General features: G+C 37.3%; 7 protein-coding genes across 8 annotated transcripts; 3 read left to right on the forward strand and 4 right to left on the reverse strand.

The window, feature by feature from the left end:
• Positions 1-2,583: 2,583 nt before the first annotated feature.
• On the forward strand, positions 2,584-8,937 carry LOC122005579 (R3H domain-containing protein 1-like). The gene is made up of 4 exons (XM_042560662.1): positions 2,584-2,886; positions 7,257-7,842; positions 8,303-8,579; positions 8,652-8,937. The coding sequence occupies exons 1-4, from the start codon at positions 2,778-2,780 to the stop codon at positions 8,697-8,699; spliced, it is 1,020 nt and encodes a 339-aa protein (XP_042416596.1). The 5' UTR covers positions 2,584-2,777; the 3' UTR covers positions 8,700-8,937.
• Positions 8,938-11,400: 2,463 nt separating this feature from the next.
• Positions 11,401-26,814, forward strand: LOC122005580 (probable serine/threonine-protein kinase SIS8). The gene is made up of 13 exons (XM_042560663.1): positions 11,401-12,099; positions 13,390-13,830; positions 15,808-15,911; positions 16,766-17,967; positions 18,812-18,852; positions 19,724-19,792; positions 19,861-19,961; positions 23,133-23,211; positions 23,293-23,391; positions 24,530-24,598; positions 25,279-25,328; positions 25,421-25,597; positions 26,256-26,814. Exons 1-13 carry the CDS (start codon positions 11,611-11,613, stop codon positions 26,332-26,334), a joined length of 3,000 nt encoding a protein of 999 aa, XP_042416597.1. The 5' UTR covers positions 11,401-11,610; the 3' UTR covers positions 26,335-26,814.
• A 4,859-nt stretch (positions 26,815-31,673) lies between these two features.
• LOC122003655 (GATA transcription factor 23-like) lies at positions 31,674-32,639 on the forward strand. 2 transcript variants are annotated; one of them, XM_042558737.1, is made up of 3 exons: positions 31,674-31,866; positions 31,930-32,131; positions 32,229-32,639. In XM_042558737.1, the coding sequence occupies exons 1-3, from the start codon at positions 31,739-31,741 to the stop codon at positions 32,478-32,480; spliced, it is 582 nt and encodes a 193-aa protein (XP_042414671.1). In that variant the 5' UTR covers positions 31,674-31,738; the 3' UTR covers positions 32,481-32,639. The 2 variants fall into 2 exon arrangements, with proteins under 2 accessions (XP_042414671.1, XP_042414670.1); XM_042558736.1 differs by having other exon boundaries at positions 31,943-32,131.
• Positions 32,640-34,451: 1,812 nt separating this feature from the next.
• LOC122005581 lies at positions 34,452-51,700 on the reverse strand. The gene is made up of 2 exons (XM_042560664.1): positions 51,286-51,700; positions 34,452-34,769 (listed from the first exon to the last, which is right to left on the reverse strand). Exons 1-2 carry the CDS (start codon positions 51,617-51,619, stop codon positions 34,726-34,728), a joined length of 378 nt encoding a protein of 125 aa, XP_042416598.1. The 5' UTR covers positions 51,620-51,700; the 3' UTR covers positions 34,452-34,725.
• A 2,670-nt stretch (positions 51,701-54,370) lies between these two features.
• Positions 54,371-55,255, reverse strand: LOC122004259. The gene is made up of 3 exons (XM_042559175.1): positions 55,172-55,255; positions 54,964-55,075; positions 54,371-54,855 (listed from the first exon to the last, which is right to left on the reverse strand). The coding sequence occupies exons 1-3, from the start codon at positions 55,253-55,255 to the stop codon at positions 54,371-54,373; spliced, it is 681 nt and encodes a 226-aa protein (XP_042415109.1).
• A 579-nt stretch (positions 55,256-55,834) lies between these two features.
• LOC122004260 (zinc finger MYM-type protein 5-like) lies at positions 55,835-56,749 on the reverse strand. The gene has a single exon (XM_042559176.1). The coding sequence runs from the start codon at positions 56,747-56,749 to the stop codon at positions 55,835-55,837; it is 915 nt and encodes a 304-aa protein (XP_042415110.1).
• Positions 56,750-101,623: 44,874 nt separating this feature from the next.
• Positions 101,624-103,867, reverse strand: LOC122005582 (cytokinin dehydrogenase 6-like). Its single transcript, XM_042560665.1, has 4 exons — positions 103,275-103,867; positions 102,774-103,177; positions 102,273-102,538; positions 101,624-102,137 (listed from the first exon to the last, which is right to left on the reverse strand). The coding sequence occupies exons 1-4, from the start codon at positions 103,831-103,833 to the stop codon at positions 101,765-101,767; spliced, it is 1,602 nt and encodes a 533-aa protein (XP_042416599.1). The 5' UTR covers positions 103,834-103,867; the 3' UTR covers positions 101,624-101,764.
• Positions 103,868-144,179: the final 40,312 nt, after the last annotated feature.

The raw sequence follows: 144,179 nt of genomic DNA on the forward strand, positions 1-144,179 counted from the left end.
CATGAACTCGGGCTTGAGCTCGACTCGATTAAAGGGCTCACGAACATGTTTAATGGTGTGTTGTATTTGGAAGTTTAATGTAGTAGTTTGTGATATTCAATGATGTGTTGAGTTTTAGTTGTTAAGTTTGTTGAATATTTATTCAAATGAGTTTTCAAACTCGCTTAACAAGCCTGCAAAATGAGTCATAAAATGAGCCCAAAATGAGCTCTAAAATGAGCCTAAAAACGAGCTCGAGCTTGTTTAACGAGTTAGACTCATTAACTATGATAATCAAGCTAATAACGAGCAAAGCTCGAACTGTTTGCGAGCTTAGTTAATCCAAAACGAGCCGAGCTCGAGCTCGAGCTTTGTGATAAAAATTCAATTCGAACGTAAGCCCGAGTATAACTTAAATGAGCCGAGCTCGAGCTTAATACTGTTCGACTCGATTCAGCTCGTTTATATCCCTAAAAGATATTACAGTCTCTCAAAGGAAAACACTTTAGATATATTAAAGGAAACTGATATGTTAGGATGTAAGCCAAGTAACATGTCAATTGAACTAGGGAATAAGTGAAAAATATTTGAAGGAAACCTGGTTGACAAAGATAGTTATTAGTAGCTTGTTGGAAAACCTATCTATCTCTCACATACACACTCAGATATTACCTTTGGAGTTAACCTAGTAAGTCAATATATGCACTCACCATGTCAAGGTCATCTGAATACAATATACTAGAGATGATAATTTCCTTTGAACCCGATGGAGGATCTGATATCCGACCCGAATAAAAGAGGATATGAAAAGACTACCAATATTCAACCTGAATACCCGATTAAAGAATTTTTTTCCCCAAAATCCACTAATTATTTTTGTTGATGTTAGGAGTACTAGACTATATGGATGTTTAATTTATTTTTTAATTATATTATCTTTTTTTAATATGATGACATTTTTACTATGTTTTTGCTAAATGATGATAGTTGAATAGAAAGAAAAAAATTATTAGTATACAAGATATCTGATGTTTTAATGGGTATGAGTATGATGATAGAAATCTGATCCTCGATAGATATGATGAGCGATAATATGGAATCAGACATGAACCTGACCCATTGTCATCCCTACCGTATACAAAATTTTAAGATATCTAAAATAAACTCCTGGCAACGGCCTGTTCTTTGCAAAAACTGAGGATAGAAGAGTATGCACATATATTGATGCAGATTGAACAAGATCAATTGATGATAGAAAGTCAATGTTTGAATATATATAGGGAAATTTAGTGACATGGTGTAGCAAAAAATAATTTATGATTGCAAGAAGTAGTGCAAAAGTGGAATACAGAGCTATGACTCATGAAATTTGTAAACTCATCTAGATTAAAAGAGCGATGAAAAACTTAAAAATTCAGTTTGAAGATACTTTGCTACTCCATTGTGATAATAAGTCAGCCATTAGTATGACTCACAACCCTTTTCATCACAATCGAACTAAATATGTAGAGGTTGATTGTTATTTTATCAAAGAAAAGATGGATGAATGCATTATCAATATTAAGTATATTCCTATATCTCACCAACTAACTAGCTGATCTTCTTCCAGAAGCATTATCTAAACAAAGCTTATAAATTTATTGAAGGCAAGCTTGGTCGCATCAATATCTACAGACAAGTTTAAGAGGGAGCGTAGAAAATAATTAAATATTTTTTTAAAGAGTAAATCAAATAGTGATAAAAAAAAGCATATAATCAATTAAAATGATTTGATCAAGAATAATTTATTTTTGATAGAATAATTTTTTCTTTATTTAATTATTGTTATTTTATTAATTCTCATGGTATAAAAGCTTATCATTCATCGATAATACGCACAAGAATATTTTTTACACCAGTATTAATTTTGTATAAAGGGTAAATTAATATGAATCTAATTAATATTAAAGTTTTGAAAAATAGCTAAAAAAAATAATTTGATAAATATTTCTAAATTTATTGTTATTTTTTCTTTAAAAAATGGTCAATAAATGGCATGAAATAGATTTTTTTTAAAAAAAAATCAGTTAAACGAATTTTAGTTAGTAATTTTAATTAAATTACCAACTAATATGAATTTTAGTTAGTTATCTTATAAACTTTCTCTTAATAATAATTTAATAACCTTTGTCTTTTTACTCTTTTATATCCATCTCAATTTTGTTTAATCATGATTTAAATAGAGAGTCCGTACACGGACTATGGTGTGATGATAAAAAAAGAAAAGAGCTCTCTAAACAAATAGAATTCAAATCTTATCCAACGTATATCATTTTCGGAGAGTTTAGAAAAATTTATAAGACTGTGCTTCTCGATTCCGGTGTAAAATTTTCATATCGATCATTGGGCGATCCCCAATCGCCATCCTCTATTCCTCTCCGTCTCAGCTCATATCCTAACGGTCAGGATCGAACAGCCCAAATTCATCCACACGCTTCCTCTGTGGATCCAGATCCGCACGTTCCACGACCCGTTTAAGCGCTCGACGACCGATCAACGGTCACAATCGACCCATCAACCGACGGAGTCAAAACGAATGAATTCAGACGGACAGATCAGTCAACGAGATTCTATTTCCCTCATCGCGTTGCTGCGTTATCTTCTCTCTTTCCTTCGCCGGTTCCTTCGCCGTTGCTCTTTTCTCGCCCCTCGTCGTCGAAGGCGAGAATAGACGCGGCGGAGGCGGTCTCTTTTCCCTCTCCGGATCCTTCTCGATCTCTTATCCTCTCCTTTCGCCCGCTCCCTCACGCGCTTCGCTGATGGAGTCTTCGGTGACCGGTGAGGCGACGACCGAGAGTCAGCGGCTCCGGGACAAGGTGGATTCCTTCCTCGTCGAAGCCCTAGAGAATCCTCGCCATCGTCTCACTGGTACTGGATCTTTTCTTGGATTCTGAATTTAGCCTATGGATTCGGTGCCTAGGGTTTGTAGTCTTGTGGATCTGGCGCCGCCGTTTCTGGGGCGTTAACATATCTGGTTAATTTTGTTCTGGATGACTGCAGATGTTGTCCCTTGCCTACTTGTCTTAGGTTTCTATGTGAGATTGCTGTAGTTTTGGGCTCCATGGCGACCAAGATCTATCTCAGGAGAATATTCTTTTTAAATCTTATCAAGCTAAGGTCGTGGAATTTTACCTGTATTCTCCAACTTCAAAGTGGAAAATATGATAACCTTCATAAGTTAGTTTTATGACCACAATATTCATAAGTTAGCTTGGAATGAATGAATTTGTTTCATCCGATAATTCGAGTGGTTGTATAGCTGATCTTGTTTGAAGTTTGGATTTTCAAACTCGTGATTTTGAGGCCTCTTAGAGGCATAGAGTGATGACAAAGAAAACAAAGAAAATATTTTTGTGGTCCAACTAAGCTTAACCTTTGCCATGGCAATAGTCTCAACGAGTTTTAGTTTGTGTTACATTGCCCACTTAAGGTGGTTATTTTTCTCAGTAGTACATGGAGCACATGAACTACACGTCTAAAATAATATTAGGTTGAATCTATTATCTATCAACCAATGAGTCTAAACTCCAGAATCTCCAAAAGCTCATGCTTTTGATCATTATGTATATCAATTGACTATTGTAATAATTAATTTGATTTTTTTTGCTTTGTTATTATTATGTGCACTATGAATATTTAACCTTTGTTTTAACTTTTATTTTAATTATAGCATTTAGTTTATCATTTGTCTCTAGTTTTACTTGTTCTATAGTTGGAACTATGGTAGTCAAAATTGTGATCCGTACTTTAAGATCTTAACCTAAACTAGGATCTAAATCAGTTTAGGGTCTTATGAACCTATTATCTAATCTTATACTTGTTAAGCATTTTTGCATAGGATCTCGATCCCAAGAGTCTTAACCATACATTCCTTTTAACTCCTTTTTGGAAGAAGCTTTTTAGTTGTTATGATTATCATCCATCGTATATGTATCATTCATTCATCTTGTAGAAGTTATTATTTTTTTTAGTAAAGATGGAACATATATTTGTTTATGCTCCATCATGTTGGAATGTTGTTGTTTAAAATGTAATACTATAATATCCACAGGAGATATATATGGTAAATTATAAATATAAGTATAGTTCTAAAATACTTTAACTAAGTCGTAGGATCTTACAATACTATGCTTTGATCCTACCGTCCAAATGTATATAGCTGTTTCTGTTCCTAAATCGGACCTCGATCCTCACTACCTTTGTTAGAAGTCGTATAGTTGAGAATTCATGTTTCTTTATTATAGTTACTACATATCTGATTTTATATGCAAGCTTACTTCTATTGTTGGCTGTAATTTCAAAAGTTTTAATACACAATGAGTTCATTTTATGTGTATTAAGTTTTTGTATATTTTAATAAGTTTATGTCAATACCTTTGCTTTGACTAGCATCCAATGCGTTGGAGCGTTGGTTGGGTTCACTTCTTCATTGTTATTGTGGCACCACTGAGAACTGGGCCTATGTCCAATTTGCTCGAGAGAGTTGTTGATCCGCTTGATATAATTTAGAGTCCCATGTCATAGTGTGTTTGAAATTGCACATCACAGGATCATTTGGTGCTATTAGATATCTATGTATTTGGTTTAACAATTTTTAGATCAGTTTTCACTAATAGTGGTCTGTAGTCTCATAATTATTTTCTCCATTTGAATGGATGAATATCATACATGAAAACTGAACTTGGAGGTAGGTTGAATTGCCTTACTAATTTCTTTATATATGTGGGCATGATCTCTTAACAAATCTATATCTGAATGGTTTTTCATTTCACTAAATCTTATGACTGCAACTTCCATATATCGCGGGTGGGTGAATGTTCAACTATATTTTCACACGACACTTCCTTTCTTATTTGGGTGGGCACATAAGTGGAATTAACCCAGTTCCCACTAGTGATCTAACTTCCACTTCTTTTGGTTTATCCTTTTAATTGGTGATATAAGCAGATTTCAAATGAATTTTGATTGCATTACTTCTTATTTTAATAGCTTAAACTGTTATTTGAAATGATTCTATGCAATGTTCTGAAAATTGGCCTAGGTAGCTGCCTAGGTGCTAGGCACCCGTCAACCGCACCGAAAACATGCTAGTTGGCCTGCCTAGGCGGCCATGGCGCCTAGTCGGGATTAGGCGGCCCTAGGCGTTGACTAATATGTCTAATCGTCTAAGCGCCGTGCAAATAGTGCAGGCTTTTCATGATTTATTTTAGTTTGGGCTTTTAAATTTAAAACGTAATTAAAAAAAACTGGAATATAACCTTGAGTTTGTGTCCGATGATAATATTGAGTGTGTCCGATGAAGAACAAGTTGTTGAAATTTATAGAGAACAAGAAGAGGTAGAATAAATTTGTGATATTTTATTAGTTGTGTAATTTTGAACTCATTTTAAATTTGATGTTATTGTGTTGGAGTTATAGAATGTGATTTATTATGTAATTTATGTCGATATTGTGGAATCCGCTTAGTGACGCCTAGTCCCCGTCTAGGTGGCCTAGGCGCTAGCGCCTAGCGAATTTTAGAACCTTGATTCTATGCTACATATCTTCACCATAGTTCAATCACCAAGATTTGTTCAATCACTAAGATCTGTGTACATTCTGCTTCCAGCTTCTCTATGAGCATGTCCAGGAGCCTTCTTCCTTGTGTGTCCCTTCTAGCATCCCGTCATTGTGTTCTGCAAGTAAAATTTTTGCCTCCAGAGCTACTCTGCATGTCTCCCTGCAAGGCAGTCTCTTCCTCTGTAAATGTTGAGAAGCCACTCCAAGTATGGATCAAGTTCTTCCTTCTATCCCTGCAACCTAGATAGTAATCGAGCTCTGGGCAGCAAACAGCATCCAAGGCAGTGTCTCCTTCCTATTTCCATTGCAGGCAACACTCTTCACATGGCTCTCTCCTCTTCAAGTTGTGAATCTTTCTCTTCGGGATCCTTGCTTTCTCTGCCTCCATCTGCAATCTGTTTTCCTCTGCAGCTCCTGATCCACACACTCTCTTCAACTCTATTTAAGAAGAGTTTCAGATATTCGATGAAGAGGAGTGATTTCTTTTATTCCTGCAGAAGTCTACAGCAACCCCGAAGCTCTATTTTTCTTAAGCCACCTTTTACCCTCGTTTCTTGGATTTGTGTTTTTCCAATCTGTTCTAGTAAGCAATTTTTTTTACTGCTGCTTTTCCAAACTTAGCAAACGGTAGTCTTAAACTCTTCTCTTTGCTTAGGTTTAAGCCTCTATTCTCCATGATTCACAGATATCCTTCTTTTTTCTTTCTTTCTTTCTTCCGTCTCCAGTGAAAATGTGAACAGTGAAAACATCCCATTTTCATTTTGGTACATCCAACAAAATGTTGAACGTGCTATCCATCTCCATTGATGAATTGGATAGACAAAATATCTTGTTCTCATTTTGCTATGTCCAAAGTGTGAGTTGTGCTATCCATTTTTCCTCCAGGAGCTTTATTTTCCTTCAGTCTATTGCTTCTTGTTGTATGCCTGTTCAGGGAGAAAACCATTGAGAGATTATCTCTTCATATCTTGCTTCAATTTCACTTCTCCCTTTCTTTATCCATCTTTGTGCTGTCTATCTTTGCTGTTTTGAGGTGAAAGGAAGCATCCACTGCGTGTTTCATCACTAATTTCTAGAGCTATTGTTACCTAACATGTTGAACCTTAGAAATTGTATGCATTCTCCATCTTGAAGGGCGTGGTGGGATGTTAAGAATGTTTAGGTTATTAAGAGTGAATTTAGTTCCATATTAAACATTATGTAAGTGTTTCGATATAATGCAATTAAATATTTACTCTTCCTGAACTAAGCAAATACTATTGTTTTATGTTACCCTTTAGTCAGGTTTTGAAATCTACAAATATCTACTATTGGTCCTATGTCTACTTGGCATTTGGGTTCAACTATTTGATTGGAACCAACATGGATTGGAGATGTCAGTGCAAAGCTAAACTTCAAGTTCCGCATAATGCACTTGATCTTTTTTTGGCATTTCGTGTTTTTGGTTTTTAAGTTTTTTAATGTGGAAAAATATTAGTACATGCGTTTAAATTAGCACAACTCTCCTGAAATTTCACATCACCGATCAGAGAGATAGTTGAAATATTAATTTATTGCTCTGTAGCTTTCCCAGAAATGATATTATGAACTTTGTGCTAAGGAATTCTTGTTAATTTTCTTTAATAAGGAAATTATTTTTAGTGTGTATTTGATGCCCTCTTTTCTGTTCTCTTTTGCAGTTCTGCGTATGGAGTTTGACATCCAGACGTTTATGCAGAATTCTGATCAACATCAATTTGAATTTCAGCACTTACCAACTTCGTATCTGAGGTGTGCTGCTCACCGTGTTGCTCAACATTATGGACTGCTTACCACGGCAACAGACAACTCTGCAGCAGGTGGCCTAGGTAGCAGGGTTATTGCCAGGAAGACACCTGATAGTAAATTTCCAAATGTTTGTTTATCTGAAATACTTGTCAAACAAACTGAAAAGGAGACATCCGGACAGTTTAAGATTGTCCGGCGTCCAAGGCCAGCAAAAGCTTCCTCAAGTGATAATGTTTGGCTTGGACATAAAAAATGTTCAGTGAAGTCTGTGGAGGAGCGCAAAGAGGAATATGATAGAGCACGAGCTCGCATCTTTAGCAGCTCTAGCAATTTGGAAATGGATGCATCATCTGCTGCTTCGACAAATGGTGATGAGCAGGAATTATTGATGGAGGAGATTGAAAGGATTCACAACAAAGATGGTTCTTCTAGAGTTGCCATTTTTCGAGATAGGGAGAAGGACCGCTCTGATCCAGACTATGACCGGAGTTATGGAAGGTATGGATGCTCCTGTTTCTTGATACTTAGAGCGTCCACATCAGATTCTCTATCCAAAATTTAAAATTTAGGGTAGAAGAATTACTTCATTAAATTTGGATTTCCACTTTTCACTACATAATATATCAGCTTCCTTATAATTTATTATTTTTTTTATTATTTTCTCTCTCTATATATTTTTTTATTATTATCTATAAAATGACAAACTTGGAAGTGGAAAGTAAGAGTTAGAAAAAATAATATTTTAATATTTAAGGAATGGATTTTATTCTCTAAACTTAAATAAGTATTATTTATAAAATCTAAATTTAGAGAATTGGTAGGGTAGTTGGTGTAAATGTATTTTTATATAAAATATAAAATTTAAGGTAAATTTTTTATTTAAGAAAAACTCTGATGTGGATGCTCTATGCTATCAATATTTTTGCGCAACTTGTAACATAATTTGTAACTTTCACAGGTATGCTATAGGGCTCGCTCCAGGCCAGAGTTTTGGCTTGCAAGCATGCCATAGTATTCAGCCAACTTTCCTACAGTACGATGCAAACATTTCGTCTTTGAATCACTTGCCAAGGAACCAAAGTTGTTTTGGCCTTAATCCGTCTAACCCGTCCATGAACCCGTTTTGTGCCTCTGGATACAACCAGAATGTCAAGGATGCGTTCTGCATGCAATGGCCCAGCCCTGCCATGGTGTATGCTTATTCCTACGAACCTTTTAGGCAGGCTAATTTTCAGGTACGTCGAACAATCGCATTATTCGTTATAGCATGTTTTAAGCGACTTAATATTCTAAGCTGACTTGTGCAGGCACCGCCATGTCAGCAACCTTTAAGCTTTGATCATCCAAGGAATTGATACTTCTGGTTAAGTTGTGTAACATGTTATCATTAGATTTAGAATAAACTTCAGGAATGGTTTGTACTATCTACTGCTATTGTTACCACTAGTATCATTTAGAGCCTTGCTTCAGATTTGTAGCGTCGGAGGTTAATATTATTTTTATTAGTACTTTGTTCTAATGTGGTACCAATGCGGTACCCGTGTGTTTTATATTCATGTGAATCTATTACATTATTTTTCTCCGTTCCATTAAGCTGTTTGGTTCACGAATTAGATAAAATATAAACTAATTATTTTGTATAATCGGTTTACAAGAATATTATTTAGAATTAATAAGAATTCAAAATGAAAAGATATATGAAATGTCTTATTCGATTTTTATTGTCAGCATGGTTTGCTTTGGCTTGATTAGATTTGTGGGTTTTTGTTTTGGTTTGATTTTCTCATTTAGCCTGACTAACCTCTTGGATAGACTGATGTGTTTAACTTTCTCAGCTTGATTAGATGGTTTGCTAGATTTGAAAGTTGCCTTGGTTGGTTAGACAAGCCTATTTGTTTCTCTTGATTCGGTTGCTTAGCTCTATTGGTTGAGTCAATTCGCCTGATCAACTTGTTTGTTTAGCCAAGTTTGTTAACAAGACTAATTCATTTGATTTGGTCAATCCCAATTAACTCATTCCTTATTCAACTTTATCAACTTAGTTATTTGACTAACCCTTTTGTTTCTTTCCACTTAATTAACTAAGACAATTTGATTAGTCTAGTTGACTTAGCCTTGTCGGCCCCTCTTCATTTGATTCGCTTGGTTTATTAGACTCGAGCAATTAGATGAACACGACTAACAAAGAATCTTGAGTCATTTACCAATGGCAAATTGATCAACGAAATTGTCTGATCCAATAAACTCATTTATTCCTTCTAACTCATTTGAGACAGTCGGCTTATTTAATCTTTTTAATTTTTTTGACTTAGTCAATTCTTCAACCTACTTAAGGTGATCTTGCATAATTAATCCCTTTGGTTTGATCAACATAATCAAGTCATTAATTTAATTAACATAGTTAATCGCTCGATTCCATCAACACAATCAATCCTTCTAGTTTAATGTGTACGCTTGAATTACCTGATCTAACCATTTTGATTGCTTTTGACTGGCGTGTTTAATGCATTCAACTTATTCCATTCGATTGACATGATTTGTCTGCTCGACCACTATTTTCGCCATTAAATTTGATTAGTAGATCAATTCAATCAACTTAGTCGACAAATTTAACTTGATCCACTTTCCCTACTCTCTCAACTCAATTGTCCTTCCTTAACCTACTTGGCAGTTCATCATCTAGCTTTAGATGCATCTCACAGAAGATAAGTATGGAAAAAGGTCTTTTGGCACAACCCATCAACCTAACATTAGGATAACTGTCTATTAAAAAAAAATTAGCTATTAATTTATTAAAATTAAAATTTGAAATTGAATCCTTACATATCTAAAAAAATAATTAAAAAAAGCAACATTGCTCGGGCTTTGCACTTTCTTTTAGGGCATCTCCAGGAAGGTTTTTAGCTTTTTGTGTGGCCTCCACTAAAATTGAAGAAAGAGATACAGAAGCTAAGTTCGAAAAATAAAATCCAGATTCTTAATTTCTAATGACACGTAGGAAAGAGAAAAATTAAAAAGTTGAAAAAAATTAGCGTGGTAGATTTCCTTATGATCTCGAGTATCATTTTTAGGAATAACAATTTTCCTCAAATTTGATGAGGAATTCAACATCCAATTTAAATAGAGAAAGATATGGAAAAAAATTTTAGACTCGATTATAGTAATCGGTTAATTAGGTATGGATATTTTCCGGTCACTAACATATATTTCATCTTCTTTTATATTAAAAATATTCATACGATCAAAGGAGCACGAGATAAAAAATAACATATAAATACATTGAAATAATTTATTTATTTATTTTTTAAAAAAGAATGATAAATAATAATAGAATGATGGATAAAATATGAATATTCTACTGATGGATATGAAGATATCAAAGTTAAATATTCTATGAGCATAGGGATTACTATGAATATAAATATAATAAGAATGGAGTTGCCACCCTAATCATGTTTTGGGAATATTGATTCGTACTGAGATAAGTATATGTTTCATTTGACGCATTCATGTCCTGCAGCTGGAGCCAGTTAGGAAGCTATCGTGTTGGCCAACAAACTCAGCCAATAGTCGTTCGCCACGTACATCGATCAGTTGGGTCCCAGATTCGTTTGACGTTAAGTTGGAAAACTTATAAATAAGCAGGTATATAAACGGAGAGATGGTCGGGTCCTCAACGAAAAGCCTATGGGAGCCTTACACGTCGGATGGCTTAACCCGAAGAGACCAGGGAAGGGAGTCTTCGTCGTTATCTTATTTATCTATTTGTTTTCCTTCGCATGCAAGTTAATTACACGGAGAGGGCGAACGTGGATTGGCGAACAAGTTGGACTCCAGCGAATCTCAGTCATTTTCACGATACCCAGGAATTTACCATCCATTCCAGTAGGAACTTTGTGGGACCATTGCTACGCATGGTGTTACGAGAGCAATCAGAAATAAGGGTGGATAAATTTGGTAGATAAGTTCGGTAGATTGTGGGATATGTCTGATGTATTTTGCCCTACAAAATTGGTGCGGGTGTAGTTGTTTTCTCGACAGGGTTCACAGTGGTCCGTCGGCTAACGAATAAGAAGGCGGGTAGTTAGAGGGTGGCGATAAGACACGGCACTCCGAGGCCCACCCCAATGCGGAGGTCGGATCGAGATAAGAAATCGGGATTAATCGAGGAATTATTGATTTTTAGTCCGAAATAATTGGAATTACGAAAGGAGAGATCGAGAGGAAGGAGGAGAAGAGATGGGAGGGCTTCGGATCTGACGGTCAATGTCGAGGATGAAGCATCTCCTGAGGAAGCTCCACATCGGCGGTGGCGGTGGCGGAGGCAGCAGTAGCGGAGGAGTTGACCATCAAACTCACCACCACCCGCATCCACATCCACATCCACATCACCACCAGCGGCTTGTTGGTGACGCCAGGAGGAACCCCTCCCCCGCGCCCGCGTCGAGTTCGAGAGCAACGGCACAGGATGCGGCGGCTGTGGAAGTCAGGGATGGATCGCGGTCCGATGGGGCGGCGGCGATTGCGGGGTCGGACTTTAGCTTGTTTGAGGAGGAATACCAGGTGCAGCTTGCGCTGGCGATCAGTGCCTCCGCCGATCCTGATGGGTTGGAAGACGCTGATTCCGTGCAGATTAAGGCGGCCAAGCGGATGAGCTTGGGATGCCCGCCGGGGGTTGGTGCTGCTTCCGGAACTTTCGTTGGTGTGGGTGCTGATGATGACAGCTCGATGGAGCTCCTCTCGCTCCGTTATTGGGTGAGCCTTCATTGGATTTTCACAGTTAGAGTTTGCTTGATGTGATTTTAGTCCCCTGTTTAGGGTTCGAGTTGCCCTTTCCTAAATTAGCTTTTCATTGAAGCGAACTTCAAATTACTTGACCAATCTTTACGAGGCATAAATAAATTCTCCACCGCACTACAGAGGAAGTAATTTAGGTTCATGACTAACAGGATAATAAAAAAAAAATAAAGAATGGGGATCCTTGCATTATGCATGAGATAGCCATATAGGTCTAACCTTGAAGTCATACGCTATGCTCCTAACACTCTTTCCTATAGTAAAGTGATTATGAAAGTTTCTTATAGAATTTTAATTATTAACCTAAAAATCTAGCTAATTTGTGCACCCCTTCCAAGTATAATTTCAATGCTATGTATGGCTGTGCTTAATGGCATAATAGTCAAAGAGGATTATTCTTTTTTATCAATTAAAAAAATTCTTCCTCAACTATAACTGGTGTTGGTTCCTTTGACATAACATAGATTTGCTCATAATTTTTTGAATATTATGAATTTTGTAACTGGTAAGACCTAAGACATACTATGAAAGGCGATACTTATATTATGAAGGAGATATTTATATAGCGCAGAGATGCATGACATCTCTGGCGTAATGGCCAGGCGTCAATTCTCAGGAACTGACATTTATCCCACCATGTGCCTGATGCCTACCTGCATGTACCTCCCTCCATATCTATGGGACCGGCACTAGGGGGGCCGTTAATGAGTGGATCTACATATTTTAAGTCATTAGCATGATGCTAAAACTCTTTCTTATAGTACAGTGATTATGATACTTTCTTATAATGTAGTGATCATGATCCTAAAACTCTAGCTAATTGTTCATGATTTCTGAGTGTGATTTCAATGATATGTATGGCTGTGCCTAAGGGCATATTGGTTGAAGTGGATTCTTCTTTTAAATAATAAAAACCCCATCCTGGACTATAATGCATCAATTGCATTGACATCACGTGAGTTTGTTCATGATTTTTTTTGAACAATGAATTTTGTAGACAATATCTTCTTGAGCATCAAATGTATATATTTTGTGGTTTTTACAGAAACTGGACATAACATTGTCCTTTACCTTACTGTCTTTCATGTTTATACTCACACAAATTGATAACTTTCTCAGTAGACGTTGAAGAATTATCAAGTATGTTTATCTAACATTTAGTTCACAAGTCTCAGTTTATTAATTGTTCCTTTCATGTTATGATATATATAATTTGGAAGGTTGTCATTCTTGATTGTTCATGTACAGAGTTATAATGTTGTGAACTATGATGAAAAGCTGTTGGATGGTTTCTATGATGTATATGGTGTCATCTCAAATCCCAGCATTATCGAAAAGATGCCTTCTTTGGTGGATCTCCAAGCAATATCTGTTTCAGATAAGATTGATTATGAAGTAATTCTAGTGAATCGTACATTTGACTATACACTTCAACAACTTGAGAAGCAAGCACTCTCTATTCTTCTGGAAAGCAAAACAGAAGAGCATGGTCTACTGGCTAGTGAGCTGGTCCAAAGGATTGCAGATCTCGTTGTTCGCACTATGGGCGGTCCAGTTGACGATGCTAATGATATGCAAAGAAGGTGGACACTCAAGAGCTGTGAATTGCGGAATTCTTTGAACACTATTGTTCTTCCTCTTGGGTCACTTGAGATTGGATTATCACGCCACAGGGCCTTGCTCTTTAAGGTTGTTCATATAAGGCTTTGTGTTCTGCTGTCCAAATTTTAAAACCCAATACCAACAAAATAATGATGGGGTTCATGCATTCATCACATAAATTGAGGCAACATCATACAATATTTAATTGTGTCTCACATATTACATCTACATATCTTGTATATACTAAAATCAGTATATGTTCTACTAGTTCCTTTATTATACTAGTTTTTTTTTGTATCGCATAAGGAGTTAACAAGTAGTTTCTTGTCATTTCACCTCCATATTGTTGTGTCAATAGTTTTAATCAATCTGGACTAAAGAGTCAATCACTCATACAAATACAACATAAGTTTTATAGATGTAGAATTAGTTACTTTTGCTGTAGTCCTTTCTATGGTACATAAGCAGCTAGTCAAGTAGATCATTGTCATTAAATGATTAAAATTTACAGTAGTCTACCACTATATCAAATTATCAATGATTCTATTATTTGGGCGAGGCATCATAATACTTGTTTTTTATTTTTGAGAATTTTTGGTGTGTTGTCACTGGCCAGTATGCCTTGGTGTATCAACCTCTTAAAAAATACTAACTTGTTTTTGAATTGTTGGCTTTGGTATCTGCTCACCTTTCTCTATTGTTCACCATTTACCTTGGCATGCCATGTCTTGGAAGGCAACAAGCTATCATCTCTGTTAAATTTGATAGGGTGATTACTTATCACAAAAACTTACTATTCAATTGAGGAAATAAAATTTATCTGATCTGGAATGTTGAATGAATCATTTGCCACCCTTCTTTCTGGTGTAAAAAAAAAATACTATGATGTTTCTGTTGCTTTTATAGATTTATTTTGGGTAGTTCCTACAAGGGATGTGAAAAGAGTCCATTAAGTGTTTTTAATCTCAACATGTGGGCAAATGGAACAAAGTGGTCTATCCCTAGGGATTGACTATAGGTATATATATTTGTCCACTAATAATAGCAATTAACAGGATTCAAACATAGGATTTTCTGCTCTGAACCATGTTAATTTCAGTTTGGTGATTACTTTTCCCCAACATTTAGCTATTAAAAAGTCTATAATTTTAGAATTCTTCTAACATTGTTGATTCACATTCGGTAGTACCGTGCAGAGTGAACTTGGAATCATGATTCTAAAATATGTCCGTGAATCAGTTTTAGCTTTAGATTGCCTCTTCTGATGCAATGAAAAAATTAGAGTACTACCGAACGTGAGAGGAAATGTAGACAAAAAGATGTGGGTTTTTAAAATCTGCAAACAGCACAGTATATTTGCAAGAACCACCAAATCTTCACATTATTCTATGCAATATACTTTATACATTGAATTAGACAAACTCTATTTAATTTGGAAAAAGCAAAAACAGATTATAAATCCCAGTCCAACAATAGGATTTGTTAAACAGATATGGTACCATGCGAGTGAGTATTGGTGCTGAGTTTGGAGTAGGTTTCTCTTTAGTGTTTATTAAGCTAACATTTTCTAGGCTTTGACCTGAGGAGTTTATATTTCTTTCCTGGAACTGTCAAAAGTGGAGTGACATTGACATTCCATATATATAGTTTAATTGATCCATTCATTGAATATTTGTCATAGTTTTAACGATGGCTGGCAACCTAATGTAACTCTCCTCCTTTATTCGGGCTTGAGACCGGCCATGATTGGTTCGTCACGGAGTTATTGACATTCCATATATATATATATATATATATATATTAAATTTGTTAAATACTAGCATAAAACTATCAACTCTTTTTACAAAAAATGCTACATATGAGTCCCATTAGTCATTTCATTCTCCAATGGGTGGGTTTATTTGAATAGTTTGTTGTATGCGATATATCACTTGCATTTTACTTTATAAGATCATACAATATAATATTTACTAATTGATTTTTTTGGCAGATTATTTCATTGTCTCCCTCTGATATTGCACTGAAACAATGAGTGCTAAAATATACTTTCCCCCCACTTTTCAGGTGCTAGCTGATCGGATAAACCTTCCATGTAAACTTGTAAAAGGTAGTTACTATACTGGTACAGATGAAGGAGCTGTGAATTTCATTAAAGTTGATTATGAAAGGTGGTTTTTTGTATTTTATTTCACCTCCTTGTTATTTCATCCAATCTAATATATAATCTAGTCTCAGCTGGCCTGTTTGCTTGTTTTATTGGCTTGGTATTCATCATTCTAATCATGAAATAAATTTTGTAGTTTGTATGAACAAAATTATACATGGCACTTGAGAGTTTTTTCATCTTTTAGTTTTTAATTTGTTTAATGTATTACTAATGTAGATGGCCTACATATTTCTTTCATACTGTTGAAGTTTATTTATTACTGGAAATGTTAAGACTTTTCTCTATTCTCGGCCTTTACTAATAATTACTACCAAACTTAGAAAAAAAGTTGCTGGATATCAGCATCCCTCTTTCCAAACAAAAGAACTGTAGCTAATTGCTTTACTAATAATTACTAAAAAACATAGAGAAAAAGTTGCTGGATGTCGGTTTCCCTCTGTCCAAACAAAAGAATTGTAACTAATTATAGTAACAGTCTTACAAATTGTAGATTGTTGTATTCTGTATGTTATGTTATGTCACTTCTGGTTAGTACTAGCAATGACACCAACATATCAGTCCCATCTTGACTGAAAAAGTTTTGAATATATATTTTTTTATTTAAACCTTCAACTGTTATATTGTAATTTTATTCTATGATGAACCAGAAGATGCTTAGAAATTCATTGCATCTTGTCTGACAAAATGCCTGTTGACACCTGATCTCATCTGGTTGCTATACCTTGTAGGCTTGTACTTTGTGTAGTAATAACCACTGATTGATCATTAATCATATCATTGTCATCATTCAAATGGAGATTTAGTTGAACATAATTCAGAAAGGAAATTGATATGACATTTCTTCACCTGTAACAGTGAATATATTGTGGATCTTATGGGAGCTCCAGGCACATTGATCCCTACCGAGAATCCCAACACTCATATGGAAAATTCTAGAAACTTTCTACTAGACCCAGAGACCATTGAACAAACTGTCAAGGATTTATGCTTGGCCATCAATAAAGTGAATTTTCAATTTGAGAGAAAAAGTGATACATTTGAAGGAGATCTAGATAACAGCTTACCATCTGGATATTCTGGATTACAGCTGGAAGACAGTTCAAGCTTAATCAATAGATATGATGATGTTGATGGCTTGGTTGTGAACAGCCACATTACAGGGTGTGATAATGAACCTGGGAATTTCCATCCTTTGCTGAGTAGACCTCCATTGGTCACATCTAAACCTACTGAAGTTATTTCCCCTTCTCAACAGATGAAAGTTAATGATGTTTCCAAGTATGTTGTCACTGCAGCAAAGAATCCAGAATTTGCTCAGAAGTTACATGCTGTTTTACTAGAAAGTGGAGCATCACCTCCACCGGATCTGTTTTCTGATTTAAGTTCTTCACTAAATTTGGTTGAACAGGATCATAACATAGGTTTTGAGGCGACTGATGGAAGAATTAGGCTAGAGTTAGCTGAGATGAATACAAGTACAGATATCAAATCTTCCATTTCACCTGTATTAACAGCAGAATGTTCAATTGATTCTGACATGGCGAAGAAAAATGAAAATGTTGCTGAGAGATTAGTAAATAATATGGGGGAAGAGATATCCAGTACAAGCTTGTCTTCTTCTTTAGCTACAACAAATGACTGGCTCGTCATTCCTAATTCTCAGGTGAATGTGAGTTCGCTTGATGGCTCATGGGTTAAATACAGTGATTCAATCCTGGATTATCCGGTGGCATCAGGAGCTTTCTTCTTGAATGAAGTGGATGCATGCCCTGTGTCTGATGTGGCTGAATCAATTCAAAAAGGAGGTGCAAATATTCTTGGACCATCTGTTGTACATTACTATCAGGAAAATATAGGAAGAGATTCTGTTTCTGATGGGCATCAAGTTGCTCCTGAAGATAGTCAAGAAGGTGCAAAGGATTCCATGTTTAAACTAAAAGGTAATCTCCATGGACTATATGCATCTGACAATGAAAAATCAAGCAAAATATTAGATGCAGTTTCTGAATGGGAGATACCTTGGGAAGATCTTCAGATTGGAGAGCGAATTGGTCTAGGTTCGTTAATCTACTTGTTCAAGTCTATCTAATACATATTTCTAATCTGTTTTGAAATTCAGCCTGAAATGAATATAACAGACATAAATTTCCTGTTTGTATTTGTTTTAGAATGTATACCATATAGATTGCCAATGCTGTTCAGGTTCGTCAATTACTTGTTGTTCTAGATCACATTTTCATTTATACTTTATTGCAAATTGCACTTTAGAATTTGCTCACATCTGTTTCAAACTGTGATCAACACGCATAAGAAACATATTGTACATATCTGATGATGCGTCTAATTGTTTCTAATATAATTTGCTACAACACTGTTTTGAAGGGCTAAGTTACTTGTGTTTCAGACTTTTACTATTTCCAGTGTTTATTTTCACCTATTTTGTTTGATAGATATCAAAAGAAAAAAAAAGACATTCAATTGCATCTTACCGTACATTTGTTTTCTACCCTTGTTTCTCTTGTGAATGTCATCCTTGTTTCTACATATTAGTTTGTTGTTGAAGCTTTTCCAATATGAAAGCTATGCATTCAATTTGTCCTTGACACAGTATCTTTTGGGAAGGCTAATCTAGAAACTATACCAAAGTTCAGTTTCATAATGCATTCTCCTATCATACAACATCTACTTGACTGATCCAACTCCAGTCATACATCTTCTACTCATCTGATTCTATTTGAAAGTCATGATTTTCTTTTTTTCTTTTAGTACCTTTTAGGAAGGTTAGTTGTTGTTGTTGTACCTTTTAGGAAGACTAATCAATAAATTTTATGGAAATTCTGTTTCATATTGCATACTCCTATCATACATGATCTGCTTGACTGATTCGAACTCCTGTTCCAGGTTCATATGGTGAGGTTTATCGTGCAGATTGGAATTGCACTGTAAGTTGCAGTCTAGACTCTAGGATATTTATCTTTTTCTTGTTTAATCATCTGAGTATGATCTTCTTGAAGAAGAGGTTTTGTTTGTTTTGTTGGGAATGTTGAAAACATTTATCAGAGTTTTTATGTGTACCAGCTGAACATGTATAGTTGTCAAACATTTCAATCCAAGTACTTTTAAATTTATATGTAATGTTTTAATGTTCCAAGAACAGTAAATGGTAATGCTGCTTTGTTCAATCGTGCTGGAATAGGAAGTTTGAGATTGTTTGGAAATTTTTACCAATTTTCCCTTTTCCTTATGAAGAATAATTTAAATATTTTTCTCTTATTAGATTAATCATCAGTTACTTAAAAATAGAGAAGTTAAAATGGCAGTGTCAAATATCTTTTCCATTTTCCAAATCCTTTCTAGTTTTTTTTCACGGAGAAGGAAAATTGAAACGTTTTCAAAAAGTAACACACCTTGAGTTGAATTGGTTGTACTTGCAATTCTTCTTCTTCTTTTTTTTTTGACCAGTTGCATTTTGAAGTCCAGGTTTGTTTGATGTCAAGGCTTTGTTTGTTCAAATATGAAGGAAATAAAAGTAAAAAAATGATTAAATATTTGGAAGAACTTTTGTTAGGGATTTGACATATTGCTTGTACTTGTCTTTTTAGTAAACTGTTTCACTTTTAGTAAATCCTGTTGGATAATCATTTGTATTCATTCTTTATCATATTGTTATGTTCTTGCAGTATTTATGAACTTTTGAGCTTTTAGATTCCTGTAGAAGCAAAATTATTCTTATACGTGTAAATAGATAATTGTTTGAGAATTGCTTCTCCCTCTCTCTCTGGTTCTTACTCATCCGTGTTGCTCATCTTCCAGGAGGTTGCAGTGAAGAAGTTTTTGGATCAGGATCTTTATGGGGATGCATTAGAGCAATTCAGATATGAAGTAAATTCTCTATGAATATTGCACATTAACTTGGAACATCCTTTGACATTGAAAATTTATTGTCATAGGTTAAAATCATGTCAAGGTTACGACATCCAAATGTTGTTCTTTTCATGGGAGCAGTGACTCGTCCTCCAAATTTGTCAATATTAACTGAATTTCTTCCAAGGTTTGTGCAGCATGCCTTTATATTTTGTTCTGTTCATTTAATGATTATCACTGTTGATCCTGGATACACTAGCTCAAAAGTCAGTTACTTTTCTATTTTTCTAATTCTATTTCTGGAACATCGGTTAGGATTGATTGGCAATATTCAGTGATGATTAATATCTTTGTGTGGTGTTTTTCATCCGCTTTCTCTTGATTTGGCTTACCAGTTCTCTTGAATTTTTAAGAAATGAGTTGTAGAAGTTGCAATGCCATGTATTCTTAGAAATTTTGATGGGAATACCATGCTCAACTGTGTTGCAGCTTTATTGATGCATCTTCGGTCTGTGAGAATCTAACATCACAATCTTGGTTACCTACTACCCAATCCATTCAACCTAAACTTGTTATAAGTATTTCCTACCAAGGATTGAAGAGCCACAGTTTCATTCCTTGGTCGATTCAAGACCTTGTTGTCAATGTCATATCAGCAGTGTCGATGGTGTGCCGGAGGAGGGGGAGGGGAGGGGGGGGAGGGGAGGGGGGCAAGGAGGAACAATGTTGGCATCGGAGGAAAAGGAGTGAAAAAGGACTTAACTATGCCCGCTAGTGTTTCACATGGTTTTAACGCAGAGAAGCTAACACTGATGGAGTAGCTAGCATTTTTTGACACAGCTTTATCGTAGAGAAGTGAGCATGGAGGGAGAAGGAGCCAATTTTGATGCTTATGAGATGAAAGTTCCGTGAGATCACGATGCCATGCCGAAGGTGTTCTTGGAGAAGTAGGAAGGAGAGGAATCGGTATCGGTGTTCGAAGGAGGAGAAAGGAGAGGAGTCGTGTGTTGTGCACGCGAAGGTGCTTGAGAGTGCCGGCTAATTTGTGTTAGTTAATGAGCAGAATTAAATATTTCACCTTTGTCAATCACACATAATGAAGCTTTAAATTATGGATCCTATTTTCACCGAACTCTTCCCAAATCCATTTATTGAGTATCGATACCCAAACCCTATTAAATGGATTGGGTAATCATGAGCAAGGTCTGAAATATCATCCTTTTATGGAATTGGAGATTCGGTCTTCTGCCTTAATAGTATGGTTTCATTAATATATCGTGTCTAATACCAAGAATTTTTAAGGAACAAAATTTTAAAATTATAAAGTATTTGTTAGGCTAATGATCATACCTTTCTAATACTTATTTGAATGAGTGTTTTTTTATTGAATGTGTTATTTACTTTACCATTCCAATGACAAATATTTTCGAGGCTCAATGCGTGTACTATGAGACAAAAATAAAACAACAAAAAGATTTTCCCAATGATGATTTCCCTTCATTTCCTTTGGCAGAAAAAGAGGGAGTAAAAAGCTATAAAAATCTCTCTGCACATTTCTTATATATTAGCTTTTGTTCGAATTGGTTAAAAAAATGCATTTTCACTTGTAATAAAGCTCAAATTTGACTTTAAAATTTAAAATTTTTTTTTTTTTTTTTTTTTGATTATATATACACACACTTGGTGCAATGGTAAAATTGCTGCTGTATGACCGGACGGTCAAAGGTTTGAGTTATGGAAACAACCTCTTGCAATACATGTAAGACTGCATGCAATAGACCATTCCTAGAGACCCACCAATTCTCACATGGGCTAGGGCTTCGTACACTGGATTGCCTTATGTATATATATAATTTTTTTTTAACAAATACTATTTTGAAATTAAGTTTCCCCCCTCTTTTACTTTTCAATAATAGGTGGACATAATATATTTCACAAACCTGTTGCAATGAGTTAGTTTACCTACCCTTTTTTCCCCTATTTGTTTTCTTTGTAAGAAATGTAGCCTTAGATTCCTAGAATATCTAGTATTAAAATTGGTTTTACTACATGCTTATAAATACCTTGGTTAATCACTGCGAGTTGAAATTATAGTTACAAAATTGGAAGTTGAATGAAACACAGGAAGAAGATGTGGATACTTCTAGATTTCTTCAACTTAAGCGTCACCGCTCTTTGTCGCTGTTAGTGATTTAGTTAGTGCTGCCCCTCCCAATTCTTGGTTGAAGAAAATCTTTCTATCTTGGTTGGTGCGGGCAATGCTGATTGAGAATCACAAGCCTTGACTTGGTTGGAAGCACTGAAAATGTGTTGGCCTAGATGACATATTGACATTTACTTGTGTTGACATAGTATCTATATCAATTGGCAACCAGAAATATGTTTCATCCATGTCGACTTATATTGATTGACATTTGAAATCTAGTCATGAGTTTTCGAAAATACTCATCCTATTGCCATGATTTGTTCAATCTTCAAACAAATAATCTGACATTGGCAACACATGCTAAGTACGTCAGTGACATTATGGTCCAAATGATCAATCATTTTCTATAAGTTTGTATATGAGTTGTGAATCGATGGTCTAAAATCTCATTTAGTATCAGTTGAAGCAAAGTCAGCACAGAGAAAGCTATCTGCTTTGCATTTATTGTCAGTGCTGAGTATCGCCTGCATCTATTAATACACACCTTCATGATGACCTATATTGACTGAAGCTGATACCGTCATGAGCATAAAAGGAATGTAGAGCAAAGGCAGAGGCAGGTGATACCGCCATCAATTAGATGGAGACTTTGTATGAGGACGAAGGGTGGCAATGGGTAGGGTACCTATAACTTTTCCAGTACCTACGTCAATACCCATCTCATACCTGTCACAGGCACGTACTATTCTTTGCATACATGATGTTGAGATGATAAGGAATCAAGGGTAATATCAAAGTTGATACCAAAATCAAAGTATAAATACCGTATTGGGAACATATCATATGGCATATCAACCACCCTTTTGGTAATTTTATTTTGTTTTAAAAGCATAGAGGATGACTCACATTGCATGATTTGATCACCCATTCTTTATCTATTAATAATATCTGCATCATCTGCATCATCTACATCATAATTATTTATTTTCCTTAATTTTTCCTCTTATTTGAATTGTTTAGAAGTTAATATTCCATCAGATTTCTGAGCAGGGAAAAACTTTGTTTGCCTGTGATTTGCATTCACTGGCTGTACAAAGTGGATACAGAAGGGGAAAAAATCTATTCTAGTATATTTAATTCACGTTTTACCCATTTTAGGCATGTCACAGTTTAGTGGCATCCTTGAATGATTCCAATATGTTGTTTTTTTAGGGGAAGTCTATATAGGCTGCTGCATCGTCCTAATACTCAACTCGATGAAAAACGACGACTAAAGATGGCTTTGGATGTGGTATTAGTTTATTTGTTTGTTATCTAAATTTGGTTATGCATATTGATATCCAACTTTCCTTTAACCTGCATCTTTTAACAGGCCAAAGGGATGAACTACTTGCATACTAGCCATCCTACTATTGTGCACAGAGATCTCAAGTCTCCTAATCTTCTGGTTGATAAGAACTGGGTTGTCAAGGTATCCATTTAGATAGGCTGGATTTATAATGTCTCCAAATGCCAGTTCATAAGTTGTTACAAATAGTGCTTATTAACACTTAAAAAGATGACACTGAGATATTTGTTTTTCCTTATATTTGTGCATGGTTCACATAATTTGGTTTTAGTTCACTATGTGGCAGTTCATGATGCAGATCTTATCAAAGCTATGCACGTCTCCAATATTTATAATCTATTTGGTTCAAGTATAGTTTTATAGATTTCTCTGTGGGGTTTTGGTGTCTTTCAGTGGATAATCATGTGAGAAGTGTTTAATCATGTGTGTTCGTTTCATTTTCAATTCATGTGGCATTTCAGCTAAGTTGCTCTCAACTGATCCTGACTTGCTAATTTTAATATCAGACTATCCATATGAACTGTGCCAAAAATGCTAAATTTCAATAGGTTTGAACTTGTTCTAGTGTAGTTGCGTATCTTGTATACCACTCTATTACCCTTTCTATTTTTCAGATTTTAGTCATGGATTTATTATGAATAATTATGATGGGCTGTCATGCTAGCAAAGACAGCAAACACCATTTTTTTCAATTGATATTTATTTTACTCCAATCAATCAACTTCAACAAGTTTTGTAGTGGTTCATGCTAGTGTTTGCATCTGGTATAGTTCCAACCTTCAAGTAAAATATACAAAAAGTTTTTAAGTGTTGTGGGGATCTTAGGATCAGTTGATTTTTTAGTTTTACTAGGGATTGTAAAAGCACTATAGCACCTCAGGATATACTATTACGTGTATTGATGACGACTAAATGAACCCTACATAGATGCTCTTGTATTTTAAATGATTCAGTTCATAGTTGTCTTTTTTCAGCAGGGTAGTTCATGGTAAATTGACATGCATGCTTGCTTTTTTTCACCATTATTACTTTTGATATGCCCCACTTAGTGGGATAAGGCTTAATTGTTGTTGTTGTATTACTTTTGATATGCACATTACTGTTAACACTTATTGGAATTTGTTGGAATTACATATGATAATTAGTTCCAACAATGTTGGTCAGCAGTGTTGTTTCCTGTATTATGTAGACCTTCAAAATGCATATGTCTATTTTGTTTTCTTTGTGTTACTTCAGAAGAATAAAATTAATTTTGTCTCAGGTTTGTGATTTTGGTTTGTCAAGGTTGAAGCATCATACATTCTTGTCATCAAAGTCAACATCTGGAACGGTGCATTTCTTACTCAATTTTTTTTAATAAGAATCATGTATTGCTTTGTGTACTCATTTTTTTCTTGACAGAACACTAAATAATTTTCTTCTACAGTAAACCGCGTGTGAATTTTCAAGTAGAGGTGTTATTTATACTAGAAGCCATTATACCTATCCTAATCCTGTTATCTGACGCTGTCCAATTTGCATTCTATACTATATCACAAACTTTATTTATCAAATCTACTTCTATTACTGAGTACATAAAAAGGGCAGCCTGGTGCACGAAGCTCCCGTCATGCGGGGCCCCGGGGAAGGATCCATTGTACGCAGCCTTACCCTGCTTTTTGCAAGAGGCTGTTTTCAAGATTCGAACCCGTGACCTTTTGGTCATATGGCAACAACTTTACCGTTACGTCAAGGCTCCCCTGCTTTTCTATTACTGAGTACATATAATAAAAAAATGATTGCTAAGATTTTATAGATCTCATAAATCTTAGATTTAGGTAGCAATTTTTGCTGTTGTTTGTTTGGATAATTGTATCATGAAGCTTTATGGCTTATAATTGTCTTTTGTTTGCACAAATGTCAGTAATGTAACCTCTCCACCAGAAAGAACACAGTATCATTCTTGCATTAATTTGATACTTGTTTTTATTCAACAACATTATAGTAGTTTCTAATTGTTTGCTCTTTCAGCCGGAATGGATGGCACCAGAGGTCTTACGGAATGAACCATCAAATGAGAAGTGAGTTATACATTCTGATCAATATGTATGCTTTGGAGAAATTTTGGTACTATTTGTAAACCTGTTGGTAACAAGAAGCATCTGTGTCTCAGGTGTGATGTTTACAGCTTTGGTGTCATCTTGTGGGAATTAGCAACCCTACACAAGCCATGGAGTGGAATGAATTCGATGCAAGTTGTTGGCGCTGTGGGATTCCAAAATAGACGTCTTGAGATACCCAATGATATTGATCCAGTGGTTGCACAGATAATTACCGATTGTTGGGAAAGGTATGCTCGTCTTCCTGCACTATAGCACTATAAAAGTTCGCCGTTTCAACCATGCTTTGTTGTACCCCAGTGATTTGCATTTCAAACATGGTGAATCTGATCATTATCAAGCTGTGTTTGTCTAAACTATTTGGCACAAACTGCATGGGCCATATTCCTCCTACCATCTCTATGCAAAATCTAGTAAATCTGTATTTCCATTAGTTATCAAATTGTAAGGTCATTTTGACCACGAAATCAGTATAGGTCAGTTTAGACATTGCTTTTGGTCGATTTACTTTCTGCCATTGGGTTATATTGCATTATCTGTTAATGAATTGTCAGGTTTAGCTAGTTAGATTATAGTAGGCTTGTGCTGGTATGTAGACTACCCTACTAGACCCAATGATTGGTTGTGTAGAGTTTGGTGGCTTGAGCCCAAGTCAATTCAGTTTGGCTATCCATTTTAACTATAACTTTTCCATATCTTCGAAACTTCTGGATCTGTATTTCAACTTGGTTTTTATTGTGTACTGCAATTTAACCATTAAGATGCGAGGATATCAGAAGTCCAACCTGTTTACATTATTGACCTTCATGGTTGCCTACTATAAATGCTGATTTTTAATGTCATTGCTGGAGGTAATAAATATTTCTCAGAGACTTGTTCCTCTTGCAGTGAGCCAAATAAACGCCCTTCTTTTGCACAACTTTTGACACCTCTTAAGCAGTTGCAGAAGTTGGTCGGCGCAAACTGAGGCTTTACTTGTTTGTGAAAAAGATGTATTTGTAAAGTGCAAACCTTTGAACATTGTGTTCGCACTGGAGAAGCAAGGACACTACTGGCTGCGAAGTATACTTGTTCGTGGCCAATACCTGTAGGCTCAAGTCTGTTCAAATTTAGAGAATTCTTCCGTGGTTTGGCGACCAAGAGGTTTTGTCGAGGCATGCTTTGTTATCCTGAAGCTGTGCAAAGTGCAGCTGAAGAGTTAAAGATTGCTACATTTTTAAACTCAATACTTTACCAGAGTGCTAAAAGTATAGCACCATAGTACATAATTCTGTCATTTTGTTTCGGATTCACAAGTCGAATCTGAGACCGAATCAAAGTTGTACACATCGGCCCAAGCTGTAACTATTTCTGCTCTTGAAAAAAAACAAAGAAGGTACAGGAAAGAAAATCTAAAGGGATTTGCGCCCGTTTTCATTTCCCCAATAAAGTGTGTTTCTCATGGCATCACCGTCGCAGTTATTTCGTCATTTAAACTTCATTTCTCTATGTCAATGCATATGTTGTAAGAACAAAGTAGCTGAATGCTTCCTCAATTCCCTTGAATTGTTGATAAATTTGTGCCAGATCAGTAAACATTACACGATGATAAGTCCCCTTAATGGAATTCTTTTTCCTATTTACTTAATGATTTTTTCTTGTTTTTGTTTTTATTTATTCAATGAGGATCCATCTCCGGATTGATTTTTAATATATGCATTTCTCCTCGCGGCCGGGTTTCGTGCGGGTGGCCCCGTGCGAAAAAAATCGTACATCTCCATCAAAAAAAAACTAATTTAGTTGCATTAATGTGGCGAAACTGTCGGCAGCTAACAGAGCTATCCACATCGGACAGAAGTGTGGGGATCGATGCCATACTAATTGCAACCCTCCAAATATTTTCTGTGGGTTTATCAATACTAAACCTGAATTATCACCCTTAATCTTACTATAATCACAAACAATTAGGTGTGAAACAATACACAAAGATAGATTCTAAATGAGTTTCAACTAAAGAACTTTTATTATATGTTACGATCCGTGCTAAACATCATAAGAGAAGATAAAAAGAAGGCACTCAAGCCTTCTGTTGTTGAATCCCTTGTCATATCTGTGTTTGAAGTGCCTTAAAACCCCTTTGATCATAAATGCAGAAACAATGAATGCTTTGTCATTTCTCTATCTGACACAGAAGTGAGAGATGCTATCCAGATTCTCTGTCATACATAGTATCCAATCAAAGTTATAGTTTTAGGATAATTAGGATAATGAATTTGATGCTTAGGATTGCTCACCGATCCATTTCACTACATTAATTGGTGTCCCTGATCAGCTTATTCTGATTCTAACTTGAGTTTACTCATTCAAAATGTAGGAATTAGGAAATATTACAGTTACACAAGCTCCATGAATGTTTTTCATTGATTATTATAATAAATCTGGAAGTACTCACAAGTTGTGTGGTCCAGCAACTTAACATCTTAGATTTGTTATCTCAAGGAAGGAAGGAAAATACCCTGAATCAAACAATAGATACTGTAGATGTAGCGGAGGCCGGCAAGAGGGGAATGAATTGCTTAGTTACAACCAAGACGGTTGTTAATCCAAGGCAGTCGAATATCGCACTAGCAGAGTCTCCTTTACTGTAGGCGGAGAAGCCTTTTTACACAATTAGAATGCTCACTAGTTGATAGGAAAGACTACACAGTTGATTGCTTGAGTTGTTGTTTATTTCCTACCTCCAGGGGCCTTTATATAGCTCCTGGAAAGTCTATCCCGAGGGTCCAAGGCGCCTCCAACAAGGTCCAAGGCGCCTCCAACGAGAGAGGGGATAAAACTTTATCCAAACAATCAGCGTTCACTTCACGTGCCAGTCAGGCGCCTCCACGGGCATTAAGCGCCTTAGTTGCCTGGTGGCTCAGCGTAGCTTTTCCGGCTCGCTTGCTTGCTTCTTTAGCTTAAGTCTCGTTTTGGTGATGGTGATTACGAAATAGGGCTCACCCAGAATTTCAATTTCACCTTCCTCGACAACCTTCCTCCTCAACGTCCCTGAAGGCCACGCGTGCTTTAGCCCACCGGTGCACTCTTAGCCTCTCTCGCAGCTCTCTCCGGGCCTTTCCAACGCACGTCGGCTCCTTTCGTGTCGTCCTTCCACTCCGATTCCTTGCTCCATCTAGGCCCTTCTGCTCCCACACGGACACGGCAGGACATAAAGACCCTAACCAACTTGGTTGATCACATCAAAACACCCGCGGGATCCAACAATCTCCCCCTTTTTCATGTATATCAACCTAAGTTCAAGTTAGGGTAAAAAATAGACAAATTGTAATTTTTAAAGAAAATTACTAAACTAACATTTTAAGCATAAATTTGTAATAAGTAAACTTGCAACTAAATAAAAGTTTAAGAGAGAGAATTTTTTTTTAAAAAAAATTATCTCCCCCTAGACTTGTACTAATCTCTCCCCCTTTGATCATAGAAAAAATAGGGTAAGAGTATGATATTTTAAAATATTTAGCCAAAATTTTTTTTAAGTTTGAAAAATTCTGAGTAAGATGAATTTTCCAAAAATAATTTCTAAGTAAAAATGATTTTTTTTTTCTTTTGAGTCTTAAAAAAATTTCTAAGTAAATTGAATTTTTCAAAAAGAACTTCTAAGTCAAAATTAAATTTTAAAATTTTCAAAAAAAAATTCTAAGTAAACTGAATTTTTAGAATTTTTTAAAAATATAAAAAAAACTTTCAAAACATTATTTAATTCTAGTTTAATGCTTTTTCAAAAAGTTAATTAAACATTTTATTTCAATATTTCAGCTTCCAGGTCATGGCGAGACACTAGGCCTTCTTGGTTATTAGAGCAACAACCACTTTCTTAGACAAAGCTTCATAAAGAAATTCTTTGTTTAATTTTCCCTCTTGAAAGCCTTAATTAAATAAATTAATTTAGCAATGATTTCGGAACCAATAGAGGTTCCTTCCTATATGATTATTCAAAAATTTAGGGGTACATATTTTTTGGGCACTCTTCTAAGTTGACCCTGATGGTTTCTAATGTACCAATTCAATTTTCCATAAATTCTAATTTTTTATTTTGAAAATTTATTTAAACATGCATTATTTTTTAATTTTTCAACTTCAATTTTTAATTTTTCATTTTCTGATTTTAGATTATCGTATATCTCAAGTGGACATGCTTTTGCTAATTTCATTTTCAATTCAGTATTTTCTTTTTCTAATTTAAACAAATCTTTAGAATGAGATTTGATAAATTTAAACGACTGAGTAGGGGTTAGAGCACGTACCTTACTTACCTGATTTGGTGATGCTCCCCTTTCATCGCTACTTTCTTCTTCTGAGGTTCCTCCCCCTTCGTCTATGCTCATCTCTGAGCTTGGGTCGTCTTCGTAGAGATGGTTGGCCATTAGCGCTAACCCCGAGAATTCTTCGAGGTCTGATTCGGAGGATGAGTCTGACCATGTCTCTTTCAGGTTTTTGTATTTGGAGGATTCTGGTTTCTTGTACTTTACCTTTTCCTTTTCTTTCTGTTTGCTCTTCAATTTCGGGTACTCATCTTTGATGTGCTCTTGTTGTTAACAAGTCATTGTTGGCGTTGTCGATTGCGATCGTTTACTATGTTAGATTTTAAAACTTATTAAACGTCTTATCATTAACGCAACCGTCGTTTTGCATCGCGTCGCGAGCGTTTGTTTTGCCTTTAGGCAATGTTCACTAGTCTTCTCTACTCCATTGGGCTTTGCAACTCGAGATTCGTGAAGTTCAAAAGTAGAAATAAATTTTCTAAAGTACTTACCTCAAGTCCTTAGAGAGATGTAGTTCGAGGGAGGCCCACTGAGTTACGTAGGCGTTGCGTTGGCGTCGATTGAGATTGAGTCAGGCTTCTTCTAGGTTGGTTAGTTGAGTTATTAACTCCTTGATCCTTGCTTGGGTTCGCTACTTTCTGCGATTATCGAAGGTTTCGTTAGGTTCGTTGGGTGGGATGTTGCTCGCTAGCTTAGTTGAAGTACCTTCGTGAAGAAGCTCTAGAATTTTCCTAGAGGTCTTTCAGTCGTAACTTCGATCGACTTACCTCTTGTGGACACAGCTACGCGAAGGTGAATTATCGCCTTCATTGGCGACAAAATCGGCTTGCTCCTTCTTGCTTCATGTGTTTTCTTCTTTATCTTTTGGAACTGCATAACTATATTTCATAATTAAGCAAATGTCAAATTCTCTCTTGAAAAATACCTCCATCCGGCGTTTCCACGTCGCGAAGTCTCCGTTGAACTTCGAGGGATGAATATTCGCTCCGGCCATTGTCTTGATCGTTGTGCTTCAGTCGGCGGTTAGTCCTTCTGAGACGGTCTGGCTCTGATACCAATTGTAGGTGCAGCGAAGACCGGCAAGAGGTGTGGTGAATTGCTTGGTTACAACCAAGATGGTTGTTAATCCAAGGCAGTTGAAGATCGCACTAGCAGAGTCTCCTTCACTGTAGGCGGAGAAGCCTTTTTACACACTTAGAACGCTCACTAGTTACTAGGAAAGACTACACAGTTGATTGCTTGAGTTGTTGTTTATTTCCTAGCTCCAGGGGCCTTTATATAGCTCTTGAAAAGTCTATCCCAAGGGTCCAATTAGGCGCATCCAACGAGAGAGGGGATAAAACTTTATCCAAACAGCTCAATATTCACTTCTGCCTTCATTGAGTGGAGGCGCTCAAGGCCTGATGGGGCGCCTGGGGCTGCGCTTTCTGCTTGCTTCTCGTCGCCTTCGAAGTTTTTGGGTGATTGACCGAAATAGGGTTCACTTGAACTCAATTTCTTTCCTTCTCCACGTTCCCCGAACGCCTCGAGCACACGTTCTTCTGCCGGTGTACTCTTGCTGCAACTCTCTACTACTAGAACGGGCTCCCGTCGCGTTCCCGTCTTTGCTTCATTGCCTGCGTCTTTCGACTTACCGTGCTTAACGCTTAGCACACTTGGAACCAGAAGGGGCCTAGGGGCACTAACTTAGTTGATCACATCAAAACACCCGCCGGGTCCAACGGATACTTGAGAGACTACATATGTGCCATGCCACTGCAGCGTAGGTTAAACATGCGGTACACATATGATTATCATAAGTGGAGGATATATTCCACAAATTAAATTTAAAAGTTTAGAAATCACGTTGCACAATTCAACAAGGTGAGATAATATATAATTTTTCTACTTCCTCTAGTAATGTCGATAGGACTCTTCCATATTCACATGTTATGAATTTCAGTCCTTCCTCTAATCATTGGCGCAGACATATATATAGCCCCTCCGAGAACTTCCAAACCCCACACCTCTGCTCTCCCCCCCTCCCCATGTCTTCATTTGATCTGAACCAGGCCCCTTCTCTCTCTGCATCAGATGGAGAAGGCCAAGGCCCTTTCTTCACACCGCCATCCAACACCTCTTCTTCCTCCTCCTCCTCCTCCTCCTTTCTCAGCAGCTTCTCAAGGAACCAGCAACATGATCATCCCTTCCTGCAACAAGAGGTAAACGCTTTTATTAATTAGCTCATCATCATTCACCATTGCAACTTCAGTAAACTCGTGCAGTCGAATATGGCAGCTCAAGGATCGATACAGAGCCATCAGCTACAAGGTCAAGCCGCCTCAGTGCAGACCAAGAGGCAACATGAAACTGTCACCTCGAGATCAAATCATCAAGTCTTCTGGTGATTCTATCAGTATCAGAGCCTGCTCCAATTGTAGCACCACAAAGACTCCTCTTTGGAGGAGTGGCCCTCATGGCCCCAAGGCAAGAAATATATATATATAAATATAAATATGCTATTCTTTAAAAAAAAAAAAAAAAAAAAAAACTTGTATTGAAGTGTTTTTCCCTCTCTCTGCAGAGTCTTTGTAATGCTTGTGGAATAAGACAGAGGAAGGTGAGGAGGGCCATGGAAGCTGCTGCTGTGTGTAGTGTGACAAAAGAGGAGAAGCCATGCAACAGTAGTGTGCCATTCAAGAAAAGGTACAAGTTTACCAGCTCAAGTAAACAGAAAAAGCTCTTTGTGGATGAAGCAGTGGTGGTGCCAGTGAAGGATGAGAGAGATGCTGCCATCTTGCTGATGGGGCTTTCCTGTGGCCTAATTAGGGGCTGAGCCTAAGAATTGATTTGAAATTTAATCAGAGATAGATTTTTTGTTGATTGTGGCAGGAAGAGATAAGGGGGGTTGATTGACAAAACTTGGGGAAGATATGAACATTCCTTTCACTTTGTTTGAACTTGAATGATGGTTATCAATTGGTTTGTTATTCAACTTCATTTTGCATTTGATTGTTTATGATGGTTTCATTCTATATAATCATTTATTGTTAAAAAAAAACTAATTCATTGTGCAATCATAAAAATCTTATTCAAACGAATGGCTAAAAACAAAGAGTTAAAGAGAGGCTTCGAATCAATGTCTCATGTGTTAGATAAATACAATAGTTCATTATATCTATATATTATGTGAATATTGTTGATGTTTAATGTTGTTATTGAATGTGTGAACGTAAACGGGATGAAATCTCTTAAGTAATGGAGATTCTTTTAAAATTCTATTGAAATTTAGCGAAGGAATTTATTTTTGTCGTTAAATTATCGTAAATTAGTGATGAAAAATTTATTTCCATCACTAAAATCAATGACGACATTAAAGATCCGTCGCTAATGTTAACGATAAAAAATAAATTCTGTCACTAAATGAGGTTGATCATCAAAATAATTGTCATTGAAATTTTCGATCACTAATAGTTGTTATTCTTATAGTGAGTGCCTTTTTTAACACCTAATTTTCATAGGATAAAATAATTTCCAACTCAACTTAATTTTCAAATTTAACTGAAAGATTGAAAAAGGAACAATAGAAGAGTAAACTCAGTGGAAAAACAAACTAGCATGAAAAATAATACCATGGCAATTCAATTTAACTAATTCTTTTTTTTCATAAAAATTATATATTTAAATAATAATTAACTTGAAATTCAATTAAATTTTTGTTAAATTCATTTGTAAAATTCTATATAAAAAGGGAGTACTAATTAATCCTTAATTAAATTTATAAGAAAAAAGGGGGCTACTTGCTAAATTTGCAAAAAAGATTCTCCTTTCTCCCCTTTTGTTTGGCACCAAGTAAACTTGCTTAGTATTTCCATTTAATATTTGCTTCAAGTGCTCGAAGCTAATTAACTATCCCCAAAATTATAGAATCGTCACCAAAAAGTATGGGAAATAAATTAAATTAACAGTAATGTGGCAAATATTCAATTGCGATTGACAAGTAAACTCCAAGGAGACAACTTAATTTGTAAATACCAACTTACAGTCCGTACGCACACTTGATGCACGTTAGGGTTCTTCACGCCTGGTACTTTAATTTGTTGTAAAATGCTTGTTGCATGATGGTGAGCATGTGCGATACTTTAAACATACCAAGTTTGGCCATTGTGGATAGTCCTCGGATTTTAGTTGGTTCAAGATTGATTCCTAGATGAGCTTCTAGTCCTATTCGATTTGTGAATTATCGAATTGGTAGTAAGTTGATATGTGTTGGCCCAAACTAAATAATAAGTGCATGTTAAAAGATTCATAGTAAAGATCCTCGATTGTTGGGGTGGTATTTTATCAGCATTTCCACTTGCACAAAGTGAAAATCCTCAAGGGATTAAAAGTTTTCTAATTATTTGTTTTTGTCATTTTTAATTTTTTTAATAATAAAGTCATTTTCCTAAACATACAAATAAAATGGATTGGTTTGGTTTATAACACACAATAACCGAGTTGGTACTCAGATGCCAGAGTTATTTTATTGGATAATAATCAATTTCCGTAGATTCATTCCCTTAGGATTAAATATCCTCCCACTTATAGACCGCTTGGTACGTAATTCATCTCCCTTCGATGATAAGATGCATCCGGAATAAGTGAAATCACGTTTTTACTCCATTCAATAACAAAAAGTAATTTTCTAGTTATACTTCTACCAACACTATAAATTGCAAAGTTATTTTAACATTATCATACACTGAATTACTTAGATAAAATGCAAATGCAATGAGCTCACCTTCAACTTATTAGCAGCAGAACAGAATTGGAAATGAAGAACATGATGAGTTAACATCAAAATCTATCAAAACAGTTGTTTATATTTTGCTTCATGTAGCAAAAGTAGACTTGAAAATTTAACAGAAATGTTACCAAATCTATTAAAAAAGGAAAAAAAAAGAAAGGGTGAAGGTCCATCAGACTGACCAAGTTTTCACTACGGCCTCTTTTCTCCATTTTTTAATCCACCTCATATGCTCTTAGTTTCTGTCGGCTGGAGGCAAAACTTTGCCGCCAGTTGGGGGCACAAAATACACTTAAGCTATAGATATTGATTCATTTGCTCCATCTGCTCCTCCAACTGTAAGATACCAAGAATTGTGAGTATAGCGAGATAAAGAAAAAAACAATGATTCTCGTGTTAAAATGCTAAATGTAGTCACATAAATGTTTGGTTAACATTAGTTTCTCTTCTCTTGCTCAGACTTTGATAGGGGTATATGAGTGTATGTATGTAGTGGAATAGCATTATTTATCAGGATGGGAATGAATATACATCAAACACATTCTTATCTCCTAAATAAAATAACACCATCAGGACTATTCCTTCCACAAGGATCGATATGAGACAGCTTTCGGAGCTATAAGATTGTACTTCTTTTTGGTGAGAATTTTAGAGTGGCAAAAAGGAAGGAAAGATATAACCATACAAGGAAGAAAGAATGGAACAACCTTGATTTTAAAAGGTTCGCATTGGAAATAGCAAAAGAAAAAATGACTTCAACACATTGAATATAGGAGGATTGAATGATAAAAAGTTCTTAACTATGAAACCCATCTAGATGCAGTAGTATTTCTTCCAATATGTTATTGCTCCTTAGCACGGATGGAAACTCTGGTTGTGCAAGGCTCCTGGGAGGATTGGGATACCATGTATGTGTCTTGAGTTCATATGAAGTAGATATGAGACGCAAGAAGAGAAAAAGAAGAGTACTATCTTCGATTCACTTAGAATGCTCCTCTCAAATTCTAAGAGAACATAACAACATTCTTTTATAAACATAACATAATTCTTGTATAACTCCAAATTCGATGAAACACCCTAAACCCTATACCCTAAGCTTATCCAAAAAGAATAAATGGAAAGTATCAGAAGGCCTATCCTACATAAAGAAAAGCTGACAATCTCTAGGAAGAATGCAGATTGTATAACAATCAATCATTATAAGCAACAATCAGAATAATAGGAGCCTGAGAAGCTGCCAATCTCTAGGAAGAAAGCAGATTGTATAAAAATCAATCATTGTAAGCTGCAATCAGAATAATGGGAGCCCCACAAGAAGGAAGAACGAACCGAAACATACCTTTGATCAACTTGGTTTAGATCCTAATAGTAGTATATTACTAATTGAAAACACTTGTATTTGGTACAGTTGTAAAAGTTGCCACCGTGAGAATGTAAATGCTGGCATGAAGACTTTTCCATTTGAAAAATATGCTGACCCATCTTGAAAAGTTATTATTTAGGTTTTCAATCATATACTCCAGCATTCTTCTGTAAAATCGCCAAACAGATCGAGACAAGTTTCCCATTCTCGGAAAACTCCATTCTTCTTTCTTGGGCAATCTAGAGAAGCAATGTACAAACAAAAGAAATGTTGCCATGTGGTAACTTACTATTACCATTACCAGGAAGATTCATCTCAAGAATCATACATGATGATTTATTGGATTAATACAAACATGTTATTTAGAGATGTCTAATTCTCGCACTCTTCAACTATCCTCCTCCATAGAAGTGTGACTCTTAAGTGAACATTCAATTTCACTATCAATTTTTTAGAAACAACAGTGTTGACACGTGAATCCACACCTATGTCAGAATAGCAATGTTATGTCAGAATAGCAATGTTGGACAAGTTGATCCGCACCTATGTCAGATACTTCAATCCGAGTCTGAGCACCATAGAAATCCAAAAAGACACAAATTGGTTCCTTCTCTGTAGGCCTAGTGTAGACTTAGCTGTAAGTACCCCATGGTAGTTTTGATGTGATCAACCAAATCAAGTTAGATCCTGTTGTCTTTTGATGCCTTGTGTCTAAGTGTGTAGGAACTTAGGAGCACAGGAAGTCGAGCAAAAAATGCAGCTAATGAGAAGGATGGCACGGGAGAGAGTCGACAGGCTCGGTGCATCTACGGATGAGGCGCTATGGAAAAGTACGCCAATGGACAAGAAGGAAGCGCGTGACATTTCCGAGAGACGAGAAGTCGGAGTGAAAGATTGCTCGAGAAGGCCTGAAAATGAGTTTGGATGAGCTTTATTCCGGATGACCGAAATCACCCAAGTGAGTGGAGCCGGAGCGGAAGACCCGACATAAAGTCAACGTGGAGTTGACTATGTTCCGGGTGCCCGAAGCTATTCCAGGTGCTCAGATCGGTCTGGTCCAGCCGGGGGCGCCTTGGCGAGGCGCCCCTGTGCGAAGTTAGGTCCTGTTGTCTTTTGATGTCTTGTGTCTAAGTGTGCAGGAACTTAGGAGCGCAGGAAGTTGAGCAAAAGATGCAGCTAACGAGAAGGACGACACGGGAGAGAGTCGATGGGCTCGGTGCGTCCGAGTGACGAGGCGCTGTGGAAGAGTACACCGACGGACGAGAAGGAAGCGTGCGACATTTTCGAGGGACGAGAAGCCGGAGCAAAAGATTGCTCAAGAAGGCTAGAAAATGTGTTCAGGTGAGCCTTATTCCGGATGACCGAAATCACCCAAGTGAGCGGAGCCGGAGCGGAATACCCGACATAAAGTCAATGTGGGTTGACTATGGTCCGGGCGCTCGAAGCTATTCCAGGCGCTCGGATCAGTCTGGTCCAGCCGGGGGCGCCTTGGCGAGGCGCCCTTGTGCGAAGGCAGTCTAGGCGTCTGGAGCTGTTCCAAGCGCCCGGACCAGATAAAATCTTATCATTCGGCCATTGCATAGCCGTTGCGATGTGGATCAAGTTTTATCCACGCTCAGACACCTGGAGCCCTTCCAGACGCTTGGAACTTGGCTATAAATATAGCCCTGATCTCAGTAGTCAGTACAATACACTTTGTACTTCAATAGCTATTCAGTTTTTCATTCTTGAGCTTCATTTTTGTGTATAAGGCTTCTCCGCCCCCAATGTTTTGTTCGAGGAGATTTTTCTAGCCTATTTTCCTTGGAGTAGCAATCCTCTGATTACCAACCAAGTAAAAAATTCCTTTGTTTCTTTATATTTCTTTAAAGTGTGTAATTGTTTTAAAGCCCGATCAAGTTGAGAAAGGTGTTTGCTTGTTTTATATTGTGCAGGGCAATTCACTCCCCTCTTGTCGGCCGTAAGGGATGAACAAGTGGTATTAGAGATTAATCACTTTAGAAGGACTAATCGCTGACCGAAGCACAGAAGACGATGGCCGGACTAAGCATCTATCCACCTAAGTTCAAGGGGAAGTTCGCAATTTGGATACAGAAGATAGAGGTATTTTTCAAAACTGACTTTGAATTATTAATAATAATGAAGTTTGGTTTTGTAGCACCGAAGGATTAGTAAGGGAACGACAAAGAAGAACATCAATGGACGAAAAAGGAGTAAGCCGACTTCGTGGCAAATGGCAAGGCAGAATTCCATTTGTTGAGCATTTTACCGTCACAAGAAGTCAACCGGATCAGAGCTTACTAGTCGGCCAAAGAGATTTGGGATAAATTCCTGGAACTACATGAAAGGACCTCGGAGGCAAAACTCGCAAGACGAGATCTGCTCTGAAACCATATCAGCAACCTCCGATTAGAAGAAGGCAAAACCATTGCACACTTCCACTCAAGAATCAAAGAACTCATTACCGAGCTCACGAATCTCGGAGAAAAGGTAACCAACCGAGATTCGCTAAGGTACACGTTTAACGCTTTTCCTAGGACTCCTGAATGGGCAACCCTAGTAGATGTATATTTCATCTCTAGGGACTTAGAGATAAGTAATTTAGAAGAATTGTTCTCTATTTTTGAAATTCATGAGTCAAGATATGCAGATCTAAAGGAGTTAAAGCATAACATTGTCTTAAAGGTAAAAATGGATGAACCAGATTCCAAGACATCCCTTGACGATGACTAAAAGCGTTCTGGTAAGGATGTTCAATTTTTTTTTTAAAACTAATAATTTCAATCAAGTGCGGGCCAAGAAAAGGAGAAGAAAAGTAAGATGCTATCAATGCAATGAATAAGGGCACGTCAAAGACAACTCCCCAAAATTAAAGAACAAGGAGAAGGACAAGAAGCCGACCCGACAAAGCATAGAAACCTAAAGGCGACGTGGGACGAAACGTCGTCAGAGTCGGAGATCGAAGCCCACGCCGGACTTGCGTTGATGGCAAGACACCAAGAAGACGACGAAGCAAGTTCATTGGAGATGAGCATCGAGAACATCGATGAAGGGGGAGCAACATCAGAAGAAAGTAGTTCTACAGTGGGAGTATCAGATAATGAGATCGACAAGGTAAGTCAGGTACGATCTCTACCTCCTGATAAGTTATTTAAATTTATAAAAATGTTGTAGAAAAATTCTTGTAAATTAGAAATAGAAAATGGAAAATTTAAAAAACAAAATGAGGAGTTAAAATTACCCTTAGCAACATCTCGTCAATTAGAAGATTTCGACAAGATAAAAATTGAAAATGAAAAATTGAAAGTAGAAATAGAAGATTTTTGCATGGTCACATGTTCAACAAGTTGGAAATTATAATGGACTAATTGACATTTTAGATATCATAAAGGCCAAATTAGAAAATTGTCATCAAAATATATCCCTAGGAAGTTTTTTGATTAATTCGGTTGGAAGGAACCTATATTGGATTCCAAAATCGTGTTTAAATTAAATTTTTATGCATATCGTACTTTTAAATTGATTTAATATTTGTTGTTTGCTTAGAATTATTTAAATAATTTTTTTTCGTATAATTTCTGTTCGAAATTAATTATTCAATAATTTTTTCGGAAAAGAGGATTTCATTTCTTAACTGTAGAAAAAATTATAAATATTTTTTGACCGTTGTATTAATTCTTATAAATTTTCTAACAAAAATCATATTTTTCAATTTAAAATTTTTCCGTAGAGTTATTTTAAAAAAAATTATTTTGCTATGAAAATTCATCATGTTCTCTGTCCAATAAAATATTTTTAAAATTTTTTAAACCGTTATTGAATTTTCTGTATATTTTTTATTAAAATACTAATTTTTAATATTAAAATTCTCGAACGTGAAATTTTTGGAAATTTATTTTTTCTGACAAAACAATTGCTCTATTACACCTTCAAAAATATTTTCAAGATTTTTTTTACTTAAAAAACTATTTTTAAGAACTTTTTTAAGAAAATGCATCTTACCGTCGAAAATAATTTATTACTGCTCAAATCAATTTCATTTTTTTTTTTATTTTTTTTCACAACTTTGGATATATCTAATTAACTGTTATAAAATTTTTTGAACAAATTTTACAATTATTTTTTTCAAGTGGTTTATAAATTGTAAAAGTCCAAATGTTTGAAATTTAAAGTTCATGATTTTTATGGATGATAGTTATTTTTATCCCTTAGACTCCGTTTTGAATTTACTTCAAGTAATACTCCTATTTTTCATGTGATCAAAGGGGGAGAATTAGAGGTTAAGTCTAGGGGAGGGTACATTTTGATTTTTGCATATTTTTTTAATTGCAAAATTTATAATAATTACCTTATTGTTATTTGTTTTAGTTTACCTTAACTTGGTTTGCTCACATCAAAAAGGGGGAGATTATAAGTACCCGTAATAGAATTGATGCGATTAACCAATTCCTGTTGTCTTTTGATGCCTTGTGTCTAAGTGTGCAGGAACTTAGGAGTATAGGAAGTCGAGCAAAAGACGCAGCTAACGAGAAGGACGACACAGGAGAGAGTCGATGGGCTCGGTGCGTCCGAGGGACGAGGCGCTGCGGAAGAGTAAGTCGGCGGACGAGAAGGAAGCGTGCGACGTTTCCGAGGGTCGAGAAGCCGGAGCGAAAGATTACTCGAGAAAGCCGGAAAATCAGTTCGGGTGAGCCCTATTCCGGATGGCCAAAATCACCCAAGTGAGCGGAGTCGGAGCGGTAGACTCGGACATAACGTCAACGTGGAGTTGACTATGGTTCGGGCGCCCGGAGCTATTCCGGGCGCTTCGACCGGTCTGGTCCAGCCGGAGGCACCTTGGCGAGGCGCCGCTATGCGAAGGCGGTCCGGGCACCTGGAGCTATTCTAGGCGCTCGGACTAGATAAATCTTATTATTGGACCGTTGCGCAGCCGTTGCGACGTGGATAAAGTTTTATCCACGCCCAGCGCCTGGAGCCCTTCTAGGCGTCCGGAACTTGGCTATAAATACAACCCTAATCTTAGTAGTCAGTACAACACACTCTGTACTTCGATAGCTATTCAGTTTTTCATTCCTGAGCTTCATTTTCGTGTACGAGGCTTCTCCGCCTCCGATATTTTGTTCAAGAAGGAGATTTTTCTACTAAGCTTACTTTCCTTGGAGTAGCAATCCTTTGATTGCTAACCAAGTAAAAAATTCCTTTGTCTCGTACTTGTTTGGTTTCTTTATATTGTTTTAAAGTTTGTAATTGTTTTAAAGCCTGATCGAGTTGAGAAAGGTGTTTGCCTGTTTTATATTGTGCAGAGCAATTCACCCTCTCTTACCGGTCGTAAGGGACTAACATTAGCATCTATATTTTTATCAAGGATATACTACATGCTTGCTTCTGCAACATCAATTAGATAATAAACATCCAACAAAAAATATCCTCTGGCTAATGTCTTAGCTTAAGAATTCAGTTACATCTTGATAAAAAGGTTGCCTAAAGTACACTTACTAACTCCCATGATCAAAAGGCTTCTACTCATAGCACTTATATCAATGCTTCAGTGTCCATCTTGTTAGTGTTAATGTGAATAACAATCACTCTTCAATGATGCTAAGGTCATTCAAAGTGTATCAACTGGGTGATTTTATAGCAACCAATACAAAGGTAACTAATACGGAGAATAGGAAGAGTGGGCACGAGGGTAAAGAAGGTTAAATTGGTAGGTTGAGTTATGATAAGGTCAAGGGAGGTTAATGACCATCTTTCCCGACTGACCCGACTAGCCGATCCGTCATTCTGGCCAATCTGTCATCTTAACTGATCCGTCACTCTAGCCGATCCGCCACTCTTCCTGGTCGATTTGCCAATCTTCCTGGCCGATCTGCCAATCTTCTTGGCCGATCTGCCACTCTTCCTGGCCGATCTGCCACTCTTCTTGATCAATCCGCCAGTCTTCTTGGCCGATTTGCCACTCTTCTTGATCGATCCGCTAATCTAGCCGATCCGCCACTCTTCCTGGCCAAGCCAAGTCCTCAAGGTGGTCTACATCCTTTATCAGAGTTGACTCCCTCCGAAAGCAAGGTCCGATCGGACGATGGAGGGGACTTAGCCGACCTATCATCACAACACATTAATGGTTTACCAACTCTATATTCCTTTTTAGCATTTTATGCCACGAATGACAGAGAATATTCCATATGCAAGCAGTACACTAGAAGCTTCCACCTGTCAAACGCAGAGATTGCGGGTCTATTTTGAAAAAGATGTCAGAGCATCTTTATGGTCTGTCCTTTTATGGAAACACTTTGAAATTCGTGCACATACAAACAATAATACTATAAAAGGGGGTTCCATCTACAGGCGAAAGTACGTGAATCTACGTAGTTTTACATACTCATAGCTATTGGTCTTATTATTGTTCTTCAACTCGTCTCGATCACTGACTTGAGCATCGGAGGACCTACGCCGGGACCCCTTCCCTGCTCGGTCACTAACGCTCCCTTTGACATGCAAGACCGCTTGCTGGGAGCCACTTTTGCTGAATCAGAGTCTTCAAGTAGTCAATATCCGAGTCACCTTCTTAGCCAACCATCTTCTCAACTTTCGGACGGATCATATTTGGAGCCGTCCGTGGGAACTAACTTGATCTGGAACGTGAAGATGGGCGATGCTAGAGACTCTTTGCCATCGTCATGGCTCTGGAGGATTTCAACAAACAAAGCACCACGACAGTGTGGGAGCAAGAAATCAGAGTACTTTAGGTATCATTATTGGTGCGCTAGAAATCCGATTAGCAACAGTTCATTTGCTGCTCGGCAGCTCAGGGCAAGATTGCTCAATTAGCTTATTGGCTTCTCCAATCACAAGGCTTCAATCGAATACTCCAAAGGATAAATCCTCATCAAAGACAAAGTCAAAGGCAGTAAAATCCAAAGGGCAAAGCTGAGCCGTAGCTCCCAAATTGAAAAAGAAAATTCAAAGTCAAGGGTGCAAAATCGGACCAGCAACTCTCCAATATGCATTCTGATCGGCAATCAAATGGCAGTATGCAAATTGGAAAACAAAAAAGTCCAACAGAAAAAATCCGATCGGCTTTAATTGGAAATAGCCAATCTGCTTCACTCTGCTCCAATCGGCAATTAGATCGGTCAATTCACAAGTTAGAAACTCCAATCGGCAGTTGGAAGCTCCTATATGCAAATATCAAACAACAACCAGTTTGGGAAAATTCTCCAGTTTATACAGGAAATTCACAATTGGCAGTCAATCGGCAGTCCAATCGTCGATCGGCAAAAGCTTTGCCGATCGGCCATTTGAAAACAAAAAAATCGATCAATCGGTAGTCAAGGCATGGCGGCTTTAATTGGCAACCAATTAACATTCTCCAATGGGACAATTCCAATCGCCAAGCTCCTGCCGATCCGCCATTTGGAAAAATTGAATCGACAACTCCAAGGGGCAAAATCCAATGCCAATGGAAAGTCTGATCGCCAATCAAAATCACATGTAAAAAGGGGCAAAATTCAAATAAAAAATCCAAGTTGAGAGTCCGATCAGCCAAAGCAAAGTCAATTGGAGCAATTTCGTTCAGTGACAATCGACAATCTCCTAGAGAAAATCTAACTCATTCAGCCTAAGCAGCTCATCCATCCTGCTTGGCAACTTGGGATTATCCACTCAAGCTATCTCGACAGATAAGTCTAAAACATAAATTTTAAAGTTTAAATTTAGATTATATCCCTATTCTTATCAGGTAGGAGGGCAAATTTCAAATCAAAGGTCAAATTACCCATCCAAATAAAAGTGACCGCAACCGATCGACTCTCAATCCAATCAAAATTAGCTTAACTTCAAATCTAAAAAATTATGAAAATTGTTTAGTTGAATGGCATCCAAAGCAAAGTTTGATCGACAACAAATATGGGCAAAAGGCCAACCGGTCTTCCAGGCAATTCGGCCGATTGACAGTCAGCTTCAATCGACTGTTTAACATTTGAATCATCAGTGTTTAAAAGCTTTATCAGCTTCAATCAGCAACTTTTGGTCAACAACTTCCAACTTGACAAATTCCAGACTCTCAGACCATTCGGCCGAGTTATAAACGAACTTGCTCTCGTGCCCATACTCCATACTCTCGGACCGTTCAGCTAAGTTATAAGCGAGTTTGCTCTCGCGCCTAAATTCCAGACTCTCGTGCCATTAGGCTGAGTTATAAGCGAGCTTGCTCTCGCACCTAAATTCCAGACTCTCATGCCGTTCGACCGAGTTATAAGGGAGCTTTCTCTTGCGCTTATACTCCATACTGTCGTGCCTTCGGCCAAGTTATAAGCGAGCTTGCTCTCGCGCCCATACTTTAGACTCTTATGTCGTTCGATCGAGTAATAAACGAGTTTGCTCTCAGACTTATGTCCTAGACTCTCGAACCGTTCAACCGAGTTATAAGCGTGCTTGCTCTTGCACCTAAGTTCCAGACTCTTGGATCTCATGACCGAGTTATAAGCGTGCTTGCTCATGCGCCCACGCCCTAGACTCTTGTGCCCTAGCGCCAAGTCATAGATGGGGTTATTTGTACACTACTTAGCCCCTCACTTGACACCACTCAGCCACTCGCTTAGCACCGCTCAACCACTTGCTCGGCTGAGGCACCACTCAGCGGCTCACTCGGCACTATTCAGCCGCTCGCTCGACACCACTCAGCCGCTCGCTCGGCACCACTCAGCCATTCGCTCGGTACCACTCAGTCGCACCACTCAGCCGCTCGATCGGCGCCAGACAGACACGAATGACAAACTCCAAGCAGAAGCTACAAGGGAACATTTTCCCATCATATTCAAAGTGGCAAAATGCACTTGGTTTCCATTGGGAGCAAGTAGTCAGAGCCTATCGATTGCTTTCCTTGTCCAGTCGGCAAGAGCAATCAAACAATTCCAAGGGACAGTTGCAAGGGGAAATTGAGCAGCACTCGATAGACGACTTCCGTCAACAATTCCATTCGACCAATTTCCAAAGAGTGCCACATCCGTTCGGCTGCAAAGTAATTATTCAATCGGTAGTCAGGGCATGGCGGCTTTAATTGGCAACCAATTAACATTCTCCAATGGGACAATTCCAATCGCCAAGCTCCTGCCAATCAGCCATTTGGAAAAATTGGATCGACAACTCCAAGGGGCAAAATCAAATGCCAATGGAAAGTCTGATCGCCAATCAAAATCACATGTAAAAAGGGGCAAAATTCAAATAAAAAATCCAAGTTGAGAGTCCGATCGGCCAAAGCAAAGTCAATTAGAGCAATTTAGTTCAGCGACAATCGACAATCTTTTAGAGAAAATCTAACTCATTCAGCCTAAGCAGCTCATCCATCCTGCTTGGCAGCTTGGGATTATCCACTCAAGTCATCTCGACAGATAAGCCTAAAACTTAAATTTTAGAGTTTAAATTTAGATTATATCCCTATTCTTATCAGGTGGGAGGGCAAATTTCAAATTAAAGGTCAACTGGATTCTCATTATAGTCAAAATAAGCAAGGTCAAATTACCCATCCAAATAAAAGTGACCACAACCGATCGACTCTCAATCCAATCAAAATTAGCTTAGCTTCAAATCTAAAAATTTATGAAAATTGTTTGGCTGAATCCGATCGGCATCCAAAGTAAAGTCTGTTCGACAACAAATATGGGCAAAAGGTCAACCGATCTTCCAGGTGATTCGACTGATCAACAACTCAACTCCAATTGACTGTTCAACATTTCAATCATAAGTGTTTAAAAGCTTTATCAGCTTTAATCAACAACTTTTGGTCAACAACTTCCGACTTGACAAATTCCAAACTCTCGGACCATTCGGCCGAGTTATAAACGAGCTTTCTCTCGTGCCCATACTCCATACTCTCGAACCGTTCGGCTAAGTTATAAGCAAGTTTGCTCTCGCGTCTAAATTCCAGAATCTCGTGCCGTTAGGCTGAGTTATAAGCGAGCTTGCTCTCGCACCCAAATTCCAGACTCTCATGTCGTTCGATCGAGTTATAAGGGAACTTTTTCTCGCGCTTATACTCCAGACTGTCATGCCTTCGACCAAGTTATAAGCGAGCTTGCTCTCACGCCCATACTTTAGACTCTTATGTCGTTCGATCGAGTTATAAACGAGTTTGCTCTCGCACTTATGTCCCAGACTCTTAGACAGTTCGGCCGAGTTATAAGTGTGCTTGCTCTCGCACCCAAGTTCCAGACTCTTGGACCTCATGATCGAGTTATAAATGTGCTTGCTCACGCGCCCACGCCCTAGACTCTTGTGCCCTAGCGCCAAGTCATAGATGGGGTTATCCGTACACCACTCAGCCGCTTACTCGACACCACTTAGTTGTTCGCTCGACACCACTTAGCCACTTACTCGACACCACTCAACCACTCGCTCGGCACCACTCAACCGCTTGCTCGGCTGAGGCACCACTTAGCTGCTCGCTTAGCACTATTCAACCACTCGCTCGACACTATTTAGCTACTCGCTCGACACCTCTCAGTCGCTTTCTCAGCACCACTCAGCCACTCGCTCGGCACCACTCAGCTGATCGCTCGACACCACTTAGTCGCTCACTCGGCACCAGCCGTTCGCTCGACAACACTCAGTCATTCGCTCGGCACCACTCAACCGCTCGATCGGTGCCAGACAGACGCGAATGACAAACTCCAAGCAAAAGCTACAAGGGATCATGTTCCCATCATATTCAGAGTGGCAAAATGCACTTGGTTTCCATTGGGAGCAAGTGGTCAGAGCCCATCAATGGCTTTGCTTGTCCGATCGACAAGAGCAATCAAACAATTCCAAGGCACAACTGCAAGGGGAAATTGAGCAACACTCGGTAGACGACTTCCGTCAATAATTCCATTCGACCAATTTCCAAAGAGTGCCACATCTGTTCGACTGCAAAGAGATTATCAAATAAGCCTACCCAATTTCAATCAGAATTAAAAGGCAATTCCAATAACTCGATTTTGATCGACAAAATTCCACTTTATAGAATAACAACGATAGTCTTCATATGCTCAAAGTCCGGTCGACAAATGACAGTTAAAATCTAAATTCCAAGCAAATACATGTGAGCCAAATGGCAACTCCGGGGCCAATCAATCGGCAACCGCTAGAAATACCAAGTGGCCACTCCAATTAAAATGCTTCGATCAGCCATCCAATGGGTAAATTCAGATTGGTAAAATACATTTGCATCCGATCGGCAACATCTAGATTGACAAGTCAAAATTTGGCTTGGTAATTCAAAAATCTAGCGGATTGGCTGATCATCCAATTACCAAGCTTTCGAGCAACAGCCCCTCCACCAGCCACTCACCAAATTAACAAAAAATTGATTGACAAAAATCAGTCAATTTCAATCTGCAAAAGTCAGTCGAGTTCCAGCTAAACTTAGTCCACCAGTTAGGAGCGATTTGGCTGAACAATAGGCTGACTAGTCAATCGGACCCGCACCTCCTTCGACTAGAGTTAAAGGAGAGGTATGTGATACAGAGAATAGGAAGAGCGGCCATGAGGGCAAAGAAGGTCAAATTGGCAAGGTCAAGGGAGGTCAATGACCATCTTTCCCAACTAACCCGACTAGCCGATCTGCCATCTTGGATGATCGGCCAGTCACTCTTCCTGTCCGATCTTCCACTCTGACCGATCTGCCACTCTTCCTAGCCGAGCCGAGTCCTCAAGGTGGTCTACATCCTTTATCAGAGTCGACTCCCTCTAAAAGCCTAGTCTGATTCGATGATGGAGGGGACTTAGCCGACCTATGATCACAACACATTAATGGTTTACTAGCTCCACATTCCTTTGTGGTATTTTGTGCCACAGATGACAGAGAATATTCCATATGCAAGTGGTGCACTGAAGCTTTCACCTTGTCAAACGCAGAGATTGCGGGCCATTTTGAGAAAGATGTCAAAGCATCTTTATGGTCTGCCATTTTATGGAAACGCCTTGAAATTCGTGTACAAACAAACAATAACACTATAAAAGGGGGTTTCCATCTACAGGCGGAGGTACGTGATGCTATGCAATTTTACATACTCATAGCTACTATTCTTCTACTCAACTTGATCACTTGAGTATCAGAGAACCTACATCAGGACCCCTTCCTGGCCCGGGCACTAACGCTCCCTTTTTGCTGAATTAGAGTCTTCAAGTAGTCAACATTAGAGCCACCTTCCTAGCCAACCATCTTCTCCGCTTTTGGACAAGCATACATCATAAGGACTTCATCAAATCCAAAGCTAAAGCATTAATATGTCGCATGTTCTCATGATTAGGGCATCTCCAGCTCTTAGGGCATAACTGAGCTGGTCACTACGTGGTAGATTTGCAAAAATGGGAAAGGGTCGATTCCCAGCGAAGTTAATGGAAAATACCCTCTCATGAAATGGCATGTTCGATTTCCTGATTGGCTGTGGAGCCAGCCGTGTGGGGGCGTCCGGGGTCAACGTATGACCTTTTGTAGAAATGATTAGGGCATCTCCGATGGAAGGTTTTAAAAGAGGTTTGTGAAATGAAAAAGCTGAAGAAAAAAACTCTAACCATTATGGATGCAAGGTTTGAGGTTTAAAGTTTAAGAGAGGTAGTGAAATTTCAAACATGCTCTTTAATCTCAAAATTATGAATATGGATGGGACCAATAATTAATGATGTATAAAAAATTTGATAATGTCGGCCCACAAAAAAGTTATAGGAAGGTTTTTTGACTGTGGAGAGAGTGATAGGTTTTATATTTTTGATATGGCATCGAGGTGACATATTATTAGGGGTGTCAAAAAGGAACCCGACGACCCAACCTGAGTCGACCCGAAAAAAATCAGGTTCGGGTTGGGCATTTTCGGGTTCGGGTCGGGTTCGGGTTGGAGGGTTTTCGGGTTGTGTCGGGTTCGGGTTGACCCAAATATAGGCTTTAGTGGGTTTTTAGGGTTAAATCGAATTTTATTTTGAAAATTAATATGTTTTTATGTATAGTAATATCAATGTTAGTATGATAATGATAGAGTATTGAGATAAAAGTGAAGAATTATATGGAAAATAGCAAAAAAAAGTCATTTTGAATTGGGTTTTTGGGTTATCCGGGTTGGGTTTGGGTTGATCGGGTTGGTTGGGTTCGGGTTCAAGTTTCAGGGTTTCGGGTTGAATTAGGGTTCGGGTCGGGTTCAGGTTAGGTTATAGAAAAAATTCAACCCGACTCAACCCGACCGGACCCACCCGAATTGACACCCTTACATATTATGTTGATGCAATCGACCTCCAGAGTTTTGATATTTGTTAGATAATATGTTTAATGGAGCTTGGTCAAGGTTGACCTAGTCACGTATGAAGTCTAGTCAGGTCAATATTGACCAAATGACTGGCAAGTGATGAGTAGTCTACCGAATGACTAGCAAGTCCAAGCAGGTCAAGATGTTATGATGCTTGGCAAGAGAAAAACCCAAGAGAAGGTAACCCTAGGTAAAAAGAAAAACCCTAGGAGGAGGTAACCCTAGATATCTAGGGGGAGGTAACCCTAGGTAAAGAGGAAAACCCTAGGGGAGATAACCCTAGGTATCCATGGGGAGGTAGCCCTAGGTAATGAGAAGTCTTTGAGGAGTGAGCTCTAAGCACAGTGAAAGTCTTAGTGAGTGAAGTTAGGCCCTAGTGAGTAAAGCTAGGTGGTGAAAATTCTGGTGAGTGAAGCCTGACAATGGAACCTAGGGGGAGGTAACCCTAAGTAGTGAGAAATTTTGGAGTGAACTCCAAGCATATGTGATCGGATGGTTTCTGGTTGACCGCGCGTGGTCGACTGGACCAGCGGATTTTGGTAAACCTAAGTATAGTTCTACCAATACTATTTGCATTACTATTATTGCTGTTGTGCTAATTTAGTATTGCAGGAAAAGTCTTAGTAGATCAGGTGATCAGACACTGAGCAGAGAAAGTCACACAGGTCTGGAGGACTAGATGTTTGGCAGGTGGGTGGGTAAGCTCCGAGAGAGTGTGGTAAGGTCGTGTCCCGGTAGAGACAAACCTTAGGTGCTGATCTAACTGAAGAAACCAACGGACATTTCTAAGTTGAGATCAAGATAGTCTTAACTGTCTTAATCATGCATACTATATTTGCACTAATCCTGTTTTGCAGGTTTATGCTCTAACTCGGTTTTGCAGGATAAATTTTCTAATATGTTTTTGCGGGATCGTTCTGTCGACGAAAAAAGGTGTTTAGTCGACGGAACCTTGAAAAACCGATCAAGACCGCAAATGGAAATTTCAGTTCCATCGACGGATCAAGGCGATCAATAGACGAATCAATATATTTCCAAAATTAATCAAGATTCGAATCAAATCACAAAAGGTAAAAAGATGTTCAATCGATGGATAGAGTGATCAGTCGACGAAACCATTTATCAGTCGATGGAATGAGACCTATAAAAGAAGCCCTCGAGCTCCAAGCCAGATTCAACTTCTGCCTTTCAATTTCCTAATGCGCTCATTCTCTGCTCGTGCAAGTTGTAACTACTACAACACTGAGAGGCTTCCGATAACCTACGCTTCATCTTCTATACGTTGTTGTAGGTATATTTATTTTACTTTTACATTGTATTCATACTTGTACTATTTCATTATTTAGTGGATTGTCCAACAAAAGTGATCAAAGATCACGAGCCTTGGAGTAGGAGTTAGCAGGGCTCTGAACCAAGTAAAAAAAGAAACGTGTCCGTTGCTTTTCTTTCTTTGTTTTATTCCGCTGCATACTCTAGTTTTACGAAAGAAAAGAAAAGTTTCTTCTCTCGTTCTTTAACGATCCAACATATTGGAGACTATAAAAAAATCTCATATAGAGTTCTAACAATTGAAGATGCTCTTATAGATCCTCTTGAGCACTAAAGACAAGAATTGTCATCCACCAGAATCTAAAATATAGCTCAGTACAAAATCAACCTTGAAGATATACATGAGTAATCTTCTATGTGGGACTAGAGCATGTCATGCATGGTCCATTACACACCACATGATGAGCTTCATTAGCATAACTAGAATATATCAATAAGCAATATTTGGGAATTGAAGTTTATCCTTGGCGATCCCCAGCCATGCAAGAAATTATTTACCAAAAATATAGATTATTGTTACTTGCAGAAAGAATTAACCAGAATAATTATTTATAGTACAGACATATGCAACTTGCAGTTAATTCCATATAATCTTGGTCTCCCGGTGATCAATAATATCTAAACCATGGTTCAGTAAAAAACACTTGAATCTAAAATGCATAGTGCAGTCTCAAAAAGAAATGCAAGCAAGCATAATGCTTATCTAAAACCAAAAAAGAACAATAAATTTATCAACTTGATCGGGAACCATGATGATCGATTAAATGACTGAGAGAACAGATTAGTCGCACTGCAGCTAGAACCCTTTGAAATAACAAAACAAGGAAAGTAATTAAGGGAAAACAGAAAATTGGGTGTAAATTGAAAGGGGCAAGAGGCATACTTGGTGAAGAAGGCGGAGACGAGGGGGCTGCTGGCTCGGTCTCGCCGTAGATTGCGCGGAGGCGGGAGAGGGGGATGAAGGGTCGGCCTGCGGAGGATGAGGAGGGATCTTGGGCGGCGGAAGCGAGGTCGAAGAGGTCTTGGCGGCTGGACCACATGGCCGACGACGCGGCGGCAATGGAGTCGCGGAGGGAGGACTTCTCGGCCTCGAGGGTGTCGAGCTCCTGCTGCTGCTGGTGCGATCTAAAGCTGAGGGTCACGAAGCTGCACATCAGTAGAGCGCTCACCCCGTTCTCCCCCGACGCTGCCGAGATCAGCCGCCGCAATGCTTCCATTTCTGCAGCGCCGATCTCCCTCTCCCTCTCCGTCTAAGAAATATCACAACACGAATCCTGAAGCAAAGAAGTCGTGATCCCGCGCCCGCATCCGATTTATCTTTAGTGGCTAATAGAAAATTTTAATAGAACCTTATCCAGTGATCCCAAGAGCTAAGTCGAAATTAACTAAATTTATTATTATTATTATTATTTTTGGATGAAATTCAATTTACTGAAGATAAATCAAAGCAATTTTTGATACCCTAGATATAAGAAAGTACCCAGATTTTAAGGTTTGAGATATTTTATTTTTAAAATCATCTATTTTTATTAAACATTTGAAAAAAAAAATATTATTTCGTCCAAAAAAATTACGTGCAAATTGTAAGTATTGTAAAATCACCTATAAATTTCAATTGGACGACATCATAGGCCATTAAAGCAACATGTCAAAATGAAGCAACTGACAAAATTTGGAGTTAGAATGTTCTCAAATATAATCGTCAAGATTTTCATCAAGTGGAGACACTGATTCAAGTTTATTTAAATATTCAGATTCATTGATTTTTTTTAGTGATATATTTTTATAGAGTTAGATAGATTTTTATTGATTTTTATAAAATTACACATATTGTGAAAAGAATTATAGAGAGTTCTATAAGCGTTTTTACAAAACTTTTAAGGACATTTAAACTATTTCATGGAAATTTATAGATTTCATAATTTAATAATATATTATAAGTTATTATCTAACACCCCTATCAAATATGACTATCAAAAAGAAAAATATTATTTTCATATATTTTTTTAATTTAAAAATTATAAAAAAATATTTGAAAACAAAGAAATAAAATTAGAATTTCTCCATGATCATTTTTTGTCTTTGTCTTTTTGATTTTAGACATTTTAATACTCTTTTGGTGGCATAAACAAATACAAATGAATCATATTGAAGAACATGTAGCCACAATGCCCTCTACCACACCTTCTCATAAACGTCGCCGAGATAACACTACATGAAGAAAAATCGGGTATCCCATATCACACGTACAAAATTCATCCAATTAAAAGATCAATTTTTATCATCACACATACAAACAAAATATGCCCATAAACATAATAAGCATATACAAATCGGCGATCACACAATAATCAAGCAACAAATTCAAAAAAATATAAAGCACCACGATTTCTTCTAGACTAACTAAAACAATAAAACCAAACAGTGTAATTCCAATAGATGTTCATCTACTTGTGAGAGTGAGATCAAAGAAGAGCCAAGGAAATGGAAAGAAAGCAGTTGATTAGCAGATGCAGCTTGAATTCAACGGTGGAGGAATTCAATCTAGGAGCAAGGAAGAGGCAGAACCGTGGAGGAAGGGAAAAGAGAGGCGAAGCGGTTGAAAAGAGAGACATGTTGGGTTAAAAGTCCATAGAAATCTCAACGATGAATAGATGACCTTTTCTTTTATTTTTTAAAGTTTACCAAATGTTTAAAGTTTGTATTTGAAGAATTTTAAAAGAATCCATGAAAATCCATAAAAGTTTGAATACCAAAATATATAGAGTTTTTAAAAGTAAAGTTTCAATATCACCATATGATTTTTTAAAACTGTATAAAAATATAATTTGGATACTACTAAATTTCTATAGAGTTTTGGATCTAAATACACATTTTAAGATATTTGTTAAGGATTATTTGACCTATCTGTTAAATGTATTCCCCAAATTATACTTACTCTAAAAAAAATTAAAGAATTTAGTTAATTAAATAATAATATTTAATGTTAGTATATATATATATATATATATATATATAGTCTTACTCACATAATTTCTAAATTAGTATATTTAATTTAGAAGAATATGAAAAATTTTCAATATTATTATTTCTAAAATTATGAATATGGATAAACTTAAATTTATGTGTTAGCTTATTATTGGTATTTATTTTTTGGTATTCGTACGTGTCTAAAATGGATTACAATTTTTTTAAAAAATCAAATTAAATGAATTAAAATTACTATTTATTATATATGTAGATTTTATAAAATTAATAGAAGGAGATCTAAAATTTTAAGCGAATAAGTTAGGAATTTAACATACTGTTTATTATAAAATTCATTTCATTATATAGAATTATTATATTCAATTTTTATACAAAATACTAATAATACTAATGTATATTTATTTTCACACCAATAAAATATATATAATGTTCATGTAATTATGCCCAAGAAATACAATTTTGGTGTTTGAAAACATTTAACATTAGACTAATGAAAGGAGATCTTAATTGTGTGATAAGTGTGTAGGAAAAAATTCTTATAGGTTGGAGAGTGGAAGCAACGTAAGAAAACTCCAGAAGGTTAAAGACCAACTTCTTGGCAAAAGAAGGAACTTGAGTAGATCAAGGATCGGATGCAAAGGTGGATGAAGAGACAAGCAGGCTCCAAGCATGAAAGTTTAGTGAACAAGAGATTTATCTGACATAAGGTAATAGTTCTTGAGAATGTTGAGATAAGAGAATCAGTCGATTGATATGGGAACAGGGTTGTACCTGAGTTTTCGTAGGCCTGAGTCGAAGTTTCAAAATTAGGCCCCTGCAATAAATTTTTCTTAATCAAAAGTATTCTTTATTAAGACCTACAAAATACAAAGCAAAATATTAATTTGAAATTGTATATACAATATATGTAATTTAGTTAAACAATAATAAATTATAGATATTACCAATACTCACTTAAATATAACACGTCTTGTCGTTTTTTATGCAAAAATATCAATTAAGCACGAGTAATCAAGATATTCCACAATTTTCTTCTCAATTGATAGCATGACCAGCCCGTTCAATCTTTCTTGTGATATAGTTGATCGAAGATAATTTTTGATCAATTTCAACTTCGAGAAACTTCTTTCGGCAGTTGCAACTATAACTGATATAGTCAACAAAATTCTGTAAGCAATATAAGCATTCAGATAACAGTCATCCACATCTTTGAGATGATTCAACACGTCTATTGCTCTTTTTGCTTCTATTGGTGAAGAATGCTTCAAAAGAGTTAACTCCATGAATAACTCATGTCCATCAATATCAGAATTTCCATTATGCTTTAAACATTGTTCAAGATTTTCACAAGATCTTAACAAATTATCATCATCAACACACTTTAATTTCTCCAAACTGAATAAAAATCCAAAAGTTTCTTCATATTTTTTAAATTGTTCAAACCAGCTTTGTAGAGAATAATACCCTTGATCAATCAAAAAGAGAAAGTAGTTAACTTTGAAAGATTCCTCCGCTGATTGTGTTACCTCATTTGTAACAGTTTCATCAAACTATTTTTTTCTTCTAATAATACGTTTTTCCTTGAATGAAGCTTCAATTCCCAATTCATTTGCCATTTGTTTAGCTTCATTAACAGCCTTTTCAAATCCATGTTCTCTATATTCTTCAAAATTCAACATAAGACCCTTTTTATGTTTAATAGCAACATCAATATCTACATCTTCAGCTTGGAGAATCTTGCTTACAATATTTACTGAATGCAACAACTTATACTAAATTACCAAACCAACCAAGAATTCAAAATTTTCAAGATCGTGTGTTGCTAAAGACTCAACTTCACTCTTTCCTGTTGGATCATCACCCATGTCTGCTAAGTCAAGTAAAACATCTCTTATCTTTGAAATTTGTTTTTTTATCGGTCTCACACTTTCAACGTGACTTTCCCAACGGGTTTGTGACAATGACTTAAGTGTTAAACCTTCCACGTGATGTTTGAAAATTTTCCATCGCTTGGTAGAAGATGAGAACAATTTATATATCCGTCGTATTACTCCAAAAAATGACATAGCTTGAGGACAACAATTCGCAATATCACATAATGCCAAATTTAGGCTGTGACATCCACAAGGAGTATAGAAATCTCTAGGGTTAATATCTAATAATCTTCTCTGCACTCCATAATGTTTTCCTTTCATATTTGATCCATTGTCATATCCTTGGCCTCTTATATCATCAAGATTAAGTCCAAGATTTTTCAACACAATTTTTAACTTAGTAAAAAGTCCATGTCCTGATGTATCATCTACCTTCAAAAATTTAACCCAATATTCTTCTATCACTGCAGAGCTTGCTGAATCATCCACACAACGTATTACAAGGGACATTTGTTCCTCATGACCTGCATCTGGAGTACAATCTAGTATAACTGCATAATATTTGGCCTTTTAAACTTTTGCAATGATTGATTTTTTCACTTCATGTGCTAGCATCTGTATCAACTCATTTTGGATTTTAGGACCAAGATATGTATAATGAGTTTCCCTTGATTGTATCCGACGAATGTGTTCTTTCATTATTGGATCAAACTCTGCTATCATTTCAATCATTTGCAAAAAGTTGCCATTGTTTTCAGCATAAATTTTCTCATAATCTCCTCGAAATGCCAAGTTGTTTTTTGCCAATCTATGCACAATAGCAATTATCCTCTTTAATAGTTGTCTCCAATGCTCCTTCTCTTTGTTGATTTCTACTTGTATGCTATCATCAATTGTCTTATTTTTTTCCAACCTTTTCTCCAATTCAATCCAATTAATCATACAATCAATATGTTCCTTACTTGCTTCATGATTTTTCAGACTACGACTCAAGTTATGCCAATCTTTGTACCCTTCATTAGCCAATTGACCAATTTTGTACATGGTACTTTGAGTTTTGAATAATTTGCAACAGAAGCAAAATACTTTGTCGGAAGAAATTGAATACACAAGCCACTTTCTATCTTTTTTTTCGCCATTAGGTTGTAATCTCTTGTAATGTGATGCATCAAAATGTCTACCATTATTGTCCTTAGGAAATAAAACACCATCAACTCTACTTGAACCCCTTTCAATTAAAAAATCCCGAATATTTTGATCAATCTTATCTGAATTTTCTGGATCATGAATATTAAGTGGAAACAAAGTCTCTTGATTTTCAGATTGATTATTAACCGCATCCACATCATCTTCATCATTCGATTCATTTACATTGAGGGTTTGAATCAATTCTATATCCAAAGATTGATCAAGTTCTTCAACATGAATGTTGTTTTCATTCTCTTGTTCCACATTCGTTGGATTATCAATTGTTTCTTCTACCATCATTCTCTTATTACTAGAAAAATATTTATCAATATTTCCTGCTTGACTTTGAATTAATGCTTCTTCCTTTTGCTTTCTCTTTCTATTCTGATAGCCAGATAGATGTTTGGGATTGAGAGCCATTAATTATATATTTTACCTAAAAAATGTGTAAGAATTATCAAATATTAAAACTCTTATAGTCTTATGTTGTCCAAATTTTTCTAAGGAATTACATTAACTACAAGAAAAACTCACCTGATCAAGGGAAGAATTTCCAATTTGATATTTTTGCCTATATTATGCTCCCCTTAGTTAACTGTAACCAAATATGCAAGATAGAAACAAGATTCCAATTCTTACTAATGATCTTAATTATCAAGACAAAATAATAATAAAAAAAAATCCAGCGGCATTGAAAGATACAAATGAAAGCTTTAATCTTGTGTCTCATACCTTATCGAACCTTAGGTAAAGAGAAATGGAAGCTCTAATCTTTAATCTTGTGCCAGATAAATGGAAGCTTTAATCCAAACACAACAAATTCAGCAAAGACAAGTTCTGATTTCTGCAATAAGTAAAGAGAAATAGGGTTATAGCATTAAAACCCCAGATTGAAACATCATCAAATTCAAACCCACTAGAGAAGATACGATCATACAAACCTTGCATAGTTGCACTAAATGATTGGAAATTGGAATCGATGAATGGGAAAGAAAGAAAATAAGAAATGTCGACGATGACGTGAACAACAAGTCAGCACTCAGCAACTTAGGTAGTGTTGCGATTGTTGAATCATGAATGTTGAGCCTCGATCGATGCTTTCTTGTTCAAAAATTTTGATAGAAGGCAACAACCGACAAGAGACCGCAATAGTAAGGGGAGGAGAAGCATCACAGGTGGCTTCGTGGAACAACGACGAGTCAGCGACGTGAAACGACAGCAGCAGTGTGGACCGACGGCGTTAGCTGCTGGCGGCGGGGAAGTGAAAAATCGAGAACATGTGGAAGAAAAAGGGGAAATAGGGTTCAACTTATTATTTTACACTTTTACATAAAGTTTTTAAAATTATAATTAAGTCCTTGAAAAGTGTAGCTCGATTATTACAAAGACCCTCTATTGTGCTCCAACTATTGGGCCCCCTAAGATGATAGGCCCTGAGACAGTTGACTCTTGGGACTGTGCTCAGGTCCGACCTATATGGGAATCAATTGACTGATACTTTGAAAACACATTTAGATCAGACTATTAGTCGATTGATTAGTTTCATAAATCGACTGATGTCGATTTGAAGAAGAACATAAGCGAGTGAGGCTCACTTGTTCTGTTCGACTGAAATGATCAGTCGATTGATGTTAGACATTAATCAAGTGATGTCAAATTGAAAAGCACAGAAGTGAGTGTGACTCAAATACTCTGCTCGACTGATGTGATCAGTCAATTTGAAAAGAACACAAGCAAGTAAGATTCGCGTGCTCTGTTCGACGCCAATCAACTAATCATATTAATCAAATAGAGCATATGAGTCCCAATTTCTATGCTTTTCAATTCAACATCAGTCTGAGGACTAAATAACTTCATATTGATATGAAACAAGTTTTTATATGTTCGTCTACCTCTTCTGATTATATTAATGTCTTCAAACATCAATTTGACCTAATATATTGAGAGCAATAATTTTTTGAACACGAAATAAATTTTTCAAATATATTTGTGTTCAACAAATCATTACTCTCTCAAATTGACATTTGAGGGCATGGATATAATCAGGATAGGTAGAGGAACACATAGAAACTAGTTTTATGTCAATCTGAGATCATTTGTTACATCAATCGGTTTTAGATAAAATCGGCTGATGTACTAAACGTCAAATTAATATTTAAGGGCATAGATATAATCAAGAGAGATATGCGAATACATAGGAACTAATTTTATATCAATCCGAGATCGTTTGGTCTATTAACTGATTTAATATAAAATCAATTTTTATTTTAAAAAATAAAAAATAAATCAATTTGACTGATTTCAAAACTCATTCGATCGATATGATTAAAAATTTGTTATTTTAATACAAAATCAAATCGATTTAATTATTTTATAATATCAGTCGATTGATAAAGTTAAAATCAGAAATACATACATGATTTAATTATTTTAAAATTTTCCTATGTAAAGTAAGTATTTTGTAAATGTACGTAAGTGGTTTTTCAGATGACATGTATGATGGTGAGACAAGTATCCAGATTCCAACATACAAAATACATGTGGACATTATGTAGATAGAAGATGTATGAGATAAATTTGAAGGAATGCTAATTACACCAATGAGAAATCCTGATAGACTGCATATAAACATAAACATCATACACCATTTGCCATATACTACATGGAGAGCAAATATTGACAATCTAATGCCTTTTCTTTTATTCTATTGCATTAACATCTTAAAATGAGAGTCAAAGATGCTATATTGAGGAGGTCAGCTTATTTGAATTATTGAGTGGAAAAGGGAGATGGCAGGAATATGAATGTAAAGAAGTAATGCCAACATAATTGAATGTAAGCAATAGACCTAATGGTAGAAAAAATTTAAATGTCACAATCTAAAATTGGATAACAAGAAAAGATTGCTGCGGTAGAAACTACAATATTTTTGTTCTTAGTGTATATATTGCTAAATCATTTCACTTTCTAGGCTCTTGCAACTATTAGTTTCAAAGACATGAAGTCTCAGGTCAAAAAGTATAGAAGGATGGGTTACGACTTGAGTGACAGAAATATTACTTTCACTCTTCAACAGTAGAAAATATTACTTTCACTCTTCAACAGTAGCATAAAGTTAGGAAGCAACATCACAAAAATGTGCCATTACAGCAGTGTATCATATGTAAATTCAGCAAAGTGTTAGTGGAAAAAAAATGCACATGCACATTTTTGTTTTTTTTTTCAACTTTGCTCGAAATAGCATTAGGAGAACATGACAAATAAGTCTTAAATAAACCACATGCAAGATGTCGAAACTTATCGATGTCCCAAGCTGGCGAAAAGAACATGGAAAATCAGCATGCAACATGTTGCAAGTACTGATTGAATGTGGCAGGCAACTAGTTGGACTTTAATGTCAAAGTATCATTTTAAAACCAGTTAAAAACCACCGTGAAACACATGAAGGATCAGTGCTAAAACAATCGAAAACTTAAACATGTCACAGATTGAATGCAGGAGCGAAAAGAGAATAGAACTAACTTTGCAATCTCAGCTCCTCTTTTAATTTTGCTTCTTCTGCCATCTGAATCAATTCTGTGATGCCACTCCTTTCATTGAACATCTTAGTATCAGGTGGTTGCAAACCATGCAATGTTCTTTGAGCATGGGCCCACTTGAGCTCCCTCACTTCTTTCCCGAAATTCTTCTGCTTTGTAAAAGCAATCTACAAGTAGAAAAGTTTGGGTTAATTAAAATTCAGTGTGAAAGCATGTGCTAATTTGTTTCTCGGTATAAATTACTCTTTGTTGAATGACGGTATCCCAAGCCTTGACACTCAGAGCATAGTGGATGAGGAATTTGATAATATCTAGTGGGAAATAGAAGAGGATGTTGTCTAGGCCATCTGAAGGTTCCATGAGACCCTAGATAAAAAAAAAAAAAAAGAAAAAAAATAGAAACTTTCTAACTTTCTTATTTCTCAAGCTATTGCTATCTCAACTAGTAATTTGGTTGCACCGAACAGAAAAAATAGGGGAAAAAATCTCATACAATTATTAATATTATATTTTTCTAACTTATGTTTAGATCCATAATCCATTTCATCCATAATTTATCATTTATACAAACAATAACAACTTTCGAAGGAGAAGAAAAGAGTGAAAAAAAATATTATCGAATAAGGGAGGAGAAAGAAGTCCTCTTAGAGAATCAATGAAGAGGGAAGAAAAAATAGTTCTAATGAAAGAATGAGCCGAGATGATTAACTAATTATATAATGAGATAAAAAAAATTCAATCTTATAGCTTTATATAGAATTTTAAAATGAGAGAATATAATAATTATAAGTAATATATAATTAAATGAGAATAGTAGTGGGAATTAATTGAGGAGAAGCAGAAATTGAAACAAGCAAAATCTGGATTTCATGATACAGCTGAGCAGTATTGTTAGTTATAAATTTTAATTATTAAATCTATTTAATTTTTTTAATAATAATGCACCCTAATTTTATTAGGGCCCTATGCCTTCAGTCGGATCCAGATGTTGTAAAGCGGATGATAACTGTTGCCCTACCCTTGTCGGTAGATAGAACTGTAAATGACTAAGTGTTCGTCAAACTTCAAACAAACTCAAGCTCATAACAAATAAATTAAGCTAAACTTGAATAATCATTTCAAAAGTATGGTTCATTTAAAACTTGACTTGGCTTGGCTCGCTTGGCTATCTTATTTTACAAGTTTAAACATCTCAAATCGACTCGATTCGACTCATTTATAGTCATATCGGCAGATGAAATCACCCAACTCAAGTCTTCGAGGTTCTTCACATGCTGGTTGGAAGGACTAGAACCATTCGCCTCTGTGGCTTTGGTTGGAAGGAAGCAGGAAGAGGATGAATAGGAAGGAGAAGGGGAGAGCGATCCCTTCTAACCACAGCTCCTGGTGCCGATGGGAGACAGTTGTGAGAGCGTCGAGAAGTCGGCCATGGGCAAGAAGTCTGCGAGATCATCGAACATGAAGATGGCGGGCGGAGGGAGGTCGGAGGCAGCGACAAAACTTTAAATCGGAAAAATGTTAAACAGTGTCAAGGTAAAATTACGTTAATCAGTTCAATCTTATTACTTAGTATTTAAAAAATTATAATTTTTTATTTATTACAACTAGTATTTCATTCGTGCAAATATGATAAAAAATTAGATAATATGAATTTTTTTAGCTATGCAATTACACAGCAGGGATTTCCTGGTCCGTAAATTGCGGACCAGGGGATGGTCCACTGATCTGGACCTTTGATTTGAATGGACCCCATCTTTAAATAAGTAGGGTTCATTCAAATCAAAGGTCCACATGTAGTGGACCATTCCCTGGTCCACAATTTGTGGACCAGGAGATCTGCTCTCGCAATTACAACGTAAGAACAAATTAATTTAACTGTGACTAATGCGTTTAAAATGCGAAAAAATATTATTACAAATTATAAAAATTTTTCTTAAATACAACATTTATCGTTGAGCTTTCTTAGTTATCTCAGACATCGCATATTAAAATTTTAAGGCCCTTAGAATTTATAACTCTAGATATAGTGACCTACAACTAGCCATGCATGACTGAAAACATGTTTCTTCCAACAAAAAAAAAAAAAAAAAAAAAAAAAAAAAATCCTACATGAGATAATGATTATCCTTGACTTTTGTTTATTGTCATTGCATATGAAGCAATCAACAGAAATTGCCTTCGTTGAAATTTGAAAGGAAGTATTGGATCAGAAGGGTCAATGACATTCTTGGAATAAGATCTTTATGACCTGCATTACTTCCTATCAAAATTTTTCCTTCTAAAACATAGTTTCCAAGCCTTGTGATGATCAATCTAGTTCCATTGCATAATCCAAGAAAATGATATATGTTCGGTAGCAACATAACATGAGTTCCAACCTTCAAATTTTGTTCATGATTTGGAACTCTAGAACTTCTAATTCCATTTAAGAATTCGGGTGTATGAATGTGGTGCAATAGATCAATATTTTTATCCAAATGACATGCTGAATCAGAACTTAAATACAACCTTCCTTCCGAATTGTTCAATGATATTATGTATTCATTTATGGACTGAACAACATCAAAAGTGGGTGCTAATATAGCTTTCTGTTGAAAGTAGGTTGTATCAATTATTGTACTACCAAACAATGGATATGTATTCTTGATGATTGTTGCAATGGGATCATCATTGTCTTTAAGCAACATTTTATCTGGAATATCTATCGTCGTATATGAAGGGGAGCCTTGGTGCAACGATAAAGTTGTTGCTTTGTGACCAAAAGGTCACGAGTTCGAATCTTGAAAACAGCCTCTTGCAAAAAGCAAGGTAAGACTGCGTACAATAGATCCTTACTCGGAACCCCGCATAACATCTTATATCCATCATTTGGTTCTTCAAATTTTCCATCTTCTATATTTGAAATCCAATAAGAAAATATCTTGATTTCATCACCATATTCATCATAAGCTGAATTCTGAAGTCACATATTCTTAGTCAATCTCAAAACTTTGCAATGTCTCCATATATACGATGAATTAATAGTTGTATGAATAATATCCTATCTACCACCCTTCAGAATACCTAGCAAAATCTGTCAAAAATCACCACCGAGTACAATTGTTTTGCCTCCAAAAGGGAGTTGAAAGCTTGAAGGATTTGCAAATCTCAATATATCACGCATGCTTCTGTCCACAAATTCAAAACAAAACTTGCGCATCATTGAAGCCTCATCCCATATGATAAGTTTGGATTTCACAATGAGTTCCGCAAGAGGACTGTCTTGTTTGATATTACATGTTGATTCTTCATTAGGATTAAATGGAACTGCAAAGTGAAAATGAGTAGTTCTTCTGCTAGTGCAGGGAGCACTAGACGATCAAACTTAAGTTTCGATTATGGCAAAAGGTCCAAAGTTAAGGTTACTTGTTATCTAACAAGTGTGATTGGGCTTGCAGGAAAGTCCTAAGTATTCTTAGGCAAAAGTCTTAGTAGATTCTAGGTAGGTGAAAAATCCTAGGGGGAGGTAACTCTAGGTAAAGGAAAGTTTTAGCTGTGGTTAGGCACGAAGTCCTGATCTGGGGGATTGAGCGAAGTCTTAGCAGATCGAGCACTTTGGGTGAAACCCTAGAGTCAGAGACTCTAGGTGAAAATTCTGGTGGTCGTGGACCAAGTGGAAGTTTCGGTCTTGATCAGTCGACCGAACCTTGGTCCGTGACCACCAGGATTTTCACCTAAAATCCTCGACTCTAGGGGTTCGCCCAAAGCGCTCGACCCATCAAGACTTCGCCCAATCTTCCAGATCAGGACTCCATGCTTAACCGCAGCTAGGACTTTCCTTTACTTAGGGTTACCTCTCCTTAGGATTTTTTACCTACCTAGAATCCACTAGGACATTTGCCTAAGAACACTTAGGACTTTCTTGCAATCTCAATCACACTTGTTAGATAATAAGTAACCTTAACTTTGGACCCTTTGTTGTAATCAAAACTTAGGTTCGATCGTTTGGTGCTCCCTGCACCAATAATCTCTCCTTTTTTTATTATGACAATCTGGTTCAAACTTAAGTAAAACATAACAATAATGTAAAGAACTTAAGCATGAGCATAAGTAAAGCAATTGAGATAATTAAGAAAAACAATTGAGATAATTTTAAAAAAACTCCCCCTTATGCTCCCCTTTAAAATTATGCTTCATGTTTAACTCTTAACGTTACCTTTTATCTTTCTCTCCCCCTTTGATATATATAAAAAACAAGTACGAACTTAAAGAGAAAATTAATTTGTAAAGATAGTGAAAATTCTAATCTCTTTCATCATTATAACATTAAGCTCCCCCTGAATTAAAAAAAAAATAGTTTTGAAAGAGATTTAAAACACTTACTTAAGTATTTAGTAAAAAAACTTTGTAAAAACTTTAAGTAGTTAATTAGCTTTAAAAAGATTTTATAAAACTTTTAAAAACTTTAAAGCTTAAGCAGTGTAATTATCTTTAAAAAGATTTTGATAAAATCCTTTTAAAAAATTTAACTAAATACTTTAGCTTTTGAAAGGATTTCAAAAAAAATTTAGCTTAACTTTTAAAAAGATTTTCTTAAAATGTTTAGCTAAATACTTATCTTTTAAAAGGATTTTAAAAAATTTTAAATACTTAGCTTTTGAAAGATTTTCTTAAAAAAATTTAACTAAATACTTAGCTTTATCAAAACTTAGTTAAGTACTTAGTTTTTTGAAAAAAACTTAGTTAAGTTCATAAAAACTTAGTAAAAATTGTGTTTTTCAAGATAGAAATATTTGAACTTCCTTTTTCAAATAAAATATTTAAAGCTACTTTTCAAAAATAGTTTAAACTTTCTTTTCAGAAATAGTTAAATTTTCTTTTCAAAAATAGTTAAAATTTTAAAACTTAATTTCCAAAAAAACTTAAAAGGATATTTGAGACTTAAAAAAAACTTTGAGAAAATATTTAATCCAAATAAAATTAAGTACCTTAACTCCTTTCACTCCCCCTTGAATAATGCCCCCAAAAAATAATTAAGTGCTTTAGGGTCCTAGAGTCCAAGCATGAGAGTTCAAAGTAAAAGAAAAAAATCTTTAAACTAGATATCTACTTTCCTTAAACAAGTGTCTAACCTTTAGCTACTAGTTGTTTACCATGAGATAAAGCTTTCACTTGGTTAGTCAAGTTAAGCAAGTATTCCAGTTAGATTGACTAAAGTGGATAACTTAACTTGACTAATTTAACTTGATATTTGTTGTCTAGACTTATGTTGATGCACATACATAAGTATACTGAAGTCCAGGCAGTACCCTATGCATCTCACTCCATTCTAAGTTTTTTTCATATACAAGCAAGGTATTCCTAGTGTGCTTGTGAGATGTTCTAGCTGAAACCTATGAGTACATGCTTTCTAGGGGTAGATACCTATGCTAAGTCCAATCTTTTAAAAATACTAGTAAAATTGGGAATTTTGAATAAAGTAATTTTTCCTAGAATTTTAAAACCAAGTTGATTAAAAAAATCATAACTTTTGAAAAAGTAATACTATAAAAGAAATAATTCTGAAATTTTTTAGAATCTATTCTACTAAGCACATACCTAATTGTCTTCTAAGTGCACTGAACTCAAGTTCAAGTAAGAGTTTTATGAAAATATCAGCTAGGTTTGACTTAGATTCAACATAATCAAGTACAATATCACCCTTAGCTATATTATCCCTTACAAAGTGATGTTTGACTTCTATGTATTTAGTCCTTGAGTGGTGGATTGAATTTTTAGTTAAATTGATGAAACTTATGTTATCAATTGAAATTTTTATATTTTTATATTCTAATTGATAATCTTTTAAAGTGTGCATCATCCGTAGTAATTAAGATGCACATTCTCCCATGAATATGTACTCTGCTTCAGTAGTGGATAAGACAACACAATGTTGCTTTTTACTTGACTAGCTTATTAGGCACTAACCTAGAAATTGACAGCTTTCATTTGTACTTTTTCTATCTAGTTTGCACCTAATCTAGTTTGAGTCAGAGTACCCAACTAAGTCAAACGTGCTAGTTCTAGGGTACCAAAGTCCTACACTTAGGGTTCCCTTAATATATCTAAGTATTCTTTTTACATTAGTTAAATGTGATTCTTTTGTATAAGATTAGTACCTAGCACACATACCTACCGCAAATAAAATATCAGGTCAACTTACAGTTAGGTATAATAGACTTTCTATTGCACTTCTATAATATTTTAAGTCTACTGATTTTTTTTCTAAATCATAGTCAATTTTAACATTAGTTGTCATTGGAGGTATTTCTATTTTTAAAATTTTTCATTCCAAATTTTTGAATTAATTCCTTAATATATTTTGTTTGAAAGACATAAATTTCTTCTTTTTTTTTTGTTTTATTTGTAAGCCTAAGAAAAAAATTAAGTTCTCCTACTAGGCTCATTTCAAATTCACTTTCCATTAATTTGGTAAATTTTTTTAAAAATTTAGTATTGGTTAAACAAAAAATTATGTCATCTACATAAATTTGAGCTATAAAAATATCTTTTTCTAAGGTTTTAATAAATAAAGTTTGATCTATTTAACCTTGGTTAAACCCCTTGGATATTAGGTAGGTTGATAGTCATTCATACCAGGCCCTAGGTACTTATTTTAGTCCATATAAGAATTTTTTTTAACCTAAAGACATAGTTTGGGTGGTCTAAATCCTCAAATCCTTAGGGTTGATTTACATAAACTTCTTCTTTGATGAACACATTTAGGAATACGGATTTTACATCCATTTGATATAACTTGAATTCTTTATGTGCTTCATAGGCTAGCAGCATCCTGATGGATTCAAGTCTAGCCACAGGTACATAGGTTTCATCATAATCTAACCCTGCTACTTGGCTGAACCCTTTTGCTACTAGTTTAGCCTTGTTTCCTACTATTTCTCCCTTATCATCCACTACAATAAAAATTTTAAACGACAACACCACAAAGACAACGGTTTTAGATGAAACTGTTATAAATTTGGTAAAAGACAACAGTTTTAGAAAAAATCGTTGTCTTTGAGCTCTCATAAAATACAAAGACAATAGTTTTGTGAAAACCGTTGTCGTTGAGTAATTTTTTTTTAAATCAACAACACATTTTACAACGGTTATCTAAAATCGTTGTCTTTAAATGCTTTTTTAGGGGCTACGACAACAGTTTTGATAAAACCATTATCTTTGACTTTATTCGTTTCGTCATTTTCCCTCTCACAATTTTACTTTCCCTCTCTCCGCAAATTTTTTAGGCGCCTTATTTTCCCCTTCGCATTCTCGATCTCTTCACGCCATCCACTTCTGTGTGCTCTCCTCTCTCCCTAGTGAGCTGGTTTCTGAGCTCGACGAGGCCCTTTGACCTTCCACTGCTACTTCTTCGCCAAAGGTGGCACTCCTCCATCGATTCATAACCTATTCGTCTTGTTGAACGAAGAAGACAGCTGCTCATGGAGGACGACGATTTATTCCTCCAACAGTTCGATCCAAAAGACTTGGAGATCGCAGCCGAGTTTCTCACCAATTGGCTTCCCTTCCTCACCCGATCCCTCTGTGACGGCTGCTCCGCCACTATCTGAAGCCGCATCGACTCCCTTCGCCCAAGTATTGCCTTTCCTTTCTCGGTTCTTGATTTGTTGATCCCTTTCCCTTTGGAAGAATGCTAGATTACTTAGTTCGCTGGGGTGGTGCTCTTCTTTAGGGTTTGCTGCTGAAGCCGACGCGGATGCCTCTGGGTCCACTTCCACGGAGGATCAGGCGTCTTATGCCTTTGCTAGCTTTGCTGCCCCCTTTCCCGATGCCCAACCAACTGGGTAGGACCCGGATCTGACGTCTTCGTCGGAGTCCCCTCAAATCTGGATGTCTTGGGCCAACATGGCTCAAGAAGACAAGCTTAAGGAGGCTATGACACAGGAGGAAAAGACGGAGGAGTCAGGGTGAACTTCGATTGAGGGAGCAGCAAGAGTTAAAAGGGAGATTGCAAAGAAGGAGACGGGATTGTCAAGGGAGCAGAGGGAAGAAATACACTTTAGGAATGTTGTCAGGAAGAAGGATTTCATATGCCTAGAGAGGGTCAATGACAAGATCGTTAATATCCTTAATGTCCTCGAGCTGCATACTGGAGTATTCAGCACTGCCGAGCAAAAAAGAATTGTGGATCTGGTCTATGAGCTGCAAGAGAAAGGGAAGAATCATGAGTTGGGAGGTGAGAACAACATAAAAAGATTAGCTTTAAGCAGTGCTTATTTATTTATTGTCAATCCTAAGCTAATGATTCAAGAACCCTAATGGAAATTGGGCACCTTTTTAGAAATAATGTAAAAAAGATCAATAGATAAGGGAACTGAGAAGCAATCATCATCATCAAATCATATTGTTCTTTTGCTAGTTTTTGTCAAATACCTACCGAACACAAATATTGTGTTGACTTAACAAATATATGGTTGATACATGGTTTGTAGTTTCACTTCATAAATATTGAAGACCCTCTTGGATGACTAACAGCTTCTCTGTGCTCAAGTATATCCATCTGTGCTTTCTGTTTGTTCGCTTGAACTAATAGTATGAACACTGATCCAGAAAAAATTATAGTCATGTTTGTCTTTCCATTTATTAGGAGGCCCTGACTGGCAGCATATATCCTGAGCAGAAATTGAGCTAGCACCTACCTACCGTCTGGCAGCCAAGTTGTCTTTGTATGCATTGCTTGTTCCTTTTAAGTTATGGATCAGAAGGTGCATCAAAGATTGTCTTCCATCTTGCATTTGATTAATGATGTCTTTAATTCTGTTTTCTTCTTTTTGCCGGTTTAACATTGAAAGATTATATTGAATATGCTGTTTGTTGCAGGATGAATACTTTCAAGTAAACAAAATGTCAACAAAATATAATGGATATTTTGTAAATAATGAAAAATTAGAGCAAATGTAAGCTTCTGCCACATAATTTGTTTTTCCTTGGTATTTGTTTGCTTTATTTGCCATATTTGAAACAACTGTTTTGTTTTATGTTCTCTAAATATATCTTTTATTTAAAGTCATCTCAGGTGTGACTGCTGTTGTCTAGAATTTCAAACAAGTATTATAGTTTTTGGCCATTGTGTTATCTGCAACAATGAAATCCGAAATTGCAACTTTAAGCAACATTCTTTTGTGGTTATATATATAAACTTATTTATTCTTAACTGATGCAATAATAAAACAAACCCTCAAATTACATTGAAAATTGAGACAAAATTGATGAAGCACTGGAAAGTATCTCACACTGAGTACAAAAAATGTCACAATAGTCCTAAACTGAAATATTAACATGGATATGCATAGAATGTTGGATACAATCCTAAACTGAAATATCAATGCAGGACTGAACTTGTTACACCATAATTCTATTAATACTAATACTTCTTAATAGTTATACTTAAGCATTTGAATATAATTTAGAATCTACAACTAGTTAGCTTTTCGTGAATTTCCTTGGTATGGTTGACTGCATAATATTGGCAGCTGCTTTGAACTATTCTAGTATGTCTTTAAAATGGAAATGTTTTCAAATCTGTGAACGTTGTTGCTACAAACTCTTTTCTAATTTGTAAGCCTCTTGTCATTTTTTTTATTCTTGTCTTGAGACAATTTTTAATATTATTGCATTATCTTTTTTAAGGGAGGTCCAACATGTGGTGGTTTTTTTAGCTAAGATATTATGGTCTTTCTGATTTATCTACTCTTTCCTTGGGTGTTACCTGTGTTAGCTATTTATCTCAAGAAACACAGAAAATGGTAGAATATATTCCTAAAATGGTCTCTTCTATCTGGAATTTTCTTGAAACTTGATTTATGAAGTGACAATATTATTCATTGGCTTTGTTGCCTATAGTGAAATTCAATGAATGTTTTAAGTTGTGCTCAATTTATCTCAATGAATGTCTTGGCAGATAAGCTGAGTCAAGCATCAAGAAATCAACTAGTTTTGGTGTCACATAATGTTGGGTAAGTAAGACTTATAATATCAGTTTTAATTTATTATTTCGAGAAATATGCATGCAATAGTTATGCGATTTGTGTATAGTTATCATTGGATTCTCACAGTCATTGATCCATATAAGGAGACAGTTTATTTGTTGGATTCGCTTAGTCATCGCATTCGTGACGAGGACTGAAAATACATAGTGGATATGTGAGTACATATTTTAATTTTATTAAGAATTTTTTTAATCAGTAAAACTCTCATATGTCCATTCTTATTGATGTATAAAGGAGCATAAGATTGTTTAATTCAAACAAGGAAAAAAAAGGGAAAAAACATGTTACATGGGAAGTAATAAAGGTATGCATGCCTACTTATGATTAAATTATAAACAATTAAACATGTATATAAGACATTTACAATTTGTTTTTAACATAGGGTCCTCACCAACCAGATTCGAAATAGTGTGGTTTTTATGTGATGAGATATATGAGAGATATTATTGAAGAAGTGGAAACTATCGAGAGAGATTCACTTCGATCAATAGTAATATTTGACATTCAATTCTCAATCTTCTCAAATATTTGTATTTATCATTTTGCACTTATCATCTTTTGTTTGTTTTTTACTAATCTAATCTATGTCTTTGTTCACAGTTCATCAAAACACAGTACTCAAGAGAAGAAATTGATGAAGTGTGTTCCGAGTGGGCAGAATGCATACAAGACTATATTTATGACTAGGTATGTAAAGTCATACAATGACTTGATTTATTCGGAAAGTATTTGCATATAATGCAAATTACATAATCTGATCCTAACAGATATGCCCCTGGAAACATCATGATTATTAAAACTTTAGTGTATAGGACATCTAGGTAGAACATCTCTATTTTATTATTATTCTTATTCTAGAATGCATGAAGTGATTTCCAACATCTTAAGATTTTGAGATGTTCAAACATATATATCATTTGCTGGTAAACACATTTCTGTAGGACTAACACACTTGTCAGATTATCAGTTAATTAAGTTTGTAGTGATTGTAAGTTTAGGTGGTAGTGATTATCAGTTTAGAAAATCATATTCTAGATTGCATAAAGTGATTAACAATTTAGATGGTTTAATGGATTAGTTTGTTCTTGCTTTTTTATAGAAATAATGTTGAAACTAGTTTCGTATACTGCTTTGTGGTTTTTATGCAAACTGCACATCCTCAAGCTTTGAGATCTTACTAGAGTGTTGCTGCTGTAATATTGAGACATAAGGTACATGACTTCCTCCATGATTCCTTCTTTCTGTTGCTGTTGTTAGCTATTCTAGCTGCTTTCACATAATACATGGTTTAAGATATAATGTCAAGTTTATATATTCATCAACTTTTTTCGTGCTCACTTGCTTGACTAGTCATGAAAATGTGAAGCGGCAACATTTCTCGTACTTATTTGGCTATTCTTTTACTTCAACATTTCAGAAGGTCCAGATTTATGTACTTCACAATTTGGTTTCTACTGTGCAAAAGATGCAAAGCTGCAAGAAGTTTATAATTTGGTTTTCTACTTTTGGGGCTTGTTTGTTTCAATTATCACTTTAGTTTGTAGTGGTTTATTAGATTATCCATTTCAATTATCAGTTTGCAATGTTTATCAGTTTATACATGCATGTTTCTACTTTTTCTATGACTTTAACTATATTTTATTTTCAGAAAAGGGAGAAAGCTGGGTTTGCAAGCTAAGTCTATGAAATTCTGTATGCAGAAAAAGGACCAGTACATGAAGATTGTTGCACAATCCTGACTTGATCTATTCAGAAAAGGACAAGTTAATTTTCATGGTTGTGGTCTAATAAACTTAATTTTGTGGTCTCATCTTTTGTGGTTGTCATGATTGGATACTACTTGTGGTCATGTTTGGATAGCTTGTAGTAATTGTAGAAGTTTATAAACTTAACTTAAGTGAATGTACATATAGGTTGTACCAGTTTTTGGTTGAGACAAGAGATGTATTAAAGACAACTGAATGTATATATGTTGAAAATGGTTTTTGTGAATGTATATATGTTGTACCAGTTTGTGTGCAAAAAAATTGTTTTATCTATTCGCGATGCATTTTCTAATCAATATAGACAACGATTTTTTAACTGTTGTGAAAAGTATGCAAAGATAATGGTTTTAAACTAAATTTTGAAGAAAGACAACAGTGTATTTGTTGTCAAAAGCATATCTGCGATCAAAATTATTACAAAACTGGCAATTACAACAGTTTTATACTGCTGCAGAACTGTTGTCTTTGGTATTAAAAGACAACACTTTAAATTCGTTGATGACTGTTGTCTAATGTGGTCAAAGACAACGGTTTTAAACCGTTGTCTTTTACCGCACATTTAACAACACTGCCAATTACAACGGTTTTAAAGGGCCTACGACAACGGTTTTTAACCGTTGTCTTTTAATGTTTTTGTTGTAGTGATCTAGTTTATTTCTAAATACCCACTTACTATCAATTATGGATTTACTTGTGGGTTTAGGTACAAGTTTCCAGATTTGGTTTCTTTTAAATTTAGCTAGTTCCTCTTACATCGCAATTATCCAGTTTGGGTCAGGTAGAGCTTCTTCTATAGTCTTGGGTTTAATTTTAGAAATTAGAGCTATTTGACTTAGGTTTCTATATGATGATAGAGTTCAAACTCCTAGGGTTGGATCACCCAAAATTTGGTCAGATGGGTGATTAGAATTTATTCTAGAAGGTCTTATCTTAGGATCAACAATTGGTTCTTATGATTCTCTTGGTTTAGGTCTAATTTCATCATCTTCTATATTTCTTATAACTTGATTATTTTCTTTGATTAAGTCAGGTAGGTTATTTTCTTCATTAAAAATTACATTCACTGTTTCTTCAACTTTTAGGGTATTTTTGTTATAAACTCTATAGGCCTTACTGGTTGTAGAGTACCCTAAAAAGATTCCTGTTGTTGATTTTGATGTAAATTTATCTAAATAATCTTTAGTGTTTAGTATGTGGACTTTACACCCAAATAATTATAGATAATCTAAGTTAGGAATTTTATTGTAGTATATTTCATATGGAGTTTTATTTTGAAATTTATTGATTAATATTCTATTTTGAATATAACATGTCGTATTTATTGCTTCGACCCAGAATTGGGTACTTAGGTTATATTCATTTAACATGATTCTAGCGGCTTCTTGTAAAGTTCTATTTTTTCATTCTACTAGACCATTTTGTTGAGGGATTCTAGGATATAAAAATTTATGATTGTATCCATTAGTTTGACAAAATTCGTTAAACCTATGATTTTCAAATTCCCCTCTATGGTCACTTCTAATTCTTTTGATTTTGGTATCTTTTTCATTTTCTATTAACTTGCAAAAAGTCTTAAAGATCTCAAGAGTTTCATCTTTGGGTTTTAGAAATCTTACCCAAGTAAATCTTGAGTAATCATCAATTATGACTAAGCAGTATTGATTTTTGCTTAGTGACTAGGCTTCATGTGAATTATATAGGTCTAAGTGTAGGAGCTCAAGTATTGAGTTAGTTCGATTCAGGTTTGTTGACTTGTGGGTTGACTTAATTTGTTTAACATATTGACAAGCATTATAGATTATATTTTTTTAAATTTTTTAATTTGGGTAGACCTCTAACTAAACTATTTTGACTCGTTTTTGAAATGAGTCTGATATGAGTGTGACCCAATTTTTTGTGCCACAATTTAGTCTCCTCTTATTGTGTTAAAAGACACTTGAGTGTGGAGGTTGGTAGGTTTATTGTGTAGATATTCTTTTTTCTAATTCCCTTAAGTGTAATTTCAGGATTTTCAATATTTTTAATTAAGAACTCAGAATTTGAAAACGTTACTAAGAATCCAAAGTCACACAGTTGACTTATGTTAAGTAAGTTAAAATTAAATTTATCAACCAATAGAATTTTTTGAATAACAAAATCATAACTTAGTTCGATATTACCTGTTCTGATTACCCTAAGGGTGCGTTTGGTTCAAGTTATCATGTATAATCTTGGTTATGTGATTATCAGGTAATCACATAACCAAGGTTATGGGGAATAAAATATAACCAATTGTTGTTTGGTTCAATTTAGGTAATGCAACAAAAACTTGTTTGTTTGAAGGCTTTAATGAATAACCTAGTTTAATATTTTACTATATTACCCTCAGTTACAAGACTAACTATACATAATAATAATAATAATAATAATAATAATAATAATAATAATAATAATAATTAATTAATTAATAATAATAATAATAATAATAATAATTATTATTATTATTATTTAAACTCTATATTTTTTTTCACTTTTTCTTTAGTTTTATATATTTTTTTATTTTGTTTTTTTTGATGTTTTTTATTTTTTAGGTTTTTTTTTATTTTTAATTTGTTTTTTGTTTTTTTTAAAAATTTTTTTAATGTTTTTTTACATTTTTTTATATTTAATGTTTTTTTAACATTTTTTATTATTTTTAACTTTTTTAAATTTTTTTTACGTTTTTTCTATTTTTTTAAAATTTTTTTTCTCATTTTTAATGTTTTTTTTTTTTTTCCATTTTTTAAATTTTTTTATATTTTAAAGTTTTTTTACATTTTTCTTATTTTTTAATGTTCTTTTTATTTTTTTTTATATTTTTCATTTTTTTTTCTTTACGTTTTTCATTTTTGTCACATTTTTCTCTTATTCGAGGGTATTTTGGGTAAAAAAATTCATTAACCCCGGAATCAAGGAAAACCTCAGTTTTCTGAGATTTTTCGATTCCTGGTTGTATGTCCCTTTTGTTGACGTGTCGGGCATGGACATTACTCGGGAATCATCAATTACCTAAAGCAAACAGAGTTTTTGTTGATAACCTTGGATGGATAACCAAGGTTATCAAGAATAACCCCTAACTAAACGCACCCTATATAAGTGTTCCGTCGTTACCGAACGCAACTAACCCTAGGTTTTTGAATTTTAGCTTGGTGAACTTCAATCGGTCTCCAGTTATGTGTCTGGAGCATCCATTGGTCCAAATTATTATATTCCTACACATAAAGTATCGAGTTGGACCAATTTAAAAGGATTGTAAGATAGATTGATTGAGTTTAACCCCTTAGTCTTCATCTCACCCAATCTAGATTGTCAATCATGTTATATCTATGGGTGATAATGAGATGGTTGATTGAGTTTCACTTAAGTTCGATTTAATTTTAATTTTAGTTAATTTTAAGTTTAATTAATTGATTGATTTTGATTGAGTTAATTGATTGAGTTTGATTTAGGTTAATTGATTAATTTTAATTTAAGTTAATTAATTAAGTTTGAATTAGGTTAATTGATTAATTTTATTTTAAGTTAATTGATTAATTTTGAATTAGTTTTATTGATTAATTGATTAAGTTTGAATTATGTTAATTGATTAAGTTTGAATTAGGTTAATTGATTAATTTTAGTTTAAGTTAATTGATTAAGTTTGAATTAGGTTTATTGGTTAATTTTAGTTTAAGTTACTTGTTTAAGTTTGAATTAGGTTAATTGATTAGTGTATAACTAATTTTTACCTAAGTCCATCTCACCCTTTTCTAGATTGTCAATCAGGGAACTTTATAGATTTTTGTGAGATGGTTAATTTTATCTTCAATTTAGATTAACATCTAAGGATTGATTTACATTTGAGTTAGACTAAGATTTAATAGTTAGTCAATTAAATATTTATTTTAATAATTGACTTTCAGGATATGACGAGGCACTAGATTTTCTTGGGTATTGGATCATTAACTACTCCTAGACAAAGTCTTTTAAAGAAATTGAATATTTAATTTCTTTTCTGAAAATCTTAAGTATAACTAGTCAAGTGTGAATCAAGTCTAAGTCCTTTTCTACCATAGTCAAAGCATATATAAAAGTAGTAAAGAAAATATCAAACAAGTCTATCTAATGATAAAAATTATCTTTTTATTGGTCCCCCCTGGATTATAACCTCAATAAGGTCTATCAAGGTAGTGGATTTGATCCTTGGAGATCCAATATTGACTAAGTCCAACTTGATTAATTAGATTAAGACTTGGGGACCCATGGTTGGACTATTCTTCTATTTATTCGATTAATAAGAGATAAATACGATTTAAATTTGTGTTTAGCCTTATACCCAAGTCCGGATTGATTGTATACGACTCTTTGTTTTCCAAGAATCGGATCAAGATTCTTGGAACCCAATGTGAACCGTTCCAATGTATCATTCAGTTCCTTGACTTGACTTTTCAGACTGAAATTTTCTTTCTCACGTTATTGGACTTGAGTTAAAGTTCCAGTCTGAATGGATTCAGTCAAGGAGCTTGGGTTAGTCACTTCCTTAAGGGTTGTTACCTACTTTAGGAGTGACTTGACTCAAACATTGGATTTGGCTAACTTGCGCATGAGATAATTTATTAAGTTATGTAGTTTATCTATTTGAGAAGAACTTATAGTGTGGTTAAGCCCTTCAAAAGTAGATATGGATCCGTGGCTTCTCTCGGATTCGGTTTCCGACTCGCTCTCGATTTCAGATTCGTCGACTTGTTCTTAGGCTGTAAGTGCGAGGAAGCTCATCTGTTCGACATCTTCATTAGAATCTTTTGAAGAGGATTCATCCCATGTCGCCTGCAGTGTCTTCTTCTTCTTCCGATGCTTCTTCATTTCTTTCTGGTTTAGACAGTTAGCTTTGATGCGCCCCTTTTTGTTACAGCCGTAGCAAGTTACTTCAGTCTTAGCTTTTGAACTCGGTTGCACTATTTTTAACTGGATCACCTTCTTGATCCCCTTTTTGGTGAATCATTTCTTCTTCTTGTAGAGTTTTCATACAAGGTTGACGAGCTCGACAGTGATCTCGTCGTCGTCATCTTCTGAGTCCAGTTCATCTTCGGACTCTGGTTCGATCTGGCGCTTTGCTCTTGGTTCCCGCATTTTAATTGTACTTGTGACCAAAGTAATACCTTTTTCAACCGATAGTGCATTAGTCTATTTGTGTAGTTCAAATTTGAAAAATAATTCGTCTAATTTAATTTATGAAAGACCTTTAGATACTTTGTAAGGATCTACCATGGATGCCCACAAAGTATTTCTCAAAAAAGCATTCAGCGCGTACCTGATTACGTCGCGATTCTCCATTCTTTGTCCGATCTCATGGAGGCCGTTTAGCAGGTCTTGGATTCAGGCATGGAGTTGGCTTACTTATTCACCTTCCTATATTTTTATATTATATAGTTTATTTAATATCAAATCACGCTTACTTACCTTGGTGTCGGAAGTCCCTTCATGCAGTTCGATTAGCTTCTCCCATAAGTCCTTGGTGCTTGTAAATGGGCCAACTCGGTTAAGCTCTTCTTGGGTTAGTTCGCATTGTAGAGTGCATGTTGCTTTGGCGTCGGCCTTGATCTTCTTCATCAGATTTGTATCATATTTCTCGCATGATACTAATTTTCCAGTGCCGTCAAGTGGGAGCACGAGGCCTATTTGGATGATCATCCACATCTCAACTTGCGTCTTGAGGTGACACTCCATTCGACCCTTCCAGTAGCTGAAATCTTCGCTGGATAAAAGTGGAGGGCATGCAGTGCTATGTTGCTGTAGTTAGCACTAACGATCTAACTCAGGTTTTGATAAATGACAAAGTAAGTTAAGTTAGGTTTATTGTGATCTAACAATCTGACTGAGTGTGCAGGAGAAATCCAACTAGGTCAACAAGCCGACCGGATAGCTGGTACGAAGTCCAACTAGGTCGATGGATTGATCGGATAGCTGGCACGAACTCCAGCTAGGTCGACAGGCCGATCAGATAGCTAGCATGAAGTCCAGCTAGGTTGATGGGTCGACCGGATAGCCAGCACGAAGTCCAGCTAGGTCGATGGGCTGACCAGATAGCAGGCATGAAGTCCAGACTGGTCGATGGGCTGACCGGATGCTTGGAAAAAGTTAAGTAAAGGTAAGTCACTGGAGGAGAGTGACTCTGTGAGGACGTGTCTCAGTTGAGGGACAGTAGGCGTCGATCCAGTTTAAGTCCATTTGGGATCCCTAGACTGAGACGTTGACTAGTTTCTGGTCCTGGGAGGACAGGAACTAAATACTACTATTCATATTTATGTAACACTTGTCTTGTAGGTGTTGGTGCAACCTTAGGTCAAGGTTGACCTGGTTGACCCGACTCGAGTTGACGTGACTCGAGTTGTATTTTGATATTTGACTTGGGAAGATTGTCGGTGCAACCTTAGGTCAAGGTTGACCTAGTTGTGTTGCATGTTGATGTTTGACACTCGTGAGAGAGTTCTATTCTTGATGTGGGACAAGAATAGATGTTTGGGAGATCATTGGTGCAACCGTAGGTCAAGGTTGACCTGGTTGACCTGTTTCGGGAAAAGTCCAAGTATGAAGACTTGGCACGGAAAAGTCCAAGCAGGGAGCTTGGCACGCGAAAAGTCCAAGTATGGAGACTTGGCACGGGAAAAGTCCAAGTATGGAGACTTGGCACTGGAAAAGTCCAAGTATGGAGACTTGGCACGGAGAAGTCCAAGCAGGGAGCTTGGCACGAGGAAAAGTCCTAACTGGGATGTTAGGCAATGGGAAAGTCCTGGTGAGTGAAGCCAGGCAAGGAAAGTCCCGTGAGTGAAGCCAGGCAAGTGAAAGTCCTAGCGGGATGTTGCAAGTGGAAATCTCGGTGAGTGAAGCCGGTGAAAGTCCCGTGAGTGAAGCCAAGGAAAATCCAGATGGATCGGGGATGATCGGACTTGGTGTTGGAAAGTCCAAGTAGGTCAAAGGATTGACCGGACACTTGGCGGGGAGTTCTAGCAGTCAAGGGTGACCGGATGCTAGGGATGAAGTACCAATAGGTCAAGGTTGACCGGATATTGGTTTGGAAGTCTTGGGACTTGGTTTGGGCAAAATCGAAGCTCGGATCGGTCACCGACCGATCCGGTGATACTTGTTTGCTCGATCGGTGCGGTGACCGATCGGATCTCAAAAAAACTCTGTTCGGTTCTTGATCGATCGGTGACGTGATCGACAAGCCAGAGGCGAAAAAAAGCGGTGGATCGGTCCACGCACCGATCGAGAGAGACGATGTCGCGAGACGAGTTGGGATCGATCGTGGACCGATCCTGTAGCCTGATCGGTCCACGATCGATCAAAGCACGCATGAAGGTTACGTGCACTACCGATCGATGCCCGGGACCGATCAGATAGGCCCGATCGGTCCGTAGACCGATCGGGGTTCTCTTCTCGGCTAGTTTTCCATTGTCTTCTTGGCGCAGTATAAAGGGTCGAGGGTGCTGGCGCGCGATAACTTCTTCCTCTTCTCTTCAGCGCTGTGGTTCTGGTGCTTGAGCTTTGTTGAGCTCTTCTTCGCAAGCTTCGCGTGAGCTTCTCAGTCGTCGTAGGTGTTCTGAGGAGCTGCTGCTTCAACGAATCCAGTCGGCAAGGAGGCAAGAAAACCTGTGTTTTTACATTCATTGTTCTTGTCTTCTTGTATCTCTTGTTGTATTCCTTTCTTGCTGTTGCAAGAATATTGTGGCGAGGTTTCTCCACCCACAAGGAGTATATTGTATTAGCCGGTTTTCCGGGGACTCATCCACCGACGGATTGAGAGGCTTCGTCCACCTTACGGACACGCCGAGGAGTAGGAGTATCATCTCCGAACCTCGTTACATCGACGCGTTGAGGTTTGATCTTCTTGTTTTCGTTTCCTTGTTTGTTTTTCCGCTGCGCTGACAAATTGTAGGAAGAAACGCGAAAGATTGGGGTCGGCTATTCACACCCCCCTCTCTAGCCGTACAAAGGATCCTAACAAGTGGTATCAGAGCGAGGTCGCTCTTCATCGGATCAACACCCGTGGGAGCAAAGCTAGAGAATGGATCTCTATGGAGAAGATGTCACCATTCCACCTTTCTACGAATGCGGCGACTTCGCGTATTGGAAGGTAAGGATGAAGTATTTTCTTATGACTAACATAATGAATTGGTTTTGTGTACAAGAAGGTTTTACTCCTCCGGTGGATGAAGAAGGAAAACCACTTGAGAAGAAGGAGTGGACAAGAGAACAAATTCACAAATCCGAAATCAACGAAGAGGTAACGAGAATAATTGAATTTTCATTGCCTACTAACATTTTGTGTAAGATAGGATACAACAATGCCAAGGAGTTGTGGAACAACTTGGCCAAGTACCATGAGGAGAGCTCCACCTCAAGACATGAAGAGGAGCCTAGTGAGCCAAGTAGCTCACATCATGGAGGGAGCGAATTGGAAGTTGAGGGCTACTCAATATCCAAGGAAGAAGAGGAGGAGAGTTCCTCTTGTTCAAGTTCGGAGCAAGAAGAAGAAGTTTCCACCTCCGGAAGGGTTGAAGAAGAAAGCTCACACCCATCCCCAAACCTAGGTAACTCAAGCATCTCAATTTCAAATAAGTTACATATAATATGCTTTGAGTGTAGGGAGTGTGGACATTACAAGAGCAAATGTCCAAAGAGAGTTAGGAAGACTCCACCGGCACCAAAGGTCAAGGAAGCCGGAGTCCCAACACGCAAAGGCAAGAAGCACATGGTGTGCTTTCAATGCAAGCAACGGGGACACTATAGGAGCCAATGTCCGAAGAGGAGGAAATCTCACAAGGACAAGGGATGCACATCGATAGGGGGAGCTAAGGCAAACCCTAAGGTATCATTTAAGTCTCATTCGTGCAATACTAGTAAGATGCATGCTAGAAATTTTATTGCACTAGTCAATAATGATAAGCATGATAACATTAGAAATCGATACACATGCTTAGGTGCCAAACATGTGAGCCTAGATAAGGATAACACTAGGAAAGCCAACCCTAGAATTACCTCATCTAAGGTTAAGGAGAACCTAGGTAGGAATCCCAAATCAACTAGACACATGCCTAGGAATGCCTCAAAGAAAAATGACAAATCAAAATTTGAGGTAGAGAAGGAGAATCAAGTCTTGAGGTCAAGACTTGATACTTTGGAAAAGGCTCTTAAGAACTTGGAGAAGTCATCTCTAGGGTTTAAGAGTCAAAAACCCAAGTCCAAGGACAAGAAAGGTTTGGGTCACAAACCTAAGTCCCAAATGGTCAAGCCCACTTACCACAATGTTCCATTTGATTATGGAACAAAACCTAGGGCTAGGAAGACCATTACCAAGGTTACAAGGGGAGTCACCCCTATAGTTGACCTTGATGAGACCCAAATGACCAAGGCTTCAAAGCCTAAGAGGGTCATTAGGAGGGTTGCTAGGGAAGTTATCCCTAGTGAATATTTAGTGAACCCAATGAGCTCTAATAGGTATTGGGTTCCTAGGAGCATCTTCTCTATCCCATAGATGGGTTAGAGAGTGTCAACTTCAATTAGAAGGGTAGTTAACCCAACTTTGAGGAAATTGACACTCAAGGAGCATTTTCAAGGTTTTGATAACCTTTGAAAATGAAAAAGAATTATTATTTACTCCTTAAAGAGTAAATTGTGCCATATTTGAAAAATATCGATTTCAATCTTATTTGGCACAATTTAAGAAAACCTAGAGAAATACCATAATTGGGATTTTGGTTTTCTCTAAGGGATATATGGGCAATCTAGGGTTAGATTCTAAGTTAGCTAAGGCTAAGGATACTTAGATAGGGAATTTAGGTATTTTATTTGTGCTAACTTCCCATGATTGGTTGCCATATGCCATGCCATGACATCATACTTATTTTATTATCATTTGAAATGTCATGATAATGCTTAGGTTATCTATATGTCATGTGTTAGTTTCGTTTCAAACTTTATGCCATGACATCATGACATTGGCACATGTTTTCATTTATGTTATTAATTTATGCCATGTCATCATCTCTTGCATTAAGAATCAATGAAATTGATTTAAGGATAAAAACACATTTTGGTATTGAGATCAAAGTGTAGTTTAGAAAATGCATGAGAACTTAGCCTAAGTTGACCTTAACCCATATCTCACATCAAATTGACTTGAATGTGGTTTGATACACCTTAGATGTGTGTGAGATATTAGGATCATGAGTTAGGATCAAGGTGCATAGTTTTTGTACCTAGATGAGCCTAATTCAAGAAAATGGGGATCATAGGGAAAGCTTGTGTACAAGTCATGTGCATATAGCCCTAAGATTGTGGTCCCAAATTAAAGAGTTTGAAATCATTTCAAAATTGTTTTGAAAAACCTTGATGAAGCTTTCCTAGTGATAGCATTCATCATTGACCAAAGTGATACAAAGTTGGACTTAACTTTGAACTATTTCAAAGTGTTTGAATTTTGTATCAAGATTTGAAAATGGAAGTTATTTTCATAGAAAACTATTTTTCCATGATAGTGTATGATATGAGGAATGTATCCTCAAAGTTTCGTAATTTTTGGAATTTTCTTGAATTTATTAGGAGTTTCTGAATTTCCGGAAGGAGAAATCAGAAATTCTGATTTCAGTGTCTGGATCGGTCCGGGGACCGATCCAGGGAAGTTCTGATCGGTCTGGTGACCGATCAGTGACGATCCAGTGCGATCAGTGAAGGGTGGATCTGTCTGGGGACCGATCCAGGGGGATTCTGATCGGTCTGGGGACCGATCAGTGCGTGCCAGTTTCTGATTTTCAGCTGTTGGTCTGAAATTTCAGCTGGAAGTTGGGTTTTATGGATTTCTAAAGGTTTGAAACTCGCCAAGACATTGTTGGTGCAATGGTCAAGGGGGAGTTGACCTTTAGGGGAAGTTTTACCTAATTGTCAAGGAGGAGTTGACTTTTAGGGGGAGTTTTGTACTCCTTAAGACTCTTGAGGATTAGTGATATGGGATTATCACTAAGTTGATTATTGAGTTTAGTATCAAGGGGGGAAATTAAGAGTTTCAAATGAAAGGTATGGGACTTTCATTAGGAAGAAACTCTTGACCTTGATACCCTTCTTGTTCTTTTTGATGTGTGTCAAAAAGGGGAGAGTGTTCATTGGAGAATTATTGGAGAACCCAAGTTAGGTTATCGGGTTAACCTAAGCTAGGGAAAGAATGTCAAGGAATGTTCAAGGAAGAACATTGGAATTCTTTTTGATGTATGTCAAAAAGGGGGAGAATTATTGGAGAGCCCAAGTTAGGTTATTGGGTTAACCTAAGGGGAGAATGTCCAGAGAATGATCAAGGAAAGAACATTGGACATTGGAAGATGATTGAAAACCTAAGTTAGGTTATCGGGTTAACCTAACTTGATTATGGTTTTGTCAAGCATCAAAAAGGGGGAGATTGTTGGTGCAACCTTAGGTCAAGGTTGACCTGGTTGACCCGACTCGAGTTGACGTGACTCGAGTTGTATTTTGATGTTTGACTTGGGAAGATTGTCGGTGCAACCTTAGGTCAAGGTTGACCTAGTTGTGTTGCATGTTGATGTTTGACACTCGTGAGAGAGTTCTATTCTTGATGTGGGACAAGAATAGATGTTTGGGAGATCATTGGTGCAACCGTAGGTCAAGGTTGACCTGGTTGACTGTTCGAGAAAAGTCCAAGTATGAAGACTTGGCACGGAAAAGTCCAAGCGGGGCTTGCACGCGAAAAGTCCAAGTATGGAGACTTGGCAGGGAAAAGTCCAAGTATGGAGACTTGGCATGGAAAAGTCCAAGTATGGAGACTTGGACGAGAAGTCCAAGCGGGGAGCTTGGCACGAGGAAAGTCCTAACGGGATGTTAGGCAATGGGAAAGTCACGTGAGTGAAGCCGGGCGGTGGGAAAGTCCCGTGAGTGAAGCCAGGGGAAAGTCCTAACGGGATGTTAGGCGGTGGGAAAATCTGGAGTTAGGCGGTGAAAGTCCCGTGAGTGAAGCCGGGCAGGGAAATCCAGATGGATCGGGGATGATCGGACTTGTGTTGGAAAGTCCAAGTAGGTCAAAGGATTGACCGGACACTTGGCAGGAGTTCCTAAGTCAAGAGTGACCAGATGCTAGGGATGAAGTACCAATAGGTCAAGGTTGACCGGATATTGGTTTGGAAGTCTTGGGACTTGGTTTGGGCAAAATCGAAGCTGGATCGGTCACCGGACCGATCCGATGATACCTTGTTGCTCGATCGGTCGGTGACCGATCGGATACGAAACTCTGTTGATTCGATCGTCCGTGACCGATCGCCAGCAACAGAGGCGAAAGAAGGCGGTCGATCGTCCACGGCCGATCAGGATATATGTCGATCGATGCGGGACCGATCGAGACGATGTCGCGACGAGTTGGGATCGATCGTGGACCGATCCGTGTAACTGATCGGTCCACGGCCGACGTAGTACGCATGTGGTTACGTACTAACCGATCGGTCCGGGACCGATCGGCCTGATCGGTCCGTAGACCGATCGGGGTTTCGTTGCGACGCAACGGCTAGTTTCTTCGCTGTCTTCTTCGCAGGTATAAAGGGGAGGGCTGCTGCTGCGCGATAACTTCTTCCTCTTCTCTTCCGCTCTGCTGTTACGGTGCTTGAGCTTTGTTGAGCTCTTCTTCGCAGCTTCGCGTGAGCTTCTCCTCGGCTGGGATTCCGCTGAGGAGCTGCTGCTTCAACGAATCCAGTCGGCAAGGAGGCAAGAAAACCTGTGTTTTTACATTCATTGTTCTTGTCTTCTTGTATCTCTTGTTGTATTCCTTTCTTGCTGTTGCAAGAATATTGTGGCGAGGTTTCTCCACCCACAAGGAGTATATTGTATTAGCCGGTTTTCCGGGGACTCATCCACCGACGGATTGAGAGGCTTCGTCCACCTTACAGACACGCCGAGGAGTAGGAGTATCATCTCCGAACCTCGTTACATCGACGCGTTGAGGTTTGATCTTCTTGTTTTCGTTTCCTTGTTTGTTTTTCCGCTGCGCTGACAAATTGTAGGAAGAAACGCGAAAGATTGGGGTCGGCTATTCACACCCCCCTCTCTAGCCGTACAAAGGATCCTAACAGTAGGTTATTTTGACTAACACATGTTTGCAGGGCAAGGAAGCAAGCAAGAAAGCAACATTGTCTTTGGGTGAATAGTACCTGAAGGTGCCTTCCATGGCTATGGAAGACACTTGGGTACTGTTCATAGAAGATGCCTTCTATGGCTATGGAAGGCGCCCTCAACAGGATAATTTTTAGAATCAATCACAGATAAGTACCGGTTTGCTCGGGATAGAGTTTGCCTTATTGAAGGCGCTTTCCATGCTTATGGGTGGTGCCCTCCAAGCCCTTTATAAGGCAGTCTCAAGTAGGCACTTGATCATCAAGTACATACGAGCTACTACACGTGCATTGAAGCTTCCGATTGCTTCTAGTTCCTGTTGCGACTCTACTATGAAGCTAGTAAGCCCGACGACTGCTCTAAGGAATTCCGATCACGCCTGGCAGACAGACATCAACATAAAGTGCCTCATTCCAATTCCTAAAAAGTGTTGGTAATATCTGTGTTTATACTTAATAACTATAAAAGGACAAGTGCAGTATATTGCACTTGACCTAACTTCTCTTGTACTCGATTCTTTCTTCCGGGGTTACCAGAAGAGGTTTTTTAGTGGATTGCCATCGATAGGTCCGCGGGACCTGGGTCTTGGAGTAGGAGTCATTGAAGGCTTCGAACCAAGTAAAAACCGCTTGTGTTCTTCTCGTGTTTCTTTTCTTTTATTTCTTACTTTCTGCTGCATACTCGTGTTTTCAAAAGTCGAAAAAGAAGTATTTTTGAAAATCACATGATTCACCCCCTCTCACGTACGTCATAATCCAACATGCTATACCCTTCTTGGTGGGCCATTTAAGAAATAAATCTTGCACACATAAAAATAATGAAACTTATTCTAAAACTTAGTCTTGGATTAGTAGTGCGGGAGATAAAGAAATTACTCGAGTAATATTGCACAAGTTTTAAGGAAAATATTAAAATAATAATAAAAAAATATTATGACAAAATTTTGTTAAATGCAATATTTCACAAATTCTAACTAATGATGAAAAAATAAAAGTGAATTTTTCGAAAAAGAAATTTAGAGGGAAAATGAAAGGCGTAAAAGTATTTTTTTTAAACAAACACAATATATAATTTTCTTTTTCAAAAAAGGACCCCCTACTCGATTGGTGGTTTCACCAATTCAGAGTGGCCTAACTTTGATACCAATTATAAGATCGATGTGCGCTAGAGGGGAGGGGGGTGAATAGCGCTCGTGACTTTTTCACGTTTCGGAAAACTCGATCGCGTAAGAGTTCGTGCAACGGAAATGAAAGGAAGAGAACAGTAAGCAACTAGAAAGAAAACCAAGCTAACATCTTTGGTTTTACTTGGTTCGGAGCCTATGACGACTCCTACTCCAAGGCCTGCGATCATTGATCGCTTTTATTGGACAATCACTATAAGTTCGGAAACACTTTACAAAGATAGCAAATACAAGTACTGAAATTAATAATAAAGTTTATTGACAACAAAGAATTAGAAGTTCATCAATTATCATAGTAGCATTTGGATGCCATCGTTTATCTCGGTGCAACACACAAGGAAGCAGAAGATGTTCCTTGTGTGCTGCACCGAGACAAACGATGACGTCCAAACGCTGCTCTGACAATCGACGAACTACTAATTCTTTGTTGTCGGTAAACTTTATTGTTAATTTCAGTACTTGTATTTGTTGTCTTTGTAAAGTGTTTCCGAACTTATAGTGATTGCCCAACGAAAGCGATCAACGATCGCAGGCCTTGGAGTATGAGTTCTCACAGGCTCCGAACCAAGTAAAACTAAAGGTGTTAGTTTGGTTTTCTTTCTGGTTGCTTACTGTTCGCTTCCTTTCATTTGCGTTGGATGAACTCTTACGCGATCGAGTTTTTTGAAATGCGAAAAAGCCACAACCGCTATTCACCCCTTGTAGGGCGCATCGATCCTACATCTTCCACCAGGAAGAAGAAGAGATGTGATACCATTGGCAGCCACGTTTAACACAATTTCTCCGTTCGATTTCAAGGCTGCTGATAGTGTCTTTCATATGAACGTTTTTCCAATACCTTTATAATCATAAACAAAGAACATTCCACCTTTATTTGAATTTACTTGGTTCAGAGCTTATGACGACTCCTACTGCAAGGTCTGTGATCGTTGATTGCTTTTGTTGGACAATCACTATAAGTTCGGAAACACTTTACAAAGACAACAAATACAAGTATTGAAATTAACAATAAAGTTTATCGACAACAAAGAATTAGTAGTTGGTCAATTGTCAGAGTAGCATTTGGATGTCGTCGTTTATCTCGGTGCATCACACAAGGAAGCAGAAGATGTTCAGTTTCAGTGTTTGTATGTTTGTGCCAAAGTTGCTGGTCAAACCCCATTTTATAGTTGAGGTAGACCTAATCTAGATCCACTGATCTCAGGATCAGTCTTTGACTCGACTATGATCAATCGACCGATCCAGGTGTTTGGTTGACCTGAACCTACCTAGCTTCGACACAGACATACAAACACCAAAACTGAACATCTTCTGCTTCCTTGTGTACTGCACCGAGACAAACGACGATGTCCAAACGCTGCTCTGACAATCGACGGACTTCATAGGAATCACTTCTATTTAGTAGCATAGGACATAGAGTAGGAGATGATGCTGACTTATCCACTACAGGGGAGAGTCTATAATGAATTTAACTTCCTACAAGAGCATGAACATAGAGGATAGGAACTAAGCAATCTATGTAACATCGCCTAGCATTACAAGGAAACCGAAATCCTAGAATCTATCATCCTCCATCCTCTTAGCTCAACTCCTCTTAAGATCCATTCTCTCTCTTCCCTCTTTTCTTTCTCTTACTTTCTTTCCCAACTAATCTTACGTTTGTCTAGATAATTCACCGTGTGAAGTTAACTAGTGCTTAATGAACAGTCCCTGTGGATACAATATCTTTTTATTACTGACGACGAAATCGTGCACTTGCGGTTCGTAACATATAGCTACTTTATAGAATGAATGAGAGACATCAATAACTTGCCTTTACCCCAAATTAAATTATTTACATTGATATGAATATCTCTAATCCCTCATAATGACTATTATGTCAAGAGCATGTTCAACATCTCCAATCAACACAATTATTCACAATTATATTTTATAGACTGAATAAAAATGTAACCGGTATCAGTGAATAAATGGCAAAGATGTAAATCAATCTTAATCTTCCTTTTTAGCTAGAATTTATTTATTTTAATCAGTCGCTTTTCTAGTTATGCTCCATACACTGAATCACCCATAGCCAATAGGAAACATACTAAAATAGCAGACACTGATAAGAACTTCAAGTAAACATCTAAATAGTTACTTATGATAAGATTGAGATTAACTTATAATCTCAAGGGGTTCACATAGTAAAGAAGCATGTATTCATTCTCCTACTACCCTTATTATCGCCATAGCATATGTGATATGAATCACATGCTAAGATGTTATTCTCTTTACTAAAAAGAGGGCATGTTTTTCTCAAAAATTTAACATTGTACAAATTTTGATGTACCCATAGCCAATAGGAAACATGCTAAAGTAGCAAACACTAATTAGAACTTCAAGTATACAACTAAATAGTCACTTAGGGCAAGATTGAGATTAACTTATAATCTCAAGGTCTCACATAGTAGAGAAGCAGAGATCCATTCTCCTACTATCTTTATTGTCGCTATAGCACATGTGATATAAATCACATACTACGATGTTATTCTTTTTACTCAAAAGAGAGCATGTTTTTTTCAAAAATTTAACATCATACAGATTTCAATCTAAACATATCTAATGTCTAATCCTGAATTCAACATATGAATTCCAATCTAGCCTTAAGAAGATTCAGTAAATAGTGGGTTCATTTACTGCAATCATTACATAAATGATCTCATCTTGACACAATTATCAAGACAACCTTAACTTATGAGTATATCTCTATTCATAGATACATAAGTTGTCTCATAAGCAACGGTCTTATCTCTATTCATACATAACAAATAGAAATAATTGTCCATGTGAGTGGACCAATCTCAATATGCCAACATGCTTATCGAGATTTTTTTTTTCAAATATAATAAAGACATATACACTAAATAGATCATAATATTTTCATTTATTTAAATATTTTTACAATAAGTTACATTCTTGAAGTCCCAAAGATTTCATATGTCCTTGAAATGACTCTTTAGTCAATGACTTAGTAAAAGGATTGACAAGCATATTACCTGTAGGGATGTACTCAAGAACTATCTTTTTTTTGTCAACAACATCCCTTATAAAATTATATTTAATTTCTATATGCTAAGCTTTGTTGTGATATTTGAAATCTTTAGAAAAACCTATAGCATCTTGACTGTCACAATACATAATAACATGACTCCCACTATTCTTAGCAATTTTTAGATACTTTAGGAACTTTCTTAACCAGACAACCTCTTGCACAAGCCATATACTTAGCTTCTATTGTTGGTAAGACTACACAAGCCTGCTTTTTACTGTTCCATGAGATGACGCCACCATTTAGCAAGAAGGTATAGCCAGATGTGGATTTTCTATCATCAAGGTCCCTCACCCAATTTACATCTGTGTAGCCACTCAAGCTCATATTTGATCCTTAGAACTAGAGGCAATATTCCACTGTCCCTTTGATATATCTAAATATTCTCTTGTCTCGATCCTGGGTTTAACTGGAAATGACTAACTAAGCTAACATCATAACTTATATCAGGACTAGTACATAATATAGTGTACATTAAACTACCGATGACATTGACATATGGTTTTTTTCTTCATTTCGACTCATAGGAGTCTTGGGATACATACTTTTGCTCAGAATAGTACCTCTTACTACAGGTATTTATTTAATGTTGCAATCTGACATATTGAAGTGTTAAAACTGTTAGGACCTTCGGATAGCGGCTAGAGAGGGGGGGTGTGAATATCCGACCTCAAATTATCGTTTCTTCCTACAATTTAGGTTAGCGCAGCGGAAATACAATGTAGAAACGAAAGTGGAGAAGATCAAACCTCAAACACGATGATATAACGAGGTTCGGAGATGATACTCCTACTCCTCGGCGTGTCCGTAAGGTGGACGAAGCCTATCAATCCGTCGGTGGATGAGACCCCGGGAAAATCGGCTAACAACAACTCCTTCTGGGTGGAGAAACCTCGCCACAAACTCTTTTGCAACATCAATAAAGGAGTACAAGATAGAGCAAGAAAACAAGAAGAATATGAATGTAACAACACTTTGCTTGCCTTCTTGTCGACTGGAGTTCGATGAAGCAACAACTTCACGATGCCAGCAGCAACTGATCAGCAACCCGGCCGAGGGAAGCTCACACGAAGCTTTAGAAACACAGAGCTCAGCAAAGCTCAAATCACAGTCTCGTGAGGAAGAGAAGACCTTACCTTCGTCTACTATAGAGATCTTATATCCTACACCTGCGAAGAAGACAAAGAAGACACATAATCTAGCCGTTGTGGCTCAACGGCTAGGCCTGGACCGATCAGGCTCCAACCTGATCGGTCTGTGAACCGATCAGGCCCTAGGCTGATCGGTCCCCAGACCGATCCCCAACTCTCTGTGAGAGTCGGTTCCGAAGCCTGATCGGTCCAGGACCGATCAAAGAGTAGGTGGATCGGTCCACGCACCGATCCCCTACCTTCTCTCGCCTCGATCGTTTCTCGATCGGCCCGTGACCGATCGATAACTATGAGCCCATGTTTGGTTCGATCGGTCACCGACCGATCGAAAACCATAGTATCCTTGGATCGATCTGCCGACCGATCCATGCCCATGTGGATTTAGAGCTTCCCATCCCTAAATCCTAAGGCCTTCCTGGTCTTGAGAACGAGCCACCGAGCCCTCTCGACCTAGTCCGGAGAACGAGCCACTGAGCCTCTCCGACTTCCTCATCCGGTCCGCAGAACTCTCACCGAGCTCTCTCGACCTAGTCGAGAACGAGCCACCGAGCCCCTCTAACTCTGCGGTCAGAGCAGAGCTCCCGAGCCCTCTCTGACCTAGTCCGGAGAACGAGCTACCGAGCCCTCTCCGACTTCGTCCGGTCCAGAGAACGAGCTCCCGAGCCCTCTTTGACCTAGTCCGGAGAACGAGCTACCGAGCCCTCTCCGACTTCGTCCGGTCAAGAGAATGAGCTCCCGAGCCCTCTCTGACCTAGTCCGGAGAACGAGCTACCGAGCCCTCTCCGACTTCGCATGCCAAGCTTCCATACTTGGACTTCTCCCGTGCCAAGCTCCCTGCTTGGACTTCTCCCATGCCAAGTCTCCATACTTGGACTTTTCCGTGCCAAGTCTCCATACTTGGACTTTACCCGAATCAGGTCAACTCAAGTTGGGTCAACCAGGTCAACCTTGACCAAAGGTTTCACCCACACTCCCAAGTTCCTATTCTTGTCAAACATCAAAATACAACTTCTCTATTCTTGTCAAGCATCAAAATATACCTCGAGTCAGGTCAACTCGAGTCGGGTCAACCAGGTCAACCTTGACCTAAGGTTGTACCAACAGTAACATCTTAGTGATATAAGCTTTTTGAGACAAACCTAAAAGCTTTTTTGATCGATCTCTAATGATCTTCACTCCTAAGATGTACTCAACTTCTCCCACATCTATTATGTCAAATTGTGATGAAAGTTATCATTTGGCATCTATCATACACTTTACGTCACTTCCAGCTATTACCATATCATCAACATATAATGATAAAATGATAAACTTTTCTTTTTTTCTTTTCTTAGGTAAACACAATGATCCTCATTGATCATTTCAAAACCATAAGACAAAATGACTTCATTAAATCTTATGTTCCATTGTCTTGATTCCTTCTTTAGCTCATCTATAGACTTCTCAAGTCTACACGCTCTATTCTCTTGACTTTTAGTAATGTAACCTTCTGGGTGTGCCATATAGATTTCTTCATCAAGATTACTTGATTCTTTCTTATTACCTCCATTTCCTCATCCATTGTAATTTTCCTTTTTTCTCTTATTGAGCTTCTCAAATCTTCCTCAACTGTTCGAGGTTCCTCATCGTCAACTGAGAGAATTATCAATTCCTTATTCTTAATCTTAAACCTTCTCTGAGGAATAATCTGACGATTACTTTTTCGTAAGTTAAACTATTGAGAAACTGACTCATTCAGTAGAAATTACTCCCACTAGGTTAACTAGATTTATGCATCTCTTGATTTGTTGATAAAGGAACAATATCCTCCTCCTCTATCTCATATAGAGGAATTTATTATCAACTTCACCTCATGTTGGAAACTCAGTTTCAAGAAAAGTAGCATCTCTTGACTCTATTTCAGAGATGGTTCCATCTTATCGCTCACTAATGAAGATATAACCCTCAGAAGGCTTAGAATACCTTATAAAAATACACTTCTTACACTTGGGTCTGAATTTTTTATATTCTTGAGTCTTATCATGAACGTAAGCAGCTGACCCCTAAGATATCAGATTACTCAAATCTGACTTTCTGCTTGTCTAACATTCATATGGGATAGATGGAACTAACTTTGAAGGTGTATATAGGTCGAACTAATAATGCATCTCCCAATAGGAGATTGGAAAATTAGCCTACGCCATCATATACCTAACCATTTTAGGACAAGTTCTATTTCTTCTTTCAGCAACCCCATTTTACTGTGAAGTTCTAGGGATAGTTAGCTGTCTAATAATCTCTTTATCATTACACATTGTCTTGAACTGATTGATTAGACAAATATTCACCTTCATGATCAGTGCATAAGGTTTTAACCTTACATTCCAATTGATTCTCAATTTTGTTCGAGTAATGATTGAAGCAATCTAATGTTTCAGATTTGTGAGAAATCAAATACATATGACCAAAATGTGTGAAGTCATAAATAAATGTATTGAAATAAGAACTTCTATTTCTGGCCTTCATATTTATTGGACCACAAATATCCAAATGAATTAATTACAATGGTGACTCAGCTCTAATTACCTTACCAAATAGTTTCTTAGTTACTTTTTCAGTAAGACAATGCTCACATATAGACAAGTTAATCGTAGCATGAGTGCCTAAAAGGCCCTCTTTAGCTAATCTATCCATTCATTCTTGTCCTATATGTCCTAGTCTAATATGCCAAATTTCATCATTAACATTAGCATTACTAATAAGAGCAATGTTTTAAAAAATAACTATCATTATTATTTGATTCTACATCATGAACTATAAAACCATTTGTTACATAACGATGCCCAATTAACACAGAGTTAATGCGAAGTTCACACATTTACTATAAAAGTTTATACAATAACCTAAATCAAGAAGGCAAGTGACAAAAACCAGATTTCGTAGAATCTCAGGAGCACACGGGACATCATGTAGAAATAAGGTCTATCCACCACGTAGGTTGAGCTTGCAAGTGTCAATTCCTTTTATTTTAATTCTTGCATTGTTTCCCACACATATCCATTTGTTACCAGCTGATACCCAACAGTACTCCTCATATGCAGCTCGATCACGAGCTACATGATTCGTTGCTCCTGAATCTATAATCCACAAAGGATAAGAATCAGCTAATAACAATGTACTTGTAATATAATACTCACGGAAAGAAGATAAAGATGGATCTACCTTTTTATGCTCGATACAATCTCGAGCAAAATGACCCTTCTTGCCACAGTTATAGCAAGTCAACTTGCTCTTAGGTCTTTGCCCATATTTTTTTCTTTTCTTCTTGATTTAGTTTTTTGCTGCAATAACATTAGCCTTCTTTCCTTTTCCCTTTCCTTTTTTAAACCATTTTTTCTTATTCTTGGAACCAGAACCTTTAGCTACAAAAGCTTGACTAAAAATCCTTGCAGATTCAATCCTCTCCGCCTCAAGTTCAACATGGCGTAAGATATCAATGAAAATCTTGATACTCTCACTCTGGGTAAGGTTCTGTTTCATTGTTTACCAAGAATTAGGAAGAGAATAGATAACTGCTTGAACCTGTTATTTATTGATCAACGCATGACCAACAGTCTTAAGCTCTCAAATCATGTTACCCATCTCCCTTAGATGTTGGGCCATGGTAGCATTTGAGCATTTTTACAGCTATCAAACTTAATTATTGGCTGATGGAGCTTACTGAGACTTACTCTATTGTACTTCTCTCTAAGGGCTACCTAGATAACATGAGTCGATGGTAATGACTCATACTCAAATACTAGGTCATCCATCATTGAACTAATCAATATTCCCTTAATTGTATAGTCCTTCCTTTTCCATGCCTTATATGTATTAATGTCATGTATGTGCTATGTTGTAGAACCATCAACCGGTTCTTCCATGAATTGATTTACAACCTCTAGAACTTCTTATTTCTCAAGAACGTATTGTATCTTGAGGTGCCAGATTTTGTAGTTATCCCCATATAATTTCTCTCTTTTATTAAGTTTAACTATGATATTTTTAGTTGCCATAATATAATCTACATAAATAAACACATTATTTATTATTTTAGTGTAATTCATATGTATGTAATTAATTATCGACTTAGTGTAAATTAGAATTGGTTGATAAAATCAAGTGATAACTATGTTTCCACTCATTATTTGTATGTGTCAATCCAATCAACATTGATCAATTATATTACACGTATCTCATCTAATGAACTAATCATTTTTATATGAACTAATCATATATATGAACTAATTATAAATAAAATGAACTAATCATTTTCACATGAACTAATCATTGTATATGAATGAATCATAAGCAAGTTAGTTAACACATAATATAACTATTTTTCTTTTCATAGAATATAGCAATGTTTGTATAAAATAACAGTTTCCACTATATTATTTTTATAAAAACAAAATGAGCTAAAATTGTTCGTACATAACGATAGTAAATAGAACACTAATAACATAGGTAAGCTAGCACCACTCTCACTAGGAAAAATACTAGTCAAGTGGGCAATTCTATCCCGTTCATCCTAGACTCGACGATGGCAAGATCAACCTCAGAATCATCCTTCAGATCCATGTTTAGATCCATTTCTGGATCTTCTACACACTCTTCAGGATCTTCTTCCGATTCTTCATGATCTTCCTCCTCAAATTCTTCAAGGTCTATTTTTGGATCCTCCTCAAATTCTTCGGGGTTCATATCTTGATCCTCTGCGGGATCCATTTCTGAATCCTCCTCAAATTCCTCGAGGTCAATTTTTTCGGGATCTGGATCTTTTTCTGATTCTTTAGGATCCCATGCCAAATGAAGTATATTCCTGCACATCTCTGAATATGAGACGAACCCTTTAGAGCAATCCAGTAGCTGGTATGCTATATCGAGAAGATGTTCCGACAGTGACTCAAGTAGAGCCCATCTTCTGTGTTCATCCAGGACTAGATACCCTTCTCGCTCAAGTTTCCAAAATATCCAATCGATCCAACCAATAAGGCATCCGACTCCGTGATACGGGTCATATTCTAGATCCTTGATCTCCTCCCAAAGCTCATGTTGTCATTCATAGCGACCTGTCATCGTGTATATTGTTCGTGGTATATGGAATTGAAAATAATAATGTCAGTACAAAACCAATAAGTCAGTAACAAAATTGGTCAAATTCAATTCCCACATATACATGAAACAAATATATACAGAATACAATAAGCAAATAAGAAAAATAAATTTTCTTTATTTGGGGAGTCTCATTTGACTGACACATTGGATATGTTGACTAGCTCCTATGTTCAGTCTATTTTTCAATTAGAAATAATCTAATTGGATAGAGATGTCTTATCTATGTTTATCCTGATTTATATCTAACTCATTTTATCAAATCTTGACCCATTAGGTAATTTGACTCATATGATCAAATCCAGCTAGCCTATCAGAATGAATCTGGTCTAATTTGGTTATCCCGACTCATGTAATCAAATCAACCCAATTAATTTAATAATAAATTGATCTGGATAAACCAACTAATGGTCTGAACTAGATCTTAGTATTATTAAATCAAATTGGTCTACTTAAATCAACTAATAATTTGAATCATTAGACTAAGTTAGTCTAGTTCAATAATTAATTGAATCATAAATTAATTAAACATGTATTTATTAATTAACAAATGCACTTAATTAAATCTAACCAAATATTTTCATGCAAAACACTGTTTGGTTTTTTTTTTAATTGAGTGCTTGGAAAACAAAGCTTTGCCTTGAATCGATTAAATTATGTGTAATCAATTAGTTTAATTGATTAAACATCACAGATTTACTATGTTTTATTAGTTTAATCGATTAAATAGATTTTTTAATCGATTAAAATATATTTTAATCAATTAGTTTAATCGATTAAACTTCTTCTTCTCTTTCTTGTTGCGATCGTGACTTTCTTGTTACGATCGTGACACTCTCTTCTTCTGCTGTGACGAACGCGATTGTCATTATTGTCGATCATCGGCCTCCCGACATGGTCATCAGCACTTTCCAACCTCAGAGGTCGATAGCCAGGAATCTCTCGGGACTCAACAACTGTGGCAGATCGCGATCTAGTCGCGATCTTACCTGGTAACGGCAGAAGAGACATTTTTCCAACGAAGAGATAGGTTTCATGCTTAGGCATGACTCTGATCCATTGTTATTTCTAATAGCATGAAACATAAAATAGAACTCATAATAATCTCTGTGATAACTAGAGATGATCTTGATCTATGCTTGATATCGGAAGTACGATCATGGATGGAATTCGAAAACCCTTCAAATTTCACTAGTTAAATCCCTTTCCACGTGACGTTCTCCTTTGCCTTCGATCACCTCAAATCCCTCTCATTTTTCTCTATGGATCTCCCTAGCTTGGATGTCCATGTATAAGATGACTGAGGAAGACCAAGGTGTGGGGGCACCCTTTCATCTCCTTGACATTTATATCAATGAGGAAAATGAAGGGAAAGAGGCACCCCTTGGTCTCCTCAACCCCTACCAATAATATCAAAAGTTTATCATGTTTTAAGTGACTATGATTTAAAACATAATTTCATTTGATATGATAAATAAATATATGTATTGGAATATGTATGGAATGGTTGTTCAAAAACTAAATGAAGGTTTCAAATTTATTCTCTGATTTGATTTTTCATTTCACATTATTTAAGTTAATTGATTTGATTGTGATTGAAATTGTAAAAGCATTTTAAATTGTTTTAAAATTCCGATATAATGTATGCAGTAATCAAGAGAAATTCAAAGTTAATTGACCTTTAAAAAAAAGGTAGATCCTCTATCTTAGCGGCTCCTTTAGTGTCGGTCCCACGGATATGGAGGGAGGTTCATATAGATACACAGGCCATAGGCACATGGCGAGGTAAACCCCAGGTCGTCAGTTCCTGAGAATCGACCCATGACCATTACGCCAGAGATACCATGCGCCCACACTCTGGGGGGCGTTAATTGACCTTTTAAGATGAAGACATAATGATTTATCTATAGGTAGAATTAGAGGCATTTCCAAGTTTGGTAGTTATTATTTAAAAAAAACTTTTCTATTATCTATAGGTAGAATATGAGGGAGCAGATCCTTGATTCATCAAAAAGTGGATTAGAGAATGAGCTACTTATAATTATGGTCGGACCATGGTCACGATCTGATCACAATTGATTGTGGTCCCTTCATAGGTTTATCGTCCCTACTAGGTTATAGTTTGGGACGAAACAGGTGGCCAGAAGATGTCTCCCACTCAGTGCCCGACAACCTGACAACTTGCCCACTTACGGCGGCCTCCAGCTGCCCACCCCTACCTAAACTATATAACCTGGGGGAACGGTGAATGTAAGGAGAGATCATAATCAATTACGATTGGATCATGGTCTCGATTTAATTGTAATTATGAGTGATCTATCTTAGTTTATTTTTTTTATGGACTAGGAGATCTGATCTTAGAATTTGAGCCATTTTCATTGATTAAACTTTCTATTTATGAAGATGTTATTTAGGCGGGAAGTTTGATAGTTTCTATTTTTAAAAAACTTTTATATTTTTATAGGTAGAATTTGAGGCATTTTCATTGACTAGGTTTTTATCCATGAAGATGTTATTTAGGTGGGAAGTTTGGTAGTTACTATTTGTATAAAACTTTTTTTTATATAAAATGTCACATAAAATTGAAAAAAAAAATGAACCCTACTTTTTGTTTTACGAATAAAGTCTAAAGTGATATTTATTGTATCAATTATATAATCGATGTTGATCATCATATATTATTTCATAATTAATAATCATTGAAGTAATCAATGATTAAGTCTATCAATAAAATTTAGGGACAAATTTATAACCATAAATATATTTAAATAAAAGTTTAACTTAATGACTACGAAGCGAAATGATAGAGGTATCTAGCTTACTATTATTAAAAAATAATAAAATTCTTAATTTCAATTGAACACAATACGAACAAATGCATGAGCATTTTAACTTAATCAAATAAGGAGCATGGTAACACCACAGTATGATAACATAATTAGGTACAATTTTTCTTCCCTAATTTTAATAAGTGAGAGAAGTATAAAAAGGGGAGTTGGAAAAGGAGAAGGGGGGGAATTCGAAAAAAAACTAGCATTTTTTATTTTGCATTATTTAGATAAAAAGTTTTTTAATTTATGTTTTTACCGATCAAAAAAGAAAACGTCATCAATAAAGGAGAAACATAACAAGTAAAGTTTAGGGTTGAGAGATATTGAAGAAAAATAAAATAGATCTTATAAAATAATATACATAATTAAAAATAAATTTATAATGTTAAAAAATCAGCTAGTTATTTTATGGTTCTATCATTAGAATCATAATGAGATGACGAAAATTGTAAAAAAAATTATATAAGGAATGAAACTAATAAATTGATACTATAAAACAAGAAATGAAAATGAATAATAATACCATTTTCAAAATGATAAAAACATAAGTAAATTAAGTAAATTTTGATTCCTATGTATGCAAGGAGATACAGAGTTAACTTAAATGATTATAATTTTAAACATCGAATCCTAATTAATATGAAGTCATATTTTGTAAACTATCGAACTATTCCGAACCGTCCACGTCGAAGCCAGCTGTTCTACCCCTGCTCTAAAGAAAAGTAGCGATCTCCCACACGAATCTTAAAGCACAAGAAGTCGCGATCCACCCCACCATCTGAGAGATGTTGCTGCGCGAATCTTAATACGATAAAGTCGCGATCTCCTTCCGTCTGCCTAAGAAATCGCACTGCACGCATCGTAAAGCTAGAAATCTCGAATGTACTACTACTAATTAATAATATAAGAATTACGAATGAACACTTTAATTATTATTTTTTCATCTTCTAATTAATGAAAGTTTTCAACCGAATTAGTGATCGCATCTTGGACGGATTCGAATTCAATGAGCCTCCGCGTAGTTCCGATCCGATCCGATCCGATCCGATCAATCACAAAACAAATAAAGATACAAAAAGATCTCGATGAGAAGACCAACACATGCTTGCCCTACTATTCCGCAAGACACCATCACATAAATAGCTAGCTGGACCAAGACACCATCACATGCATATATTACGGCAAAACATGATAATTCTCACTCCTGTCAAAGGTAAATCACAGGAAGATTAGTCAGTGACACCCTTTGCATGCATGAGGAGGTCAGATAACTCGTGATTCATTTCATATATATTAGGAATCGATTCATGATCTATTACAGCAATATTGCATGTAAATATCAACTATACGTCAGCCTGTGGAACCTACCATCACATGCATATATGCTTGCCTAATAATTATATGCCATCCATCCCTCCTACAATAATGAAGGAACCTCCTTCAATTTTCTTTCGACTTGGTGTCATTGCTGATGCAATGGTAGAAAACATACACGTTATAGTTATATCCCTGGTCCAATAATTGTCCATCTAATCTGACAGTAGACATTACAACCTTCTTGCTTGACTATGGCACCTGCATATCCAATGTAATATAACAACATAATCTTCCTAGAGATTCACTCAAATCATCAAATATCATGAATTCTGTCTCTTTATTCAATTTCAAGTTTCCCATCTCAATGTATTTGTGTAGGTGTGCACATCAACTTTTTGAAGGATCACATCAGTTTCATTTCGAATATGTATGCATGATCTTTTTGATACATCAAGTTCAGGCGTACGTTTTGCTAAAAGGTGTACTTAATTTTCTAAATTTTTGGTTTGGCATGTTATACTTTGATTTTTATATTTAAATTTTAAAATATTCTTTTCCCCTATTTCAAAGATTTGATTGTTTTAATTGAACTGAACCAGATAAAAAAAATTATGATTTTTCTTTGGTTAGGACGATGGATGTTTCGAGAATTAAATGCGTTAATTCTTTGTCAAAAATTAAAGTGTAACGCACCTTTTTAAAAATTGAGAAAAAATTGGGTGCGCCTTTTAGCAAAACGCCATAATGTGTTTGATCGAACATGGAGAATCTCACACCAAATCTATAAACTATTGGAGTGTCTTCTCTTACGTCACTGTAATATATATATACATAAGCATCAACAGATCATGTAACAAGATCCTCCTCGTAACAGAATCCACACATGCATCATGCATGGTGTGAATGAATGTCATGAGATATATTTGGAAAACGAAAGGTAAACTGAATGGTCGATTCAAGATAAACCGTATCTTTTCTCAGAGATTTTTGACGAGAAATGTGATCACACGGTGCATTTTGAATGGCCATCGGTAACGTTGTCCATGGATGATGACTATATATCATGGTCACATAATTGTCCAAGATGCGTATCCAAATCTTTTACAATAAGTCATGATAAATTGTTAGGTAATTAATCGAGTAAAGGTCGTGATTGCGTTTTGTTAGATCTCGTCGTGGCTGACCAAATCTTGGATGAGTTTCCTTACCTTGCCTTGTGAGACTTTGTTGCCCATGCTTTTATGTCAAAATTAGAGCAATCTATTTGGACCATATATATTAATTATTGAGGTAGATATGATTATGATAGATCATCCGTATATGAAGATTTGTCAATAATTAATTGGTTTAATTTCAACCCTTTTTTTACTTGTTTTTTGGAATCCAAAATTTAATTTTTAGTTCAGAAAGAGAAAGGCGAGGTGTGTTTTGATGCGCGACAGCGATAAGCATGCGGTTTTTTTTTTAAAATAAATAAATTAAACGAGTTTTTTGACTTGCAAGTTTGGTTCGACTAACCGAATCAAGTGTGAAGAAAGACTAACACGATGTGATCAAGCATTTAAATTCAAATGACAAAGAATATTTTTTTTACTTTTAAATTAATTCCTATTTCAAAAAATAAACTATCTCATTGTTTAATTATATATAGTACGAATGAGTAATTTTGTCTAAATATATATATATATATATAATTTTTCATGGCAGCCAACCCAACAGCTGGTCGAAAGCAACTTTTTACTACTTTAATAGTATAGTATAATAAAATAAAATAAAATCAAATCTAATGCCCCCCCTCAAAAACAGGAAACTGAAGATTCTGAGAAAATCGACTGAGAATTGACGTATGGCCAGTTCGGCATTGACAAATCTTTGGTCTCTTCAGTCATCACTCATGATGATCTTCCTGACTTCTCTACTAAATCTAGGTGATGCCAACAATACTACCACTGTTCTGTTTCTGTAGTCCAACACCCACACCAATTAAACCACATAAGATCCACAGTAATTTCTCAAAGTAGATAATTAACACTGCAGCTGCAGCTACCTCATTCCCATACATGATTCTCCATACATATATATTTTATATATATAAATATATATATAACCTAATTAATTATTGTCAAAATTAGTAATTAATAATGAATTTACACTGAGATGATCAATGATATTCAGGTCCTGACCATCAGCATGATCTGGTGTGAAAATCTGTTGGCCAGGTGATAAGATAGCTTTGGGATCGTATCTCTTCTTCAACTCGACAAACTTGTCCCATTTGTGGCCGAAGTGCCTGGCCCAGTCACTCTGCTCAGTGTAATGCGGCAAGTATTGCTTGAGCTCAATCCCTAGTTCATGGCAGAATCCCAAGATCTCCTCGTTTTGCCTCTCTAGCTCCTGCCACTCGCCTGACGTGGCGGACCTCAGCAGCCCTATCGAGTAGAAGATCTCTTCGTTTGGGGTCACAGCCGACATCCTCTCGTCCCACCTGCAGAGACACGCCAACGTGCACGCATGCATTAGAATTTTACGTGGATGGATGCATGCACGGTATTAATTAGTGCGTGCTAGCTATAGGGTACGGTAGGTATACTGCCAATCGATATATCGATCGAGGATTTACTTGTTCTTGTTCACGGGGTAGATCAAGACTGGTCCTGGCGAATTATTGGTCTTCAGGATCCCCTTAAATACTCCGGATTCGAACACGTGCATGGCCGACTTGGGCACGAATAGGTTGAGCCAGGGGTGGGGCACGTCCCACAGCCCCACCGCCCGCAGCCGGAGCTCGCCCTCGCGGACCCGGTCGAGGAAGGCGAGGTAGGTGGCGTCGACGGCGAAGGCGAAGCCGGAGACGAAGCGCAGCTTTCTCAGCAACGAAGCGAGTTTCTGCGTACAGAAATTAATTAACGCGTGCGTCAAATCACTTTCACCTTTGTTTTCTCCGTCATGGACCGTTGAGCTAACAGTACTGTGCCAAGGTCAAACAAACTCGAGGTGTGACAGTCGTGGAAATTATTATCGTGCGTGATAGTTTAGTTTGCTGCCCCATTAATTAATGTGAATCTCGGACGTGATGATCAGTTGGATTTATTGAAATGAATTTCTGTATCTACGTACGTACCTCATCCACTGCGTCCGTCACCGGTTCGTTGTAGTAAACAGCTGCTTCCAGGCAGTAGATCGCGCCGCCGAACTGGGAGGCCAGTTTCTTTATCTTCTCCGAGTCGTCGCCTGAGAAAAAGGAAGAACGCCAGTTGTTGATCAGGGTCGTCGTCTGGTCCATCAGAAGAGATCCCTCGACGTAGTCGAACCCCGTCCCGTCGGTGATCGAGATCAGGCGTTCCTGGTCGTCGATGAATGCCGTGAAGTCGGTGTAGATGAGGCGCACCCATCGGACCCGAGTCGGAGCCGGCTCGACCGCGATCCGAGCACGAGTTATGATCCCGAGCTGACCGAGTCCGCCGAGAACGCCGTAGAAGAGATCCGAGTTCACGTCGCGCGAGCACGTCACCATCTCGCCTCTTCCTGTGTTTTATTTCACCAAATATTTTTGGTCTTAATTGAGTGGATGCATGTGTTCTTGATGATTTTAATGGAACGGTTTTGCTAGCTTGATGTTTACCGGTGATGATATCTACTTCGTGGACGTTGGAAATTTGTGGGCCGTGGCGGAAGGCTTGGCCGCTGACGCCGGCGTTAGAGAGTGTCCCGCCAACAGTGAGGTGGAGATAGTCGGTCCACGAGCGCGGCGTGAGGCCGTGCTCGAGCGTCGCGAGCAGGACATCGATCCACAATTGCTCGCCGCCGGCGTCGACGTACGCCGGCGAGGCGGACACGTTGATCCGGCTGTGGTCGCCGCGGCCGAGGGCGGCCATGTCGACGACCACGCCGCCGGGGACGAGGGCCTGGCCGCGGATGGAGTGCCCGTTGCCTCGCGCGGCCACGGCGAAAGGGCGCGAGGAGGAGGAAGCGAGGCGGAGCAAGTCCGCGATGTCATCGGGGGAGGAGGGGCGCAGGACGGCGGCGGGAGGGGCTGGGGGCGCGAGGCGGCCGAAGTCGGAGGAAAATTGAAGCGCGGTCTCGTCGTCCACGGCAAGAAGGGCCGAAGCGAAGGCCTCCGCCTCCGGCCATGGAAGAAGGCCGGTGGCTAAGAAAATGGCAAGTAGGAAAGGTGGCAGCATTGTGAGGCCCAAGCTGGTTCGATCGGAGCACACAACTCAGAAGAGAGGCCTCCTATTTATAATTACAGTAAAATGGTAGAAAACTAATTATTATTTTTTTTATAAAACAAAAATATATAATTGAATTAAATAGAAAGCAGCAAGAAAAATCTTGTCAAAGATACGGGAGGACGAAGGACAGATAAATCTACGTGACCACAGCTTCTTGACTGTAAATTAAATTTTTTTGAAATAATAAAAATAAAAAATAAAAGGAAAAAAGAAGAATGAATTAATTAAAGAAAGGAAAGAAACATGTTTTCTTCCTTGACTTTGGAATTACTTGTATGGTTGGGGAATCGACGGTCTTACTTTCGTTGGTAGAATTCGGTGGCAGTCAAGTCATGAATGCTAATTGCCAAGAAGTAACCGGTTAGAAAGACATCATCTGAACATGGACATTTAAAGGTTTGCTTTTGGCCAAAAGAAAGCAGAAAAAGTTAGAGATATATAGGTTTTGAGCATAAAAATTCTTATCTCATAATTTAAACTTATGAAAGTTGATTAGGTAGTGTAAGATTAATTAAGTTATTTATATTAATTTAATAATTACTTCAAAACTAGGGGATAGTAGATATGTATTATGGTCCATTTGTTATATAAAGAATTTTATTAATACTATCTCACCGTGTTTTTAGTAATTGATATTTTTTTCATCACTTTATTATAATATTTTTATTTTTTTAATCCAAGTATCAAGCTATTAAATCCGATTAATTTTGAAGCTCTACACAAATTTATTATCAGTAATCAAGATAGATTGAAAAGTGCAAAAGAGATTTACTAGACGACCCAACGCACAAAATTTTTAAATTTCCTACACGTAAATGCTCTCGATGAGATTTAAACTCATATTATGTAAGAAATTCATCTCATCTCTTACCATGACATAATAGAGCGCGCGAGCTATAATTTTTTTACTGTTTTCTATAAACCTGTGTGATAATCAAGATGGGTTATAATTTTTTTCATTTTTCCTATTATACAAAAAGTTGCAAATTGCCTTCGTGTATACTTTCAGACGGATTTCTTTTTTATTGAGGCAGATATCGAGTAGTATGGATGATGCGAACGTCTGCTAACAAAAAATATGAAATCGTCATATCAGCAACTCCCCTAGAGTCGGTCCCACGAATATGGAGGGAGGTAAATGCAAGTACACAAGTGGAAAGTGCATGGCGGAGACGTTAACCCCAGGCAATGACACCCCGGGGATCAACCCCTGGACTTTTAAGCCACAGAACCATGCACTCCCCATCTGTGCTACGCCTTGGGGACATGCGAACGTCTGCTAACAAGATGGGTATTGAGGTGGCGGCGTAGTATGACCTATACAACATGGCTCAACTTGCACAGAATGACCTAATTTTCGTAAAACAGAGAGCACTGGAAGTTGGTTTCGACAAAACCTCTTTGGTTCTTGAGTCACTAAGGGTGCAGTGATAAGTAAGTATGAAATGTGTATGTAAGTTGATTCTATCTGAAATTGGAGAGATAAAATATTAGATACGTGGCTCTGATATTGACTATGAAAAAGACTCCATGCTAGAAATAGAAGATATCGTGCGATCCTGCATGACAAAAACAAAAGGTAGAGGAAAAAAATATCAGCAACCGAGTCAGGGAGAGATCCTTGATATAGACACTCCGACGCTCAAATCAAACTGATGTCTAAAAGAAAAATGAATACAAGAAACAGTAGTGAAGACTAATGAACTCTAAATGCGTAATCTCACGTACCGGTGTCTGTGGATGCAGACCTCTTTTATAGTGATTACTTTTTCTCCATACACGAATCTCGAGACATTTTCAAAAAAGGAGTGATCCTTCTATTATTGTGATAATTTTTCAAAAATAGACCCACTATTTCTGTGTTTCACAGTATAAAAGCTTGCTCATACAGGAAAAATTTTCTTGATTCTTTGACAGAATGTTAAGAAAGAATATTAAGCTGTTGAGTATGTGACCACGTATATGCTTAAAGGATAGACTGGCTAATCGACCGAATCTCCTTTGTAGTCCCATCGACTCTTGTTTGTAGGCACGATCGGGTCGGATAAAGGATGGATGCCACTTTTAAGGACTCGGCCTACATTCGACCTTCACACTTATGTAAAGAGTTTGATCTAGTCGGGCCAAGTGTCTAGCATATTCGATCGGACCTCTGGTCCGTTCGGCCAGAGCACTTGACGGAGACATCTAAATCATCTCTGAATGTCATTGCTACAACTCGAGATTTCATCGACTCTTACAAGGACTCGGGGTCCAATCTGTCGCCTGATCGATTAGACCACTTGACCGAATCAGATGACTCTGCTAACCCCATGTATTGACTCATTCTTAATTTTAACCTCCATATCAATCCGTTTTCTTAACTTCGATCCCAATCTCAGGACCCACCATATTTACCATATCATCAGTATTTGTAAATATAGGGCTCAAAATACCTGCTAAGATTGTACCAAGATCTTTGAAAAATTCGGAAGTGTTTAGTCGTTTCAACCATTACTTAATTATTATTAATCGTCACGTGACGATCACAGTTAATGTCAATTTTCCAGTATCTTACGATGGTTGACGTCGCTAGATTGGAAGGTGAATATGATTTACAATTTCGATCAATTTTTGTTGCGGTTATCTATAAGAGGTTAACCCAGTGGAAATATAAATAAACACAGAAAAAAATAAACACAAAAGTAAATTAATTTATGTATACGCAACCCTAATTTCAACTTCATGACTCAGTCATAACTATATTCCACTATGCTCTCTTCTTACTGGATATCTTTCAGGAGAAATATCTTATAACAATATTAATACACACATAATTTATTGGAAGATTATTAATGTAATTATTTTCCGGATCAAGGGTGATCAATTTAATTAAGCTTGAATGAATTTAAGTTTAAATTTCAATATTTGAATAATATGTTGTGGAATATATGAGAGAGAAGTCAAGTAAGTCATGGAAGATCGATACTTAACTGGTCCTAATTAGAGGTTAGTCAATGATAAAATCCTAACTAAGGGTTAGGTAATGGTAAAGTCCTAACTAGGATTAGGCGAGGGTAAAGTCCTAACTCGAGGGTTAGGCAAAGGAAATGTCAAGTGGGTCAAGGATGACTGCACGTTGGCAAGGAAACTCCAAGTGGGTCAAGGAGAACTTCATGTTGGCAAGGAAAGTCCTAACTGTGATTAGGCAAAGGAAATTCGAAGTGGGTCAAGGAAGACTGTACATTGGTAAGGAAAGTTCTAACTACAATTAGACAAAAGAAAGTCTAAGTGAGTTAAGAAGGACCGCATGTTGGCAAGGAAAGTCCTAACTGTTGTTGGACAAATAAAGTCCAAGTGGATCAAGGAAGATCACACGTTGGCAAAGGAAAACCCTAACTGCGATTAGGCAAAGGAAAATCCAAGTGGATCAAGGGGGACTATACATTGGTAAGGTAAAGTCCTAACTACGGTTATACAAGAGAAAAAATCCAAGTGTGTTAAGGAGGACCATATTTGGTGATTGGAAGTCCAACGGGAAGTTAGAAAAGTCCAAGTGGTTCAAAAGGTTGACTGGACACTTGATGGGGAAGCCTTAACAGGTCACGGTTAATCGAAATATTGGACAAGAGAACTCTAGATTTAGATTAAGTGAGTTTGGGTTGGAGTAATCAATTGGGTAATCAATGGACACTAGTTCAATCGATCAGTGGATTGATTGGGAGTGCTGTTGCAAAGAGGAGCGATGAATCGATCGGTTAATCGATTCAGCCGGAAGCCAATCGATTGAGGTGAGTTTTTTGCAAACTCGTGAAAGTGGTGAATCAATTGGGAAGGCGCCCAATAAATTATGAGGCTGATCGCGAGAGGCTTAATTGATTAGCTAATCGATTAAGCTTGGTCACGAGCAAACAGAGAGCTACTGAATTAATCAGGTGATTAATTAAAGCTACTTGATCGATTGGGTAATCGATTAGGAGAAGCTCGTGAGAGAACATAGGACTTTATAATAGATTGGGTGATCGATTAAGAAGACTCATAATCAATTGAATAATCTATTAAGTGACAAAGAAAAAGGCTATTACAAGGTTTGGATGGTTGGATGCGCTCGGATCTGAGTCGGCAATCAATTGAGGGTAAGATCAATCGATTGGGAGCCCTAATCCATGGGATATAAAGGCGACGATAAAGATTCAAATGCAACACTTCTTCTCCGATTCTTTTTGCCAGTGTCGAAGGTTCTTGGAGTAAAGTGCTGCTGCATTTCCAAGTATCAAGAGGCGATCCACAACAACAAGAGATCAAGAGGAAAGATCCTTCATTGTTATGTCTATTTCCTTGTTCTTGTTGTAATTCTTATTATATCTCGTATTTGCTTGTGTATTTGCTTGTATGAGGCTTCTCCATCTCCTAGAAGGAGAATTTCATAGTGTACTATGAGTGAGAAGAGTGAACCCTGAGATTAGTCCCTCAAGGAGGTGGATACCAAGTAAAATTAAGGGTGTTAGCAATTGTTTTGAGTTTCCACTGCAACTCATACCAAGTAAAATGAAGGAATTGGAGCTAATCACCCCCTTCTAGCTTGTTGGAGTGTCCTAACAAGTGGTATCAGAGTGATGTCGCTCTTCATTGGACTAATCACCGAGAGAAAACGAGCTAGAGGAAGAAGAAGACATTGAAGCGCTAATTTCAAAGTCAAGAAATTATCACCAAAAGAGCTCTAGTTCAAAAATGAAGTTTAGAGATGGATTCATATATGATATGCAAGCACCTCCACCATTCGACATTGGAAGCTTCGACCTTTGAAAATCAAAGGTTGAAATTTTCTCATAATGGAGATAGAGTAATGGTCCGCTCTAATGGAGGGATTTCAAACTCTAATTGATGGAAAAGGGAAACTCCTCAAGAAGAAGAAATAGACCGAGGAGCAAGTCAAGAGATGTGAGGCCGACAAGAAGGTAACCAAATTATTTGGTTAATTTAGTGCTAAGCACCATATTGTGTAAAATTGGAGAGTATAAAGATGCCAAGGAGCTATGAAGCAAATTGGTAAAACTTCATGAAGATCAATCCTCAATAGAAAGCAACAACAAAGGCAAAGAGGAAAATTCTTTATTTCATATACATGATGTTGAACCGTTGGTGGCCGGTAAGAGGGGGATGAATTGCCTATCAAAAGAAAATAACACCATTCCCGTTCTTTCAAGTCTAATTAAAAGCAACAATAATAGTTAAGTAAATTAACAACTAAAAAGATGAGGCACAAGATTTACTTGGTTACAACCTAGGTGGTTGTTAATCCAAGGACAACTAAAAAGCTCTAAAAGATCTCCTTCGGTGAAAGGGAGAAGCCTCTTATACTTGTTAATTGCTCAGACAGTTGCTACGAAATGAATATTAGAGTTGATGTTTATTTCTTAGGTCTAGGGGTCATTTTATAGCCACTGGAAAATCTTATCCGGTGCTGGAAGGCGCCTCCAGCGAGGTGCCAAAGGATAAAGCTTTATCCTTTGGCAACGACAATATTTTCCTGGTCGAAGGAGCCTTCAAGTGCCTGAAGGCGCCTTCCATGGTGCGTTGAAGGTGCCTTCCCACTGAAAGGCGCAGAGGCATGCCTTTAACTCCTTTGAGGGCGCCTCCAGCAGCTCCGTAGCTCCCTTTTGGCTCTCTTGATGGTCCGATCGCTTGGGTGATTTCGACCAACTGAAATAGAGCTCACTCGAACCCATTTTCTGGCATTCTCCTCAAGCAGACTTCCTCCCCAGCTTCTCATCCTTTGGACTGCCGCGCGCGTCCTTCTTGTGCGTCGGTGTACTCTTCCACAACATCTCGTCCCTCGGATACACCAGGCCCGTCGACTCTCTTCCCGTGTCATCCTTCTTGCTAGCTGCATCTTTTGCTCGACTTCCTGTGCTCCTAAGTTTCTGAACACTTAGACACAAAAATCAAATACTAACAGGACTTAACCTGACTTGGATCACATCAAAACTATCACGATATTCTAATAATCTCCCCATTTTTGATATGATCAAACTCAAGTTAAGTTAGGGTAAACTACAAAACAAAATAGTTTTAATTTTTGTAAAAAACAATTTTTGCAAGTAAAAATTTTTTCTAAGTAAAAATTTACAAGTAAGAAAAATTTTTCTAAGTAAAAATTTGCAAGTAAGAAAAATTTTTCTAAGCAAAAACTTTGCAAGTACCCTCTTCCTAGACTTGTTCTTCACTTCTCCCCCTTTTGATCACATTAAAAAATGGGGTTCATTAAAAAATCTATGGAAAAATTTTAGAAAAAAATATTAAGGTGTAAGCCTAAAAATTTGAGTCAAAAGAAAACACTTTGAAAAATTTTCTAGCTGTTTAAAAAAATATAAGTGAATGAAAAAATTTCTAAATAATTTCTGATAAAATTTTTGACAAACATTGAAAGCATTAGTTAATTTAAATGCTTAATAGTTAGTCAATTAAACATTTATTTCATTAATTGACTTCCAAACTGTGGCGAGGCACTATACCTTTTTGGTTATTGGAGCAACAATCACTTTCTAGACAAAGCCTCTTAAAGAAATTAAACATTTAATTTCCTCTCTTAAAGCTCAAAAGAAAATTCAATCTAAATACAATTTTGGAACCCAATATAGGTTCCTTCCTACTGGGTTAATTAAAAATTTGAGGGGTATATTACTTCTGGGGATTTTTCAAAGTTGATCCCTATGAAATCGTAAATACCAATTTAGTCTACTGATAGGTTTAACATTTGAATAATTATAGGTATTTGTGCATGCAAAATTTTGTTTGAATAATTCTATTTTTTATTTTCTAACTTGAAACTATCAAATAATTCTAATGGGCATGCCTTGGCTAATTGTCTTTTCAAATCAATATTTTTATTTTCTAGTTTGCACAAATTTTTAGAAATCATTTTGATAAATTGGAAAGATTGTTTGGGTGAAAGAGCACATACCTCATTTACCTCATGAACTGATGCTCCCCCTTCATCGAAGCTTTCCTTTGATGATTCTCCCCCTTCATCGATGCTCATTTCTGAGCTACTTCCATCTTCTTCTCGGTGGTCAGCCAGTAGAGCTAGTCCGACATAAGCTTCAATCTCGGATTTGGAGGACGACAATTCATACCATGTGGCCTTTAAATTCTTGTGCTTTGGTTTGTTTCCCTTTCCATTCTCCTTCTTCTTTAGTTTAGGGCAGTCACCCTTAATGTGCCCTTCTTCGTTGCAGTTGTAGCATCAAACCTTCCTTTTATTCCGATAGTTCCTTTTTGTCTATGACTTAAATTTATTAGATCGAATAAATTTATTAAATTTCCTTACCAATAGTGCCACTTCATTTGCGTCGATGGATGTTTCTGAGTTTGAATATGGTTTGCCCTTTTGGTTGGCTTTTAGTGCTATATTGTGGGTTGTCTTTTCTCCTTTGTTTTGCAAGTCTGCACATCTTGATTGGTGAAGTTCAAAAGTGGAAAAAAAACTTTCTAATGAACTAACTTCAAGGTCTTTAGATATGTAAAATGAATCGACTATAGATGTCCACTCGGGTGTCCTAGAAAATGTGTTTAAAGCATACCTTAATGAAACTCGATTTGTTAACTTTTCTCCGAGATTCGTAAGTCCGGTGATGAGTTCTTTGTTCCTTGAGTGCAGATGTGCAACTATTTTACTTTCTTCCATCCGGAGGTTCGTCAGTTGGTCCCGGAGCAGGTCCCGTCTTGCGAGTTTACTTCGAAAGTTCCTTCATGTAGCTCCAGGAACTTCTCCCAAAGTTCCTTTGCTGATTCGTAATCTCCAATCTTATTTACTTCCTGGGGTGGAAGTATGATGAGTAGATGGAACTCGGCTCGTCCATTTGCTATGAAATCTGCTTGCTCCTTCTTGGTCCATTAGTACTATTCTTTTTCATTTCCTTGGGGGTCTTTGGGATGTACAAAACTATATTTAATTATTAATAAAATTTTAAAATCAGTTTTGAAAAATATCTCTATGTGTTTCTTCCATAACGCAAATTCTCCCTCGAACTTCAGTAGGAGATTGTCGGTCCGACCATCATTTTGGTACTTCAGTTGGCGGTTAGACCTTCTGAGGCGATTGAGCTCTGATACCAATTGTTGGACCGCTGGTGGCCAGTAAGAGGGGGTGAATTGCCTATCAAAATAAAATAATACCATTCTCGTTCTTTCAACTCTAATTAAAAGCAACAATAATAGTTAAGAAAATTAACAACTAAAAAGATGAGGCCCAAGATTTACTTGGTTACAACCTAGGTGGTTGTTAATCCAAGGATAATGAAAAAGCTCTAAAAGATCTCTTTCGGTGAAGGGGAGAAGCCTCTTATACTCATTAATTGCTCAGACAGTTACTAGGAAATGAATAATGAAGTTGATGTTTATTTCCTAGGTATAGGGTGCTGGCGTTACTCGGAATTCCGTTCTGTTTCCCCTGCACAAAAATTTGTACAAGCACAAAACTTTTCCTAGCAACCCATGTGCTTTTCAGAAGTTAAACTTGGATTGTAAACGAAACTTAACATTATTAATCCAAGTTCAACCCATGTGTTCATCAGAAGTTAAACCATATTACAGAAGTTGATTAAATATCTATTTCAAGGATTGACTTCTAGGTCGTTGGCGAGGCACTAGGCCTTCTTGGGTATGGGATCATCCACCACTTCCTACTCAAAGTTTTTCAAAGAAATTGAATATTTAAACTCCTTATAGTAAACCCTAGGTTAAACTACAGAGACCTCAATCAAAGTACAAGATCGCAAGCATCTTGTGTTGGTACTTCAGGATCCATACAAAGGGAAAATAAACTAGTACACAGCGGAAACAATTAACTAGTAATACCTTTCTTTGTATTTTAAAGACCTCTTGATCTTCTGCTGTATTCCTCTCCTCCTCTTGGACATCATGTGGGCGACGATCTACCAAGATGCAAAAACCGCCCAAGTCCTTCTTTCTTCTAAGACTTTTGGCTACCAAGGGATCAAAGCTAGAAACACCACCTCTTGTTCTTCTTTCTTCCTTGCAGCCCGCCGACCACAAGATGGTTGAAGCCTCTTGATGCCACCGGCCTTAGGTGAGAAAGCAAGGGGAGAATAAGAATTTGAGGGGGCTGACCACAAGGAGAATAGAAGAGGAATAGAAATTGTGTAGATGATTATTTCCTCTAAGGCACCATCTATCCTCTTTTATAATCCTTGGTAATGGCTAAAAAGGAAATATTTTAACAACAATTAAAATCTCTCTTTTAAATTTCCTATTGTGGATGGCTACAAAAGAAAAGTTTTAAAATTAAAAATCCCTCTTTTAAACATTGTAGATGGCTACAAAAAGGAAAGATTTTTAAAATTAAAACCTCTCTTTTAAATCATGATTACAAAAAATGAAAGTTTTAACAAAAATAAAATCTTTCTTTTAAACCATTGTAGATGGCTACAAAAGGAAAGATTTTTTAAATTTAAAACTCTTTTTTAAAACCATGTGGATGATTTTAAAAAAGGAAAATTTTTAAAATTTAAAATCTCTCTTTTAAAACATTGTAGATGGCTAAAAAAGAAAGATTTAAAAAATAAAAAACCCACTTTTAACCGATCTTGGCCGACCCCTTGCTTGGGCACCAAGCAAGGATGTGGCCGACCAAAAGGATGACTTGGGTGGATGTGAGGCTTTATACATAGAGGCTACAATAGGGACCTAGAGGAGGAATTAATTTTGGCCTCCTGATGAGCTTGAGCTTCCTGTGTTTGACCCGAACACCCAACTCAAGTTCATCAATAATAACTCATACATCTAAAGAGTTATTATTGAACTACCGCACCAATCCCATATTACATATGAGCTCATTCTTATCATGAGTACATTAATCTCCCTGTGTTTAAGATATCGAATGCCCATTAATTAAATAAGTTACTGACAACTCACTTAATTAACATCTAGCTCCAAGAGTAGTACCACTCAACTTCAATGTCATGTCGGAACTAAGTCCACCTGCAGGGTTTACATTATAATCCTTATAAGCTCCTTAAGGGGACATCATCATCCTAATAAATAGGACACAGTTTCCTTCTATAATCAACAACATACCATATAAATAATATTATTTCCCAACTTATCGGACCTATTGATTTAATGAATAAATCTCACCCTTTGATAAATTAAAGAAATAAATACGAAGTACATGTGCTTGTTATTATATCGGGATTAAGAGTACGCACATCCATAATAACAGAGGTTTTATTCTTTTATGTAGTCAGTATAAAAGGAACAACCTCAAATGATCCTGCTCTATACACACATAGTGTACTAGTATAATTTTATAGTCAAGATAAACTAGTACCAAATTACACTACAACCATTCCAATGGTTTGTCTCAATCCATCTTGGTTGTGAGCTTCTATTTATAATCTATAAGGAACTGATAACATGATCTTCTGTGTGACACCACACACTATGTTATCTACAATATAAATTAAATGGACAACTGCATTTAACTAAATGCAGACATTTGACCAATGTGATTCTCATTTCAAAATAAATGTTTATACAAAAGCTAAGCTTTTAGTATACATTCTAACAATCTCCCACTTATAATAAAAGACTATGCTGCCATATATGCTGCCATACATCTAATCCCCATCCCCTCAACATGCCCATCAAAAGCTCTCGCCGGAAGGGCCTTAGTGAAAGGATCTGCCAGGTTTTCTTCTGATGCAATCTTGGCGACAACAACTTCTCCTCGTTTTATGATGTCTCGTATCTGGTGGTACTTGCACTCAATGTGTTTACTTGCCTTATGGGCTCGTGGTTCCTTCAAGTTTGCTACTGCATCACTATTATCACAATAAATTGTGATAATTTTGGACAAACCAGGAATCACATCTAAGTCCATCAAGAAGTTTCTTAGCCATACAACTTCTTTGGCTACCTCAGAGGCTGCCACATACTCAGCTTCCATGGTGGAGTGCGAAACGTATTTCTGCTTAACACTCCTTTATGCTATGACTCCACCTCCCAAAGTAAACACATACCCTGAGGTCGACTTACTATTGTCCCTATCTGATTGTAAGTCTGAATCCATGTAACCCATAGGGAGCAAATCATCTGCCTGGTAAACTAACATATAATCTCTAGTCCTTTTCAAGTACTTCAATATAAGCTTTACGACACTCCAATGTCCTTGTCCTGAGTTACTTTGATATCTGCTAACCATGCCCACGACAAACCAGATATCCGGTCTCGTACATAGCATCACATACATTAGGTTTCCTATAACCGAAGCATAAAGAACTGCCTTCATGTCCTATACTTCCTTTGATGTTTTAGGAGGCATCTCTTTAGATAAAGGTACTCCATGCTGAAAAGGTAGAAAACCTTTCTTCGAGTTTTGCATGCTAAAACGAGCTAGAATAGTATCAATGTATGAAGCTTGGGATAAGCACAACATTCTTTTCTTGTGATCCCTTATTACTTTGATCCCAAGAATATGTCCACACTCTCCCAAATCCTTCATATCAAACTACTTGGACAACCATACCCTTATGTCTGACAACACTTTGACATTGTTGCTAATGAGCAAAATGTCATCTACGTATAGTATAAGAAATACCACCACGTTTTCATCACTCTTCTTGTATACACAAGACTCATCCGGATACTGAATAAATCTATAAGACTGGATCACTTCATTAAACCGGATGTTCCAAGATCTTGAAACTTGCTTTAGTCCATAGATAGACCGATTGAACTTACATACAAGATGCTCTTTGCCCTTCGCAATGAACCCCTCTGGTTGCTTCATATGGATATTTTCTTCAAGACTTCCATTAAGGAAAGCTGTCTTGACATCCATTTGCCAAATCTCATAATCCATATGAGCGACAATAGATAAAAGAATCCGGATGGACTTAAGCATGACTACCGACAAAAAGGTTTCCTCATAATCGATTCCCTCTTTCTGAGTATATCCTTTTGCAACGAGCCTTGCTTTGAAGGTTTCCACCTTCCCGTCTGTCCCTCTTTTTCTTTTGTAGACCCATTTACATCCAATGGCTTTTACACCATTTGGTGGTTCTATAGGCTCCCAGACCTGATTAGAGTACATAGATTCTATTTCAGAGTTCATTGCACTTTGCCAAGATGCTACATCTTTATCTTGGAGTGCTTCATCATATGTCCAGGGATCAGGTTCATGTTCACTAGGGATCAAGTCCGAAGATTCTCCCAAAAACATGAATCTATCAGGTTGCCTAACAACCCTCCCACTACGATGAGACACTACTTGTAATTGTGCATCATTTATGACACGTGTTGCAGTTTCTTGTGGTATCTCATCTTGTACTGTTGGTACTAAAGTAGACGTGTCTTCTTTTATTTCCTCAAGAACAATTTTACTCATGGGCTTGTGGTTCATTATATAGTCCTCTTTTAAAAATTGGGCATTGGTGCTAACAATGACCTTTTGATCTTTAGGACTATAAAATAAACCATCTTTCGTTCCTTTAGGATAACCCACAAATAAGCGAACTTCTGTACGTGATTCCAACATATTAGTGTCTCCCTTCAGCACATGTGCTGGACTACCCCAAATCTGAATATGTTTCAGACTAGGCTTACGCCCATTCCACAATTCTGTGGGAGTAGAAGTTACTGACTTAGAAGGCACCAAGTTCAAAATGTACACTGCCATTTCCAGAGCATATCCCAAAAATAAATTTGGTAATTCTGAATAACTCATCATTGACCTAACTATTTCCATAAGAGTCCTATTCCTTCATTCTGTCACACCATTCTGCTGGGGTGTACCAGGTGTAGACAGTTGAGATTGAATTCTGACCTCTGATAAGTAACTTCTAAACTCTCCTAAGAGGTACTCGCCACCACGATCAGACTGTAGGAGAGTTTAGGAGTTACTTATCAGAGGTTTCTCCACATCAGCCTTGTATTCTTTGAACTTATCAAAGCACTCAGACTTGCGGCGCATCAAGTAAATGTATCTGTATCTCGAATAGTCATCTATAAAAGAGACAAAATATTCAAAACCACCTCTTGCCTGGATAGTCATAGGTCCACAAAATGAACCAATTCCAACACATCTTTGGCTCTATACCCCTTGACCTTAAAAGGTCTCTTGGTCATTTTTCCTTCCAAGCAAGATTCGCAGGTTGGAAAATTTTCCACCACTAATGAACCCAAAGGTCCATCAGCTATTAGCCTTTGAATCCTACTCAACTTAATATGACCAAGCCTTAGATGCCAAAGATATGTTTGGTTTATTTCTGAAGGTTGCTTTCTCTTATTAGAATTAGAAGATGTGTTATTAATTTCCATTTGTTGTATCGTGGGAGTTATTGGATTTAAAGTATACAAATTTCCAACCAAAGTACTAGAACAGATAACTACCCTATTTTTTTTGACAACTACTTTGTCATCAAAAGAAACAGAATATCCATCCATAAATAGTTTAGAAACTAAAATCAAGTTCTTTCTAAAACATGATACGTAAAGATAATTTCTCAAAATCAATGTTTTATTTCTATCAAAAGATAAATAAACATCTCCCACTGCAATAGCTGCCACTTTTGTAGCATTACCCATGTAGACGGTAATCTTCTCTTCATGTAGTCGTCGAGTTTCCTGGAACCCCTGCAATGAATTGCAGACATGATCAGTGACTCCCGTATCTACACACTAGGTACCGGTAGATAACACCACTAAACATGTTTTAACCACTAGAGAATAAGATATACCTTTATTGTTCTCCTTTTTGCGAGGACAGTCCACTTTCCAATGTCCAGACTGCTTGCATGTGAAGCACTTGCCCTTCAGCTTCTTCACACCTGCAAGTGCCTGAGTCCCTAGAGATCGATTCACTTTATTTGCTGAACCAACTTGTTTCTTTTTCTTCTTTCTACCTTTCGGCTTAGAAGTAGAAACATTTTCAGCAATGTGAATTTGAGAACTTTGATGAAATAACCCTTCTACTGCTTGAAGTTCTGTCAGAAGTTCCGCCAATGAATAAACCCTTTTGTTTATGTTGTAGTGTAGGCGGAACTGCCCAAAATTTTTAGGCAGCATTTGGAGAATGATATCGACCTGGGTTTCCCCATCGATTTCTACTCCAAGGACTTCCATCTCATTCAAAAGAGCCATCATTTTGAGGATATGATCGCTTACGGGTGCTCCCTCAATCATGGTGGTCGTCATAAAGTTTCTTATAGCCTCTTGCCTAGCAGCCTGATTCTGGTGTTCGAAGAGTTCCTTGAGATTACGCATCATGTCATAAGCGGTAGGCATGACCTGATGTTGATGTTGCAGCACATTTGACATAGAAGCCAAAATGTAACACCGCTCCATATCATCTGCCCTGATCCATTTCTTATGATACTCAATCTTCTCTTCACTAGAATCGCTATTAAGCAGGCTTGGACAGATCTCAAAAAGTATGAACTTGTATCCTTCAGCAGTTAAGACAATGCCCAAGTTTCGTTTCTAATCAATATAATTGGGACCAATAAGTTTTTTTCTTCTTTCAATATAACAGTAAGAGGATTGAAAGCCATTTGAAATCCTAAGAATTACAAAATATTTGGTCAAAACTTTAGAATTTAAAATAATTTTGATTCCTCAAACAATATAATTTAAATTCACCAACACCTCAAAATACTGTGAATTTTGTATGCCATGATAGTGTGGACGTATACAAATTCAAACATTTGTAAGAGGGGGTTTTGTCTATTAATTTTATTATCTTGTCAACCTAACTTTATGATAAATAAAATTCATAGTTGATTTTTCTTCGGTCACATAAATAATAGCAGTGACTCTGATGGAGAGGATACTATTAAATGCGCCTAAGTGTATACCATTACTTGATACTTAGTCCATTAAATAGGATTGTGCCCCTTCAGATGGAGAAGAACACACAAACCTAAATAATTTCCTATAATCATCCATAAAGGGAGTTTGATCTAGTGATCCGTAAACAAACTCATCCGATGTGGAGGAAGGCACTCAAAGCCAATGCCCAAGTTTGAATGCATCACTTACAAACTAGTAATGGAGACTGTGGAATTTAAATAATTCCTCTCCCACTTAGTTATTTAAAATGAGTAATTTTAACATGCACACACACACACAACACATATAAATAGTATAAAATGCAATAAATATGAAAAATAATTTTCCAACTATTATGGCCTCATCCATAGCTGCCCTCCGTGTGCCACCAACCCTAGCTGCCACCAATGGGCCATATCATCGCATCTATCTTGCTTCCTTTTCTGCTACGCCTCTAGTCCTTAAATAGCACAACACCTCGTAAGGATACGATCCGCGATAAAAATAAAATTTTACATTTATCGATCCTATATTCCACAAGGGAATGTACATGTAATCTAAATCAAACAGAATGTAAAATCCTAAAACTAATACAGCTCCTGCTGTATTTAATAATTACAATCATGCACACACATAAAATGCCCTCGACATGCCCGAGGGTCCAAATTACACACAAACACAATAGGGCCATAATAGTTGGAACTAGGATGCCTACAACCACAGAGTTAATCTATTTGCATATCCTACTATTATTCTGCCTAAATTTATATATGAAAAGTGTATAATTTAACAGAAAACCAAACACACAGAGGCAGAAAACTAGCTTTGATACCAATTGTTGGCGCTACTCGAAATTCTGTTTTGTTTCCCCTGTACAAAAATTTGTACAAGCACAGAACTTTTCCTAACAATCCATGTGTTTTTCATAAGTTAAACTTGGATTGTAAATGAAACTTAATATTATTAATCCAAGTTCAACCCATGTGTTCATCAGAAGTTAAACCATATTACAAAAGTTGATTAAATATCTATTTCAAAGATTGACTTCCAGGTCATTGGCGAGGCACTCGACCTTCTTGAGTATGGGATCATCCACCACTTCCTAGTCAAAGCCTTTCAAAGAAATTAAATATTTAAACTCCTTACTGTAAACCCTAGGTTAAACTACAGACACCTCAATCAAAGCACAAGATTGCTAGCCTCTTGTGTTGGTACTTCAGGATCCATACAAAGGAAAAATAAACTAGTACACAGCGGAAACAATTAACTAGTTATACCTTTCTTTGTATCTTAAAGACCTCTTGATCTTTTGTTATATTCCTCTCCTCCTCTTGGACGTCATGTGGGTGATGATCTACCAAGACGCAAAAACCACCCAAGTCCTTCTTTCTTCCAAGACTTTCGACCACCAAGGGATCAAAGCTAGGAGATCCACCTCTTGTTCTTCTTTCTTCCTTGCAACCTGCCGGCCACAAGATGGTTGAAGCCTCTTTATTCCGCCGGCCTTAGGTGAGAAAGCAAGGGGAGAATAAGAATATGAGGGGGTTGACCACAAGGAGAATAGAAGAGGAATAGAAATTGTGTAGATGATTATTTCCTCTAAGGCACCATCTATCCTCTTTTATAATCCTTGGTAATGGCTAAAAAGGAAAGATTTTAACAACAATTAAAATCTCTCTTTTAAATTTTCTATTGTGAATGGCTACAAAAGAAAAGTTTTAAAATTAAAAATCCCTCTTTTAAACATTGTAGATGACTACAAAAAGGAAAGATTTTTAAAATTAAAACCTCTCTTTTAAATCATGGTTACAAAAAGGAAAGTTTTAACAAAAATAAAATCTCTCTTTTAAACTATTGCAGATAGCTACAAAAGGAAAGATTTTTTAAATTTAAAACTCTCTTTTAAAACCATATGAATGATTTTAAAAAAGGAAAAATTTTAAAATTTAAAATCTCTCTTTTAAAACATTGTAGATGGCTAAAAAAGAAAGATTTAAAAAATAAAAAACCCACTTTTAAACCCATATTGGCCGACCCCTTGCTTGGGCACCAAGCAAGGATGTGGCTGGCCATAAGGATGACTTGGGTGGATGCGAGGCTTTATACATAGAGGCTATAACAGGGACCTAGAGGAGGAATTGATTTTGGCCTCCCGATGAGTTTGAGCTTCCTGTGTTTGACCCGAACACCCAACTCAAATTTATCAATAATAACTCATATAACTAAAGAGTTATTATTGAACTACCACACTAATTCCATATTACATTATGGGCTCCTTCTTATCATGAGTGTGTTAATCTCCCTGTGTTTAAGATATCGAATGCCAATTAATTAAATGAGTTACTGACAACTCACTTAATTAACATCTAGCTCCAAGAGTAGTATCACTCAACTTCATTGTCATGTCGGAACTAAGTCCACCTGCAGGGTTTACATGACAATCCTTATGAGCTCCTCAAGGGGGCATCATCATCCTAATAAATAGGACACAATTTTCTTCTATAATCAACAACACGCCATATAAATAATATTATTTCCCAACTTATCGGGCCTATTGATTTAATGAATAAATCTCATCCTTTGATAAATTAAAGAAATAAATACTAAGTACATGTGCTTATTATTATATCGGGATTAAGAGTACGCACATCCATAATAACAGAGGTTCTATTCTTTTATGCAGTCAGTATAAAAGGAGCAACCTCAAATGGTCCTGCTCTATACACACATAGTGTACTAGTGTAATTTTATAGTCAAGATAAACTAGTACCAAATTACACTACAACCATTCTAATGGTTTGTCCCAATCCATCTTGGTTGTGAGCTTCTATTTATAATCTATAAGGAACTAATAACATGATCTTCTGCGTGACACCATACACTATGTTATCTACAATATAAATTAAATGGACAACTGCATTTAACTAAATACAGACATTTGGCCAATGTGATTTTCATTTCAAAATAAATGTTTATACAAAAAGCTAGACTTTTAGTATACATTCTAACATAGGGATCTTTTTATAGCCCCTAGAAAATCTTATCTAGGGCTGAAAGGCTCCTCTAACAAGCTGGAAGGTGCCTCCTGCGAGGTGCCAAAGGATAAAACTTTATCCTTTGGCAACGACAATATTTGCCTGGTCGAAGGTGCCTTCAAGTGGTTGAAGGCTCCCTCCATAGTGGGTTGAAGGCGCCTTCAACCCTATTGAAGGTGCCTTCCCACTGAAAAGTGCAGAGGCACTCTTTTAACTCCTTTAAGGGCGCCTCCAGTAGCTCCGTAGCTCCCTTTTGGCTCTCTTGCTGCTCCGATCGTTTGAGTGAGTTCGATCAACTAAAATAGGGCTCATCATAACCCATTTTTTGGCCTTCTCCTCGAGCAGACTTCCTCTCCAGCTTCTTGTCCCTTAGGCCGTCGCACATGTCCTTCTAGTTCACTAGTGTACTCTTCTGCAGCACCTCACCCCTCGGATGCATCTAGCTCGTCGACTCTCTTCTTGTGCCATCTTTCTTGCTAGCTGCGTCTTCCACTTGACTTCTTGTGTTTCTAAGTTGCTGCACACTTAAGACACAAAAATCAAATACTAACAGGACCTAACCTGACTTGGTTGATCATATCAAAAGTATCACGGGGTTTCAACACATGAGAATTCAGAGGTTGAGAGGTGCTCAACATCTGAGGATGAAGTTGAAGAGGCATCCACCTCAAAGATTGAGGGGGAGCATAATTTATTAACACTTGAGCAAGAAAAAGCCTCTACTTCCTGGTCAAATGAAGAAGGATCATGTGTCACCCCTACAAGTAAAGAAGGTATATCAAATTCAATTTGCAAGGTGCTGCAGAAGAGTACACTAGTGAACTAGAAGGATGCGCATGACGGTCTAAGGGACAAGTCTAAGGGACAAGAAGCTGGGGAGGAAGTCTGCTCGAGGAGAAGGTCGAAAAATGGGTTACGGTGAGCCCTATTTTGGTTGACCGAAATCACCTAAATGATCGGAGCAGCAAGAGAGCCAAAAATTGATCAAGAAGAAGGGTCATTTGGCACCAAAGGGAAATAAGAAGCCAAAGGAGGCTTTACTTATGGTGTGGAAAGGCAAGGATCATATTGTGTGCTTCATATGCAATCAAAATGAGCATTACCGCAATCAATGTCCAAAGGAAAGGCTTAACAAAGGAGGAAGCTTAAGTCAAGAGGGAGTTTCCAAAAGCAAGTTTAAGGCGCCATTAGTTAATGATAATTGCTTAAATTATGATAAAAAAACATACTAGAAATAATTTTTTATCATTTCAATATTATTTATCATAAAAATAAAAAGCATAAAAATCCTAGGGTCAATTATAAATCATTTCATGCTAAGACTACCTCACCTAAAGTTAGAAAGGTAGATAACAATTTAGGAAAGAACTCTAAGGATTTTAGGTATATGCCTAAAATTAAAAATGCTCAAGGAAATCAAGAAAAATCTAAATTTAATTATTTAAGGAGATAAAATCAAGTCTTTAGGTCAAGGATTGATAAATTGGAGAGGACCTTAGAGAAAATGTCAAATAATGTTATAGGGTCAAAGAAGCAAAATCTAGGGGTAGATAGGCAATAATCATTCAATAACAAGAAAGGTTAGGGATACAAACCAAAAGACAAGGAGAATGTGCCCTCATACCATTGAGTTCTATATAGCTTTGGAACTAACCCTAAGCTTAGGAAAGTCATTAAGAAGATCACAAGGGAGGTTATTCCTAGAGTTGACCATGAGAAGACTAGTATGACCAAGACTTCTAAGAAACCTAGGAAGCTCATCAAGAAGATATCAACAGAAGTTATCCCTAGTGAATACCTAGAAAACCAGAGGAGCACAAATAGATTTTGGATTCCTAAGAGTATTTTCTCTACACCCTAGATGAGTTTAGAAAGTGTCAACTCTAATTGGAAACCCAACCTTCATGAAGTTGACACTTTAGAGTATTTTAAAGGTAACATTACACCTTGAAAATGAAGGATTAATGTTTACTCTTTGGAAAAATAAAATGTTCCATGATTGTGTGCCCATCATATGCCATAATATCATATTTAACATTCATATATGTTTATGAAAAATAATATTATATAGCATGTCATACATACATCATTATTCATGATAGTTATTCTTTTGAAAAATATGCATTTGATGTATGTCATAATCATTTTCATGCATTATTTTAAAATTTCTTGTAATTAAGGATAATAGCATCAATTGACTGTTAGTTAGAGCCCTAGAGCCAATCATTTGATGATTGTATGGACTCATTGTATCATATTCTTGTATATTAATAAAGACATTTGTTTGGTTATTATACTTATTTGTATTAGTGCCAAATAGACTAAGTATAATAGCGTCCTTGAGTAGAAGGTTCATACCTATATCAATCGATTAGTTGAATCGATAGTGAGATGATATAGGGAACACTACTCTAAATCATTCCTAGTCGAGTATTAACATTCAGGGACAATGTTAATACAATAAGACTAGCATGTAGGTCAGCTCGATGACTTGATCTCACAAGTCATGGATATAGAGATATCAAGCTGACACATGGGTATGCATTAGAGAATGTATACTGAATGACCCACCATGAGAAAGTATCATGGATCGTTATATGAGTGTCATATACTTTCTCATGTGGCTATTAGTATGACTATTAGTCCTTAGACCTGAAGTCACCATGGATCCCTACATAAGGAGTTATGTACTTTGGTTTCATCAAACGTCACCCGTAACTGGGTGGACTATAAAGGCGATTACTGGGTATGTAACGAATTATGCAGAGGGATGTGAGTGATGTAGATGAGATCTATCCCTCCTATATGACGGGAGTGACATCGATATTCTTGATAGAGTAAGACCACGAAGTGTATGACCATACCCAAATGAGTCAATATGAGATATTGAGCTCATTTGATTGAATGAGTCTACTTGGAGTTCAAGATTTAGATTGGTCAGAGGATGACACGGTCTATGCCTCACATTGATCAATCTAGATGTCTAGGATAGAAGGACACTTGTCATATATTGTGAGGAGTCACAATTAATAGTCACAAGGTGATGTTGGATCTCAACATTTCTTGTAACTTGGGTAGCAATGATGTATTGCTAGATGCCGCTCATTGCTTATGTTTCTAAAGGAGTTTAGAAACATTGCCAACGTTACAAGAACCTATTGGGTCACACACAAAGAACAAGTGGATGGAGATTGGGTTCATATGATGAACCAATTGGATTGGGTTCATATGATGAACCAATTGGATTTAAATTAGACTTATTTAGTTAGACTCAATTAGATTCAATTGTTGAATGAGTCTAATTTAGATTTGATTCATTGAGTCAATTTATATTAATGAATTGAGATTCATTAAATTAAAATTGACTTGAGTCAAAGGTTGGATTTAACTCAACAAGGAAGACAATTGGTCAAGTTTGACTTGACCAAGTAGAAATTGAAACATCAAGTTTGACTTGATGTATTGCCACATCATAAGGATGACTCATCCTTGCCACATCACCTCCACCTCATGAGGCATGCCACCTCATGGGGGTTACACTCTTCCATGGTTTTAATGTGGCCGGCCACATTAATGGGGAGTTACATTATGTGGCCGGCCACACTAATGGAATAAGGGGGTTTTGATTTTGTGGAGTTATGTGTGCATTCATTCTCTCATCTTCTTCCTTGATTCTTCCTCCTCTTCTCTTGTGGTTGCCGTGGGTTCCAAGGGAAGGTGAAGGTGGTTGAGTGAGTTAATCCAAGAAGTCTAAGAAGAAAGGTAATATTTTTAGAGGAGTGTATTGTATTCTCTTCTTTGTTTTTCCTTTCTTCTTCCATTCCCATCCGAGAGCCCTAGAGAGAGTGCTAGCACACTTGGGGTCTTTCTTCTCCATCCTTTGAGTGTGAGAGACACTCCTTGTTCGTGTGGATATCACTAGAGAAGTATCTATCTTGATACTTTGGAGATCCGACACGTACCTTGGACGAGCGGGATTTGCGAAGGCACGCACCAAAGGTATAAAGTGTTTTCCTTTGTAGATCTACTGTAGATCGTTGTTTATAACTCGTACTTGTGTTTTCAAAATTTTTTCCTTGCACGGATCCTACGGCTTTGGGTGATTCGAGGTTTCCGCGACGCGAAAAGCGATTTTCGCGGCCCGAAAAACCCAACAGTGGTATCAGAGCCACGTGCAAGGCTTGTACGAGTTTGATTTTTGGTTTTATGAAAACTAAAGTTTCTGTAATTTTCTGTAAAATTATGATTTTATAGTTTTTATGGGTAATTTTTCCGTAGAAGCGAAGCACAAGTGTCTCGGCACTTGTAGGCTTCGGCTACCGGAAAGATTTTCCCAAAACGACTTCGTTTTGCCCCAAATCCGTTTGGGACAGCGGGCTTGGGTGCCATTAGATCGCAAAGGAGCAACTCACGATGGTTAGATCGTGGGTAGGGGTACTTCCCCTAACCCCGCAAGGGGATTTGCTCCGCGATTGCACCCAAAATCGCTAAAAACGAACCCGCCGGGAAGATTTTTTCGAAACGGCAATGTCTCGGCCCAAATCATTTTGGGACAGCGGGTTTAGGCGCTGTTGGATCGCAAAAGAACCCTCGCGATGGTTAGATCGCGGGTAGGGGCGCTGCCCCTGGCCCCGCAAGGCGCCCGAAACCGCTAAACGGGACCGCCGGGAAATTTTACTCGTAAAAATTGTAAAAATTATTTTTTAAAATTATAGAAAATTATGAAAATATATAATTTTGAATTATATATTAATTTTGTGATAGTCATGGCCCAAAACCCAATATGATTGGATTGTGTTGTAATTCATAATACGGCCTGCGTGCCGTTATGTGTATGTTTTATTTTTCCGCGACCTGCGCGTCGTGCCTTTCTCTTATATCCTTGTTGTAAATTAGATTTAGACTCGAATGTAACTCGAGTTTCAAATTGTAATGTACAAATTGGAGCGGTGGAGGGTCCACACGAGACGGAGTTCCGAGGCGGGCACGAGCAACACAAGGTGGTCAAAGGGAGGAGCTTGGAGAAGCTGTTGACCCTAGGTTGACCATTCGATCTTCTTATTGGCTTGAGAAGATCGTAGTAGGGCCATGACTAAATCACAAATATATTAATTAGTTAATTTCTTATGTATATGATGCATGTTTAATAAGTAATTAATTAATTAGTGCCTTACGATTAGATTAGATCTAAGTCGTGCACATGATGCACCCTTGCGATTAGATTAGATCTAAGTCATGCACAAGATGCATCCTTTTTTGATTAGATTAGATCTTGATCGAACCAACTCTAAATGCCTAACCGTGACGTGATACCTATCACTACCTCGATCACATGTATTGTTGAATCTGCCAAAGCAGAGCAATACATATTATCTTGGTAGGGTACGGAGGGACAATCTTGGTCCCGCCTATCAACGCATGGGTGAATACAAACTCAATTAGATTGAGTATTCCTAGTTACTCGGTTGAATTGAGTCAACTATAGGCATTCTTCCAATAGTTGGAATGATAGGTCAAAATCACATCTATATTAACTCTCGGGCGTATTAGCCAAAGCTAACTCGAGTTTTAATATAAATGCGGATATTGATTTTATAAACAAGAGTTGCATAGAGATGTAATTGGTAATCGTTACCTACCGATCATACTAATCCTTGGGCGTATTAACCAAAGCTAACTCAAGGGTTAGTATGATGTGGATCTTGTCCCACAAGAATTATAGAATTCAGTGGGAGCATCATTTAATTAAAGACCTAATTAAATGATTTTAAAAGAATATGATATTTATTTCTGCAAATTTTCTGTTGTAGATAACCATGACGTCTGTGTTCAGTCCTTAAGAAGGACAAGCTCAACGGGGCAAATTTCCTGGACTGGTACAGGAACCTGAGAATAGTTCTCACTCAGGAACGTAAACTGTATGTTCTGGAGCAGCCCATTCCGGAGGCTCCTCCTGCCACTGCCACGCGAGCTGACCGGGATGCTTACAAGAAGCATCAAGATGACGCATTAGATGTGTCCTGTCTTATGCTCGCGACCATGAACTCTGAGCTTCAGAAGCAACATGAGTTGATGAGCGCTTACGATATGGTTGAACATCTTTGTCATCTATATCAAGGACAAGCAAGGCACTGGAAGAGGAACTCCAAAGAATACCTGGAAGATCTTACGAAGAAGAGAAATAAGATTCCTACTTCAGGTATACATATTATAGAAGTCAACCTCTCTATTTCTTCATCGTGGGTATTAGATTCCGTTTTTCACATTTGTACTAATGTACAAGCACCGAGAAATAGCAGGCATTGACGTGAGATAGACCCACGAGTAGGCAATGGAGCACGAGTTGCGCTATTCTGGAGGAACTTATCATCTATCTCTTCCTCCGGGCTTGTACTAGAATTAGATGATTGTTGTTATGTGCCCCTTGACTAAGAACATAATTTCAATTTCTTGTTTGGACAAGAAAGGATTCTCGCTTATAATAAAGAACAAATGTTGTTCGTTTATTTAAACGATATGTTCTATTGTAGTGCACTCTAATAAACGGACTCTATATTCTAGACCTTGAGAGCCCTATCTATAACATAATACCAAGAGGTTCAAGTCAAATGACATGAACCAAACCTACCTCGGACTGCCGCTTAGGTCATATAAATGACAAGCGCTATCCCACTCCATAAGGATGGTATTTTGGACTCATTTGATTTTGAATCATATGAGGTATGCAGTCATGCCTACGAGGCAAGATGACCAAGACTCCCTTTAGTGGGCATCAAAGAGCGATCGATTTGTTAGGACTCATACATAGTGATGTATGTGGCCCTTTCAATGTCGCTGCTAGAGGTGGTTATAGGTACTGATGACTTCAGTAGATACGGTTATGTGTACTTAATGACACATAAGTCCGAATCCTTTGAAAAGTTCAAAGAATTCAAGAATGAAGTACAGAACCAGCTTGGCAAGAGTATTAAGATACTTCGATCCGATCGAGGTGGAGAATACCTTAGCCATGAGTTCCGTGACTATCTAGCTGAGTGTGGGATTCTATCCCAACTCACTCCTCCTGGAACACCACAGTGGAATGGTGTATCCGAACGGAGGAATCGTACCTTATTAGATATGGTACGATCTATGATGAGTCACACAGATCTTCCGACATATCTATGGGGATATGCTCTAGACACGGCAGCTTTCATACTCAACCGAGTTCCATCAAAGGCCGTGATAAAGACACCATATAGGATATGGACTGGGAGAGATGCCCAGGTGTCTTTCATGAGGATTTGGGGTTGTGAGGCTTACGTTAGACGTCAAGTCTCAGACAAATTAGGACCCAAATCCGATAAGTGCTTTTTCATTGGATATCCCAAGGAAACTAAGGGATATTACTTCTACATTCCCAGTCAGCACAAGGTAGTTGTGGCAAAGACTGGGGTCTTTCTAGAAAGGGACTTTGTTTCTAGAAAGACTAGTGGGAGCACGTTCGATCTTGAAGAAGTTCAAGATGCGAACAATAGCACTGATGCCTCGATGGAAGTTGAACTGGAACCACAAAGTGTTGTGGATGATGTTGTTCCACAAAGAGTTGAGGAACAACAATCAGTTCAAGTAGACATATCTCTTCGCAGGTCTGATAGGGTACGTCGTCAGCCTGAGAGATACTCATTTCTCTTGTCTGACCATGATGACGTTATGCTCATAGAGGATGAGCCTACCACCTATCAGGAAGCTGTGATGAGACCAGATTCCGAGAAATGGCTAGAAGCCATGAGATCCGAAATGGAATCCATGTACACCAACCAAGTATGGACTTTGGTTGATCCACCTGAAGGGGTAAAACCCATTGGGTGTAAGTGGGTCTTTAAGAGAAAGACTGACATGGATGGACTTATTTATAAGGGTCACTTGGTAGCTAAAGGTTTCAAGCAAATTCATGGTATTGACTATGATGAAACTTTTTCTCCAGTAGCGATGTTTAAGTCCATTCGGATCATGCTTGCTATTGCAGCCTACCATGACTATGAGATATGGCAGATGGATGTCAAAACCGCGTTTTTGAATGGAAACCTACTCGAGGATGTGTACATGACACAACCTGAGGGTTTTGTAGATCCACAGCATACTAGTAGAGTATGCAAGCTGCATAGGTCCATTTATGGACTAAAGCAAGCTTCTCGGAGCTGGAATCTTCGTTTCGATGATGCAATCAAACAGTTTGGTTTCATCAAGAACGAAGATGAGCCTTGTGTCTACAAGAAGGTTGTAGGAGATATAGTTGTCTTCCTCATATTGTATGTGGATGACATACTACCCATTGGGAAGGACATCCTATGCTTCATCTGTCAACTGGCTAGGGAGTTGCTTCTCAATGAAGGACTTAGGTGAGGCATCCGCATTATAGGGATATAGATATAGGGATAGATCTAAGAGATTGCTTGGCCTAAGTCCGAGTACATACATTGACAAGGTACTCCTTTGGTTTGCCATGCAAACTCCAAGAAGGGATTTCTGTCACATGTGAGTCTTCAAGACTCAAGGTCCCTCTTCTAGAGAGGAGATAGACCGCATGGATCAGATCCCTTATGCCTCGCCCATAGGATCGATCATGTATGCCATGCTATGTACTGATGTGTCTCGTACGCTTTGAGCATGAAGCATATATGATCCAGGTGAAAGTCATCGATAGCGGTCAAGAATATTCTTAAGTACTTAAGAAGGACTAAAGAATATTTCTTGATATATGGAGGCAATGATGAGCTAGGGACATAGATGCCGACTGACCAAGATGATTATCGATCGCAATGTGGTTCGTGTTTTGCTTAAATGGTGGTGCCGTGAGTGGAAGAGTTCAAGCAGACACAGATGTCGATTCTACAACAGAGGCCGAGTATATTGCCGCATCAGAGGCGGTTTGGATCCGCAAGTTCATCACCGAACTTGGGGTGGTTCCTAGCATCGGACCGAGTTGAGCTCTATTGTGACAACAATGGAGCTATAGCATGTAACACCTCGCTCACACCAAATGACCAAGCACATACTACGGCGCTTCCATCTCATTCGAGAGATTATCGATAGAGGAGATGTGAAGATTTGCAGAGTACCTACAGAGGCTAACATCGCAGATCCCTTGACCAAGGCTTTGGCACAGAGGAAGCATGATGGTCACACTAGGTCATTAGGCCTTAGAGCCTATACTGATTGGCACTAGTGCTAGTGGGAGATTGTTAGTTAGAGCCCTAGAGCCAATCATTTGATGATTGTATGGACTCATTGTATCATATTCTTGTATATTAATAAAGGCATTTGTTTGGTTATTATACTTATTTGTATTAGTGCCAAATAGACTAAGTATAATAGCGTTCTTGAGTAGAAGGTTCATACCTATATCAATCGATTAGTTGAATCGATAGTGAGATGATATAGGGAACACTACTCTAAATCATTCCTAGTCGAGTATTAACATTCAGGGACAATGTTAATACAATAAGACTAGCATGTAGGTCAGCTCGATGACTTGATCTCACAAGTCATGGATATAGAGATATCAAGCTGACACATGGGTATGCATTAGAGAATGTATACTGAATGACCCGCCATGAGAAAGTATCATGGATTGTTATATGAGTGTCATATACTTTCTCATGTGGCTATTAGTATGACTATTAGTCCTTAGACCTGAAGTCACCATGGATCCCTACATAAGGAGTTATGTACTTTGGTTTCGTCAAACGTCACCCGTAACTGGGTGGACTATAAAGGCGATTACTGGGTATGTAACGAATTATGCAGAGGGATATGAGTGATGTAGATGGGATCTATCCCTCCTATATGACGGGAGTGACATCGATATTCTTGATAGAGTAAGACCACGAAGTGTATGGCCATACCCAAATGAGTCAATATGAGATATTGAGCTCATTTGATTGAGTGAGTCTACTTGGAGTTCAAGATTTAGATTGGTCAGAGGATGACACGGTCTATGCCTCACATTGATCAATCTAGATGTCTAGGATAGAAGGACACTTGTCATATATTGTGAGGAGTCACAATTAATAGTCACAAGGTGATGTTGGATCTCAACATTTCTTGTAACTTGGGTAGCAATGATGTATTGCTAGATGCCGCTCATTGCTTATGTTTCTAAAGGAGTTTAGAAACATTGCCAACGTTACAAGAACCTATTGGGTCACACACAAAGAACAAGTGGATGGAGATTGGGTTCATATGATGAACCAATTGGATTGGGTTCATATGATGAACCAATTGGATTCAAATTAGACTTATTTAATTAGACTCAATTAGATTCAATTGTTGAATGAGTCTAATTTAGATTTGATTCATTGAGTCAATTTATATTAATGAATTGAGATTCATTAAATTAAAATTGACTTGAGTCAAAGGTTGGATTTAACTCAACAAGGAAGACAATTGGTCAAGTTTGACTTGACCAAGTAGAAATTGAAACATCAAGTTTGACTTGATGTATTGCCACATCATAAGGATGACTCATCCTTGCCACATCACCTCCACCTCATGAGGCATGCCACCTCATGGGGGTTACACTCTTCCATGGTTTTAATGTGGCCGGCCACATTAATGGGGAGTTACATTATGTGGCCGGCCACACTAATGGAATAAGGGGGTTTTGATTTTGTGGAGTTATGTGTGCATTCATTCTCTCATCTTCTTCCTTGATTCTTCCTCCTCTTCTCTTGTGGTTGCCGTGGGTTCCAAGGGAAGGTGAAGGTGGTTGAGTGAGTTAGTCCAAGAAGAAAGGTAATATTTTTAGAGGAGTGTATTGTATTCTCTTCTTTGTTTTTCCTTTCTTCTTCCATTCCCATCCGAGAGCCCTAGAGAGAGTGCTAGCACACTTGGGGTCTTTCTTCTCCATCCTTTGAGTGTGAGAGACACTCCTTGTTCGTGTGGATATCACTAGAGAAGTATCTACCTTGATACTTTGGAGATCCGACACGTACCTTGGACGAGCGGGATTTGCGAAGGCACGCACCAAAGGTATAAAGTGTTTTCCTTTGTAGATCTACTGTAGATCGTTGTTTATAACTCGTACTTGTGTTTTTAAATTTTTTTCCTTGCACGGATCCTACGGCTTTGGGTGATTCGGGGTTTCCGCGACGCGAAAAGCGGTTTTCGCGGCCCGAAAAACCCAACATTGACATCCTAGGTTGGATGATCAAAATTTAAATGCCTAAGAGATCTGCATGATCCCTTAGTTTTTAGGAAAAACATATTGTACACCTCACAAGAACCATAGATTTGACTTGTATATGTTTTTGAGACACATTAGATATAAGTGAGATGTAGGAGGATGAACAAACTTAAGGTATTGATTTAGTGCATCTTTTTAGAGTTTTAATTTCATCTAAACAATAGATTATGTGAACTCCAATTATTAGGAAAGCTAGTGTACATGTACAAGTCATGTACATTTAGCCCAAGGAACATGATTGGAAATTATATTTTGAAAATCATTTTAAAATCACTTTGGAAAACCTTAGTGAAGTCTATCTTTTGATAGGAGTCATCATTGATTGTTTAGACACAAAATAGAGTGAAACATTGAAGTTTTTCAATGATTTCTAATTTTGTGTCAATATTTAAAAATAGAGATTATTTTTATAGAAAAATATTTTTTCTTGATAGTACATGACATAAATAATTCCTATGTAAAATTTCATGATTTTTAGAAAATCATAGAATTATTTTGGAATTTTTGAAATTATGTTTGAATTTTAAATCAGAAAAATTCAGAAATGTTAATCGATCAAGCAATCGATTCACCTAGGCGTGAATCGATTAAAAGCCATTTCTGTGAGCACAAAAGCTTACGGAATCAATCAAATGATCAATTAAGCATCACCTGAATCGATCAGATGATCAATTAAGATGACTTCAATAGATTAAAACCTAACTTCAATCGATTAAAAATGTTGATTTTGGCTAAACTGGTATGATTTCAGTCCATTAAGCCTCGTTTAGTTATGTTAACCATCCCTAACCCTCTAAAATGCATTTATAAGTATCCAAGGGCATGTTTCTTGATGATAACAAGAAATGAATGGTTAAACAAGACTAACTTGAAGTTTAAGAGAAAATTTAATTTTAAAGTTGAATTTTAAATTTGAAAACTTTAAATTTTAGGTTTCCTAAAGGTTTTGGAATTTCAAGTCATTATTGGCGAAATGATAGAAGTTTGATATGCATGTTTTGAGGGGAAGCTCTCCTTTAAAAATATGATTTAACTTTATTTTTGTTGACAAGGAAATAATGGAAGGCTGAGAACCTTTATTGTTATGAATGCTCCAGGATGAGCATTGGAAACAATGGAAGATTAGAAATCTTCATTGTAGATGTATGAATGCTCTAGGGTGAGCATATGATATAAGCTCAAGGTTGAGCATGCGATATATACTCAAGGGTAATCATATGATACAATGAAAGTGATAAGACTTTCATTATGTTCCTTTGACAAAATTGACTCTTAAGGGGAAGAGTATTTGATGTGTGTCAAAGGAGGAGAAAATGTTGGGTTTAAGTTAGACATCTGCATTCATGCTTCGAGCATAGGATGAAGTTGCAATTGGGATAATATGTGTTAGCCTAACTTAAACATATTGTCAAACATCAAAACTCAAACTCGACTTCACTTGAGCTTAGTAAAATTGGTCAACCTTGACCTAGGGAATGATTGCACCAACAATCTCCCAACAGTCAATTGCTCATCACCATAAGTCAATTTCTCTACTGAATTCGACTATTACACCTGCAAGATAGTTATTCAAACAATCTATTTGCTGCTACAGTTCCATCAGTTGATTTCTCAAACATATCAACTTACCAATGTACCTATAAGTTGATTAGTCAAATCCATCAATCGATTGATATTGCAATAAACTCTCTTAAACCCTCTCAAATTCTAAATTTGAGGTTTAGGATTTGTTACTCCATAGCAATAGACTAATACCTCTATTTCAACCCTACCGAGGCTAAATTTTTGCCTTATATTCTATCTGATTAATCTCAACATATCAAGACTTTTTTCACTCAACATTTAATCAACCTTGACCTATTGAAACTTCTTATTACCTAGTATCCGGTTAATATTAACTTATCAAGACTCCACCATTGCCTAGCATCCGATCAACCTTAATCTGTCAAAACTTCACCACTATCAAAATTTGGTCTTTCTTGACTTGTTTGGACTTCCCTCATTGCCAAGTGTTTGATCCTCCATATCCCACTTGTACTTCACTTCTCATACCAAGTGTCCAGTCATTCATGATCCACTTAGAGTTTGCCTTTGTCAACTATCTATTAGACTTCTAACTTCTAAGTGTTTGATTAACTATGACTCACTTAGACTTCTCCATTATTAAGTATTCAATTAACATTGACCAATTAGATCCTTCACTCAACTATATATCCACATCCAAGTTGATCTTAGTTAATTTGACCCAAGGTCAATTGTATTGATAATCTTCCTCTCTAATAATCTCTCCCTTCACTTGAACATCTCACTCTCATCAATAAATATATTGATAAAATATCAAAACTAAACTACCCCCCGAGCAATGCTATAGAGGTAAGGCATTTGGCATATTAACCAAGCACTGTGTTTACTTTAGGAGGAAAAGTCATAACTATGGAAGAGTGATAAGCATAGGTGTTTTTCTGGACTCCACCATAGAAGCTGAGTATATGGCAAGCCTCTGAGGTAGCCATAAAAGTTGAATGACTTAATTACCTCAAGATAGACTTAGATATGATTTCTAGTTTGTCCAAAGATTATTACAATTTATTGTAATAATAATGGTGCAGTAACAAACTCGAAGAAACCATGAGTCTATAAGGCAAGTAAACACAATAGAGCGCAAGTACTACCCAATACGAGAAATTGTATAACGAGGAGAAGTTGTTGCCGCCTAGATTGCATCAGATGATAACCTAAGGTCCTTAAGGCAAGAGCTTTTTAAGGTATGGGAATCAGATGTATGGCAGCAGATATGGCAGCTTAGTCTTTTAGTATAAGTGGGAGATTGCTAGAGTGTATACTAAAAGCCTAGCTTTTGGTATAAACATTTATCTAGAAATAAAAATGACATTGGTCAAATGTCTACATTTATGATAGATGTAGTTGCTCAATTAATTTATATTGTAGATAACATGGTGTGTGGTGTCACACACAGAAGATCATGTTATCGGTTCCTTATAAATTATAAACAGTAGCTCACGACCAAGATGGAAAGGAACAAACCATTGGAAGGTCGTAGTGTAATTAGGTATTAGTTTATCTTAACTATATAATTACACTAGTACACTTAGAGTGTATTGAGTAGGACCATTTGAGGTCGTTCCTTTTATACTGACTTTATGAAGGAACAAAGACCTCAGTTATTATGGAAGTGTGTGCTCTTAATCCTAATATAATAACAAGCACATATATTTGATATTTATTTCTTTAATTTATCAATGGGTGAGATTTAGTTCGATAAATCAATAAGCCCGATAAGTTGGGAAATGATATCACTTATAGTGTGTGTTGTTGATTATAGAAGGAAACTGTGTCCTAGTGATCTAGGTTGAGAATGTCCCCAAGAGGAGCTCATAAGGGTTGTCATGTTAAACCCTGCAGGTGGACTTAGTCCGACATGACGATGAAGTTGAGTGGTACTACTCTTGGAGCTAGATATTAATTAAGCGAGTTGTCAGTAACTTACTTAATTAGTGGACATTTGTTATCTTAAACACAGGGAGACTAACACACTCATAATAAGAAGGAGCCCAAAATGTAATTTGGGATTGGTGCGGTAGTTCAATAATAGTTCTTTAGTGGAATGAATTATTATTGATGAAATTAAGTTGTGTGTTCGGGGCGAACATGGGATGCTTAATTTCATCGGGAGACCAAAACCAATTCCTCCTCTCGGTCCCTATCGTAGCCTCTAGTATATAGAGATTTATACCCACCGCATACCCACCTTCTTACCCATCCAATGGGGCCGGCCAAGACCAAGTGGATGAGCCATGTAGGTGGTCGGCCAAAGCTTGGGTCCCAAGCTTAGGTGGCCGACCACTAGAATATTAAAAAAGATTTTTATTAAAATTATTTCTTATGTGGATATCATGATTTTAAAAGAGAGTTTAAAAATTAAAAATTTCCTTTTATAGTTTTTTACAAAAGATTAAGAGAAGAGATTAATCTCTTTCCTTATTTGTAGTTTAAAAGGATGGTTTTAATTTTTGGTAAAAACTTTCCTTATTTGTAAATCATCTACATGTTAAAAAGAGAGTTTAAAATTTGAAATCTTTCCTTATTTGTTAATTAAAGGAGGATTTTAAATTTTAAGAAAACTTTCCCTTTTAACCATGTTCATGATTTAAAAGAAAAGTTTAAAAATTAATAATTCTCTTTTATTAGTTTCTACAAAAGATTGAGAAAAGATTTGATATCTTTCCTTATTTGTAGATTAAAAGAGATTTTAATTTTTAGAGATAACTTTTTTTTTATCCACATGTTTAAAAGAAAGATTTTAATTTATTAAATTTTATTTTTATAAACCAATCATGAAGGGATTAAATTATTGGAGAAATTTTTTAAATTTCTGGAGACAAATTAGGAAGTTTTAATTAATTAAAACTCTCCTTGTTTGTAGCTTTTATGTGGCCGGCCAAATAGAATTGAGAAAGAAAATTATTTTAATTAAATAATTTTTCCTTTTCAATGGAAAAAGAATTAAGGAAATTTTTATTAAATTTTCCTTATTTGTCAGGATCAAGGATTATAAAAGAGGGGGTAGAGGAGGCTTCAAGGCTAACGACTCTATTCTATTTTTCTCTCTCTTTTCCTTGGTGGTGTGGCCGGCCCTATTTCTCTCCTCTCCTCTTGTTGGCCGAAACTCATCTCTTGGTGGAGCTTTTGTTTGTGGCCGGATCAAGGAAGGAGAAGAAGGAGAAAAAGCAAGCCTTGTCTCTAGCATCCCTTGGAGCATTGGTGGTAGCCGAAATTCTTCATCCTTGGAGGAGTTTATTGTGGCCGAAATCTAGAAGAAAGAAGGAAGGTGGAAAGGTGGTTCTCATCTCGGAAGATCGTTGCCCACACAACGTCCGAGGTAAGAAGAGGAATACGGTAGAAGATCAAGAGGTTTTTCTAAAAGGTATAACTAGTATTTTTTCTTTCCGCATCATACTAGTTATTTTTGGAAATAATACTAAATACAAGAGGCATACGATTCTAGAGTTTCGAATTTGTTTTCGATATAGTGTTCTTTTGTTTTTCTTTTCCTTGTGATTTGATTATTCTTTTCGGTTAACCTAAAGTTATTTTAGGAAATTAAATATTAGCTTTTCATAAAAGGTTTTGTCTAGTCGGTGGTGGTTGCTCCCATATTCAAGAAGGCCATGTGCCTCGCCACGTCAATACTGGGAACCAATTATGGAAATTAATATTTAATGGAATTAATAACTTAAGGTGACTTGGGTCGAACGTGTTAAGTTCCGCAGGAGATCCAAGTCAAAACCTAAAAGAACAAATAGATTAAGTTTTGGATCAAACGTGTTAAGTTCCGCACGCGATCCAAAATTTAATTTAAAAGAACACATGGTAGCTAGGAAAAGGTTCAGACCTTTGTGCAAAATTTTTGTACAGTGGAACCTCTAGGTTTTCCGAGTAGCAACCAACACGCCCAACGACCTCTCGGTCGAATTCCAGACTCTCATCCCAGTGCGCGTTATAAGTGAGCATGCTCTCACGCCCAACGACCTCTCGGTCAGGATTTCATACTCTCTCTCTGCGCGTTATTTAGATAAGTTTGTTATCGTGTTCATCGATGACATCCTTATCTATTCCAGAACTCAGGAAGAACACGCAGAGCACCTGAGGACAGTATTGCAGACCCTTCAGCAGAATCAGTTGTACGCCAAGTTCACAAAGTGTGAATTTTGGCTAGATCAGGTGTCCTTCCTAGGTCACATCATCTCAAAGGATGGTATCATGGTAGATCCCAGTAAGATAGAAGCTGTGAGCAATTGGAAAAGACCCAAGAACGCCAGCGAGATCAGAAGCTTTCTGGGATTAGCAGGTTACTATAGGAAATTCGTAGAGGACTTCTCCAGGATAGCCTCCCCACTGACAACTCTTACCAAAAAGAACAGAAAATTTCAGTGGACAGAGGACTGCGAGAACAGTTTCAGCGAGCTGAAAAGGAGATTGACCAGTGCACCTATTCTGGCTCTACCAGAGAACGCAGATAGCTTTGACATATATAGTGATGCCTCGAAGTTGGGACTAGGAGCAGTGCTGATGCAAGATGGCAAGGTGATCGCCTACGCCTCCAGACAACTCAAGGATTATGAGAGGAATTATCCTACCCATGACCTTGAGCTTGCAGCAGTAGTGTTCGCTCTCAAGATTTGGAGACATTAGTTATATGGAGCTCAGTGCAGAGTGTATACAGATCATCAGAGTCTGAAGTACTTCTTCACTCAGAAGGATCTGAATATATGACAGCGCAGATGGCTAGAGCTGGTCAAAGACTACGATATAGACATCCTCTACCACCCAGGAAAAGCAAATAGGGTAGCAGACGCACTCAGCAGGAAGTCCAGTGCTGCCCTATTATCTCTAGCAGCCATGTCACCGCCCCTACAGAAGGAGATCTCAGATTTCGATCTCGAACTCATAGTCGGACAGCTCTCTACTATGACATTAGAGTCTACCTTGCTTGGTGACATCCAGATAGCTCAGGAGCAGGATCCTGAAATTCAGAGAATCAAGCAAGGTTTAGCAGAATCAGAAGGTGGAGAGTTCAGAATATCAGATAGCGGGGTGTTGTATTTCGGTGACAGGCTATGTGTTCCAGATCAGGAGGAACTACAGAGGAAAATCCTAGATGAGGCTCACAAGACTCCCTATGCGATGCATCCTGGCTCCACCAAAATGTACCAGGATTTGAAGAAACGTTTTTGGTGGCCTGGGATGAAGAGAGACATCGCTCGATATGTCAGCACCTGCCTAACCTGTCAGAGGGTTAAGGCAGAACATCAGAGACCAGGAGGAGTTTTGCAGCCCATCCAGATCCCAGAATGGAAGTGGGAGGATATTTCCATGGACTTCATAGTGGGATTACCCAGGACCACAAATGGTTTTGATACCATCTGGGTAATAGTCGACAGGTTGACTAAATCAGCCCACTTCCTAGCTATCAGAATATCCTATTCCATGGAGCAGTTAGCTCAGTTGTATCTCAAGGAGATTGTCAGGCTGCATGGAGTCCCATGAACCATTATTTCAGACAGAGACAGTAGGTTCACATCACACTTCTGGGAGTGTGTACAAACAGCTTTGGGCACGAAGTTAAAATTTAGCACAGCTTTCCATCCTCAGACAGATGGTCAGACGGAGCGAGTAAATCAGGTACTCGAAGATATGCTCCGAGCATGTGCCCTAGACTTCAAGGGAAGTTGGTGCAAATATCTGAGCTTAGCAAAGTTTGCATACAACAACAGCTATCAGGCCACTATCGGTATGACACCTTACGAGGCTCTCTATGGGCGGAGGTGTAGATCTCCAATCTGCTGGTATGAGAGTGGTGAACAGAAAGAACTAGAGCTTCAGACAGATCTAGTAGCAGATACCACAGCAGCTATACAGAGATCCGAGAGGATAGAGGCACTCGGCCGCGAAGAGCTATGCTGATACACGGCGCAGACCCTTAGAGTTTTCAATCGGGGATACAGTGTTCCTCAGAGTAGCTCCCATGAAGGGAGTAATGCGTTTTGGGAAGAAGGGCAAACTTAGTCCCAGATATGTGAGACCATACCTTATTAGCAGGAGAGTTGGCAAGGTAGCATACGAGTTAGAGCTACCCCAGGAGATGTCAGCTGTCCATAATGTATTTTATGTCTCTATGCTGAAGAAGCATATCCCAGATGCCACCCAGGTGATTGAGCCCCAGCTGGTACAAGTCCGCGAAGACCTCAGCTATGACGGTCGGCCTATTCAGATAGTAGATCGAGCAGTTAAGAAATTGCGGAACAAGGAAGTACCATTAGTCAAAGTTATTTGGCAAAATCACACAGCAGAAGAGGCAACTTGGGAGATAGAAGTCAGTATGAGACAGAAGTACCCAGAGTTGTTCTAAGTTCGAGGATGAACTTTTTATAAGGTATGGGGGATTGTAACACCCGAAAATTCTCAAAAATAATTTTAGAAATATTCTACGATTTTTCTAGAATTTTAGAATATTTTTTCGGAATTTTTCGAGTAGCGTAAGTAGCAAAAATAATTAGCGCCGTAAATAGCTCACGCGGGGAATTGAACCCGCGACCTTGGACCGAATCGGGACTTTAGTGAATCCGGCTAGCCAGGAGGCCCCAGCAGGGGTGTGCTGAAAGAAAAGGGAATTAGCTAAATTTATATTAGAGTTGGTTAAATAAACCACTTAATATAAATAGCGAATTAATTAGAAGGGGTTTATTTTTGGGTTTTGGTTGGTTCGGCAACCTCTCTACCTTAGTCACCACCGCCCCCTTTCCCTCTCCTTCTCTCTCGGCGCCCAAGCCCCCAAGGGCTCTCGGATCACTTTCCGGCGACGACTCCAACATGAGGACGTTTCCCTCCGCGAGAAGAGCACGTGGACACGAGCGGTTCGTCGAGAAGAGCGTTCTTTCGGAAAACCTAGCGCTTAGATTTGTAAGAATCTTCGCACAAGAGGTAAGAAACCCCTCACCTGCAGTATAAGTAGCTTCCGTTTGAATGCATGCTTTTAGATTAGTTATACTCAGATTTTTGTCGACATCTAGGGTGTATTTAACCCTCCTCGCAGCTTTAGGGATTAGTCGAGCACCTCGAGATGGGCCGGACGCGTTTTCCCTCTTCAGTTTGAGGTTTTCGACGTTGTCGGGTGCCTAGAGGTGGTCTCCCTACTAGAGAGGAGAGTTAGAGCACACCAAATGCTCGATAAAAAGACTAGGACAGCTTTTGATTCAGTGGGCACTTATTCAGCTTAGTTAAATGCCGTATAAACGTATTGATCCAGTTAATTAGCTTTATTACAGCTTTCATGGGACTAGATGTCCAATGGGTGGGCTCCCACAGTCGCCTCTAGGTTCAGACAACCTAGCTCTAGATTTAGATAACCTAGAAACGGCTAAATAAAACAGTACAACTATTCAGTATTTTATTTTCAGCAGTGGCACTGTACAGGATCAGATATCCATTGGGTTGGACTCCCACAGTCGTCCCTAGGTTCAAATAACCTAGTAAACCCTACTAGATTTGGAACTTGCAATCCCGAGTCTAGCTAGGGATGCGCGCACAGCACATACAGTTGCCAGGGCCCTCAGCAGCATAATTATTATTTTAATCTACTTATGTATACAGTTTTCAAAACTCGCAGTCACCTATGTGATCAGGATTTAATTCAGTATCAGCTTAGTTTAGTTCAGTTTCAGTTTAGTTCTTCTTAATTGATACCATGAGTTAGCTCCATGCTTAGATTTTGATATGCATGCTATGTTTCAGTATCTGTGCTTAGTAACTTTGCTATGTCATGCTTATCTATGTTTAGTACGTATTTCAAATAGCATGTTTTCAAAACATAAATTGCATCGTGTCCATGTTTTATGAGGTAGCTGGTTTCTTACTAAGCTTTAAGCTTACAAATGCTTTTTCCTTATACTGCAGATAAAGGTAAAGGGAAAATGGACTAGCGGAGGCTAGAGGACAATGCGATGAAGATGTGTGTGGAAGGAACTTGGAATAAAAGATCTTAGGGATCTAACAAGTTTTATTTATGCATTAGAACTTTCAGCAAAATTAGTTATCTGTTAGAAACTTATTATTCCACATTCAGTACATTTGTATGCCATGAATTAGTGAACCATGCATGATATCATGTTTAAAATGTTAGCTAATACATGTTGAAATGTTTCTAGCTTTTATAGACTTGATGTGTATGATTTGGGCACGAAATAGTGCTGAAATCAGGGGTTCTGATTCGAAATCAGAAACCCAGATCGATCTACAGATCGATCAGAAATGGGGTTGTGCCACTGGATCGGTCAGCTGACCAATCCAGTCGTGAACAGAGAGTTAGCGTCTGCTATGGATCGGTCAGCCGACCGATCCAGATGCGAACAGAGAGTATCGGAGCTTACTGATCGGTCAGCCGACCGATCAGTGAGCCACTGGATCGGTCAACCGACCGATCAGTGTGCTCCTGGATCGGTCGGTAGACCGATCCAGCCGCGTACAGAAGCAATATAGCTTATGGATCGGTCAGCCGACCGATCCAGAGTTTTTCTCCGTGCCAGTATCAAGCTGGATCGATCACTGGATCGATCCGACAGCCCAATCGATTCATGGATCGATTGAAATGCCCGATTACAGCTAGCAGGACATCCGAGAGGCATAGATTATCTTTCCTAGCATGTGTACAACTCCTAGGTACACCTAGAATATTAAGTTCAGATTTTACAGTAATCAGTTTAGTAAAATTTTAATCAATCCAGTTTTCCACAATAGTAATTTAGCACAGCATAATGTAGCGATCGGCCTCACAGCCTAGTCAGTAGAAGGCGGGTCGTTACAATATTCCCTGAAAAGGGAACAATAGGCATCAGTTTGACCTAGAGTTTCGACGAAACTCAAAGTTAGAATCGGACAGTCAGAGGTTGTCGAATTTCAGTTTATATATATATTATTTTATGTTTGGACTAACTTTATTTTGTAGAAAATAAGGAGCTAGAAAAAGCTGGTTCAGGCGTCCGGAGTCTGGGCGCCTGTAACTGGTCCAGGCGCCCCGAGCTGGTCCGGGTGTCCGGAGTCAGTCTAGGTGCCCGGAACTCAAAAGTTATCGCCAAGTTGATGTGGCTTGCGTGGAGTGGCTGAGCCACGTGGTCCAGGTGCCCGGAGAGGTTCTGGGCACCCGTAACATCCTATAAAAGCAGCTTCACCCAGGAGCTTCAGTACACCACAACGAACGACTTCTGCTTCTTCAAGGTACTCAAAAGATGATCCGACAAAGCCATAACTCTACTCTGACGATCGAAAGCTTTAAATTCTCTGTTCTTAATTGTCGGTATAATTTTTATTATTGCATTTAATCATTGTATTTGCAAATCTATGACTTTATAGTGATTACCCACCGAAAGCACTCTTACGTGCGGACCTTTGAGTAGGAGTGTAATGCCCGAAAATTCTCAAAACTATTTTAGGAATATTCTATGATTTTTCTGGAATTTTTAGATATTTTTCCGTAATTTTCCGAGTAGCGGAAGTAGCAAAACTAATTAGAAGAATAAAAAGGCTTTAGCGGGAATCGAACCCGGGACCTCTCGGGTCCGTTAAACCTTTAGTTAGCCTTAGTAACCGGTGAACCCAGCAGGGCTGTGCTGAGAGAAAGGAGAATCAAA

This window comes from Zingiber officinale, chromosome 7B (genome assembly GCF_018446385.1).
Source record: "Zingiber officinale cultivar Zhangliang chromosome 7B, Zo_v1.1, whole genome shotgun sequence".
NCBI classification, from domain to species: domain Eukaryota; kingdom Viridiplantae; phylum Streptophyta; class Magnoliopsida; order Zingiberales; family Zingiberaceae; genus Zingiber; species Zingiber officinale.

Coding starts and splice junctions, on each gene's coding strand:
- LOC122005582 (XM_042560665.1), bottom strand. CDS start 103,833: ATGCTGCCACCTTTCCTACTTGCCATTTTCTTAGCCACCGGCCTTCTT. Junction 103,178..103,274: donor CGAAGTAGATATCATCACCG/GTAAACATCAAG, acceptor AATAAAACACAG/GAAGAGGCGAGATGGTGACG. Junction 102,138..102,272: donor TACCCCGTGAACAAGAACAA/GTAAATCCTCGA, acceptor GTGTCTCTGCAG/GTGGGACGAGAGGATGTCGG.
- LOC122005580 (XM_042560663.1), top strand. CDS start 11,611: ATGTCGAGGATGAAGCATCTCCTGAGGAAGCTCCACATCGGCGGTGGC. Junction 23,392..24,529: donor ATAAGAACTGGGTTGTCAAG/GTATCCATTTAG, acceptor ATTTTGTCTCAG/GTTTGTGATTTTGGTTTGTC. Junction 25,598..26,255: donor ATTACCGATTGTTGGGAAAG/GTATGCTCGTCT, acceptor TTCCTCTTGCAG/TGAGCCAAATAAACGCCCTT.
- LOC122005579 (XM_042560662.1), top strand. CDS start 2,778: ATGGAGTCTTCGGTGACCGGTGAGGCGACGACCGAGAGTCAGCGGCTC. Junction 2,887..7,256: donor TCCTCGCCATCGTCTCACTG/GTACTGGATCTT, acceptor TCTCTTTTGCAG/TTCTGCGTATGGAGTTTGAC. Junction 7,843..8,302: donor TATGACCGGAGTTATGGAAG/GTATGGATGCTC, acceptor TAACTTTCACAG/GTATGCTATAGGGCTCGCTC.
- LOC122003655 (XM_042558736.1), top strand. CDS start 31,693: ATGTCTTCATTTGATCTGAACCAGGCCCCTTCTCTCTCTGCATCAGAT. Junction 31,867..31,942: donor ATCCCTTCCTGCAACAAGAG/GTAAACGCTTTT, acceptor CGAATATGGCAG/CTCAAGGATCGATACAGAGC. Junction 32,132..32,228: donor GTGGCCCTCATGGCCCCAAG/GCAAGAAATATA, acceptor CTCTCTCTGCAG/AGTCTTTGTAATGCTTGTGG.
- LOC122004260 (XM_042559176.1), bottom strand. CDS start 56,749: ATGGTAGAAGAAACAATTGATAATCCAACGAATGTGGAACAAGAGAAT.
- LOC122005581 (XM_042560664.1), bottom strand. CDS start 51,619: ATGGAAGCATTGCGGCGGCTGATCTCGGCAGCGTCGGGGGAGAACGGG. Junction 34,770..51,285: donor GTCTCCGCCTTCTTCACCAA/GTATGCCTCTTG, acceptor GGTATCTTACAG/TTGGAGGAGCAGATGGAGCA.
- LOC122004259 (XM_042559175.1), bottom strand. CDS start 55,255: ATGGGTGATGATCCAACAGGAAAGAGTGAAGTTGAGTCTTTAGCAACA. Junction 55,076..55,171: donor TTGAATTCTTGGTTGGTTTG/GTAATTTAGTAT, acceptor AAACATAAAAAG/GGTCTTATGTTGAATTTTGA. Junction 54,856..54,963: donor AGCTTCATTCAAGGAAAAAC/GTATTATTAGAA, acceptor TGATTGATCAAG/GGTATTATTCTCTACAAAGC.